This window comes from Myotis myotis, unplaced genomic scaffold (assembly GCF_014108235.1).
Source record: "Myotis myotis isolate mMyoMyo1 unplaced genomic scaffold, mMyoMyo1.p scaffold_m19_p_10, whole genome shotgun sequence".
NCBI lineage: Eukaryota > Metazoa > Chordata > Mammalia > Chiroptera > Vespertilionidae > Myotis > Myotis myotis.
In genome coordinates this window covers 64,460,974-64,602,410 of record NW_023416314.1, presented here as the reverse complement: position 1 = coordinate 64,602,410, position 141,437 = coordinate 64,460,974, and the positions used below count along the sequence as shown (strand labels likewise).

General features: G+C 42.8%; 8 protein-coding genes across 20 annotated transcripts in view; 4 read left to right on the top strand and 4 right to left on the bottom strand.

The window, feature by feature from the left end:
* Positions 1 to 23,621, top strand: part of ZDHHC5 (zinc finger DHHC-type palmitoyltransferase 5) — a 23,975-nt gene extending 354 nt beyond the window's left edge. Inside the window, exons 1-12 of one of the 2 annotated variants that reach the window (XM_036325809.1) lie at positions 1 to 20; positions 2,909 to 4,087; positions 12,075 to 12,196; positions 16,883 to 17,040; positions 17,979 to 18,151; positions 18,303 to 18,405; positions 19,055 to 19,146; positions 19,577 to 19,709; positions 20,365 to 20,488; positions 20,879 to 20,991; positions 21,943 to 22,802; positions 23,307 to 23,621. The exon at positions 1 to 20 is cut by the window's left edge and continues 123 nt beyond it. In XM_036325809.1, the coding sequence (XP_036181702.1) occupies positions 3,984 to 4,087; positions 12,075 to 12,196; positions 16,883 to 17,040; positions 17,979 to 18,151; positions 18,303 to 18,405; positions 19,055 to 19,146; positions 19,577 to 19,709; positions 20,365 to 20,488; positions 20,879 to 20,991; positions 21,943 to 22,802; positions 23,307 to 23,472 (2,148 nt within the window). In that variant the 5' untranslated portion in view covers positions 1 to 20; positions 2,909 to 3,983 and the 3' untranslated portion in view covers positions 23,473 to 23,621. The remainder of the gene's footprint in view (positions 21 to 2,908; positions 4,088 to 12,074; positions 12,197 to 16,882; positions 17,041 to 17,978; positions 18,152 to 18,302; positions 18,406 to 19,054; positions 19,147 to 19,576; positions 19,710 to 20,364; positions 20,489 to 20,878; positions 20,992 to 21,942; positions 22,803 to 23,306) is intronic. The other variant, XM_036325808.1, reaches the window with a different exon arrangement.
* Positions 23,622 to 26,084: 2,463 nt separating this feature from the next.
* MED19 (mediator complex subunit 19) lies at positions 26,085 to 29,837 on the bottom strand. The gene is made up of 5 exons (XM_036325813.1): positions 29,523 to 29,837; positions 27,174 to 27,430; positions 26,914 to 27,010; positions 26,487 to 26,581; positions 26,085 to 26,288 (listed from the first exon to the last, which is right to left on the bottom strand). The coding sequence occupies exons 1-5, from the start codon at positions 29,827 to 29,829 to the stop codon at positions 26,220 to 26,222; spliced, it is 825 nt and encodes a 274-aa protein (XP_036181706.1). The 5' UTR covers positions 29,830 to 29,837; the 3' UTR covers positions 26,085 to 26,219.
* Positions 29,762 to 37,153, top strand: TMX2 (thioredoxin related transmembrane protein 2). 3 transcript variants are annotated; one of them, XM_036325812.1, is made up of 9 exons: positions 29,762 to 29,895; positions 30,020 to 30,354; positions 34,238 to 34,298; positions 34,547 to 34,660; positions 34,920 to 34,996; positions 35,236 to 35,342; positions 35,520 to 35,585; positions 35,657 to 35,807; positions 36,335 to 36,481. In XM_036325812.1, exons 1-9 carry the CDS (start codon positions 29,847 to 29,849, stop codon positions 36,479 to 36,481), a joined length of 1,107 nt encoding a protein of 368 aa, XP_036181705.1. In that variant the 5' UTR covers positions 29,762 to 29,846. The 3 variants fall into 3 exon arrangements, with proteins under 3 accessions (XP_036181705.1, XP_036181703.1, XP_036181704.1); XM_036325810.1 differs by having other exon boundaries at positions 29,768 to 29,899; positions 36,335 to 37,153; XM_036325811.1 differs by having other exon boundaries at positions 29,768 to 29,899; positions 35,678 to 35,807.
* Positions 37,154 to 37,298: 145 nt separating this feature from the next.
* SELENOH (selenoprotein H) lies at positions 37,299 to 39,402 on the top strand. The gene is made up of 4 exons (XM_036325814.1): positions 37,299 to 37,863; positions 37,949 to 38,094; positions 38,199 to 38,328; positions 39,178 to 39,402. Exons 1-3 carry the CDS (start codon positions 37,742 to 37,744, stop codon positions 38,297 to 38,299), a joined length of 369 nt encoding a protein of 122 aa, XP_036181707.1. The 5' UTR covers positions 37,299 to 37,741; the 3' UTR covers positions 38,300 to 38,328; positions 39,178 to 39,402.
* Positions 39,403 to 40,115: 713 nt separating this feature from the next.
* Positions 40,116 to 46,796, bottom strand: BTBD18 (BTB domain containing 18). The gene is made up of 2 exons (XM_036325815.1): positions 46,673 to 46,796; positions 40,116 to 42,133 (listed from the first exon to the last, which is right to left on the bottom strand). Exons 1-2 carry the CDS (start codon positions 46,794 to 46,796, stop codon positions 40,116 to 40,118), a joined length of 2,142 nt encoding a protein of 713 aa, XP_036181708.1.
* An 8,548-nt stretch (positions 46,797 to 55,344) lies between these two features.
* CTNND1 (catenin delta 1) lies at positions 55,345 to 102,289 on the top strand. 10 transcript variants are annotated; one of them, XM_036325803.1, is made up of 21 exons: positions 55,345 to 55,576; positions 73,290 to 73,454; positions 79,107 to 79,225; positions 80,772 to 80,953; positions 83,148 to 83,219; positions 83,959 to 84,111; positions 84,786 to 85,321; positions 88,928 to 89,391; positions 90,488 to 90,671; positions 91,522 to 91,639; positions 92,093 to 92,246; positions 92,692 to 92,709; positions 93,153 to 93,221; positions 94,334 to 94,461; positions 94,560 to 94,710; positions 95,484 to 95,676; positions 96,016 to 96,130; positions 96,669 to 96,756; positions 98,336 to 98,398; positions 99,261 to 99,364; positions 99,786 to 100,143. In XM_036325803.1, exons 6-21 carry the CDS (start codon positions 83,995 to 83,997, stop codon positions 100,017 to 100,019), a joined length of 2,736 nt encoding a protein of 911 aa, XP_036181696.1. In that variant the 5' UTR covers positions 55,345 to 55,576; positions 73,290 to 73,454; positions 79,107 to 79,225; positions 80,772 to 80,953; positions 83,148 to 83,219; positions 83,959 to 83,994; the 3' UTR covers positions 100,020 to 100,143. The 10 variants fall into 10 exon arrangements, with proteins under 10 accessions (XP_036181696.1, XP_036181698.1, XP_036181699.1 ...); XM_036325805.1 differs by lacking the exon at positions 73,290 to 73,454; XM_036325804.1 differs by lacking the exons at positions 73,290 to 73,454; positions 99,786 to 100,143 and adding an exon at positions 100,153 to 102,289 and having other exon boundaries at positions 55,566 to 55,695; positions 80,663 to 80,953.
* An 11,319-nt stretch (positions 102,290 to 113,608) lies between these two features.
* LOC118664999 (olfactory receptor 1009-like) lies at positions 113,609 to 114,748 on the bottom strand. Its single transcript, XM_036325797.1, has one exon. It carries the CDS (start codon positions 114,710 to 114,712, stop codon positions 113,753 to 113,755), a length of 960 nt encoding a protein of 319 aa, XP_036181690.1. The 5' UTR covers positions 114,713 to 114,748; the 3' UTR covers positions 113,609 to 113,752.
* A 21,938-nt stretch (positions 114,749 to 136,686) lies between these two features.
* Positions 136,687 to 137,628, bottom strand: LOC118665456 (olfactory receptor 8U9-like). The gene has a single exon (XM_036326905.1). The coding sequence runs from the start codon at positions 137,626 to 137,628 to the stop codon at positions 136,687 to 136,689; it is 942 nt and encodes a 313-aa protein (XP_036182798.1).
* Between the last annotated feature and the right edge of the window lie 3,809 nt (positions 137,629 to 141,437).

Genomic DNA, 141,437 nt, shown 5'->3' with positions numbered 1-141,437 from the left:
GCCGCCCGGGCTCAGAACGGGTTAGTGCCGGCCGCTCGGTTCTACCTCGGAACCCCGGTCCCCCTGGGCGCCTGGTGCCCAGCCGCCGCCCCTTCCGCCCCCGGCCCTGCGCCGCTGGGCTCCGCAGTCTCCCGCAGCCCCAGTGGGCCCTGCCCAGTGAATTCCGTCCTCCTGTCTCGGTCAGCTCTGCCCCATACCGTGATTCTCCTCGCTCAGCTTCTGGGAGGGGACTGCGTGCTGTTCCCCTTTTTCCTCCCTCCGGTTCGGGTCCCCCGCTCCACTCCGCTGATACTTATTTTGGCTCAAGCCTCATCCTCTTACCTGTTTGCTCCCGTCTGTCCGCTTCCTCATTCCCACCAGCCGGTGCTTCGTGTTTTTAGTACTTTGTACTTAATACAAGCGGAGCTCAGATGTATTTGCTAAATTTTACCAATAGGAATCTCTCTCTTTATGGGACAAGGAAGTGGAAGATGTTCTATCCACTTGGCTGAATGAAAACACTTAGATGAGAAGTAAGAAAGTGACCTAAAGTTATGAAAGGTATAAGATCAGATATGTGTTATATTGTAGTGTAGACCCTTTTCCTGTCTTGGATTTTTCACTTCCTGATTAATGGTTTCTTGGCTAGGTTGATCTTCTATCCGCATTTCTATCCTTTTATCCCAGTATCCCTCTGTCCTGTATCAAATCTCTTCAGAATGCTCATTATCACCCATTCTTCAAAACCCACCTAATGCTCACAAGAATTATATACCCGTGTACTTTGCTATCTTAGTAAATGATAACGCCCATGTTAAACTTCTGCTTGACTTTTCAGCTATCTTGCCATGTGGATTATTCCATGAGACCTTGATTACTTTGTATTTAGATTTACTATGTTGTACTGTTACATCTCTTTGTTTCAACAAACAATACTTGTGTTTTACTGGTACTGTTCATATCCATTCACCCTTTAAGGAGGTCCTTTTATTAAACTTTTATTAGAGCTTTCAAGCACATATTCTCTAGTTTATTTCATATATACATATTCCATTCCATAAATTACTCTGCCTGTGTCATACACATGGCTTGTACACCTCATACTATTATGGATCCAGACTATTGGCTCTGATGAAACACACTCACCCTGCAATCTTATCCTTACTTCCCACATCCTTCTGCTAAGCCTTGGTATGTCTTTATTATACCCAATAAATTCTTGGGTTATGTCTTGTCCATTGTAATGTATATCCCCCAAACATCTCAGATGTTTCTCAGTATAATGCTCCCAAACTTGCATGGCCTTTTATGATCCTGCATTACTGTGGCAGTATTAACCCAAGTTACTTTTTTTTCTGTTAGAAAATATAATCTGAAATACCATATGCTGTCTAAATTATATCCTGCTCTAGATAAAATATAAACAGTACATTTTCCCATTTTTCTTTAATCTTTGGGGTTTTGAGGGGAAAGCTTAATGGTATTGTCTGCAAGTCAAGAATTTGCTTTTCATTGTTAACAAAGTTATGTAGGCCTACATTCAGAAGGTTGGGATTTGATTGTTTTAGGAAATTGAGAATTAAATAATCATAAATTAGGGACTAGAGAGGATTTAAATTTTTTAGGATGTTAACAATTTTTTGTACTATCTGAGTGTTCACTTCTAATATTGCTGTTTGGCCCTCTAAAACACTTTTTTAAAGAGAGACAATGCATCTTTTTTGAAGAAGGGTTCCTTTGCCTTCCATGCCACAGGTAAGAGAGGAAGTAATAAATTCCAGGGCACATTTGTATTTCATTTGAATCTTCTGATACTTTGATCTCTGCCTTGGTATTAAGGGAAATCCTAGATCACTTGGGTGTGATAAAGCTTTTATTTTTAAATTCTAACAAGTAAAATTTTTGGTCTGCAGATTCCAGTTGTCATCACTGGGCAGGTAGTATAGTGGATGAGAAAGAGACAGAAAGGGCTTGGGTTGGCAAAGGGGCATGTGAACTCTTGGGCTCTGAACTTGACTGCTCAAGTGATTCAGTGGAACAGCCTCAGGCATTCTCTAGCCTTCAATTTTACGGGGTGGGATAAGGGACTGTCTCCGATAATGTGAGTTAAGTGCTTTGAGATCACTAGATGAAAAGCACCCTATAAAATCCAAAATGCTAGTGTTATTTTGCTACTACCATCAACAGAAATAATTGTTACTTTTAATCATATTGAGGAAGGTGGGGCTCAGTTGACTTCCTAATAGACCAATGTAGGAATAAAAAAACTATTGAATTGGGAAAAAAGGACCAGCCCCTAGGGTTGACTCAGTTTTCTAAAGAGGGCATCTCACCGTTCAGTGCAAGCACATTTCTCATTCAGGTCCTTTCATGTGTTACTGTAGAAGACGAAATATTCAGCTTCTACCTCTTCAGGGTTATAACTAAAAGAGAGAGAGAGAGAGAGAGAGAGAGAGAGAAAGAGAGAGAGAGAGAGAGAGAGAGAGAGAGAGAGAACACGAACACATACACAGTAAGGAAATGAGACTTACTGCCCTAGTTTTGAGGTTATTTTTTTCTCTTTTCATAGCAAGAAATATTCCTTGTCCAAAGAGAAATCTCTTGTCTAGGACTGCTCGTCACGGCTGGCCCTTGTTTGTTTTTAGATTTTGATATTTGTTATTATTTGTGTCAGGTATGATGGCCCCCTTACAAGAACTAGTTCTTTGATGACCTTAGGCCAGGTGAAGCCATGTTCTTCTCTTTCTAATATGAACAGCATTTAGAATGTAAATGTAAGAGCCCATCAGACACGTAAGTGAAGTGGAAACTAATCTTTCTTTCAAAAGGCACTTTTAAACAGTGGTCTATGGGGTTTGAGCCTTGATGATGGTAAGAAATGCCCTGAAAGAATTCTTTTGATAAATATATTTGTTTTTGTTTTTTCCAGGTGAGGCACTGTAACCCAGTTGGACTCTGCATTCAAACAGCCCAAGATTGAAGACAAAAGAGCAGACACACTAACCTGGAAACAGGGACCTCTTTGGAACTTTACTTTCGTTCACAGTAATCTTTAAAAAGTATCGAGTGGAATTGATTTTTTTTTTTCCATCTTAATTTTGCTTATTGGGAAGAACATGGCCTCAGGGATTTTATGTTTCCCTTTAGTTTTGCATGAACTCTCTAGAAAACGGAGCCCTAAAAGGGCTTGAGAATAACAACAAGAGATTGAAGACAGACAAGCTTGCTCTTTCTGTTTTCCCTCCCCCTTTAAAGAAAAGGATTACAACTCAGTCTTGTAACAGCTGCTGCCCAGCTTTAGCCATCAAGAGAAAAGAAATAAAATTAAACCACCATTGCCATACTACAAGCCCTGAAGTCAAGGTGTGGGAGTGGTGGCATTGAGAAAACTGCCTAAAAGAGACAAGGACTACAGTAAAAACAGTTTCTCTTTAACGCTGAAAATCCCAGTTTCCTCCTTGGATTAAAATAGAAGCACAGGGCACACCTCCGGGTGAAGCTCGCATTTTGTGGAAGTGTGGTAGTCGTGGAGGTACTACAGTATCTCTTCCGAAGAATTTTTCCTTGTCCGAAGTGTTCTGCCCTACCCTGATACTCGCCCCTTCTTTCCTTTTGAAGACTTATCTCCATCCATGAGCTATTCCTTGATCTGTCTGACTGCCTGTGTTCTCTACCTGCAACCATTTGCATGTGTACAGTCTCTTGTTTGTCTCCAGTTTTCAAATTGTACAAGTTGTGTTTCTTAGTCTCCTGCCTCGTTCTGGGGAGGTGGTTATTCATTATTTGGAATCACCTTTCCCCCTCCCATATGCTCTCCTTCATTTGAGATCTTTTGACCTTTGGTTTCATTTGGGAGGGGGAAGGGTGATAATTTAAATTTTTCTCTTTCCCTGGTGTCCTGTGCTCTTATCTCCGGTGTTGCCCTCATCCCGTTTTCTTGTCTGTTCTGCCGTTGTGTGGGCCTGGGCTATGCGGCAGGGCAGATCTCCCATCAGACCTCCAACATGCCCGCAGAGTCTGGAAAGAGATTCAAACCCAGCAAGTATGTTCCGGTCTCAGCAGCCGCCATCTTCTTAGTGGGAGCTACGACCCTCTTCTTTGCCTTTACGTGAGTTTTCCCCCAGCAGTGGTATTTGGGGGCACTCCATGGGAGGTGATGGGCTAGTTTTTCTCTTGAGTTTTGCTTTCAAAGCCAAGCGACTGGGTGTTGGATGTCTGATAGAGGTAAATCTGAATCCCAGAAACATGATATAAATTTTACTCCATTGAATCCTCTACCTTCCCCTGCCTCCCTTCCTCTGGAATCACAGATGCTCATATTTTCCTACCTAGCTCCATCACTAGATGATCGAGTACTGGAGAATTTCAGAATTGATTTAGAAGATATACCATTGAGAGAGTTTTAGCTTTTAGTGTTACTTAAGGAGTGAAAGCCAATGGGAAGTGAACGCAAATTTTATTTAGGAGGAGAGTCCTAGAAGACTTTCTTTATATTAGTTCCTGCTGAAGGGAATGGCAGCAATTCTTCCATTCCCTGGTTGTGTTAGGAAATACAGTTGATATTAAAAGATTTCCCACTTGGGATATACAGACTTTGTTCATTGGCTTGTTATTGGAGGAGACTGATTTATTCTTCCCCTTTTCCCCAGTATTTTAACTGTCAACCATCTGGGAAACGTCTTTGCTGTTACCTGTTTATAATTAACATGGATCAGCCTTCTGAGCCTTAAACTGTCGAGGCATTGAGTTGGTGTTCTAGTTGTAGCTCTTGGAACAATCTGAGCATGGTAGATATTTCTGGGGAGTTCACTTTGCTGTAGTTCAGGCTTAAATGTAATTGTGAGGTGCTATTTAGAGCAATGGGAGGTTGCTGGGAAGAGGAAAATGAAGTGGTGAGGAATAAAGCAGTTTGGACTCATTGAAGGATGAATGAAGCAGGAATTGCTGGCAATTACTATTATGGGAAGAAATAGTGAACAGGAATTAAATCTGAGAAAGGAGGGAGGGAAACCTCTCAAATTGAGCTTATTCCATAAGGAATTCTAAAAAATATGGGTCAGCAAAGTAATAGTGGTGCTTTCTATTTAGTTATTTAAAAAAAAAAAAATTTTATTGATTTGACGGGAACTGGAGAAAGAAAGAAAGAGAGAGAGAAACATCAATGATGAGAGAGAATCATTGATTGGCTGCCTCCTGGGGATTGAGCCCGAAACCCAGGCATGTGCCCTCGACCGGAATCGAACCCGGGACGCTTCAGTCCACAAGCTGATGCTCTATCCACTAAGCTAAACTAGCAAGGGCTAATTATTTGTTTTTGGTAATCCTCATCCGAGGATATCTTCCCATTGATTTTTAGAGAGAGTAAAAGGGAAGGGGAGAGACAGAGGGAGAGAAACATCATCTATTGGTTGCCTCCTGCATGTGCCCTGACCGGGCCAGGGATCAAGCCAGCAACCTAGGTACATGCCCTTGACTGGAATCGAACCCGGGACCCTTCAGTCCACAGGCCAACACTCTGTCCACTGAGCCAAACTGTCTAGGGCTCTTAGTTGTTTTTTTTTGTTTTACTCTTTTTAAATATATATTTTATTGATTTTTTTGCAGAGAGGAAGGGAGAGAGAAACATCAATCAGCCGCCTCCCGTACACCTCCTACTGGGGCCGTGCCCGCAACCAAGGCACATGCCCTTGACCGGAACCGAACCTGGGACCCTTCAGTCCACAGGCCGACGCTCTATCCACTGAGCCAAACCGGTTAGGGCGAGCGCTCTTAGTTTTTTGATAAGGGAAAGATCTTTTACCTAAGGTACAAGCACGATCCTATTTCTCACCTCTTCCTCGGATGAGTAGAAGTCATAGTTTCCTTGCCCCCGGCTCTCCAGCCTGAACTTACCTGTAGAATCCTTCAGGGATCTAGAGCAGCCCTGCTCGTCTCTGGTCTTTATAATCTTTGTCTCAACATGTTCAGTGTTCTGCCCTTCTTCATGCATTGACTGCCAATAAGGAGGAGGGAATTTTAGTGTCATCCTTATTTTGGTTTCTGCTATTATGGGTAGGTAGAATCAACATTTTAACCATGGGACATTTATATGGGATCTTAGTATCCTTGTAGCCCTTGTGGTGCTGTGTCAGGAGGGATATATATAAGACCACTTTGACACCCTCAGACCTGCTTAATTGGGGAGGTTCTATCTTCCTTCAAGGGTCAAAGCTTTGGGGGAAGTTGGAAATTCAGGGGACTAAGTGGTTTCTCTCTTTCAACCCATTTGTTCTTGAGCAGAATCCTTGCTCTTTGCTAATCTGGAAACATTGAAGTGCTTGGCTGGTTATACCAGTTTTGCCACAAATTGTTGTCCTGACATAGACATTTTCTCAACTGATAGTTGAAACTATTTAACCTACTTTTCCATTCCCTGGTGCCAGAAAAGTAGGAGTCCTCCTTATTCTATGGTCTCATAGCCCGAGGAAAAAGAATTTTGGAGGACAATATTGACTTTCTTTGGAATTACTGCCTCTAATCCAAAATTAGAAGCCTTAAGTCCTAGTGAGAGTTCCCCCTGGCACTTTCCTCAGGACCAACTTCTGGGCTCTCTTTTCCTCGCTAGAGTCTCCTCGCCCATCTGCGGAGACATAAACACCCTGAACCTCTGACATTCTCAACTCTTCCTCTCCATCTAACCATAGCAGTTCCTCTACAAGCATACATCTGGACTGAGGTGCCACTGATCTAAAAAACTGTTCTCTTACATATTCTATCCCTTTTGAGGTTCAAGTCCTTGGGGAACCCTCTGTTTAAAACTGTATACAACCTAGAACATAATTTATGGTTTCAAGTAGAGAGACAAGAGGAAGGCTCTCTTTGGACCAGTTCCAAATAGGGGCCTAAATCTGTAACAATTCTGTCATCCTTCTATTCTCTTCCCTAGGCTACAACTATCTTTTCAACCATTTGTACAGGCCCCAGGTGAGAATTACTTTGGGACCTAGAGGACTGGGAATGGGAGAAAAAGTCCCTTTCAGCTGGCAGACATTATTAGTGGAAGCATATAGGCTTCAACCGATTAGATGTATTTTTTTTTTCCATATATTTTATTGATTTTTTTACAGAGAGGAAGGGAGAGAGATAGAAACATCGATGAGAGAGAAACATCGACCAGCTGCCCCCTGCACATCTCCCAGTGGGGATGTGCCCGCAACCCAGGTACATGCCCTTGACCGGAATCGAACCTGGGACCTTTAAGTCCGCAGGCCCAGGCTCTATCCACTGAACCAAACCGGTTTCGGCTAGATGTAATTTACCTGCCAAGTAGGGAAAGCTATGAGCAGATTATTATCAGTTGGGCTTGATCATCAAAAAATGGTGATCTTTTGCCCCAGAGAAGCTTGAATAGAACAGTTCAGGTCTTCCTCCGAGAAGCCTAATCCCCCTCATTCACTAATTTTTTTCAGTACTAAAACTAAGCAGGTGAGTTATTGGGGATCATGTCTTAATTCTTTCCTCTTTTTAGTGCTTGGGAAGGAGAGTGTCTGCTAAAGTAACCCTCCCCCTTCTAATTAGGCATTAGACTCTGCATTTAAGATAATGTGCCTGTATCCTTTTTGTCTTTACTAAGCCTCCTTTTGTGATTGGCAGGGTCAGTGCTAGGTAAAAGGAATGCACACTTTTGGGGGGTCAGGAGACAGATTTTGGTAAAGCCTGTTAAACTTTGTGGACCTGTTTCTTCCTCTGTATAATGAGGAAGTTGGCCTAGAGCAGTTATTTAAACACCACGTCCTTTTTCAAATGAGATCTTATTTGGAACCCCAGTACATAAAACATAAGGGTAGAGCTGTCTGGTTCAGCTGAGGCAGGTGCATAGAGGCCCAGCCACTTGGTGCATACTCTTTGTCTTCCTGAGGAGCCTTGAGACCTTTTTAGGGCTCCTGGCAGGGGTCTTTGAAATAAAACACTGAATTGTATCCTCTAAAGTCTCCTCAAACTGTGAGTAAAGTCAACCAGTGTCTCATTTTGTTAACTTTTTAAAAAATATATATTTTATTGATTTTTTTACAGAGAGGAAGGAGAGGGATAGAGAGTTAGAAACATCGATGAGAAAGAAATATCGATCAGCTGCCTCCTGCACACACCCTACTGGGGATGTGCCCGCAACCAAGGTACATGCCCTTGACCGGAATCAAACCTGGGACCCTTGAGTCCACAGGCTGACGCTCTATCCACTGAGCCAAACCGGTTAGGGCTCATTTTGTTTCCTTTTAAGGCCGGTTAGGGTGGGCATGGGGGTACATCTCTGCTGCAGGTGGTCCTCTGAAGGAAAGATAAAAAAGTCTGGGTTGTGCAGAAATCTGTGATGGTCTTTCTAGTGTCCCATCCATAGAGAGCTTTCTTCCTTTCAGTTTCTACCTCTGGCCCCTCCCAACCCTTTTACCCCAGAGAGTTGGGCAACTGGAGTGACTCTCCCTCTGTTTTTTTTTCCTTCATGACTGGAGGTGCTAGCACCTGATTTGAGTGGGAGCAGTCTTGTGATTTAGGGCATTAATTGAGCAGTGGTTGTTCCTTTTCCTTCCCACGTTTTTTTCTCATCCAGGAGTAAGTGTCCAGGTCCTATGTCTTGCACTGAGCTGTTTGAAAGTCTGAGTAACACACATGCACCATAAGTGAAGTGTTTTAAGGGGAACTTACCCACCTATAAGAGAAGAAATTGTTTTCCTGTGAAATCTTGATCCCCAGGGTTAGGAAGAGGGGTATTTATTTCAACCTTTCCTCATTAACAAGGAACACTAGTCATACATTCAAACTATGTGTTAGGCATGGATGGAATGTATAGACTTGTCCTTCAGGGAGGGTAGTGCCTGTGTTTCAAGTGTTCTTGAATGTCCAGTACCTCAGAATGGGGAAGTGGAATGAAGGATGAAGGTGGAGCTGGAATGATAATTGTGATTGTTGTAATAGTAATGTGTTTTGTGTGTGTGTGTATCTTTTAGCCAGTGAATGCCCAGTATTAAGCCATCTGGTTTAAAAAGAATTCTAGGGTCTTTTCAAACTTTGTCTCCAGTCTCATATCTGTATTATGTAGTTGAAGTAATGAACTTGGAGAGTTTTCTGTGGATTACCTTAGGCTATCTAGCAAAATATTGATTGAGAGAGAATTAAAATCAAAGCTTCTTGAGTCCTACTTGTTTTTTTTTTGTACTAGGAATTGAACCATTTATAATAGGAAGTGTGAGAGATGGCTACGAAACAGATTTTTCAAGAGTGTAGGTATTGAAACCTACTCTCCCCGTTTTATTTGGCTTGAAAACAGGAGGGCTGAATGGGTGGGCAGAAGAACCTGTTCTTTCTGGGTTGGTATAGGAATGGGAGTTTCATCAGTGAGTCAGTCAGCCAGCCTATTGGGCTGAGGCCACTCCCTGTGCTTTGGAGCACTATGATTATTGCTATAGGCTGAGGACGAGCCCCAACAACTCTCAGCTCAGCCCTCATCTCCTTCCATCAAAGGCAACAGATTCAGACAGGCTACTTGGGGTGGTCACCTAGGATCTGGCAGAATACTATAGCAACAGCAGTCTTCTCCCTGAGCTAAACAGAATGGGATATGGCAGGAACAGGCACTGCTCACACATGCCTCTCCTTGGTAGGGTGCTCTCTGAGCTAGAGTGTTTAGGTTGGAAGCAGTAGGTCCCTGATTTGCATCTAGGAGCAAATACTGCCTATGCACTTATTTGTATCATTTCTAGAAACTGCCAACTCTAGGACAGGCTTTATTTTGGCAACAGATCCTGGAACTTGATTCTAGGTTTTCACACTTTGGGATAGGCTGATATCAGGAAGGTTGTAGAGGTAAGGTTCATTATACCAGAGTTTGGCCAGATACAGAAGAAATTGTGTGATTTTCTTTGTTTGGAAATGCAGAAACTGAAGAAAGAATGGGGTCAGAAAGGCTGACATTTGGGCCTGTGAAGTAGCTGATGTCTCATTGTCATTCACCTTGGTTTCCCTCAAGAACAGAAATACCCTTATTTATTTATTTATTTTTCAGAAGCTCAGGAGGCCGCCACAGTAGCCATAATGGCCAATTCTAGGAATGAGACTTTTAAATCATGGTACCTCAGTGTTCTAAGGATTTAATTTCTTTTTCCCTTCTAATTATCTTCCCAGGCTGTAGGAGTCAAGTGAGTCACCCTTTCTCCTCTTCCCAGGCGGAAATTAAAGTGACAGCTAAGTACTAGGGAGGGGCTCTGACCTGGATGACTGGTTTTCAGTTTCTCTCCCTCCCAAGAAGCTAGGAACTCAGGCTTTAGGTGGGGCTGTGTAAGGATTCTTCCTTCTTGCTTATAGTTCACCCCAAAACCTGCCAAAATAGGGGGACATTTTCTCTGAACCAAAGAAACCCCAGAGGAAGAGGCTTCCATAGGAGACTGATAATAAACCCAGAATTGTGATGGGAGATCTGTTTTTTCCTTGAAATCAGTGCCTTTAACTCTACCTTCATTACTTCATTATCTTCCAGTTTTGATTAGGAGAAGCTAAGAGTTAATTGATATTTATTAGTTAAAAAACCTTGCACATAATATTTACTTAAAAAATTTTAATGGAATTTGAATAAATAGATGGTGGTAGTCAAGATGCTTTGTGACCATCACCTTTGTCTCTTATTAGTTTATATCTCATTAAGGAGCTCAATTCCTATGAACTGTCTTGAGTCACTGCTCAGGGCTGTGCTTTTTGTTTTGGTAGAGACACATCACAACAGAATCCAGGATTGCTGTGGATGAATTCTTCAGACTCATGCTGTCATGTTCTCTTGGCCCCTGCTTCCTTCAATGAATTCTTCCTTTCGTTCTGACTGGTCTAGATAAAGGGGACAAAGACAGATGCTGTTCTAATTCTAAAGATTAAGTTCTCAGCCACAAAGCAGATTAGGGTCTTTAGCCACTGTCTTGTAATGGGAAATTTTTCCTGAGCTGAGACAGGAGAGAGGGTCTTTGATATTACTGACAGAGCAAGCAGCACATCTGTGTTCTGAAACTTCCAGCTCCCAGAATATCATCAGAGAAAGGAGGAGCACCTGCAGCATTCCTACTAGACTCACATCCAGACAGAAACTGAGTGCAATCCTGGACTGGGGCACTCTTTTCTTTTTTTAAATCCAAGAAAAGTTACCTTATGCATATTTCTTGATTTGGACCCTGTGAAATAGTGGATATATTTAACCAGCTTCTTTTACCTACAGGATTTAGGGTGGTTTGGTCTGGTATCTTCTCTTATTTTTATTTTTTTAAAGCGTTATTTTAGAGAGAGAGGAAGGGAGAGAAAGAGAAACATCCTTTGGTTGCCTCTGTACGCACCCTGACCGGGGATTGAACCCGAAACCTAGGTATGTGCCCTGTCCTAGAAACGAACCCATAACCTTTTGGTGCATGGGATGACATTCTAGCTAAGTCACCCGGCCAGGCCTGGAATCTTTTCTTTATTCCCCACTCTTCTGCTTCATTTATAGACCTCAAGAAGTGTAGTTTTGTGCCATTCATATTTGGGTATTATTTTTTCACCTTGAGAACTAGTTTCTAGATCAATAAAACTTTCAGGAATATCTGACGCAGTGAAGAAATGTTAGGCAGTTGAGAGCGATACAAAGCCAGAGGGAGTGGGAGCCAGAGAGGCAGGTGGTATCTCATGCTTTGGGCCAATGTACAGGTCACTGGGGCATGGCTGGGATCCAGAAGCCTCAAGGCTGCTACAGAGAAGGGAGTGTAGTTGGTATTAGTTACATACTCAGTCCCTAACTTTTGTGCCTTTTTAAAAAGGAGATGAGAGCAGATTCTAAAACATTGGAAAGATCCACCAGGGAAGAAAGAATCTGAAGAACACAGACCTTTAGTGCAACGGGTTATGGTAGGAGAGAGTCAGAGTCTTGTTCCTTGGTCTAAAATAAGCATTTCTTTGGGAAACTAGACACATTTGTTGGGAAGGATACAATTTGAGACAGCAAAGGTGAACTACACAAGATTTAAATATAAGTATGTGGGCTGAATCTTTATATGGTTGGTGTCCAGAGTGTTAGAAGCAGCCCCTCATTTTCTTTCTTATCTGTGCAGCTGTCCAGGACTAAGCCGTTATGTGTCACCTGCAGTGCCCATCTACAATGCGATTGTTTTTCTCTTTGTGCTGGCTAACTTCAGCATGGCCACCTTCATGGACCCAGGGATTTTCCCTCGAGGTAAGATTTTCCTCTTTTTTGGAAGCTCATTACCTTTGAAAAAAGAATGATTTTTGGACATATACATTGAGTGATAAGGTTTTGAGATACTTTTATAGTCTAATGATGAAAAGCAGGTCAGGGCCTTCAGTTCTACTGTATGTCATAACTTCTACCCATGTGATTCACTTTGAATCAACTCTTTGTTTTTCAGTTATCTGTTCAGCAGAAATATATTTTGAACATACTGGTTGGGCGGTATTGCTAGGCACAATACTATCCAAGATGAATTAGGCAGTTAAAACAGTGTGGTACAAATTGTAATGGAGGCATGAACAAGATTCTGTGAGACCATAGAAAAGTGTGCACTAATATGTGCCCATATAAACTGGGAAATGCTGCTAATGGTAGATAGGAATGACTTTACCAAGTAGAGGATGGAAGGGAAGGACATTCTAGGCAGAAGCTTGTAGCCATGAAATGCTGAACTCAGTAGGATGGAAGGTAAAGAGCATGGTAAAAGGGTTTTGCATACAGAAGTAGTAAGCTGTTTCTAAGACAGGAGGTGAGAGTAAAAACTGTCATTGATAGAATAAGAAGTAGAAAGACACTGATGAAGACACCTACTTTTTCTCTCAAATGTGAAGTTATCTTGTAAAAGTGAGACAAGTGGAATTGGGATAGCAACTTCGGTGAGGTGAAGTTTTTCTGAAATTCATATGTTAAAAAAAGCTGTGTTATTGTGCTTCATTTGTAACTTGTTTCAAGTATCAAATGAATGAAAGGAACTTTAAGTTCCTAAAGACAAGTAGGGCTATTTTAATGAGCTTTTAGTGTTCTTTTGTCAAATATTTATATATTCCAATGATTTTCAACCAGTGTGCTGCAAGAATTTTTAAAACATGACTATTTAGTCGGGCACTGACTTCTTTTCTAGATTGTCAAATGAAAAAAATGACAACCAACACAACAGTAGCCATCTGGTGTGAATAAATCAAATGTATACCTTTTTTTTGTCACATCAGCAAAATGTATATTTTTTTGTGTACCAAAAAATTTTAGTAATTAGTTTATGTGTGCCATGAGATAAAAAAGGTTGAAAGTCACTGATCTAAGGAGAAACTAAGATGGCGGCATAGATAAACACCGGGAAATTGTCGCCTCACACAACAATTGAAAATTACCGCAAAGGACTGAGCAAACATCATCCAGAACAACAGAAAGGCTGGCTGAGTGTAAATTCTACAACTAGAAGGAAAGAAAAGCACGCTGAGAGCCAGAGGCGCTGCGGAGGTGAAGTGCAGAGGTACTGCGGCTCGCGCGCGCGCGAGGAAAGGGGGTGGCACCTGAGGACGCGGCTGTCTTTTTGAATCACAAGCTCCCGACTGCTCTGAACTCCGGTTCCAGGAAGTCTCTGGGGACCCAGGACTCATACGGGGAGAAGCTGGTCTGTCCAGCAGCAGGCGAACTTGAAGGCGGCTTTCCCTCAGAGGTGCTTGCAGCCGTTACCGGGACACTGAGACCCGCGACTCTGGGCGGAGAATCGGCCATAGCTCCCTGATCCGCCCTTTGATTCCCTGAGACCCCGCCCCACCCAGGCTGCGGCAGAGGCTTTTGCATGTGAATGTACCTAACTGCAGCCGAGCCAGGCAGACCCGGAACTTCCAAGAGAAGGCCCAAGGCCCGGCAGCGGCTTGCATTGCTTCACAGCTGAGCCTCTTCGTGGCTCCTGCTGTGTGGCCTCAGGCAGAGGCTGAATTAGCACCTCCTTAGATCCAGGAGCCACTGTACCCAGTGGTCAGAGGGGGACCATCCAGGTTGCAACTCCTCAGATCCATAAGGGGCACACTCGGAGCAGACTCAGTGAGCACCAAAGCCCCACTGAAGCAAGTCTTGCCCCAGAAGGGTGTCTTCAGCACAGAAGTTCTCCCACTTTAGACACAGCTGATTCTCACAGCCAATTGGCCTGGAGGTCAATTCCTCCCAGTGATTCTACAACAACCAAGGCACCAAGAGTGTCCACCCCAGGTAACTGGGGAGGCTGAGCTACAGGGCCCTACAGGACACCTGGTGCGCAGGGCCACTCTATCAACACAGGGAAGCTGCCAAAATGTGGAGACAAAGAAACAGGTCACAAATGGCAGAAATGGAGGAAAGCAAACGATTGGATATAGAGTTCAAGGCCACGTTTATAAGGTTTTTCAAGAATTTTATGGAAACCGCCGATAAATTTAATGAATCCCTCAATAAGTATAGTGAGACCATGGAGGACATGAAAAAGGACCAACTAGAAATTAAGCATACACTGACTGAAATAAAGAATAATTTACAGAGATCCAGCAGCAGACAAGAGGATCCCAAGAATCAAGTCAAAGATTTGAAATACAAAATAAACAAAAAATACCCAACCGAAAAAGAAAAAAGAAAAGAGATTCCAAAAATATGAAGATAGTGTAAGGAACCTCTGGGACAACTTCAAGCGTACCAACATCAGAATTATAGGGGTACCAGAAGGAGAGAGAGGGCAAGATATTGAAAACCTTTTTGAAGAAATAATGACAGAAAACTTCCCCTACCTGGTGAAAGAAATGGACTTACAAGTCCAGGAAGCGCAGAGAACCCCAAACAAAAGGAATCCAAAGAGGACCACACCAAGACACATCATAATTAAAATGCCAAGAGCAAAAGATAAAGAGAGAATCTTAAAAGCAGCAAGAGAAAGACAGTCAGTTACCTACAAGGGAGTACCCATACGACTGTCAGCTGATTTCTCAACAGAAACCATGCAGGCCAGAAGAGACTGGCAAGAAATATTCAAAGTGATGAATAGCAAGAACCTGCAACCAAGATTACTTTATCCAGCAAAGCTATCATTCAGAATAGAAGGTCAGAGAAAGAGCTTCACAGATAAGAAAAAGCTAAAGGAGTTTATCACCACCAAACCAGCATTATATGAAATGCTGAAAGGTATTCTTTAAGAAGAGGAAGAAGAAAAAGGAACTCTTACCATTTGCCACAGCATGGATGGAACTGGAGAGCGGATAAATACCACATGATCTCACTCATTTGTAGAATATAATGAACAACATAAGCTGATGAACAAGGACTGATCCAGAGACGGAGAGGCATTGATTGGACTGTCGGGACTTGGAGGGAAGGTAGGGGAGGGTGGGGGTAAGGGGGAAAGATCAACCAAAGGACTTATATGCAAGCATATAGGCCTAATCAATGGACATGGACAACGGGGGGGTGAGGGCATGAGCGGGGGGGGGGGGCGGGTGGAGGGGGTAGAGGATAACATGGGGACAAGGACACATATGTAATATCTTAATCAATAAAAAATATATTAAAAAAAAAAATTTCTGGAGGTAGTGGGTGGGGGTGGCCGGGGGTGGCCGGGGAGAGGTCATTGGGGGGAAAGGAGGCTTATGTAAGACTTTAAACAATAAAACATTTAAATTAAAAAAAAAAAAAAAAAGTCACTGATCTATATGGAAGACATTATGGTCATTAGGGGTGATTTTTTTTTTTTTTAAAGGTCCTTGCTTTCAAATGAAGGGAAGATAGGAAAGACATTTGTATGAATAGGTACACTGCGTATCCTATATAATGAAAGCCTAATATGCTAAGTGTCTGGTCGTCCAGTTGTCTGTTTAACCAATCAAAGCGTAATATGCTAATGCTGTGCTAAGGCCGCTCAACCGCTCGCTATGATGTGCACTGGCCACCAGGGGGCAGATGCTCCGATTGGTAGGTTAGCTTACTGCTGGGGTCTGGCCGATCAGGACTGAGCAAGATGGGTCAGACACGCCCTGGAGCCCTCCCCTGGTCCCTCCCAGGCTTGCCAACCTCCCACATCTCTCCCTGGCCTGATCATGCACCGGTGGGGTCCCCTGGCCTTGCCTATGCCCTCTTGCAATCTAGCCTGAGGGACACGCCCCCGTCCCCGCCAAGTGCATGAATTTTGTGCACTTGGGCCTCTAGTTAAGTTATAAGAGTAACCAAATAACTATATAGTACTTAAAAAAAATAAAGAACTCACTTCTGATAGATGATGGTGTGGAAGGATCAGAGATTTCAAAATAAATAGCATTAAAAAATTTTAAATATAAACATTTTAATAGTGTATGTTCATTATATAGAAAGTATAAACAAGACAAGTATCACCTATAATTTCACAGCTCAGAGATAACTAGTTTACATAAATTTATAGTATGTAAACTGGGAATATAAGTGTATCCATATCACAGCCACCTCTGAGTCATTTTCTCTTTTTTTTAAAAAAAATGTTTTTATTGATTTCAGAGAGAAAAGGAGAGGGAGAGAGAGATAGAAACATCAGTGATGAGAGAGAATTATTGATTGGCTGCCTTCTGCTCACCCCACACTGGGGAATGAGCCCGCAACCTGGGCATGTGCCCTGGCCGGGAATTGAACTATAACCTTCTGGTTCTGAGTCATGCCAGCCGGGCGAGTCATATTCTCTTGAACCTCATTTCCCAGTGCAGAATAAATTGCTTCTTCAACTGTGTTCCAATAATGTTGTATAAAGAGCTGATCTCACAGTATTAGTTACTAATTCGTAGTCTCTCCCCCATTAGTTTTGAATTCCTTGAAGGCAGAGGCCATATTTTAAATATCATTGCATCCCTAATGCTTGGTACAGTTTTGGCACAGTTGTTTTTTTATTGACTTTCCTCTCTGCAGCTGAGGAGGATGAAGACAAGGAAGATGACTTCCGAGCTCCCCTTTACAAAACAGTGGAAATCAAGGGCATCCAAGTGCGTATGAAATGGTGTGCCACCTGCCGATTCTACCGTCCTCCTCGATGTTCCCACTGCAGTGTCTGTGACAATTGTGTGGAGGTAAGAACCCTGAGTGGGGTCACTTGATGCTTAACCCAAGTGATTTTCTGTCTCATAGAGTAAAGATTGAATCCTGTGCATGAAATACAGTCCTGGCTAACTATGTGGGTAGTGTGTACATGAGAGGTAGAGTGCAAATATTATGTTACAGGAGGGACCCCAAGTGCCCTAGGCTTTCCCAGCACCAGGATTCATGGCTCTAGCCTTCCTTCCCTTGGGTCATCTTTCTGGTTATGTGTCCTGGCTTTGTGTTATCTCTTGTGTTTACATCATCATACTGTTGCATTTAATTTTTAGTTATATTTTTCTTCCTGTGTCCTTTTCATTTTACTTAAGGTTTTGTGTTTTTTTGGGGGGGTTTTTAGAGAAAGGAAGGGAGAGGGAGAAAGAGACAGAACCATCCATGTGAGAGTGGAACATAGGTCAGCTGCCTCCTGCATGCCCCCTACCAGGGATGGAGCCCACAAGCTGGGCATGTGCCCTGACCTGGGAATTGAACTGGCAACCTTTCCATGCCCAGGATGGTCACACTGGCCAGGGCCCTTTTATTTTTTACTTTTTTCCTCCCAATCAGTTTTTACGTAGCTGTAAGCATTTGCCTATCAGATTTTCCTTTCAAGCCTCTTTTCTCAAGAATCTTGATATTTTTGCAAAGCCTCTGACATTATTCCGTTTCAGAGTTCCTTGGTCACATAGGATAAACTTTGAGAGGCACCTTTGGTCTTTGATCATCAACCTTTGGGAAGTCTTCCTGTGAGACTGGTAGAACAAGATAAACTGCTTGATCCTGTTTCCTGTTTTAATGTTGCAACTAAATGATTAGCATAACCATAGATAAAAACAACAGTTAAGTTCTGCCATTTGTCTGTCTTCTTGACTGAAAAGTGATCTAGTGCTGTGGTCCAAGGATGCCTCTCATTCTCTCTTTTTGCCCCTAGGAATTTGATCATCACTGCCCCTGGGTGAACAACTGTATTGGTCGCCGGAACTACCGTTATTTCTTCCTCTTCCTCCTTTCCCTGACAGTGCACATTATGGGTGTGTTTGGCTTTGGCCTCCTTTATGTCCTCTCCCACGTGGAGGAACTCTCAGGGGTCTGCACGGCTGTCACGTATCCTTTAAGGCTTGGTGGTGGGATTGGGAGGGGGAAGAATGAGGAAGGTTGAATCCTGTGGTAGTAAGGCTCAAGGGAAGATGGCTACAGTATGGGCTGGAGAAGATGAGATCATGTTGCTCTGCTCTCCTTGACTGTTTGGCTTCAGGATGGCAGTGATGTGTGTGGCTGGCTTATTCTTCATCCCTGTAGCTGGCCTCACGGGATTTCATGTGGTGCTGGTGGCTCGGGGACGCACAACCAATGAACAGGTACAGGAAGAAGTGATGGGAGACCTCTGCAGAGGAGGGCTTGTCTTTTAGTCCTGTGATTAGTGTTTAGCCTGTGCTTCTACAAATGGATACCTAAATACTCTATTTTCTGCCCCGCCCCCTAAATATGTTTTATGAGGTAGTGTCCAATTTCCTCATGCAAACATGAGAATAGAAGCCATCTCCAGTTAGCATTTACAGAATGTCCACTTATACTGGACAATTTGGGCTCCGAACTTAGAGAGGCTTAATAAAAGATCTGCGTCAGCCCTCAAGAAGCTTATAGTGCTGCTTAAAGACAGTTATTTTTGTGCATAATTAACCTTGCTTGCTTGGTATTTTGTATATTTTAGTTTTCAATATTCAGAGAGCTATTTATCCCCATTTTACATGAGGAAACTGATGTTGAGGGTGAGATAGCTATGGTGAAGAAGACCTAGGATTTGAACTGAGGACACTGACTCTAGAGTTGCCATTCTTAGCTATCCCAGGTAGAAGTTGGTTGATGGCAGGATTGTGTTTTACTCATTTTTTTTTTTTTTGTATCTCCCAGATAGTGGGTATACAATAATTTTTCATTGGTTTGTGTTTTGGTCTTTGGAAGTCAGGGACCCATTGTCTGACTGCTCTGGCTCTTTTTTCCTCCTAGGTTACGGGTAAATTCCGGGGAGGTGTGAACCCCTTCACCAATGGCTGCTGTAATAATGTCAGCCGTGTACTCTGCAGTTCCCCAGCACCCAGGTACATCTATATCCCTTTGGTCTGCTGTTCACCCTTCATTATAACTTTTGTCTCCTTTGGGCTGCTTCTCGTGCCAGAAGGTCTGATGGGAGACTGCCATTAGGAAGGGTTCTCTTAGAATGGGAAGTACCTACATGGGAAAGACATGCCATCCTTTAGTGGACACCATGAGTTCAGTTGATAGTCATCAGGTATTATGGTTACTCTCCTCTGAGAGTTGAGATTTACTCCAGAGTGTCCTGAGCTAGCTATCTGCCCAAAGGCCTAGTCTTATTACAGTCATGGAATCAAATCTGTTCAATATTGATCTTTTCACTGGCCTGGTTGGACTGTTTATTGTGTAAAAATGTTTTACACAAGGTAGGCAATCAGTAGATACATTGGAATGAATGAATGAATGAATGAAAGCCTTTTTATTCTTAACACTCAGGTATTTGGGGAGACCAAAGAAAGAGAAGACCATTGTAATCAGACCTCCCTTCCTTCGACCAGAAGTGTCAGATGGGCAGATAACTGTGAAGATCATGGACAATGGCATCCAGGGAGAGCTGAGGAGAACTAAGGTGAGGAATTTAGGGGAGCAAAATTAGGTAACTTGGAGGCTCTCCTGGTAAAGAAATGGAAACACGCTTTTAGTTTACATCTCTCACTTTCTGACTTGTGTTAAAATTACTTAAAAATATATATCTTGTCTCCATTAGATTGTAATTTAGTGACATTATAAATTGAGTCCATTCATTTCCATGTCTTCATAGGACTTAAGATAGTAGCTTGCAGGTGGTTGGAACTCAAGTAGTTAATGGTAAAAATGAACAACGCCCAGGCCAGCCTGTGCTCGAATGGTCAGGGGTTCAATGCCTGGTCAGGGGCACACACCTGGGTTGCAGGTTCGATCCCACGTGGGGGAGGCAACCAATCGATGTGTCTCTCTCACAATGATGTTTCTCTCTCCCTCTTCCTCCTGCCCTTCTACACAACAATCAATGGAAGAATAACCTCACAATGAGGATTAACAACAACAAAAACCAACCCACAAATAAATGGCAGGATTAAACTCTTGTTGAAAACTTTTTTTAATCCAGTACCATTCTCAAACTGACTCTTGTCCCTTGTCTTCCAGTCCGTTTAGAAATATATAATTGACTCTCCAACACTCCTCTGTTACCAGTTTAATACTTGTGAATTGCCTAATGCCCTGATTTTCCCTCTTTTATCCAGTCTAAAGGAAGCTTGGAGATTACAGAGAGCCAGTCCGCAGATGCTGAACCTCCACCTCCTCCTAAGCCGGACCTGAGCCGTTATACAGGGCTACGAACACACCTCAATCTGGCTGCTAATGAGGGTAAGGGCAGCAGGAGTGAGAAGGTGACTGAATTGTAGCGCAGATACAGGCAAGGGCTTGATAGTGCTTTTGCTGTAGCTGAGAACACCCAATAGGTGGCACTTGAGCCACTACTTTGAACAGCTGGGAGAAAGGGGATACCACTTAGCTACTGGCAGTGAATTAGATGTTTGTGGGGGAACTGTCAGCTTTAGACAGAGAGCATCCTGTTTGATATATTCACTGAGATCTGAACTAATAGGAGTCTTTAGTCTTGATTTCAACAAAATCATGTTCCCTTGGCTGAGTATACCTATTCCTACCTTGTTCTCTCCTCTACCTTAAGGAACTCTAGCTAGGTTAAGAGCAGAGCTTGTAAAGTGGTTCCTCTGGGCCTTTTTTTCCCCACAGACAGCAGCCTGTTGAGCAAGGACAGCCCCCCCACACCTACCATGTACAAGTACCGGCCAGGCTACAGTAGCAGCAGCACATCAGCCGCCATGCCTCACTCTTCCAGCGCCAAGGTACTGGGTTCTCCCTAAGTAGTAGGGTTGTAAATATGCCACTTGTTCTGGGAAGAAGATTGGGAGAAGGGAAAGAAGAGGCAGAGGGAAGAAAAGAAAATCAAAGGCATTTTACTAATTGTTGGTGTTAGTGTAGTGGTCGGCAAACTCATTAGTCAACAGAGCCAAACAGCAACAGTACAATGATTGAAATTTCTTTTGAGAGCCAAATTTTTTAAACTTAAACTATATAGGTAGGTACATTGTATATAATTAGGGTACTCCTAAGCTGGCCTTTGCTAAAAACATCCTCAATCTGATTGAGGTACGTTCACTGAGGTGGACCCCTTCCAGCTCTCCCATCCTCAACTCGTGCATGAATCGTGCGTGCCTCCCCCCGCGCTGCGTATCCCGCGGCCCGCCTGCGCCGTGTCTCCCGTTGCCCGACCGACCGACCGACCCCCCCCCCCCCCCCTTCTTACGCCACTTCTTCAAAATAGACTCGCCCAGGTCGAAAACTGACTTCTGCGCATGGGCCATGAAGTTTCAGTCGCACTGTACGTGCGTGCCCGCATGTGGTATTTTGTGGAAGAGCCACACTCAAGGGGCCAAAGAGCCGCATGTGGCTCGTGAGCCACGGTTTGCCGACCACTGTGTTAGTGGGATTGAATCTTGTTGATGTTACTTCATTAAAGGGGCAAGGAAGCAAAATAGATAAAAGCACTGATTGTCATACCTAAGTTCAAACCCATCACGAGCAAGTTACTTAAGTTTTATTTTCTGCATCTTAAAATGTGGTATTATTTGTACTAACTCAGAGATTTGCTTTAGGGGTTAAACAAGATAATGCATACAAATGTTCTAAACATTGCTGGCATGTAACAGGGCATTTTTGAGGTACTCCTTGGGCTCTGGGACCTGGTATGTCATGTGAGGAGCAGCACTAAGAGCCTGCTTTATTTTCTCCCCCAGTTGAGTCGTGGTGACAGCTTGAAGGAGCCAACCTCAATTGCAGAGAGCAGCCGCCATCCCAGCTACCGGTCAGAACCCAGCCTGGAGCCAGAGAGCTTCCGCTCTCCCACTTTTGGCAAAAGCTTTCACTTCGACCCACTGTCCAGTGGTTCACGCTCCTCCAGCCTCAAGTCGGCCCAGGGCACAGGCTTTGAGCTGGGCCAGTTGCAGTCCATCCGTTCAGAGGGCACAACCTCCACTTCCTATAAGAGCCTGGCTAACCAGACACGCAATGGAAGTTTATCTTATGACAGCCTGCTCACTCCTTCCGACAGCCCTGACTTTGAGTCAGTGCAGGCAGGGCCTGAGCCAGACACACCTTTAGGCTACACCTCTCCCTTCCTGTCAGCCCGGCTGGCTCAACAGCGGGAAGCTGAGAGGCACCCACATTTGGTGCCAACTGGCCCAGCACACCAAGAGCCCTCACCAGTCCGGTACGACAATCTGTCGCGCCATATTGTGGCCTCCCTCCAGGAACGAGAGAAGCTGCTACGCCAGTCACCCCCACTCCCAGGTCGAGAGGAAGAACCAGGCTTGGGGGACTCCGGCATTCAGTCGACACCAGGCTCAGGCCATGCCCCTCGTACTAGTTCCTCCTCAGATGATTCGAAGAGGTCACCCTTGGGCAAGACTCCATTGGGACGCCCAGCTGTGCCCCGATTTGGCAAGCCAGATGGACTAAGGGGCCGGGGACTGGGGTCCCCTGAATCAGGCCCAACTGCTCCATACCTGGGCCGATCCATGTCTTATAGCAGCCAAAAAGCCCAACCTGGTGTCTCTGAGACTGAAGAAGTGGCCTTGCAGCCGTTACTGACACCCAAGTAAGTATTAGTCCATCCTGGCCTTCAGCGAACTTATAATTAGCATCCTGCCCTGTAGAAGGCATCAGGACTGCCCTTGTATGTTCTAGTGCAAATGGACCCAGGGTTGTCCTGCTTGTGGATAGCTCTTCATTTTCATTTTCACTCCAGCTGCTTTCATGGGCCATTCCTGTTAAGAGACTGAAGTTTAATACTTTTTCTTAATCCTGTCCTCCTAAAAATTTATTTGAGTGTAAATATACAAGATAGCTGCTATTGGAGAGAAGAAATAAATAGGAGATAGGGAATCAGGCTTGTTTCAAGCAGTGCAATAAAACAAAAGGGAATGTTTTGATAAGAAAGCATATTTAAGTACAAATCATTTAATTAAGTTATTCATCACACTAAAAAAAGTATGTATGGAGAAAAGTACATCATTTTTCCCCCCCGAACTTTTAAAACTGTCTCCCCTTTCTGTGTTTTGTGTCCCAGTTCCTGACACCTCTCTCTCTCTTTCCTTCCCAGAGATGAAGTACAGCTCAAGACCGCCTACAGCAAGTCCAATGGGCAGCCCAAGAGTATAGGCTCAGCTTCCCCTGGCCCAGGCCAGCCACCTCTCAGTAGCCCTACAAGGGGAGGAGTCAAGAAAGTGTCAGGAGTAGGTGGCACCACCTATGAGATTTCGGTGTGAGCCTTCGGCACCTCCCCTCCCCCACACCTCTGCGCCTGCACCAAAGGGCCCCCCAGGTGGCCACCTTCCTTTCCTCAAGGGGCTCTCCTCCCCTGCATGGACATTTTTTTAAACCACCGATTCCAAGAGGATGAGGAGCGTTTTATAAAATGCAATGGGATTGGGGAGTCGAGAGTTGGGGCCCTGAGACTGGGGCAGCAACCCCCTTTACCTATTAAGACCTTCCCTTCCTCAACCCCTGGACCAGACTCAGTGGACATTTGTGCAATTGCTCGCCCTGGAGAGAACCAGATCATTTTTAAACCAGAAATAATTTTTTTTATTATTGTTACGGATTCTATTTTTTTCCTCTTCTGCGTTACCAGGTGTGTGTGTGTACATATATATACATATATATATTATAAATATCAAAGAAATTATATATCTATCCTGGGATGGGAAAATGAGGGAGGGATGTTTAAGAGGGGGATCTTACTCTTCCCATTCCTGGGACCAGCAGGAGAAGAGGAAAGATGTGAATAGAAGTCTTCCTTTGCCCCAGGGTTCTCTCTTTTGTCCATTACCAATTAAGAAAATAGCACCCCATGTTGTCGGTGCTTAGTGATCAGGAAAGGAACTGGAGAGAGGCGAGTCTGAAGTCTTGGTCAGAGGAGAGAGTAAAGTTTTCAGGGCTCATTGGCACTTAGTTTTCCCAGGAAAGGGGTCACAGCCCCATGATGTTTTTGGTGGAGGAGAGATCAGGAAAAGAGCTTTGCCAAGCTCCAGAAACAACTGGATAATCCCCTTTTTGGGATGGAAGGATTAGTTAGGGTGGGCTTCTTCAACTAGCCCCTCAAATCCTTCCCCCGTTTCACACACAGTTAACATTTTTAAATCCAAGGCTAGGAGAGAAGAATCCAAAAAGCAATATTTTTCATCACATGCCAAAAATGGGATAGAGAGGAGGAGTGGCAGGCCTAAGCCCCTCCAATTGTCCCTTGAGAGGTACCCCTCAGCCCACCTCAGTATGGTGCTGGGTAGAGGAGATACCTGGGTTCTAACCTCTAAACAGGGGAGACCCCAGCCTCTAGATAGAGGCCATTTTATTTTTTATTCTGATTAGCCATTTTAAACCAACAAGGAATAAAAAGAAATCCTGATCTAACCAGCTCCCCCCTGACTTGTGTTATTTTGTCTGGTTAAGGCAGGGTGAATGGTCTCTGGTGGAGAGTCATAAAGAAAGCCTCAGAAGTTTTTCTGGTCCTGACCCATCTTTAGATAGGACTGTAGTGAAAATAACCACTTAAGACAACAGGTCCTGGTGTTTTTTACCCAGTGATTTAATCCCCAAAATTCCTGGGGATGGGAAATCATTTGCAACTACTAAAGTCTGTCATTTTGAAGCTTAGAGAACTCTTTACTTGTGCCACACTTGTTTCTTAATACAGAATTGTCTCTGAAAAGTAAAGTTCATTTTGGATGTAGCCAAAGGGAAGACTGAATGATCAAAATATGAAAGCCCTCTTAAAGGCCAACTGTATATATGGGTGGCAGTTCAATTTGATATCTCCTGTTTTTGTCTTCTGTTTGCAAAAGCAAAAGGCTGTGCCCTAATTTTAATAAGCACCCTTGGACACTTAATCTCAGGAAACTGGCTAGAACCCTTTATTTTCACTGTTTATAACAAGTATATGAACTCTGAAATCCTACTGTAAAATTAGACCTAAATGAAAGAGTGGTTTTCCCTCTACAATCTAGAGGCTGGTAGCAATAGATTTTAACTGTTCTGCCAATTTAACTTCTAGTCTGATTACATTAGGCTGGGTTTTCTCAGATTTTTTTCAGTTATTTGGCCTGCAAAGACCAAAGGGACTTAACTTTACATTTTGTTAGTTTAGGCTGCCTTTTGTTGCTGTCTTAGAAGCTTAGAAATGTTTTCACATCAGCCAAATACTTTGTCTTAACTAAGGAATGAGGCAGTTCCAAAGTTCTTACTACTAGTATAAAGATAAGAGAAGCATTTACCTTTGCTTGCCAGATATTCACTTCAAAAAAATCATGGGCTTGACCAAGAATCAACTTGTTGAAGTACAGTGGTGATTGATTGTAGGTGCTTTTTTGGTTGGCTATTCTGTTTCAACACAAAATTGACCTAGAATACAGTCAAGCCCTAACTGGATCAGCTCTTCAGATGGAGTATGAAGCTCATCCAGGTGTTTGGTTGTCAACACTATGGGCAAGGTGTTATTTGTCTGTGGAAAGGTATTAACAAACTCTTCCTAACTTTTGGACCATGTTCCCCAATTTCATTTTGGTTGGTTCCCTGCCTACTGATAATATAATACAAGGCCCAAATCCCCCCAGATATTAGCATGCTGTGGCTTAAACTCTGACTCTCACAGAAAGGCACTTACCTCTTAATAGGCAGTCATACTTCAGCCAGTTTGATAAATGCAATTTCTTTTTTTTTTTTTAAAGAAAAACCCTAACAAATCAGATAAGGTCCTAAATCAGACAACTGCACAAAAGAGATGAAAAGAAAGCTTCCTTGTGAGAGGAAGAGATGTCCATGAGAAAGTTGGACTGAGCCTTACAAAAGCATGGCCCTTCTCTCTCATAATGCATTCCTCTTATGAGCACAGTAGGACTGCTTCTGATCCAGCCACTGTAGATGCTCCTAAGGCAGTGTCCAAGAGCCAGGAAGGCAGCTTTTGACAGCAGGTTCAGTACAGCAGGAAAAGTCATTCTGGCAGAGTCCAGTTGTCCTGTTAGCGGAGGCTGCTGCTGCTGCTGGCCTGAGAACTGGCAATACCTGGGTGGTCTGGACTGTGTCGGTTCTGGGGAAGACAAAGCAGGAACACAAGAACAACTAGGCAGTAGCCTTGGCATTGACCAGGAGTGGATGGGAAAACAGTGCAACCTGCCCTAAGTTTTCAATGTTGGGTCCAACCTGCAGCCAAGGACTCTAGCTAGTATAGGGAGGGGTGAGACATAAGGGAAACTCACTGGGCTACAGCAACAGGCCCCTATTTTACCTTCTTTTTCTTCTTCTCTTTCTTCTTCCTTTTCCGTTCAGGATCCTCTTCTTTTTTCTTTTTCTTTTTCTTGTGATCTGAATCAGATGGCGTTTCTGTTGGAGACATTAGGTGCCTATCAAATGTAGAGCTCAAAATCCCCTCCTGCTAGAACTCTGCAGATTATAGGAAAACCCAACCCCCTAGTCAAGGGCAACTGCTTTTGTTCAAATGGCCAGAGAGGATATGGAGGCACTGCTAAGGTCCTTGTCCCAAGGTCCTACTTGCCCAGGAGACCCCAGAACATCAACTTCTTTTTTCAGGAGAATTTGGGAGTCCAGGACTCTGTAAGGAACTTTCTTGCTTTTTTTTTTTTTTTTTGTACTGAGGATGGGTGAACCAGATTTAGAACATCCGGTTTCTGGCTTTGAATAGAACTGCTTCTTACCTGGGGGGACAGGATCCTGGGTACGGCTCTGTTTGTGTTTGTGCTTATTCTTTTTCTTGGGAGGCTGAATATGCATCAGACGACATTGCTCTGGCAACTGAAGGAACCAAAGGAAGGTCTGGATGAGTGGAGGGAGCAAAGCCCCTGCTCCCCATTGTTCTGCTCAGTAAGTTAGGAAGGAACAGGCTTGGACAGAAAAACTACCTCCATGCCTTTCAGGCCTCCCCATTTGCCTCCTTCCTCCCCAAGAGGGGACTCACCGGGCCAGTGTGGAGGCGGAATCCAGCCAGCATGGTCCCTGTGATAGGATTAAAAGAGCCACCAAGAATAGGGGGCTTCTCAATGAGGGAGCGGAGGCTGCTGTTATCATGGGACCCTGGCAGATCAATCATTCCGGGTAGGTCAGGCAGGAAGTTACTCAGCTTCTCCTTCACTTTCTTCCCACAGAATTTATTATAGGCATGTTCCAGGTTGTAGTGTGTGATCAGGTTGGTGCTGCCTGTCAGCTCCGTGCTGCCTAGAGAATGCAGGGAGAATAAGATGTTTTTAAGTCAGCCACACAATATTAATGCCTTACATTTATATTATACTTTTCAGTATGTGTTTGTTTAAACCGTAAAAAAAAAAAAAAAAAAAATCAGTGTATTTAAGATATTACCACATTCCATTGATAAGAAAGAGAGCAGCCCTGTCCAAGTAGCTCAGTTGGTTGGAGTGTCGTCCCCATATACCAAGGTTGTGTGTTCAATCTCTGGTCAGGGCACATACATAAAAAAGTGGAACAGCAAATTGGTGTTTCTCCCTCGCCCTCTCTCATCAACAAAAATAAAAACACACACTATTAATGGTAGGAGACACAGTGCCAGAGTACCTCTCCTCAAACTCGGCATTGCCTCTGGCCATTATACTATTCTGATTTTATCCCCTCTTTCTGTTGACTCTCCTCCTTCCAGGTGGTTATGCTCAAGACTCAGGTGAGAAGACACTCTGCCTCTTCTGAGCTTTAATTTAAGAGTCATTCCAACTTTCTGACCGTCAGTTCTATGAAGATGATTTAAAATCTCTCTCCCCAGCCCTGATTCCTCTCCTGAAAACTAATCTTGCACTTCCAATTTCCTTTTAGTCCAGGGGTGGGGAACTTTTTTTCTGCCAAGGGCCATTTAGATATTTATAACATCATTCTTGGGTCATACAAAATTATCACTTAAAGATTAGCCTGCTATATTTGATCAAACATTTAGTTAACTCACCCCTCATGCCTTGTCAGAGCTAGACCAAATGATTTCACGGGCCTTACAATGGCCCACGGGCCGGATGTTCCTCACCTCTGTGACTTAGTCAATTCTGTGTAGATACTATGGCTTTTTATTTGTTGGTTGATTTTAGAGAGAGATATGGGGGGGCGGGGGTGATGAAACAGAGAAAGAGATATTTGTTGTTCCACTTATTTATGTATTCATTGGTTTATTTTTGTATGTTCCCCTACTGAGGATTGAACCTTGGCATATGAAGATAATGTTCTAACCAATTGAGCTACCCAGCCACAATACATGGTACCTCCCACTCTCTAGATGTTTTTAGAAGCAGTACTCATCAGTTAAAAAAAACCAAAACCTTCAATGATTTCCTATAGCCCTCAGGAAAGACCTCAAAATTCCGTTGGCACTCATGGTTAAACACATTTTACTACAACTTAGCTTTGGGACCTAGTCAACCATTAGTCCCCTATGCAAAATTTCTGATCCATCCAAATGGGTCTCCTAATGTCCTGAAAAAAAAAAAAACCAAAAAAAAAAACACCCCTCATAGTGTTTCCTTTTAGGAAAACTAACCTAATTATAGGGAAAGTCTTCCTAATATTGTTCACCAATATAAATTCCTCAAGGTCTAGCTCAAGTGACAACTTATTCTTGCTCTCATTTTGGATAATATTTTGAAAACCACCACGTAGTTCTTAATTGTATGTGAGGCATGACCACCAAATAATGAGATTGGCCTTGACAAGAAATATGGTCACTTTCCTTAAACTACATACTTTGCATCCCTAAGTAAAACAAGCTTCTTAAAAACAAGGACCAGACTTATTAATCTTGTTCCTCTTCTACCTACACACTCAACATTTGCCCAAAACATATATTCAGTATCTGTCAACTGATAGGTAAAGTCAGAATAGGTAAGGTTAGTGGTAGACACCAACCAATAACTAACCAAAGGAAAGTTCTATGCTTCAGCCTCTCTGTGCTTTGGTTTTTTCAACTATAAAATGTAGATAACAATGCCTACCTCAGGGGGCTATTCTATATATTATGTTACACATATAGAACTGCGTTATGAACTTCAAATTACTGTACCAATACCCATTGTTATTTCCCTTAATTCTTGATGTAGCAGAACTTGGGATGAACTAAAAGGCATTTTGGAGCCATGTTCAAAATGACTCTTGATTCCATCTCCTCAAACTAGTTACACGGAGGCCTTTCAATTTAGAGCTCCAGGGTTCTGGCACGAGTTGCCTAGGTTACCTGGCAACTCCACCACCCGGTTAACAATCACGCCCATCACCCCGATTATGACCTGATTGGCTGACTTTGGCCAGGCCTAGCACTCACCTGGCAGTTCCCGCATTAGGTAGAAGGGACCGCAACCAGCTGCTGACTTGTCAGCACCGGGCGGGGCCGTGGCCGCGGTGGGGGGCGGAGCCGTGCCGGGCCCCCCGCCTGGAGGAGGAGGAGGCGGGGGTGGAGGTTTTCCTGGTCCGAAGCCGAGTGCGGTTGGGGGCGGGGGTGGGTCAGCCTGAGCTCCGAACAGCGCCGTGAAATTCTCCATCTTTCCTTCTGCCCCAGCGCTGTCCTGGTGTCTGGCGCTAGTGGTTTTCATTGGACAATCCTTTTCCGGCGTACCGTCCTCTTCCTCCATGAGCCACTGATCATTGGATGCCTCGGGGCCTGCCTACCTCGTTCCGGCAACTACTTCCGTCGCTTTGTGAGTACGTACAGGAAGTACTAGCTAACCTTAGTCCCCGGCCATAGTCGCATATCCAATAAAATGACTGAGATGGAAAAGCGACAGCCAGATTGACCAATAAAGTATCATATACCTTTTTCAGTGCGTACCGTAGCGTCCAATCAGAAATCGACTTTTGCGTCCAGAGGCGGTGCATCCACGACTCGGCCCACTGGACGTCTCAATGGTGGAAGAGGCGGGGCCAGGCCTACCGACACCCGAGAGCGGCCTGCGCCGCCGGCCAAGAAGATGGCGGTCCTGGCACCTTTGATTGCATTGGTGTATTCGGTGCCGCGCCTTTCACGATGGCTGGCCCGACCTTACTACCTTCTTTCAGCCCTGCTCTCTGCTGCCTTCCTACTCGTGAGGAAGCTGCCCCCGCTCTGTCACACTCTCCCCACGCAACGCGAAGACGGCAACCCGTGTGACTTTGACTGGGTGAGCGACCCCCGCCTTAGTCAGGACCCCGCGACCTTGACGGTCCCTTTCTCTGTGGTTGCATCCGAGATTCCGCGCCTGTCGCGGGCTTACCATTAACGTATAGGGCCTGGGCCGTAATCGAGTCTGAACCGCTTGGTGTTTGATGAAGACGGTAAAAACGGCTAGCCTGCACGACAGCCGGACCCCAGCTGTGCGTATGTGCGTGCAGCCACCCTCAGTGCTGCTCACCTGTAAGCCCCTCACGGAGCCTTTGAGATACACAAGTAGTCGTGTTCCCGTTCTACCGGTGGGGAAGTTGATCTCGGCGTGATGAGGCGGCTTGTCCAAGGTCACACGGTTAGGACTTGAAACCATGCTCCTGGCCGTATTACCTGCACACTCTTACCACCCGCTTCTCAATGCACACCATATGCTAGGAACTATGCTGCATGCGGAGGATGCAGAAATGAATACAGTGGTTACACCAGTCGAAAGGAATTGAAAAAACACATCGAAGAGAAATCTCTCCCACGCCTCTTGCTGTTGACTTCCTGAGTAGGGGTGCAGGGAGCACCCAGACAGACCAGCCGAAGCTCTGGGCCCTCTGCTGTATCGCAGCATCTGTTTCTGAGGAAGGAGGGCCATGCTGAGTTTTGATCTTTTTTTTTTTTTAATATATTTTATTGATTTTCTACAGAGAGGAAGGGAGAGGGATAGAGAGTTAAAAACATCGATGATAAAGAAACATAAATCAGCTGCCTCCTGCACGCCCCCTACTGGGGATGTGCCCACAGTCAGGGTACATGCCCTTGACCGGAATCGAACCTGGGACCCTTGAGTCCGCAGGCTGACGCTCTACCCACTGAGCCAAACCGTTAGGGCGAGTTTGATCTTTTTTCCAAATGATGAGTCTTGACCTTTAGCAGAGCCCACTCCCTTACTTTTATCCTCCATCCCTTGTTTACTCTTTATTATTTCCTTTGTCCTTTCCCAGACCGTTCTAGTAATTAGCTTAAGGGTAACCATGCTACTTCAAAAGATCCCATTTTTATCTGATAATCCTATATTACTTTCACCAAAATGGGACTAAAAAATATAACGGATATTACTAAAGATTTTACTAAAGAGGTGGCTTAAAACTCTGGCTTATAGTGTCTTTAACAAAGAACAGTAAAATTGTGGAGAAATGACTAGACACAGAAGTTTTAGGCTTCCAGAGGCAACTAACTATAGGAAGATAAACTAATGGTATATAAAGTCTAGTTTGTTATATAGATTCCTCTGGTGCTCTCTTCAAGCTAATAGGGATTAAGGTTATCTCCCTTGATTAACTTTTGTCCTTCCTGGTAGAGTGGGTTGCAGCGATTCTCAGCGACCATCAGAAAACACATATAGCATATCAGATATTTACATTACGATTCATAACAGTAGATAAATTACAGTTATGAAGTAGCAACGAAAATAATTTTATGGTTGCGGGTCACCACAACATGAGGAACTGTATTAAAAGGTCGCAGCATTAGGAAGGTTGAGAACCACTGGGTTAGAGGGACACCTTTGAAACTTCATGTCTTGCTTTTAGATAAATGGGTTGGGCTTTTTTTAGTATTTAGTTCTCAATTGCCTTTAGGCTCAAAAGAATCCTTCAGCCAAAGTGGCATATTTTGGGCTGTCATATTCTGCTACTATTCAGTATCCTCTCAACTTAGGTGTATGTTTGAAAATGTCCATAATAAAAAAGTTTAAAAACAATGAGCAAACAAGCAGAACAATCAAAAGGGCTCTGCTTCATATAGTTAGTCTGGAAACCAGTCTCATACTGTCTTCAATTTATGGACTTATGGTCATCCCAGGATCATCCAGCCAGCAGATGAAGAAAGAGACCTGGAATGCAAGGACACACCCTTTCTTACTGCCTGTGTGCAACAGGGACACATCTCTTCCACTCACATTCCATTCAGGAGTGCTAGTCACACAGTCCTACCTAGATGTAAGGAGACAGTCTAGCTGCAGTTTGCCCAGAGTATACATAGCTAGTCTTTGCTATAGAGCCAGAATATTTCTGTTAGTCCTATCGTTGTCTCCTGATTGACCACAGTTCCCTTTTTAAATCCATCTTTCCACAATTTTAAGCCTCAATTCTAACCAATTTCTTTTTTTAAAAATCCTCACCCGAGGATATTTTTCCATTGATTTCTAGGGAGAGTGGAAGAGAGATGGAAAGGCAGAGAGAAATATCGATGTGAGAGAAACACATACTTGGTTGCCTCCTGCTTGAGTGTGGCTCTTCCACAAAATACCACGTGCAGGTGCGCACATACAGTGCGATTGAAACTTCGTGGCCCATGCGCAGAAGTCGGTATTTTGTGGAAGAGCCACACTCAAGGGGCCAAAGAGCCGCATGTGGCCCGCGAGCCGCAGTTTGCCGACCACTGGGCTAACCCAATTTCATTTGGGAAAACTTCCTCATTTCTTTCTTTTTTTTTTTAATATATATTTTTTTTTATTGATTTTTTTACAGAGAGGAAGGGAGAGGGATAGAGAGTTAGAAACATCGATCAGCTGCCTCCTGCATGCCCCCTACTGGGGATGTGCCCGAAACCAAGGTACATGCCCTTGACCAGAGTCGAACCTGGGACCCTTGAGTCCGCAGGCCGACGCTCTATCCACTGAGCCAAATGGGTTAGGTCAACTCTTCCTCATTTCTGCTCAGGTATATGTAGTAAGACCTTACTATCTATCATCTTCCCTAACTTCCACTTTACATAGCCATTTCTAAATCCAGTAAGTTACTTTTTGTTGGAAATTGAGGCTAAAAACCTAAGTCTCTGACTCCCAGCTGTAAATCACAGTTGATTGGTTCTGTCTGACATTGATTTGCCCCCTGCATTATAAACAGAAAGGTAAACAGAAAGGTATGAAAGGCCTCAGACCATCTAATTTATAGTTGCCCTCCTCTCATGCTCTGTTTCACATGGTCATTGTTATTCTTCACTGCAGTTATTACTCTTTCAAATTACTTATTTCTTTGTCATGTTTATTGTCTTTCTCACTTTGCTCACTTGGCGCTTACATTCTAGAACAGTGATGGCGAACCTTTTGAGCTCGGCGTGTCAGCATTTTGAAAAACCCTAACTTAACTCTGGTGCCGTGTCACAGATAGAAATTTTTTGATATTTGCAACCATAGTAAAACAAAGATTTATATTTTTGATATTTATTTTACATATTTAGATTCCATTTAACAAAGAAAAATCAACCAAAAAAATGAGTTCGCGTGTCACCTCTGACACGCGTGTCATAGATTCACCATCACTGTTCTAGAATGTGAGAAAGAACCATAAGCCAAGGATACTGAAAAGGGCCTTGGGAGCTCTGAAATGCCTCCTTCAGCTTTCAGGTTATATTAAAGGTGCATGATTATTACTGTGAATATTAGATGAAGAGGAATAATTTAACTTAAGCAAAACCAAATAAAGTAAATAACCTTATATTGTATGAATGTAATATTAGAAGAAAGTCTTCCCGGAAAAGTTTCGTTTTCCCAGAATCACAGAATTGGTTGTAATTTCTCACAGTTTTATTCCATGTTATACTTTATACAACTGTTTTATATCCATTATCATTTAATCTTTATAAAAGCATTTTGAGATAGACGTTGTTCAGTGGTGGAAACCAAAGCTCAGCAGTTGATATGCTGAAAGGCACCAGCCAGTTTGTGGCAGGGTTAGAACTTGAACCTAGATCCTCTGACTGGTGTTTTTCCCACTATGCCTTAGCGTAGTTATTTATTGTTATCATTCCCTTTTTGGATCTCTGTTGGGTTTTGTTCTATATTGGCGCCTTTACCCACCAATATTATCTCTGCTGATGGCATTCCTGCCACTCTGATTTTGTTGCAGAGAGAAATAGAGATCCTGATGTTTCTCAGTGCCATCGTGATGATGAAGAACCGCAGGTCCAGTAAGTCTAGCCTGTTTCTCTGTCTCCCAAGGGTAGGCCCAAAGCCCTTCGGAGGTGTTTTCATTCATGTTATGAGAGAGGCATTACTTACTGTACCAGTCCCTCATTCCATGCCAACACTGAATTTGATCTTGGACTTTTATCCCCCTCCCCCACTCTCCCATTTCAAAGTATTCCAGGAAGAGGGACAAAGAATGGGATATAGGAGCTTGCTGCCTAGCCTGACCCGTGACATCTTTGTGTTTCAGTCACTGTGGAGCAACATATAGGCAACATCTTCATGTTCAGTAAAGTGGCCAATGCAATTCTTTTCTTCCGCCTGGATATTCGCATGGGCCTGCTTTACATCACACTCTGCATAGGTAAGGAGACTACAAGACTTGGTTGGAACCAAATCCAAACCAGTTTCTCCATAGTCTTCTTCCATACCTGTTCCTAATTATGTATGTAGCTCAGACGGTATGAATCTAGAGACTTTAAGAGGAAGGGAATGTGTCAGTGGTCTATATATGTCCACAAAGTGTGTTGTTTGGTGCTTGAAGTCTTTGATTTGGTTTGAAAGTAAATCCTTGCCCAAGGCCTTATTTGTTTCCTTCAACATATTGTTTTTTCTGTGTTTAGTGTTCCTGATGACATGCAAGCCTCCGCTGTACATGGGCCCTGAGTACATCAAGTACTTCAACGATAAAACCATTGATGTGAGTGATCATCCTCCCTCCCATTTCTTGGGTCTGTTGTGGGTAAATTTGTAGTTGTGCACCCTACTCACTAGGAGGAGCAACTGTGCTTCAGAATGGAAGTCAAGGATACTTGGTTCATCATGGGAGCTACGGGAGGCAGAGAGGGGAAGCCCTGATGAGGAATTAAGACGCTAAGGTCTGAACCTTTCCAGGAGCCTGTGTGATCCAGCTCACTGTTTCTTCCCTGTGTGTGGCAGGAAGAGCTGGAGCGGGACAAGAGGGTCACTTGGATTGTGGAGTTCTTTGCCAATTGGTCTAATGACTGCCAATCATTTGCTCCAATCTACGCTGACCTCTCCCTCAAGTGAGTGGTGCAAAGGGAGGGATGATGGGAATTGAGAGGCTGTACCTTCCCTCTCATTGTTTTTTGGCCTTAATTTTTGTACATTGCAACCAAGGCATCTCCTCCAATAGCTGTACTTCAACTTCCCTTGATCCATTCTTTCTTCTTACACTATGTTAAATAATATATCCTTCTCAGGTACAACTGTACAGGGCTAAATTTTGGGAAGGTGGACGTTGGACGCTACACTGATGTTAGTAAACGGTATGTGAGGGCCTGGGTAGAAGGTGTAAACAGGGAATCACTTCGAGCTATGTATACACATGCATTTACAGAGTACTTTCTGGGTCCTGTAGGTACAAAGTGAGCACATCCCCCCTCACCAAGCAGCTTCCTACCCTGATCCTGTTCCAAGGTGGCAAGGAAGTCATGCGGCGGCCACAGATTGATAAGAAAGGACGAGCTGTCTCTTGGACTTTCTCTGAGGTACAGGAAAGAGCGGGCAAGTGGTTTGAAGAAGCATATGGGACAGTAGGTGGTCTTTGAAACCCAACCTGGGTTTGATTCCTAGCTCTACCACTTACCCACAATGTGGACTAGTTATTAGACCTCATTCATGAATTCACTCAGCAAATTTATATTATGCTTCTCCTGCTAGTACTGGGAAATTATTAGTTAAGATTCAGTCTTAAAGGACCTGTATCTATAGTCTGTAGACCCTAGGTTCCTTAGCTGTAAATTGGAGACAGTAATACCTGGCTCATGGGGTTGTTTTGCAGATTACATTATTATGTAGCTATAATTCTTGGCACAGTGATTGGCATATAATAGGTGCTTAAGTATTAGCTCAGCTGCGCGACCTAAAAGTATTGACTTTTAGGTTCCCATAAGAGATTTAGATTAGAGTAAATTTCTGTGCTTTGCTTCCTCTTTTCCTAACTGTGCCTAAATACTTATTTCCCAGATTCTGAACTCTCCCCCGCAACCCTGACCTCTGCATCTCTTTTGTGCAGGAGAATGTGATTCGAGAATTCAGCTTGAATGAACTGTATCAGCGGTCCAAGAAGCAGTGGAAGACTGGGGATAATATTCCCGAGGAGCAGTCTGTGGCCCCAACCCCCACAGCAGTGCCAAATGGGGAAAGCAAGAAGGACAAATAGGTTTCCTGCCTCTTAGTGCTTCCTTCTGGTCAATCCTAGGCACCTTTGAAGCCCCGCCCCTTCTGTAACCACAGCCTTGCCTGAGTGAGGCTTCGCCTTTTATTTATGTTTTCCCTGTTTGGCTGTGCCTGGGTGGTGCAGGGTGCTGCTTCTGATTTTAAAGAGGCATCCAGGGAATTGACAGGCACACTCCAGGAACCACGCCTGGGGCCAACTATTTCACTGGAGGAAGGGAGAGATCTCATGTAATGGAAGAGGAAATGCTTTCCCTCCAAGCTTGGAGTGCTGCCCTCCACTCACACATCTCCACCATGTTGTTTTTCAGTATTCCTTACTGGACTTACAGACTGCTTACAGTAGGTTAATCCCTAACAAAATGCCGGGGTACAGAGTCTGCACTAAAAATTTTCCCCCAAGGACCCTTACTTTAGGCCCCCTGGCTTGATCTTTGGCCTTCATTAAAAATAAACCTAGTTTTGTTACTCATCCCCAAGGACAAACCTTTAACCACAATATGGAGGTTGGGAGGAAAGGGAATAGAAGTTTGAGACCTTCCTTTGTGGGGTCAGCCCGGAAGAGAGCCCTAGGGCTGGATTGGGGTTTCCTCTTACCTTCCAACCTATTGTCCCACACCCAGTTGATGGTTTTCCATAATAAAGACACTGGGATTTCCTTTTGTTTGCGCCTCTGTGTATTAAAAACCAGGCAACTGCAAATGAATTGCTTAATTTCTAAGTAACTTCAAAGGCCATTCTCTTTAGTTTCACCAAATGCCAGTTATTGGTACCCAGGATTGGGGAGCGCTGGGGAAGAACAGTTTCCTTAAATCCAGAGTTTGGGTCGCATCCCTTTAAATTGTAGTCTTTGCTTGGGATAGGTCCCAGAGAAGCGGTTTTAATTGCGGGGTGGTGGCGGGGGTCGAGTTCATTATGACTATTTAGCCGATCGTGCGGTTAAAGAAAAACCTGAAACCAGGATTGATTTTAGAGCTACCCAGTCCCTGTCCCTGCTGTGCCTCATGAACTCACTAAGCAGATTTATATTAGGCGCAGGTGGTTAGGTCTGGTGCTCCCCCTACCCAGCGCGCAGAGTGGCTGTGCCCGGAGGTCCCGCCCCCGACCACGTGGGCCACGCTTTCCGCTGCTTGCGGGGGGTTTTGTTCTGGGAGCGGAGTGGCCTGCGGTTTGGAGCTCGCAGAGGGGTCCTCCGCTGCTCCGTGGCCGCGTCTCCACCCTGTTCCCGGGCCGGCTTCCAGGCACCATGGCTTCCCGCGGGAGGAAGCGGAAGGCCGAGGCGGCGGTGGTCGCGGCAGCTGAGAAGCAGGAGAAGCTGGCTGGCGGCCAGAAGGAGGTGGAGGAGGCGACGGTCGTTATCGAGCATTGGTGAGGCGCCCGGGGAGTCCCGGAGGGGGGCGGGAAGGGCGTCGCGCACCCGGAGCCCTGGTCTCTGACCCTCCCCGTCTCCTAGCACGAGTTGACGCGTGTACGGGCGCAACGCCGCGGCCCTGAGCCAGGCGCTGCGCCTGGAGGCCCCGGAGCTCCCGGTGAAGGTGAACCCTGCCAAGCCCCGGAGGGGCAGCTTCGAGGTGACGCTGCTGCGCCCGGACGGCAGCAGTGAGTGGGGACCCGGGGCTGGGAGGAGGGCATGGTTCGGAGGGGGCAGGGCTGGGCTCATGGCGGCGGGGATAGTAACGTCGCCTCCGCCGGTCCTTCCCCAGGTGCGGAGCTCTGGACTGGGATTAAGAAGGGGCCCCCACGCAAACTCAAGTTCCCTGAGCCGCAAGAAGTCGTGGAGAAGCTGAAGAAGTACCTTCCGTAGGAGGCTTGGGCTGGAATCCTCATGCTGAGGTTGGAAATGGGGGCGGCGGTCTAGGGAGGGATTGGGTTGATCTCGGCGTGGATATTTATTTTCGAAGCAACTGTTACCCCGCATTTCACAGAGGAGCTACATTTTTTTTCATAACGCTTCAACTGTTAGTATTTCCTCTATTGGGAATACCTCTTTCCCTTTTTATTGGTGGGAAAAACTGCAACCAGCAAAATTTTTTTTTTTTTACTGTTTTCTATCTAGTGTGCCCTTTACTAATTCCAGGTTTTATTTCATAATCTAAGTTCTAAGACTTGCCTCAAAGGCAATTGTAAATGATTTATAGAAATGCAATTTATGTCCTTTGAAGGTGCAGTTAAGTATTGTCCTGAGGGTATGGGCTGGTTTTGTAAAAAATTTCATTTTCCACACCCCTGGTGGTGTATTGAATCTTTGAAGTGGATTGTAAATCCTACCAGTACCCTCATTTATGAGTTCAACAAAATCACTGACACGTGTTTATTTGTATGGGTTGTGATTCCCCCTTTTATTGGCAAAAATTTTTGTGTAACTTCATGCATACTTACCCCAACCCTCTTGTTTTTTGTTCCTAGTAGGGTCTTTCTATTAATAGTCCCATATGGCAACACTTCATTACTGTACTCTTAGTCACTTAAATTTGTCCTTGTCTTCATATCTAGTGGTTCATACCGTGCTTTCACATGTCATAGGTATGTGCCTCATAACCTTGATATGTTGAGATGTGGGAGGAGGATGCAATCCTTGAGCTCTCCTGAGTCTTTGGGTTCAAGGATAGAGGAACACGCCTTCCTCAGGCTATATGATTGCCTAGATCTCTTTTCTAACATTTTTTTCTTTCATTTTCACAGCTTTCTGTTCCTGGTGGTGATGGAACATTTATGACGGGACATGGCCAAACTACAGTTATGTGCCTGAAGCTATAGTTTCTTCCCCTGCAGAATTGATGGTTCAGTTGTGAGGCAACACTCTAGTAAGGCATTGAAAAGTTCTTGGATTTGGTTTAATAAAAGTTGAAATAAAGTTCTTGGCTAATAAAATTAAAATTATATGGTAAAGGATGAAAGCCAACCTTATGGGATTGGTCCCCTTTGTATTTTTCATAGCCTAAAGTCACCAGTTAACTTGAAACTCCTAGGGTGTCTGATAGACCCTGTGAAATATTTGTAAAAACTTTGGGGGAAAATAACTTTTTTTTAAAGCTACTATCTTGGAAGTGATGACCTGACCATCCAGTGGCTTGGAACTGGTAATTTCTTGGTCTTCCTGGCCCCTGCAGAGATTTTGGCTAGACTTTCCAAACTGGGAATAAAGAAGCCCCACATATAAGGTGCTGGACAATGTCCTCTCACTCCCATACACTTTTGTGTTCCACTCCAGCACCGCTTCACACCTTCTGGAACATTTTCTCTGACAGAACTACTGCAGAGGATGTACTTAATTTTTCCTGAATTCTCTGTATGTCATAACCTGGAAGACCTGGCCTTGGCTGTTACCTATGAACCACTAGAGTTGGAGACCTCATAGTTTATTATTCTACTTATTTGTAACTGGGAAGTAGATTAAAAGGAACGAAGAAGGTTCAAGTTCATAATTTTCTACCCATGGTACTAAATTTCTGCCCAGCTCCCAAAACCTGGGGAGGGGAAAGCATGGCCTAAGGAGAAAAAGGGGAATGCCTGCCTCTCGTGCTGAGAGGGCAGACATGTGCTAGCTTCTCTGCCAATACCACTTTTGATAGCCAACATTTCCCATCCTCCCAGTGCCCCTAAACTGCCTTCCCTATCCACTAGGTTAGTATATCTACCTCTGTTTCTGACTCTGAGGAAGGGTCTGGCCATATGGAGGGAATACTGGTAGGTACTAGGTTCCCCTCTGCTATCCAGTCTACCACATCAATCTCTTCCTCTTCAGAGCTGGCAGAAGGTAGGTCTAACAGCTCAGAGTTGCTAAGTACCTCCTTGCCTGGTTCTGGGGCAGGGTATAACACCTCTTCCATAGTTACGGATACTTCCAGCCCTGTCTCTACCCAGTTAGAACAGGGAGGTAAGAGGTCCCCATAGGACCTTTGGGGAAGGTCAAGGGAGTCAATGTGAAGAAGTTTGTCCCCTTGACCATCCAGTGGCATGGAACTGGTAATTTCTTGGTCTTGATTCCAAGAGTGTCCTACAGAAAGGATCTCCCCTTCACTAATCTTAGAGGGCATGACAAGGGGGCTAAAGGGTTCAATTGGCTCTTTGTTCTCACCCACAGGTTCCTTTTCTAATCCAGTTAGCTCTCTGGGCCAGAGTTCCATGCCTGGTAAATACCATCCTTCCCCTTCGATCCAATTCTTCCCTGTTTCTGTCAAGTGATAACTAGGGGTCCTGCAGCCCTCAGCTTCAGGACTCTCCAGAGATACTGTAGGTGGCTCAATGTCTGGGCCACATAGCATGAAGTCCAGGATCTCCTCCAGCTCACTGGTGGCAGCAACACTTGTGATTCGGTACTCCTCAGCTTCACAGGGCTGTTCTAGCAGGGCTGTGTCAAATGCATATGGCTCTGTGCAGTCAATATCGAATCCAGGTTCCTTCCCTACCAGCTCTGGACTGGATCCAAACTCAGACTTCACTACTGGGTGGTCTGGGGAGCGACTAGCAGAGAGCAGAATGTCTTGTAGCTTACAGGACACAGGGGAATCCTGACACAGGTCTATTCTAGTAGATGACATTTCCTGCTGGTTAACTGAGGATGGCTGAATTCCTGGAGGCTCTTCTGAGTCTCCAGGTTCTGGGACATGAGGGCTATCTTTAGAGGTTTTGAGGGGAGGTTCTTGTACCACTTCCCAGCAGGTCCCATTAACAGTCTTCCTAAGCTTCACTCTCCCAACCTGCCCCTCTTCTGCAGAGTCTAAGTTAGGTGCCCTGACTTCAGGGCTCCATTTCTTACTCCCACCCATTTTTCCAAGACCAGATGGGCTTGAGGTGCTTTGTAGAGGACTAGCTCTCCCTGGTGTGTGCTTGTCCTCTAGCACTTCTTTCTTTATACTCCTTTGTCGCCAAAGACGCCGGCCAGGGGTTGCTGGCACTGAGCTGGATCCACTTAAAATGCTGGAAGGCTTGGATGTACAGACATCAGGTGATGGCTTTGAACGACTCAGCCTGATCTTTCTGGGCAATAGTCGCTTATCCACAGAGGGGTACAAGCTGGGTGGGGAAAGCTCTGTAGGACCAAGGGCAGGGTCAATCTTATTTTCTTTAGATCCCTGACTGTGGCTTGATGGCGAAGAGCTTTCTTCTTCCGGAACTGGGCAGGCTCTGGCCTTCCTCTTGAGCAGAAGAGTGCCAGATAAGTCCCCTGCATTCTGTCGGTTGCTCTTGTCCTGGGGCCCTTCATCCTTCCCTGACAACTTCAATCTCACTGCCCCAAGAGGACAAGGAGTCTGGGTAACAGGCAGTGGAGTAGGGCAGTGGCTGGATGCCACCACCCTGGCAGAGATTGGTGCAGCACTTGGAGGTTGTAAGCACTCCCGGTTCAGTCTTCGGCCCTGAGGGGCCTTTACTAACTTCCCACCTTCTAGCTGAAGGGATTCTAGCTCAGATATGCAGAGCTGACGAGCAGCAGAAAGCACATCTTGGGCTTCTTCCAGAGATACTTCCATTTCTGAGGTATACAGGAAGTCCACCAGTTTCCTAAGTGTTGTGATCTTCAGGCCCCCCAGCTCCAGCACCACCTTACAACCCTGAGCTGGCCTCTCCTGCTCCAGGCGCTTTGTGAAGAAGGGGCTGCAGGCAGACAGGATACAGCAATGGGCTGGGACTACCTCACCTGGGGGGAAACCCAAACACTTGGTTATCTCACGCAGGCTGGCATGTTCATGAGCTAAGCACAGATACTACTACTGAAATGTGTTGCCCCTTCTCTCAGTTTCCCTCCATGGAAGTTCAAGGTGCTTTCCTGGAACCTTGAGCTATTACTTAGGTTAACTAAAAATCTAGTTTGGACATTACTTTTTTCAAAAAGCCTTCCCCCTTTCTACCCCATGTGTGGGTTTGGTGCTCCTGAACACAGAGATGTATTCTGCAGCTATCATAGATAGCACTTAGCAATCTGTATTGTCCACCTTCACAATGTAAGGACCAGCTGTCTTACTGCAGTATACCTAATGCTTGACAGAGTAGGAGATCAAGTACTTGCTGAATAAATTTTTGTGACTCACACAAATGTAGAAAAATTATAGAAGCTGCTTGTGGTCTAATAGAAAGGGCATGACCTTTGGATATGTACACTCAGAGCTCAATTCTCTCCTGAGCTCTACTGCCTAATAGGCAGTGGTCTGTCCTGAGCCACCTTCTCACTTTATGGGCACTTCCTGGGCAATCTCAGTCTCCAGTGGCTTCAAATACCAAAGGCTTGCCAATGACACCACCAAAACTGTTTATTTCAAAATAAAGTATCACATTCACCCAGTTGTTCAAACCTGAGCACTAGACGTTACCTTTCATTCTTCCTTTTCCCCTACCTACTGTATTTAATCAGTTTTTTTAAGATATATTTTTATTGATTTCAGAGAGGAAGGGAAGAGATAGAAACATCAATGATGAGAATCATTGATCGGCTGCTTCCTGCACACCCCTTACTGAGGATCAAGCCCGCAACCCGGGCATGTGCCCTTGATCGGAATCGAACCTGGACCCTTCAATTCCACAGGTCAATTCTCTATCCACGGAGCCACACCAACTACAGCTAAGCATTTTTTTTAAATATATTTTTTATTGATTTTTTTACAGAGAGGAAAGGAGAGAGATAGTTAGAAACATCGATGAGAGAGAGACATCGATCAGCTGCCTCCTGTACATCTCCCACTAGGGATGTGCCCGCAACCCAGGCACATGCCCTTGACTGGAATCGAACCCGGGACCTCAGTCTGCAGGCCGACGCTCTACCCACTGAGCCAAACCGGCCTCGGCAGCATTAATTTTTTTTAAAGCAAATTGTTTTTGAGTCATTATATGCCAAGTATTATTCTAAGGGTTTTACCAGTATTCATTTAATCTTCACCAGACCCCTATGAAGTAGCTTTGTTATTACAGATGAGTAAATTTTGGCATAGTTAAATAATTTGCCCACAATTATATGGTTAGTAAGTAGCAAAAAAAAGATTTGTACTGGGGGGTGGGGAGTGGGGCTGATTACAGAATCTATACTCTTAACTGCAGGAAGTTTTAAAAATTCTTTTTAATAGCTCAAAAGCCAGAAATTTCTCTCTACTCATCTTAGTTCAGGCCACTATCCCCTCTCTTCTGGATTACAAAACAGTCTCCTATCTGGGCCCATGAGTAATCCAATAATTCTTACACAGCTTGAGTGCTGTTTCTAAAAGGTATCTGATCATGACCTTAAAACCAATAAATGCAGCCCTGGCCGGTTTGGCTCAGTGGATAGAGCGTCAGCCTGCGGACTGAAGGGCCCCCGGGTTTGATTCCAGTCAAGGGCATGTACCTTGGTTGCAGGCACATCCCCAGCGGGGGGTGTGCAGGAGGCAGCTGATCAATGTTTCTAACTCTATCCCTCTCCCTCTCCCTTCCTCTCTGTGAAAAATCAATAAAATATATTACAAAACAAAACAAACAAACAAAAAAACACCTATAAATGCAATTCCCAAAGTTCTGAGGACAAGACCTACTTCCTTTGTATAACACTTCAGACCTCACATGGCTGCTGCTAATTTCTCTAGTAATATTTCTGGTCACTTCCTGTAGTCTGCACTCTAGCTATAAGGAGCCACTCACAAATCACTGGTCACATCTCTAATTCTCTGTATATTCTGTTCTTTTTGCCTGGGGAAAACCTTTCCTCACTTCCTCCTACTTCTGTTTGTCCGTCAGACCTCACTATAGAGGGTTACTTCTAAGAGAATCTCCCTATTCCCCATTCCCCAAACTCCTCAAACCTGTAAAGGATGCTTCTATATCAGCCAATAGTTACCCCAATATGTTATCAAACTACACACTTACCCTAACTCACTCCCATGGGAACACCTGTCCCGCCGGCCTCTACCCAAAACACTGGTTATTTGAGTGTCTCCCTTTATATGATTTCCTTTCAAGGAAGGACTTTTATCTTTACATATACTGTATGCCCATGCCAGTATAATGCACTAGCATACAATAGGAAACAGATACTTTTTTATTCTGAATTAAGGAATGAATCCCAACTCTGCACTTATTAAGAGAACAAACAGGCAAGTCACTTAATTCTCTGGGCCTCAATTCATTCACCTTATATATAACATTATTTATTTCACAAGGCTGTTATAAGAGACATACACTGTAGAATATATACTGTGTAAACTGTAGAGTGCTGTACAATATTGGTTGTCAAAATCCTTTTTTATAAATGAAACTGAGCTCCAGAGAAATGAAGTTACTTGCCCATTTGTCACTTAGTTACTAAGTAAAAAGCTAGAATGTAAACTGACTCCTAGTATTAGGCCTTTCCCAGGCTCAACCTCATGCTGATTTAACATTTCAAATGTAAAGGGAAGAGGTGGAAATAAGGTATATATACAGGGGTGACCAAAAGCTGGTTTACAATTGTGAGTATGCCACACACAGCTTAGTTTTGTATCATTTATTAGAGTCCTGATGCATGGATTTGTGCATGGGGGGGAAAAAGGGGGACCCTCAGCCTGGCCTGCGCCCTTTTGCAATCCGGGACCCCTCAGGGGATGTAGCAGTGTGCCAAGTGGCAGGCGGCCAGGAAGGAGCCCGAGCCAGGGCTGGGCACCGCTCACGCTCATCCTGGCCTGCTGTACCTGCTGTACCTGCTTGCTGATCAGTAGCACTGCCTCTGAGTCGGGAGAGGCTCCTGCCACTACAGCTGCTCTCACCAGCTGTGAGCCTGGTTTCTGGCTGAGTGGTGCTCTCCCTGTGGGAGCACACTGACCACCAAGGGGGCAGCTCCTGCATTTCTTCCTGGTGATCAGTGCGTGTCGTAGCAACTGGTCAACCGGTCAGTCCAGTCGTTTGGTCATAACAGTCGTTTAGGCTTTTATACATATATATATATACATATATATATATATTCTTGTGTTATATATTTTTCTATATGAACAACTGTAAACCTACTTTTGTCTACCTCTGTATTTTAGGTCAAACAACAAAACCAACAATTTGAAGATAAGAATAAAAAAAAGCAACAGGTTGGCAAGAAAAAGGGAAAATATGTAATAGTATCATCTAATATATTAAAAGCACTTTTGTAAGTGCTTTACATGTTAACTAAATATTCACAACCATCCCATTATATTATTCAAGTTTTATAGAATTTCTACACTTAAAGAAACTTTACAATTAATTATTTTTTGGTTAATCCTCACCTGAGGGTATTCTTCCATTGATCTTTCAGAGAGAGTGGAAGGGAAGGAAAGACAGACAGAAACACATTGATTGGTTGCCTCCTGCATGTGGGCCAGGGAGGAGCCTGCAACCGAGGTACATGCCCTTGACCAGAATTGAACCTGGGACCCTTTGATCTGCAGGCTGATGCTCTATCCACTCAAACTGGCTAGGGCTAATTTCATTTTTTTCAGAGAAAAATGTCTCATTTTCACTCTTGCAAATATAACTGTCCTAGAAAACAAACAGCTCTTTACCAAATAGCTTACAGTGCTCAAAGGCAAGAACACTTTTTTCCCCCTGGTTTTGTCCTCCTCTCCCTGGTTCTAAAGTCTTTTTTATCTTATTCTATGGTGAGTTTTCAATTGAGTCCCCTCTACAGTAAGTTCTCAATGTCATTGACAGGTTTTTAGAAACTGCAACTTGAAGAGAAATGACTATAAAGAAACTAATTTTACCGTAGGCTAATGATGTAAACAAGAGTTAAGTTTCTAAGCATATTTCTGGTCACAAAAATGTCACCAAGCTATTAAATAAGGAACAACCAAAACACAGTATTAAACATTGTAATAAATGTGAGGTATATGTACAGTTAACAACGATTAATAAAAGCAAGTCAGATAATTATTTTCCAACCTGCTTATTCTACTTTAGGGTTGTAGGTGGCCAAAGCCTATAAGGCAGCTCAAGGCAGGAACCAACCCTGGACAAACACCCTTCCCTTATAGGGTACACTCACAAACATACTCTTATACCCACTCAGACTGGGACAACTCAGACATGCTAATTCACCTAACAGACACATCTTTGGGATGTGGAAGGAAACTAGTACCTGGGCATTGGGAGAAAGTGCAAAATCCACACCCACAGTGGCCCTATCTAGGAATCAATATTATTTTCCTCATTAATGTAATAAAGCAACATTGAACAAAACAATGTTATTTGAGGACCTGCTGCAGTCTCTTACCTTCTGCCTGCAGAAGGACATCACAGAATACCCCATTCTGTTGCTGGTGATACAGCTGTAGAAAAGCCAACCGGAGGAACCTGGAATTTCTGTATATGATTTTGGGACTGGCAGGAGAACACATGTTGGTCTATTAATAAAACTAGGTTTTCACAGATGAGATTCCTGTGGATGAAAGAACATACATTTCAGAACTATGTTTATACCTTTTTCTGTCTTTGAAATGGCAGGAAAATTTGAAAGTTGAGGATCCATAATTGTGCCAAGCTATTTCAAGAAAGACTATCATAGTTGTTTCATGAGGGAGATACAAGATAAGTCTCAATTTGAATCTCTGGTAAATAACCTAACTTCTTTGAGTCTCACTTTTCTCATCTATGAAATGGAAATGATAACAGTAGTTACCTCTTAGGGTTGTTTTAAAGATTAAATGAGTCAATGCAGGTAAAATAGCTTAGTACTGTGAGTGCCTGGCACATAACTATCACCCGCAAAATGGTAGCTTTTATCCTTGAACTTTCCTCATTCACAGTACCTATAGTTCTGACTACTCATATTCTTCCTGAGCACCACACTCCAGAGTTACATGGGTATAATCCTCAATTTAACATTTAAGAAATAATATGAATATAAAATTCTCTAGTTTAAGTGTATACATCTTTTTTTCTGAGCTCATTCTACCACACTAACCAGCAGAGGGTGCACTGTAAAGAAAAGCTGCTGGAGTTGGGAACGTCGGGCACAGAAATTAGGACATTACCTAATGGTTCAGATGTTCTTGACTAAAGCGAGCTGGATTCCATTTGGCAAAGAATCTGGTCTTCAGGTTTGTCGTTTGTCAGTCCGGTTGATTACCTGGCTAACAATGGACAAGGATAATTAAGCATTCTACCCCAACCAAAACAAACTGGATACTCTGACTTCAGGCTAACTACATTTCCAGCGTTTTGCGCTGAACCCCTTACACTTACTGCACAGCTGGTGTTCCTCTCCTGGCATGCAGTTTTCTGTCAGGTGGCACTGATGATCCGAAGAGTTAAACTATCAGGAAAGAAAGAAGTGAAAAAGTAAATTAAAAAAGGGTAGGTTCAATACCGACCCAGCCGGAGATGCGGATGGAGGAGGCTGGCAGCTGTTGCAAGGGCCCACACTGAGGCCCTGGGGAAGCTTCCCAACCCGCCAGCTCCCGCCAGCCCCCAGACCCACCTGCAGTAGGAGTTGCCCCTGCTGTCCTCTCTGTGCTTGCTTCCTCCCAATGTCCAGCCTCGCCACCGGAAGGTTATCCAAGAAAGCAGCACAAGTGGGTGAGTCGCCGTGAGGTTCCTCTCTCCGTCTGTCTGGAACCAAGGGAATCGGAGTTGGCGGAAGAAGCAGGGTTACAGGGAAGGCCCTGCAAAGTGGGCGCCCTGGCCCAACTCCTTTGACGAGAGACTCCGTAGCGCAGAGGTTTCTGGGAATGGAGCGTGGGGATCCCGGAGGCCGGAATTCAGGGTTCACCCTCACCGCCAGCTATGGCCGCGCGGGCTTTGCAGCCTCCGTCTCTCCGGCGTCCTCTTCCTGCGGGGCACCCTCATGCACTGAGAGGTGGTGACTGTGAGAACCTGTGGCCACGCGCGCCTGGCGCCACGCACCTCGCGCCGCTGCCCTCGCGCACATGCGTCGTAGGGCCGACGTCCTCCCTCCTCCCCAGCTCTCTGGTTTAGTCTGCCGGGATACATCATCCCCATTGGCCGAAGGTTTCTGGGACAGCCAATCACAGGAGGAGGAGCACTTTGGCGGGAGGCTAAGTCTCGAGGTACTTGAGAGCTGGGGGAAGAAGGTCCGCGCGAGAAGAGAAGTGGGGTTGGAGGAATTCTGATGGTAGCCGGCTTCTCCCTCAGCGCCGAGCGCACCCCGAAAACAGGGTCTGGATTCTCCAATTGGGCAGGCCCCAGAACACTTGAAGGAGACTTCCGGCGTCTCCTAGAAGAGGTTGCAAATGGCGGCGGCCCTGTTAAGATCGCTCCAGGCTTAATGGAGGAAATAGTCCCGGTGATGGCTCTCCTCACGTGTCGTCCCGTAATCTCTCAACCAGACATCTCCTAAGGCCAGGATCAAGGTTACTGAGCTACTTTCTGAATTCAAATTTTTCCCAGATTCCACTCCAGCTCCAAATCTTGGCAAACTGCTGACTAGAGAGGGTTGCAGAACTTCCCGTCTGGAGTGGTCTGCGGTGTCCTTTCAGAGGTGGTTTGTTTAGAACACTTCCTGACTGGAAACAGCTGTTTTCAGGGATGATATGAAAAATTAAATGATCTCAAGTTTGTAAACGTTTAGCGAGAATGCCAACCCACGTTGTCAATCTGGACAGTGGGTCCTTGCCCTGTGTGTGCTAGGCCCGATTCCTAGCTTCGGTTAGATGTCACCGGATGGCCAGCGCTGTTTGAAAGTGGATGAACCCAAAGCCATCGATGACAAAGTGAGATGAATTAAAACGGAGCAGTCCCTGCTGAGGCCAACTGGAGGCAGAAAAGGAAGTCGCCTAAGAGAAGGGGACAAGACGTGGAGGGGTGAGTAGTAAGTACAGTACGCTCAAATATGTCTTGATTGATATCTAATACTTTTTCAAAAAAGGATTTGAGGTAGTTGAACTATTGGGGAGAGGGGGTGGTTGAGTATTTCCAAGTCAGGTAATATTTTCCCTAGTTTGAGGCTTCTGCTCTTTTTTTAAAAAAAAATATATTTTATTGCCGAAACCGGTTTGGCTCAGGGGATAGAGCGTCGGCCTGCGGACTGAAAGGTCCCAGGTTCGATTTCGGTCAAGGGCATGTGCCTGGGTTGCGGGCACATCCCCAGTAGGAGATGTGCAGGAGGCAGCTGATCGATGTTTCTAACTCTCTATCTCTCTCCCTTCCTCTCTGTAAAAAATCAATAAAATATATTAAAAAATATATATTTTATTGATTTTTTTACAGAAAGGAAGGGAGAAGGATAGAGAGCTAGAAACTTCGATCAGCTGCCTCCTGCACACCCTCCACTGGGAACGTGCCCCGTGCCCGCAGCCAAGGTACATGCCCTTTACTGGAATCGAACCTGGGACCCTTCAGTCCGCAGGCTGAGGTTCTATTCACTGAATCAAACGGTCAGGGCACGGCTTTTGCTCTTAAGATAGAAAAAGAAAGGAGAACAGGAGACATTTTTGGTTGCAGTTGTCAGTTGTCCTATTTTGAAGAGGAAACAATTCTTGAAAGGACATAAAACTTAATAGAAGGGCCCTAGCCGGTTTGGCTCAGTGGATAGAGCGTCGGCCTGCGGACTGAATGGTTCCAGGCCTTGGTTGCGGGCACATCCCCAGTAGGGGGTGTGCAGGAGGCAGCTAATCGATGTTTCTCTCTCATCCAATGTTTTTGACTCTCTATCCCTCTCCCTTCCTCTCTGTAGAAGATCAATAAAATATATTTTTTTAAAAAAACTTAATAGAAGAATAGATTTTATTTATTTATTTTTAAAATATATTTTATTGACTTTTTTACAGAGAGGAAGGGAGAGAGATAGAGAGCCAGAAACATTAATGAGAGAGAAACATCAATCAGCTGCCTCCTGCACATCCCCCACTGGGGAAATGCCCGCAACCCAGGTACATGCCCTTGACTGGAATTGAACCTGGGACCCCTCAGTCCGCAGGCTGATGCTCTATTCACTGAGCCAAACCGGTTTCAGCAGAAGAAGAAGAATAGAATTTAGATCAGCATGCAGATACACAAAAAAGCAAGCAAGCCAAAAAAAAAAAAAAAAAAAAAGAGGAAACAGACAGAAGTCAGAACAATATTTGTTTATGGCATCTGTTCGTGTGGAATCAGGATGGGATTAAGCAGTGGAATACTAGTACAGTTTTAGGTGATTCTATGGAGTTCTATAACAAAAATGTAAATATTCTACCCCCCTCAAGAGTACAGTATCCTATTATCAGGATTAGTAGAGAGACTCACTTCTTGATGTTTTAAAAATCCAATACCATTATCGTTAAATTATGTATTAGTAGAATTTTTAAAGGGAATGTTAAATGGCCATCCTACCTAGAGCTTCAAAAATGACGAACTTTGGATGGTAATGTGTAGCCACCAGAGGGTAGAAAGGGGTAAAAATATTTTGTTTTCTTCTGTACAGGTAGCCAGTGTTTTTTTTGGAATTGATTTTTTTCTTCTTGGCATTTATAGTTTTAGTCTATGTTATTTTTTAAAAATATATTTTTACTGAATGTAGAGAGGAAGGGATAGAAACATTAATGATGAGAGAGCATCATCAGTCAGCTGCCTTATGCATGCCCCCTACTGGGGATCAAGCCAGCAACCTGGGCATGTGCCCCAACTGGGAATTGAACCAGGCAGGACTTCCTCCACTGGGCCACACTGGCTGGGCTATTTTATTTTATTTTTAATTTTTAAAAATATGTTTTTATTGATTTCAGAGAGGAAGGGAGAGGGAGAGAGAGATAGAAACATCAATGATGAGAGAGAATCATTGATTGGCTGCCTCTTGCATGCCCCTGGGGATCGAGCCCACAACCCATGCATGTGCCCTTGACCAGAATGGAACCCGAGACTCTTCAGTCTGCAGGCCAACGCTCTATCCACTGAGCCAAACCAGCTAGGGCATTTTAGTCTGTTTTAGAAGTAGAGTCATTACAGTATAGCACTCTAGCATAGCATGCTGCACCGTATATGAAGAATTTTTTTAAAATGTATATTTGTATTGATTTCAGAGAGGAAGGGAGAGAGAAATAGAAACATCAATGATGAGAATCACTGATCGGCTGCCTCCTGCACGCCCCCTACTGGGGATTGAGCCCACAACCCAGGCATGTGTTCTTGACCTGAATTAAACCCGGGACCTTTCAGTCTTCAAGCCGACGTTCTATCCACAGAGCCAAACTAACTAGGGCTGCACCATATAAGAATTTTAATATTTATTTTTATTTTATTTATTTAAAAATTTCTTTATTAAGGTATTACATATGTGTCCTTACCCCCCCCATTACCCCCCGACCCCCTTTAATATTTATTTTTAAAATACAATTTTATTTCCCAGTTCTTCTCTAATCTTTCACCATTTAATGTTATCTTGTGTTTCTTTTTTTTTTTTTTTTAATATATTTTATTGGTCTTTACAGAGAGGAAGGGAGAGGGATAGAGAGTTAGAAACAAATCAGCTGCCTCCTGCACACTCCCTACTGGGGATGTGCCGGCAACCAAGGTACATGCCCTTGACCGGAATCGAACCTGGGACCCTTGGGTCCGCAGGCCGATGCTCTATCCACTGAGCCAAACCAGTTAGGGCTATCTTGTGTTTCTTTATGTGTTAAGTAAGTGGTGACAGTTATGGGTGGGAAAGTTAAACTGGGAGAGTTATAAAACTGACCACTGAATGTAATATTCCATGATACAGAAAAAAAAAGAAAGAAAGAAAGAAGGGGGGAAAACACAAACAAAAAACAACACTATCTCTAAACATATCCTCAATCCATTGACTTCTCTCCATTTTTACTGCTACCACTGTAGTGAACTGCTTATCACCATCACTTGACCTTCAAACTAATTTCCTTGCTTTCACTTTTGTTCCCTTTTTAATCCATTTGTCACATAGATAACCTGAACTTTTAAAAAATGTGAGTTAGAACTTACATTCTGCTGTTTAAAACCCTCACAGACTTTCCCCTAGAATAAAATAAAAACTACTTTCTCTAACCTATAGGAACCCTTCATGTTCTGATTCCTGCTTACCCCTCCCTCCTCATTTGCAACAACTCTGCTGGATCCAGTGTGTTTCAACCCCACACTTTAAAGCTTTGGCATTAGTAGTTATCATTGCTCATATCTTCTCGTGGTTGGCTGCTTCTTACCATTCAGATTTCAACTTAAATGTCACCTCTCCAGGGAGTTTGTCCCTGACATACAATCTAAAACAGACCACAAGCCCTAGCCAGTTTGGCTCAGAAGATAGAGCATCAGCCTGTGGACCAAAGGGTCCTGGGTTCAATTCCAGTCAAGGGCACATACCTGGTTGCAGACTCCTCCCTGGCCCGGGGCCCTGCATGGGGCTCATGCAGGAGGCAGCCAATTGATGTGCTTCTCTCACATTGATATTTCTCTCTGTCTTTCCCTCTCTCTTCCACTCTCTCTAAAAATCAATGTAAAAATATCCTTGGGGGAGGATTTAAAACACAAAAAAAGTCAAAAAATAAAACAGACCACAAGTCGCCTGGCTCGTTTTGCTCAGTGGTTGAACATTGACCCATGACTGTTCGATTCCTGGTTGGGTCACATGCCTGGGTTTTGAGCTTGATCCCCAGTAGGGGGCATGCAGGAAGCAGCAGATCTATGATTCTCTCTCTTCCTCTTTGAAATCAATAAAAAATATTTAAAACAGGCCAAAAGTCATTCTTATCAGACTCTGAAATCTCTGTATAATCTTCCATCTGGCACCTTACTTATTAATCTTTCTCCCCCCGCTAGAATATAAGCTTACTGAGAGCAGGAAATGTGTCTATCTCATTATTCTTGACATTTACTGGCTCACAGGTGCTTAAAATAATTAAAACTAGTCTTTTTATTTTTTATAAATTGAGTGTAAACAGTTTTTCCTTAGAGCATATTAATCCTTGAGACGCTTTATTTGAAGATAGCTGTTTCAGATTACTTTACATTGTAATAACTTTTTCACCATTGAGTTATCTTTTAAAATGTTTTATATATAATTATATATATTTTTTAAAAATATATTTTTATTGATTTCAGAGAGGAAGAGAGAGGGAGAGAGATAGAAACATCAATTATGGGAGAGAATCGTTGATTGGCTGCCTCCTGCAAGTCCCTCTTTGAGGATAGAGCCTATAACCTGGGGATGTGCCCTGACCAGGAATCGAACTGTGACCTTCTGGCTCATAGTTCGACGCTCAACCACTGAGCCACACCAGCTGGGCTATATTTTGAATATAATCTACAAATACATTAATGTTGTCCAGGATTACATAAGTAGTAAGCCAAGAGACTTTATTCACTCATTCATCTGTTGCTATAAGGCTGAGCTCTTGGGATATACCAGTACTAGAAAGACACTGTTCATGCCTTCATGGAACTTATCTTCTGGTGGGAGAAGACAGGAAAACACACACACACACACACACACACACATACACACGAAAAGGGAAGGCAAAGCACTTGCAAGTTGTTAGTGGTGGTGTGAGGGAAACAAGACCAATCCATTTCTAGAAAATAATACAATATTTAGAATATGGTTCTGATCTAGGAACCCATGAAATCAGCAAACATTTCTGTGCTGATTGCTTTCCTTTGGCAATTACCTTTGGCTTTTGAACTTGCTGTGGAGGAGCAGGAATAGATGGAAAGTAGAGTTAGAAGATGTGATAAGGTAATAAATAGGAGATGAATCGCCAAAACCGGTTTGGCTCAGTGGATAGAGCGTCGGCCTGCGGACTGAAAGGTCCTGGGTTCGATTCCGGTCAGGGGCATGTGCCTGGGTTGCGGGCACGTCCCCGGTGGGAGATGTGCAGGAGGCGGCTGATCAATGTTTCTAACTCTCTGTCTCTCTCCCTTCCTCTCTGTAAAAAATCAATAAAATATATATATAAAAAATAGGAGATGAATCTTAGATAATGAGAGCTAAAGTCTGTTCGTTCTATCTAGTTTGTTTAAAGCCCATCAAACAAGTGCTTGTGATACCTGTTTGGTCTTCTGGCACTTCTCAGGCGTTCTTTTGGACACTTTAGACCAAATATGAGGGTCTATGGGACTATAGATCAAACATGGGGTGAATAATGGTTAACAACATATTAAAATAACTCAGAAAAAGAATACCTGTATAATCCTTTTTACTTTCTAGGACAAGTGTAATAGGAGAATGTATGAGCTAGAAGCTTGAAATTCACAAAGAAAGCTAATTTTCTTGATGTGAGACTTTTCCTTACACATGCTGTTATCTTCTGTAAATATATTGCTTGTTTGTTGGATTCCATTTATTCTGTCCCTCAAACCCACATTATTTTAATTTGGGGACAAATGGGAAGACAGTGATTTTCCTCAACAATCCAGTGGATTCAGTAGTTGAAAGTGTAGACATTAAGAATTGTTTAAGTCCAGGCATTTATTTTTTTCTAATTAGCTCTAATGCAGTTAAACCAAAATAATGAATCTGCGAGTTTACCTCAGATATCCTCTATCATCCCAATCACCATATAATAGTTCTATTTTTAGGATTTCTCTCTCCCTTGCTTCCTTTGGGAAAAAAATGCTTTGGGGTAGAAAGCAACAAATCAAATAGCAGCAGGCAAATAAAATCAGCTCTTTTTCCTCACCCGGAAAGGAAGGGAGAGAGAGCAAGAGCCACACCCTCAAAGAGAACCGACTCTTAGGCATGCCCTTCTATAAAGCTCTGTTCCTTTGGGCCCCCACAGCCCTGCGGTAACTCCTCCGATATTATACGGTTTCCACTTTAAATATAAATATATATATAAAACTTCCCCATTTCTCTCCTCCTCTCTTTCCTTTTTTTTTTTTAATTTCCTATAATGAAGTTTCCTATTGGATAAAATCTGCTCCCTGATTTATGCCTGGCTCCTATTGGAAGTTCTCAGGGACTGACATCACTTAGGAAAGCGAGGGGGTAGGGCTGCCAGATCAGTTTGTCACCACCCAGGCTCCCTAGCCTTTGGCTGGGTGCAACTTCCATTTTAGGTGTTGGATCTGAGGGAAAAAAAAGAGGGAGAGAAAGAAGACCAGGAAAGATCCTGAAAGGAGGAAGAGGTGGCGAAAAAAATCAACTACCTTGCTGGATTTGTCTTTCTCAACACATTGACGAAGCCTTGGGTTTCTTTCTTAAAGGACTGGTTTACAGAAGTCCACATTTGAGGTGTGTGCCTTTTAAAAAAATGTGTATTCAGACGGGTAAAGGAGGATAACCCAAATCGAATTTTTGCCTTACGGTAACCAGAGGGAATTTAAAAACGAGAGATTCTGCTATGCTGACGGGTAACTTTTAAGCAATTATTAATTTTTCTTCTTACTTTGGGGAATTTTATTATATTTTTAAAAGGTAAAATATTCAAGATTCAGAAACAACTTCTAGGTCTCTTTGATAGAGATGAATAGATTCAGAGGGGGTGAGAGCAACTCCAAAAGTTTACATTTTGGTGTGTTCTTTGATTTTATATATTTTTTTGGATTAAGCTTACAAACTTGTGCTTTCAGAGACCAAACCAAAGGTTGGGTTTCTTTTTTTTGGCATTTTGCGTGTGAGTTGGGAAAGGAATTTGTCTGGGTCGGAAGCTGGTTATACATATGCTACTTCATGTGTTTCAAAACTTTTCTTTCCCTTTTATCATTAGATTTGTGGAAGTGGAAAGTTGCTGGGGGCTTTGCAGCTTAAACGGTGGTGTTTTTCTCCCACAGAGAGTTTGAACGGCCCAGATCAGTTTCAGCCCAGCTATTCCTGGGTGGATCCCTCTTTTACTTTCCAGGTGTGGTGGGTGGGAGCCTCATTCTCCTGCTAGACGTTGCCTCCCTGCTTTGCCTTATAAAAGAAAACAGATGGGTCCATGTTAACTGAATTGTAATCCCCTTTTCTTCTAAAACTACCTTTGATGGCAAAGATTTGTGGAGGTGTTGTATTTTCAGTCTGTAAATACGATAGCATTTGGTGTATGTGCTGAAAGGGATTAGGAAATCTTAATCATGCTTTTTTTTAGTTCACCTGAGTAAAGTGGCAACACACCTGAAAATATTTTCAGCTTTATGCTCTCTTAAAGGGCCATGGATTAAATAAGGCTAGGCTAAGAGAAAACACTAATGTTGTACATACAAACTTTAGTGTTTAGAATGGATTTGAGAAAGCACAAGGGGAATTCTTATTTTAAACCAAACTGAAAGTTCTTTTTTGGAGGTAAGTTTTTGTTTGCTGTGAAATCAGAAATCTGTAAGAGCTAAAGGCCCATGACTGTGCTTTCAAATCTTATATTTAATCTTAAGATTTGTTTGTTTTTGCAGATATGTTCTTGTAAAAAATACTGATTCTAGATAATTATATAGCCAACTCATCAGTAGCTGAAAACTGAGTGTTCTCTTCCTTCTCTCGTTGAAAATGCGAATCAGTCTGAAAATTATAGCTGGATTAAGTGCTGCCCTAATTGTAACAAGATGGGCCTTAATATGTAAGCTGCTCATTAGCTTTAAACTGATATGTCTATAACCTCTGATTTTTTGTGCCCTCCCCCCCTTCTTTTTAGACTATAGTACTTCCTTGTATTTCTTTTCTAGAACTGAGAGTATTTTTTGCAAGATGATTTCATCCTTATGAGGTTGTGGCTTCATAGGAAACAACTTTGTTCCTCCTTTTAATATAATCTTCAAGGGCTACAGTAAGATTTTTCATGTCTGGATCTCATAATTATAGCAAGTGCAGTTAAAAAGAAAGAAAAAAGACAATGTCTATAATCTGTTGGGCTCTAGTTCTTATTTGATATTTTCCAATTTCTCTTTCAAATGTTCTCTGTTTTTGACTCCAGCCTAGGGAGGTTTCTTGGTGGATCTTTGAAGGGTTGGTCATATTGCTGCCAGAGTGTCGGTTTCCTACTCAACCTTTAGGGGGAGGGAGGAGGGAATCTGAAGGAGTACAAAGGCAGTTTGAAAATAGGTTCTGGATGACTGAATGGTGGTGATTTGGGTCCAGCTTTAAATACTGGGCTTTGTGTGGCTGCAGTGAGCATCCTAGTTAACTGTCGTCCAGGACTATTTCCACGAACTGAGGCATTGTTTTAACTGGTATGTACTATAGAGCCTTTTGGATGATAAAATGGAAGATTGTCTTTTACCTCACCTCTACTGGTTCTTTCAGGAAATATAATAAGGGGTACAAATAAGTAAATCTTTAGATTTTTGTTTTGCTCATCATTTTGGTTTTGGGATAAAAAATGACAAGTAAGTATGAGTTATGCAGATTTTTCTTTCCTTGTTTGACTCCCATGTACTGTTGGTTTCTTTGTTATATGACTAAGGTATAATCTGTGTTCCAGGTGAGGGTTTCTTGTGGGTGGTTAGAATTGTAGTGCCTTTCTTAGGGTTTCAATTATGGAGAGTCAGAGGGGCTAGAACATGTTCTCTCAGCTATTATAAGAATTGGGACTATTGGAAATCTTAAAAAAAAAGCTCCCAGTAATTGCAATTTATCCTTAAGTTTATGAGGTAGTTGCTCTTTAGGGATGGGTGCAAATAAATTAAGCATAGATCACTATTCAATTGGAATAAAAAATTATTAGCTCTGTATAATTTATTGCTTTCTATTTTGGTATCTGATTGCCCCCTTATTAAATGCCAGCCCCTCTCCCTCTCTTGTTTTTTTCTCGTGGTGCTAAGCATTTTGCATAAACTATTTACTTAATTTCCCACAACAACTGTTTTTGTTTTCTTAAAGGATTTGAGCCTCAGAGAAGCTGAGGTTTGCTGGAAATTTCACTGCCTGTTAGTGGCCAAGACCAGGATTAAACCCTGGCCTGACTACCTACCAAGTCCACAGACTTAACCACTAATGCACTGCCATTCTCCAGAGAGAATAGAAAAAAGAGCCAGAACTAAAATCAGCCTTTGCTAAAGGAAAGGGTGTTTCATCTTGCAGAGGGTCAGTCCTCACTTAGATTTCTTACCTCCTCCCTATTGGAATAACATATGTAAAAAATCCACTTTCCATAAAGCAATGGAGAAGTGGGTATGCTATTATGGCTCTTATTTCAATCTTTAGAACAGGGATCTTTCCATATGCACACCATTGCTGTCCTTTCTTAAACTTACTGGAAATGCCTCAAAGTTCATTGATTATCAATGAAATGTCTTCCAGGGAATTTTCAGGCATGTGGTTTGGAATGATACTGCCAATTTGCAGGACAGAGGCTTATAGCGGGTAGTTCAAATGTTATCACACTGTATTAAAATTGTCTATTTACTTTTGTCTTTCCTTCTAGAGTATGAGCTGCTTGAATGTAGGTATTATCTTATCACTGAGGTATTCAGTAAGCCTTGTTTAAATAAGGATCTTAATGGAATGAGTGAGGGACCTTTGTGGGGAAGGCTGAAAGGAAGTTGAGATAGGAAGCAATACCACCTAGATTAATAAAATTGAAATGTAATTTTGAAACTTTTACTCTAATCTGTAGTTTCAATTTCAACCTTTGAGTCATCTCCCACATTCCATTTTTTAAGTAAAGTTTCTTTAAATATTGAAGATTTAAAATTTAAATTTTTCTTTAATTCTGTTTCTTTCCTGGGAAAGCAGTCCAAAGAATAGTATAAAGAAGTAGGGTCGCCCTGGCCAGTTTTGCTGAGTGGATAAGGTGTTGGCCTGTGGACTGAAGGGTCCTGGGCTAGGTTCTGATCAAGGGCACATGCCTGGGTTGTGGGCTTGGTCCCCAGTAGGGGGCGTGCAGAAGGCATCTGATCAGTGATTCTCTCTCATCATTGCTGTTTCTATCTCTCTCTCTCTCTCTCTCTCTCTCTCTCTCTCTCTCTCTCTCTGTTTCCCTTCCTCTCTGAAATCAATAAAAATAATACATGAAAAAAAATAGTAAGGGTCTTCATCAGTTCATTTCATAATGTAGACAGCTGTTAACTTCAATCATTGAAATCTTAATGTAGCCACTTCTAGGGGATAGGAACTGGTTACCTTAAACATATTAGGCCAGCATCAGGGGAATATTGCTTTCAGCCATGTCAGAAGTGAGTGGTTTTTATATTTGTTGATAAGAACATAAAAAGATTGGGATGATAGTTTGAACATTAGTGTTTCAACGGAATTGTGTTTGGATATCACTGTATTGTTGGTCACTGCTTCCACCATGAAACTTCAGGAGATTTTGTTCACAAAGTGTATTGGGAAGTTTATGAGTTTAAGAACCCAAATTTTCATGTATAATTTAGAATAATAGTAACAAGAAACTTGCCTAAAGGAATGAATTGTAGGTAATCAGTGGGTGATTTCATGTTCTCTCCTCTCGCAAAAGGGGTTAAATGCCATGAGAAGCTGAAGTAGGATTACTAAGCCCAATGCAGCTGCCTTCAAGGTTTCTAATAGAGAGCATTGAGATAGTCTGGCAGGGAGATTGTAAGGAGGGGAAAACAACTGTTCAGGTTAGAACTAAGCTAGGGGAAATAAGGGCATGGATTTATTTGTATTTAGTTATGTTGTATAATGTATTTTTGGAAATACTTTTTCTCCCTAATTCTACTTAGAATTACATATTGTATATTGTTGATTATTAAATATTAAGCATTGAGAACATGGCCCACATTTACTATTCCGGTTTAGGGACAGTGTTCCCCATTTTTAGGGCCACTTCTCCAGTGAGTCCTTCAGTCTGACTCGAATAGTGTGGGCAATTTGGATCAGGCATGGAGTGGGGATATTATAAGGATTCAGAGTTTTCTTTATTTTAAAGCTGCCTTTAAACAGGTAATTTGGGCATTACTTTCACAAAACATGTCCCATTATACGATGATAAAAGTAAATTTTTAACTTTTCTAAATTTTATTTTTAAAAAAATATATTTTATTGATTTTTTTACAGAGAGGAAGGGAGAGGGATAGAGAGTTAGAAACATCGATGAGAGAGAAACATCGATCAGCTGCCTCCTGCACACCTCCCACTGGGGATGTGATGTGCCCGCAACCAAGGTACATGCCCTTGACCGAAATCGAACCTGGGACCTTTCAGTCTACAGGCTGATGCTCTATCCACTGAGCCAAACCGGTCAGGGCAATTTTTAACTTTTAATTTTGAAAAAATTTCAGACTTAAAGTTGCAAGAATAGCACAATCATTCCTATATACTTTTCTTTCATTTAGACACCATTGTTAACATTTGCCACAGATGCTTTACTTTTCTCTATTTTTTGATCAATATGCTAATCAAACAGGAACTTTCCAATCTGAGAGTTCCATAAATATGGAGAGGCAAGGCAGCATAGCATAGTAGGTAAGAGCATGGATGCTGGAGCCAGACTGCCAGGGTTCAGATGTTGCTCTGCCACTTATTGGCCATGTAATATTGGGTAAGCTGTTTAATTGCTCTATGCCTTGGTCTCTTTGTCTGTAAAATGAGGACAATATTAACCATAGCATAGGATTGTTGTGACCATCAGATGATTTAATATATTTAAAATTCATAGAACAGTTCCCAGCTCATGTTAATATCTTGTAAGTGCTTGCTATTAGAATGGATGCTTTAAATGAACTCAAACATAATTTGTCTGTTGGTATAAATGCCCTTTAAGGTCTCTTAAAACCTGAGACTTTGTGGTAGATATAGATGCTTATATTAGAGAATAAATGGACTTCCTGGATGGATAAGCTAACTTTTTTTAATGGGAAAAAGTATCTTTAGTAATAGGCAAGTTTGGGAGTGGTGTGGATGTGGTTGTTCAAAATAAGCGTGCTGTGGGGATGGATAGATAACTTTTAATGAAGTAAAGTGAGGTGTGAGTGGGGAAAGAAAAACAGGTGGCAAAGCTTGAATATCTTGCAGTAATTTCTTCAGAGACTTGGATGCTTTAGTAAAAAAAAAAAAAAGGAAAAGCAGTACAAGTGTCTCTCATCATTTTGTATCTATAAGAGACAGAACTCCAGCATCCTAGGGTAAACTTTAATTTTGGCAGAGAATGGATTGAAAAAGCTTAGTTTTGGTTTATTACTCTTGACTTTGAATCAGATTCTTTACCTTGAAGTCTCACTTGTTCAACTAGGATTTTCAAGGATAACATTGCATTATGAGTGGTTGTACAGGAAACAGTTACATAGAAATGAAGGCAGCTTTTACTATCCCTTTTCTTGAAATAAACCTCCCTCTTTTATGTTTAAGAAACATTCTCTATTTCAATCTTTATTTATGGACATTAATAAAACTGAGACATGTAGCAATTTTGAGTTCATCAATGCTTCCTGTGAGAAGTGTGCTTCTTTTAAAAATTTTTTTTTTTTTATTGATTTCAGAGAGGAAGAGAGAGGGAGAGAGAGATAGAAACATCAACGATGAGAGAGAATCATTGATCAGTTGCCTCCTGCACGCCCCCTACTGGGGATTTAGCCCACAACCCGGGCATGTGCCCTGACTGGGAATTGAACCGTGACCTCCAGGTTCATAGGTCGACACTCAATTACTGAGCCATGCCAGCCGAGCAAGAAGTGTGCTTGTTAAGAAAGAGGTCTACTCATGTATGGAACTTGAGGCTTGGTGCATGAAATTTGTGCATGTGTGGGTGGGTGTCCCTCAGCCCGGCCTGCATCCTCTCACAATCTGGGGCCTCTCGGATAGGGTCCCTAGGCCTGGCTGGCGATCAGGGCCATCTATGCAGTGCTGGCCCCTTGCCCCCCGCCACTAGTTGCCTCCCTCTGCTGGTGACAGGAGTAGGGTGTGATTACTTGGCTGGCCTCAGCCTCCCTCTGCAGGGCGATCGATCATGGGGCCCCCAGATCGATTGCACCGCAGAGGAAGGCCCCCCCCACCCGGCTGGGGCTCCACTACCGGTTGCCACGCAGAGGGTGACCAGGGCCTCTCTCTTTGGGGCGATCAATCGTGGAGCTCCCCTCCACCCCCATTGATCACCCTGCAGAGGGTGGCCTGGGCCTCCCTCTGCGGGGTGATCGTGGGGCAATGGCGGGACCCTCCTGACCAATCACATGGCACCTGCCTTGGCTGGTCTGGTGCCAGTGCGTGTCATAGCATGGTCATCCGGAAGGTTGTTCTGCTCTTTGGTTGTTTGGTCAATTTGCATATTACACCTTTATTATTACAGTTCGTCAAACTGTGGCTTGTGGAAAATATATGTATTAGATGCAGCCGTGTTTGGAAACTTCTAGGTTTCTTCCAGCCTACAGTTTTCCTTCCTTTCCTTCATATTAAGTAACCCATAAAACTAGTGTTCTGAATAGTATTTAAACTAATTTCGATTGGTATTCATAGCTTTCTGTCAAACTCCCCCACCCAGCTCTGCACATTTTTAACCAATGGTTGATTTTCCTAGTTTTCTCCTTTTTGTTTGCTTTCCTGTTCTCTGGTGTCTCCCTTTCCCTGCCCTATTTATTTTCCCTTTAGGTTGTTGGTCTTTATGGCTGTTGTTTTGCCTCACTAACAATATGGGAAAAGTTTCTGATTCTTATTATAAATAAACTAGAGGCCCAGTGCACAAAAATTTGTGCACTCGTGGGGCCATCCCTCAGCCCAGCCTGTGCCCTCTCGCAGTCTAAGATCCCTTGGGGGATGTCCACCTGCTGGCTTAGGCCCGCTCCCTGGTGGGGGATTGGGCCTAAGCTGGCAGTCAGACATCCTTCTGGCAGCCCGGAAGCCCTCGGGGGATGTCCACTTGCCAGCGTGGAGCAGGCCTAAGCTGCAGTCAGACATTCTTAGCGCTGCTGAGGAGGCCAGAGAGGCTCCCACCACCACTGCTGTACTGGCAGCCATCAGCATGGCTTGTGGCTGAGCAGAGCTCCCCCTGTGGGAGTGCATTGACCATCAGGGGACAGCTCCTGCATTGAGTGTCTGCCCCCTGGTGGTCAGTGTGTGTCATAGTGACCAGTGATTCCCAGTTGTTCTGCTGTTAGGGTCAATTTGCATATTATCCTTTTATTATATAGGATTGTACTCATGTGCTAAAGGTACAAATATTAGGCTACTGCTTCTGGTTTATTTCAATTAGATCTAGATTAGGATTAATTGTTGTCATCTCAGAAGATTGATCTCTTTTAGTAAGAGATCAAAAATTTAGATTAGTTTTTATCTTTTCCATTTTCAGTCTCATCCACATTTGCTAGTTAATTACTCATTTTGGTTAATTTGACAGTAGAGCAAATGAAATTTACTTTTTCCAGAGTAAATGTCAGGTTTGTGTGTGCTTCCCATGTTGTTCTATATTGGAATACAGTAGCACATTTAGAGTTTTTTGTGGAGTAAAAAGATTTTTGTTTTAGGGAGCTTGTATTTTAAGAAACTAAAATATATTCTGATAGTTGTGGACATAGGACATTGTTATAGAAACTAGGTCAACTTTTCAATACCTTTATCAAAGCACCTACAGTTCATTGCAAGTGAAATAAATCTCATTGAAATAAAGTAGCTGGTGTATATTCAGCACACTTTTAAAATAGAGTAGTCTATTTTAAAGGAGAAGTTGGTGCCAATCTGATTTCTTTCCACTGTTTCTTTGTTGGAATGGGAGTTCTGTAACCCCTCTGCTGTTCTCTTCTCCATTGACTACTTTGTTAAATCAGGGCAGAGTTGGCTATTTGAATGTCTACCTTCCTGAAGGTCAGCCAAATCTGCAGGTGAAGCTACAGGAGACCCCAATTGATAGGCCTAAGATAATGAGAAAAAAAGGTTATAGCACAAAAATGAAGCAAAGTTGATTTCTTTCTCTCTTTTTTAATTTAGCTGTTTGTTTTCATTAAAAAAGTAAACATTCTTCATTCAAAGGAAATTTGAGAATTTGCTATATGCTGGACTAAACAGTAAGTATACTTACCATATACTCACAGAACTTATAGTTGAAAGAGACAGATAAATAAGCAACAAATACATATTATGTTATTGAGAAAAAATAAAGTAGGATATGTAGGGTGCTGAATAAGTGCAAGGAGGGATGTGAGGCTTTTTAATAGTGTGGTCAGGGAAGGCCTCACTTAAAGGTATGTTTGAGAGAGATCTAGATGTAGTTAGGGTGGAGTCATGTAGATAAGAGTAGAAAGTACAAAGGCCCTGAGGCTTGTTTTTACCAGCCAGCAAGAGAGATGGGAGAACTGGACCTATACAGAGAGGCACCATTGGAGTGTGTTGAGGGGGAAGAAGAGGGTAATAGAGGACCTCATCATTCACTGTACAGTACAAAGAAAGTTGTCTTCTCACTTCAGATCTCGTAGACAATAGCTGTTAACCTTTGTGTATTTGTAAGGAGTTTAGGCATCATTTGACTTAACTGCCATCTTTGTCCCATTGCAGAAGTTCAATTGAGTATAGTCAGCAAATAATTTGCAGAGTAGCAGATTTTGCATAGGTTGATGACCCTTGTCTAGGAGAATAATAGTAGGGCAATGACTTAGAATAAGCCTGTCTGTATTTGGGAAGTGAGATCAAAATTTTCTTCCCTAGAGAAATATATTTGTCCACCTTCTTACCTCCATAGTCAATTTTCTGTGAACAGGAGAAGTAATAACCTAAATCCGGCACAGTTCCCTTTTGAGTACATTTGTTGGTTTGGTTTTTGTGCTTTTGACCAAATATTATGCCTGCCCTACTTACCTGTTTTCCTTTGCTTATTTGACCAAAAAAACTCTAGCTTTGCCAAAGTCTAATCACTGGGATTTAATGACTTTCAGGGACCATTTTATAGGTTACCATATCCATATTTCTGTCTTGCACATTGGGATAGATGATCATTCCTGATAACTAACTGTATGTCTTTTTCCCCTTTCCATATGTATGTTTAAGCAATAAAGATTATTAAAGCATATACTGAATTACTTGGCCTGATATACTTTGGTAAGATGGAAGAAGCACCAATTAGTGATGTCCTGTGGTAACCCCATATGGGAAAGTAAAAGGATTTCTGATTACCAGAGTACTTGTGTCTTGAATCATCCATTCTTACTTTCCCTCTGTAGATTTCTGGTTTAGCTAGTCTGTCCCCCAGTGAAGGAAGTCTCTGTCTCCCTCTCTTGTTTGGAGTTTAGCTTGACCTTATTTAACCTCTGTTCTTCCCTTTAATTATACCTATCTAGTTGTCATCTGTTACTTAATATCATCCTTGGGAGATGACCTCAATCATGAAACTTTTTTCCCCCCTTCTATTTCCTTTTCCTATGGTCAGGTAACTGTATCATCTTGCATAGGAATTATTCTAGGCAATCAGAGATTCCCCCAAATATTTTTACAAATACATTTTATGGATTTTGAGAGAGAGAGCGAAAGGGAAAGGGAAAGAGAGATAGAAACATCAACTGCCTGGATTGAGTCCACAACTCAGGGATGTGCCCTGATCCCCTGACTGGGTATAGAACTGGTGACTTCTTGGTTCATGGATCAGCACTCAACCACTGATTCACATTGTCTGGGCTCCCCCAAATTTTGAAGTTGCTTCAAAGTAACTGCTTGATATGTATTATGTCTACATTTGTAGATGTTTTTAGTTGTCTTGAAAGAATCTTATTCAGTGCCATTCTTCTTTCCTAAATCTTTAGTGACACATACTACCTTGTTGGAAATATTTCTCTTTATGGTTTTTCTAAAAATGTTTTGCCACTCACTTAATCTTACTCAAACCAGAAGTTAAAATAACTTGCTTGGATAAGTGTCAGGGGTAACACTTGAATCCAGAGATTTTGATTATTTCTATTACTAGAGGCCTGGTGCACAAATTTGTGCATGGGTGGGGTCTGGCTGGCCTGCCCCTATGGGGGCCCATTGGGCCAGGCTGGCGGGTGGGAGAGGCCATGGGTGGTTGGCCGGCTGGCCTGTTCCCAATCGAGGTATTGGGGGCTGATTGGGGGCCGGGCTGGCCAGGGGGTTGGGTGGGGGGGCAATCAGGGCCCAGATCAGGTGGGTTGGCTGCTGCAGTGCACATCTTAGCCACCGGTTGTTCTGGTCATTCTGGTCGTTCAACCATTCTGGTTGCTGGGCTTTTATATATATAGATATTGTCAAAAGGCTAGAATTATCTAGGATCTTAAATGCTAGATTTAGGACTTTTGGGTTTCTTTTGGGATGGAATGTTGAACTGATCCAATCTTTCAAAAAGTGGCACAGTTCTTTGTTCCTTGGAGGAAAGCTAAACTAAGACATTTTATTTTATTTATTTTTTTAAAATATATTTTATTGATTTTTTACAGAGAGGAAGGGAGAGAGATAGTTAGAAACATCGATGAGAGAGAAACATCGATCAGCTGCCTCCTGCACATCTCCTACTGGGGATATGCCCGCAACCCAGGTACATGCCCTTGACCGGAATCGAACCTGGGACCTTTTAGTCCGCAGGCCGACGCTCTATCCACTGAGCCAAACCGGTTTCGGCTAAACTAAGACATTTTAAAATTAATCTTTTTGCCCAATCTGCAATGTAAATAGGGATCCAGGGTAGCAACTCAGAATTCCAAAGGGAGACAGTTCTTTCTAGGTTCTGAGTCTAGAATATAGGATTTAAGATTGTGTTATTCCATCTATCCTTATATTTAAATCCATGCTTTCAGGTTTGAGGACCACAAAACCTAAACATTTGAGTTAAGCAACATATCTATGTGATTTCTCAGGTGAGTGGTCATTAATTAGTATGAGAAGTAGAGAAGAATAGCTCATGGTAGTGGACATGGTGAGCAAGTGGCTAATCTCAAATTTTCTACCACGCTATCCTATACTGTTTTGGAATTACAGATGTCACCACCTGATTTGGGGGTTATGCCAGCACTCTTGGACTTGCCTGTTAGGGGAAGGGAAACTTTAAGATAATCTTCATTTCCCCTCTCCATTTTGAAATTGTGGAACAAGTCAGGAGAGGATGTTAACTTTGAAACTCAACTGGACAATTTGTTTAAAATTCGACAGGAAGGGCCAATGTTACTTCCTGTCTGTAAAGGAAGTTCTGACTTCCTTCCCTTCCTCCTTGGCTAACTCTGGTCAACTTAGAATGTGGGTGTGGAGGGGCTGATCAAGTTAATACTTTTAACTGGCTACTCATGCCTTGAGAAATTGGGTTACCATTAATGTTCAAGTGTGGAAACAATGTTCTCTCCATTCTTTCCTTACTTGAAACACGGAAAAGAGTGCTATGTGGGCTCCTGTCTCCTTGTCCTTATGTGGGAGCCCTGCACTAGGGTTGGCTGTTGCAGTCCAGGAAGCCTTCCAATCTCCTAAGTATTATTTTACATTCAACCTTATATTGCCCCTGTATTTTCTGACATTTGAAAATAGATCAAGGAGCTGTAGAGGAAAAACTGAAATCCATTTGACACTGAGGGGTAGGTTGTGGAAAGGAGAACATAATTAGGCAGAGGGGAGGGGATGTCAAAGGTTTCTTATTTTTACAGTGAGCCAAGAAAGCATTCCTTCTTAGTGGGGCCAGTTGGCACTCTTCCTGCTATTTTAGTCCAGGCTTCTCCTTCCTACTGGCCTGTCAATTGTATTAAGTGTTTGATGTGAGTTTGAACTGTGGTCTCTGGAGTTGGGGGGAGGGAGAGTGGTGGAAACAGCTGGTGCCTTCATCAAGCTATCTCAATTATGCTTCTTTTAAGAGTGGGGATGGTGGGGGATGGTGGGTGGCAGAGGGATTGGATGTGTTTTAGCAGAGTCCCAGTATCTTTCAAACAGTGGGATTGGATTCTCTTAATTCTATGCGGGACACTGGCTAGTTGTAATGTAGCTAACCTTTCCCAATCACATTCTTTTCTCTGCCTCCTCTCCCTCCAGTGCTTTTAGCGTTGGGCCTGATTTGGTGAGAAAGGGAAATGTGGAAAGTTAGCAAAACAGATTCATGCTTTTCCAACCATTGAGTATTCATCTTAAGTCGTTGGGCCCCTCCATTGACTTTCTTCTTACCCATTCATTATTCCTTCGGTGGATTTTCCAAATATGTCTGCAAACAGCTAGAGATACAATTAGAACCAGAACCTCTGCTGAAGTCCTGCTGAATTGTAATCAGTTGGCTGTACTAGTCTCTTTCCTCCCTCACACCCTGGGTGACTATATTTTGGAGTCAGCACTCTTTTTCTGTCTCACCATCATTCGAGGCAGGAACCTGTCAGGCATCCTTTTGGAGCAGCAGCATTGATCTAGGTGTGTCCAGTTCTGTGTCTCTGGGGTGTGTCTTTTACTTCTCTCTCTCTCAAATATCTCAGAAAGCTCTCCTACTAGACTATTATTTTTATTTGCTTTTGTGTATCCACCTACCACTATAGTACTTAACTGACTGATTTATTTGGTCTGGGCTATGAATGAGGGAGAATCTGATAAGAATACTAACAATTGTAACTAATTTTTCAGTTGTTCTTGAGAGAAAAAGGGAGTTACTCTGATTCAATGCTAGGTAAGAGATCTTAAACTATTGTTGTTGTTTTTTTGTGTTTCATTGATAAAATTTGCAGTGGCTAGGTCCTACTTTTGAAATTCTGTTCTAAAACAGTGTTGCTAAATATCCTCTTTTCTCTCTAGCCCTGGAATGGCTGACTATTGTGTATATTCCTGCCTTACCTCTTTCTGCCTAGTTATATCAGATTTAGACATGTACTAATTTCTCCTAAGTTGTGCTGTTTTATTTATTTATTTAAATCGTCACCCAAGGATATTTTTCCATTGATTTTTAGAGAGAGTGGAAGGGAGGGAGAGGGGGGAGAGAGAAACATCTATGTGAGAAAGATACATTGATTGGTTGTCTCCAGCACAAGCCCTGACCTGGGCTGGGGACAGAGCCTGCAACTGAGGTACAAGGTACATGCCCTTGATCGGGAATCAAACCTTCGACCCATTGGTCCGAGGGGGTAGGGGCACGCTCTAACCACTGAACATAAGTGGTTAGGGCTAAGTTGTGCTGTTTTAGACTTAGTTCCTTTTGCATCATGTACTATCTAAATCAGAGTTTAGCCCAGAGTACTTCTTAATAGATCCAAGAATGATAAGGAAATTAGGAGAAAGAAAGGGAGGAGAAAAGATGGTGTTATATTATGCCTGGAATATCCCTCTGGTTGGAGAACTCCGCTGAGCCTTGTGCTATGCTTTCTGCAAAGGGAATTGAGCCCTTTGAGCAGAGGGCTTTACTTTGGATTTCAAGAAACTCTGGCTAACAGAGCTTGACTTCTGTCTGCATCTTTGCTTCTGGGGTTAAGGGCTAAGGTCCATTGGACTTGTACAAGATAATGGAAAAATGTATCTTTCTCCCAGTCTTGGAAGCAGCTGAGAACCCTTATTAGGAAGGGAGGCTTTCTTTTCTGACAAGGTTCCAAATCTACAGCCCCTGACCCAGAGGCGGGGAGTGGTGAGCAAAAAAAGCTGAGGTTTTGTCTTGACCTCTTTGTTGCCAGGGCTACTGTGCAATTCTTAGGGATCCTCCTCTCATTCCCTAGGGAAGTAGGGAACTTTGCTCCTAGCACCTGCTGGTGCCTGTATCCTGCCTCTTTGTAGGGTGGAGTCCGCTGCCTTTGTTTGTTCTCTGTGGGGCCTCTTAGGACTCAGCTTTATGCTTGTGGGGGAAAAGTATTGAAAGACTTGGAGGACAGTGGAAATGGGTGATGGAGAAGGTGACAGAGGATGTGTCCTAGAGTAGTTCTCCAGGTGGGAATATTCCATTGACTGAATCCAGTTTGGAGAACAGATTGGCATGATGAAGCTTTCTTTGGGATGTATTACATGTAGCTGAGCTGAGTATAATAGCAGCAGTAGTTTTAAAATCCCCAGCGCAGTGTCTCCAAAGTGAAGAAACTTGCCAAATAGGAATCTTAAAAATCCCCTTACCCACTCCAACCCTAGATCCACACACAATATCTTTCTGCTGATTTTTAAAGGCCTGAGCTTTGTCCTATGCAGCGTTGGCTTGGGGCAGGGAGGAGGGTTGTTTTCCCCGAACATGATAAGGAACTGAGCAGGGCAAAGTGGGAGCTCTGGCTGGTGATTGGTAGACAGGATGCCCTGGAATGCGGTTGGCCTGCAGCCCAGAATCCAGCACTTTTGTATTTGTTTGTTTCTGGGAGACTGTGGTCTGGTGCTACTGTGACAGGAAGTGAGAAAGCTGGGAGTGGGGAAACGGAGAGGGGCGATGTCTTTGTGGTTCTCCTGTGAAATCTCTTTGTCCTTGGAGAGGAGCTTTGCTACAAGCCTCTATTGAGAAGAGAGCCGCCTTTGTGTGTCTAATGGGTCTCAGAGCAGATTCTAGCTACTCCGAGGGACTAGGGAGGGTCAATTCTGACTGTGGCCCTTTGCATCTTAGCACTTGAATTATAGAAATGTGCTCCATCTCTTAGCATTGGGGATCTCACTGAGTTTTTGCGTATGCTACTATTATTTATAGATCTCTAGGATTTAATTAAGAAAGAAATTCTAGGAGATAGATGTTTATGTAATTTTTAAACTACATATTGCAGATATTTTGGTGGGTCTGAAAGGCATTGCTGGGGCTCTACACTTTAGATCTCGTCCTTTCAGTTGGCACCCTACTACATCCAGAACTGGAGAAACCTACCCATTCTTTGATTTTAGTATTGAGAGGTATTGGCAAGTCTGTTTGCACATAACTAGGGAATGATTGGTAGTTTTCTGGGCCTCCCCTTCTCCCCCCTCTATTTAGACCAGCGGTCGCCAACCTTTCGGACCTCATGGGGACCACTGGTTGGCGACTGCTGCTCCAAAGGTTTCCTTAAACCAGTGGTCGCCAACCTTTTGGACCTCACAGACCACCAGTTGGTGACCATCTAGACCAGCCATGGGCAAACTACGGCTCGCGGGCCGGATCCGGCCAGTTTGAAATGAATAAAACTAAAAAAAAAAAAAAAAAAAAGACCGTACCCTTTTATGTAATGATGTTTACTTTGAATTTATATTAGTTCACACAAACACTCCATCCATGCTTTTGTTCCGGCCCTCCGGCCCAGTTTAAGAACCCATTGTGGCCCTCGAGTCAAAAAGTTTGCCCACCCCTGATCTAGACTGAAATAGCACCTGTAGCACTTCTTTGTTCCCCTCCTCCTTCCTTTTTTTGCCTTGTTTTGTCTTTTCCCTGCCCTCCATTCCCGCTGTGAAATGGTCATCTCTTCTCACTGTGGATTGGGTGGCTGAGTCCTTAAACTTCTTGCCAAGCTGGCTGGCCCCAGAGCACATACACACAAACCAGTCTTTGATTGCTGGGAAGGACAGCTGCCCTAGAGGCAGATTGCTAACATACCGCTAGAACAATCCCTCCCCTCTGTCTGATGCTGGCTAGCACAGTCTTCCCTGTTTCTAGTTCCTTCTGTTTTCCACCCCAACACTGATCTCTGCATTTGGTTTAGTAAGATGTCACATTAAATATGAGAGTAGGGATAGTTGTGATGAGAGTTTCTTTCTTGATGTGGGGGCGATTAGAAAAGATGGCATATAGCCAGATGTCTAGAACAGGCGTTCCAGTGGAAAGTTAAGTGACTTTGTACAAATTTTGTACTTGTACAAAGTAGTACTACTTTTCTCCTTGCACCATCCCTCTTGAGTTCTTGTTCCTTATAACATGGGAAATCTGAGGTAGATTGCAAGCTGTTCTTCCACAGAGTTGCCCTTTAACGTGAAGGTAAGACCAGAGATCTAGCTGCTTCCACCCCATCCTCTCTCATCTCAGTCAGTTCAGCTCTACTGGAGGTAGAATAACTTTTCACCACAAGGAGCATAGAAACTTCATGCTCCTTTCACTCTGTCCAGGAGAAGGAACATGGACTTGGAGTAGAACAGATGCTTTTCCAGCACTTACTGGTATATGCTTTGGGCAGCATTTTGAATGCTTCTGACATATAGTTTAAAAAGGGACCAGTGCCCTGGCCAGGTATGCTCAGTAGTTAGAGCATTGGACCGAGGACCGAAAGGTCTTGGGTTCGATTCCTGGTCAAGGACATGTAGTACTTGGTTGGCTGCAGGTTTGATCCCTGGCCCGGTTTGGGGCATGTGTCAAAAGCAACCAGTGATGTGTCTCTCCCCACCTCCCCCTCACCTCCTTTTCTCTTTCTCAAAATCAATGGAAAAATATCCTCGGATGGGGATTTAAAAAACACCAAAAACCGACCCCCCCCCCCCCCCAAAAAAAATTAGCCAGCTTCAATCCCAGGTCTTTGTGCATACTGATTTATGTTTCTCACATTGATGTTTTTCTCTCTCTCCAACCCTCCCTCTTTCCCTCCCTTCCTCTCTCTTAAAAAAAAAAATCAATAAAAGGAAGAAAAATAAATAAAAAGGGGCCAATATTACCTCAGAAGTTGTTGAAAAGATTATGTGATAACTTATAGGGGGAGATTAATAATTAACAACTCACAACTTTTCTTCCCCTGTAAGGTCAGATTTTTTTTTTTTAAGATAGGGAGAAACATTTTCTTCAGTTCTCTGTCCTATAGATGAAATAGTACCTTCACACTTCCTCTGATTTCCTTGTTGCTTGCCTCAGAGGGAACTCTATACTAAACCTGATGGAAGGGGTTTCTTGTTGCTCTCTTCAAAGGGCTCTGAGGAAGCAGGACTGTGTAATTACGACTCAGTTACACGCTCAACTTTTCCAAGTGATCTTCAGATGATGGGCAAAGAGATAGTGGGAGTGGGAATGCCATAGATAGAAAGTAAGGAGGGGTTGGGGGTGGTAGTTGGTGAGAAGCTGCTTCTTTCAAAAAGAAATGTGGAGCTCAGGTGGGTGATCTCTAGTAAACCCTAAGGTTAAGTTTTTTTTCCTTGAAAATTTTTTTTCTCCCCTAGGGTAGGGTATGAGGTATCCTCGATAATTTTAGAATTTTTCTTTTATGACACAAGAGTTAAATAAATACTTTTCCATTTTGATTAGACTTTTTCTCAGTGCCCATTGTGTACCTGACCTCCCTCTCTTTTTCTTTTGTAGGAGGAGAAAGGCAATTGGCCTCTCCCCTTCCTCCAGTCTGACACCTCCCTCTGTTTTTGCCCCTCCCTTTTATCTTTGTTTTCTTATCGGCCTCTCCCTACAGCTCTACTTTCTCCTTATAAGGCTAAGTGAGGCCCCTTTGACAGAGTTGCAACAGGGATCCAGGTAAGTAACTTAGTGTGCCTCAGACCCTTAGGATTGAGAGAAAATTCTTTTATCTGTCCCAGAGGGCTTTGGAGAGGCATGTGGATGATGGGGGAGGAGAAGGAGGAGGCCTGGCCTGAGAGATCAGAAGGACTTGTTAGACCAGTCCTGTGTGTGTGTCATACATGCTCTAGAGAGAAGCAGGTTTAGTTTCTTTCCATACCCTTTCAGTCCTGGGCCCCCTCACTAGCTAAGAGCCACACCCTTCCTTTGCTTCAAAGCTAGTTTGGCATTAGCCATTTTAGTATGTTATGATTTGGGGTGGGGTAAGGGAGGGGGTTCCAGAATACTTGAGAGGGGAAAAGAGAACAAGAAGAATGTTCCATCTGGTTTCCAAATTTGGGGTTAAGATGGTAGACGTGATTTTTAAAACATTTTAAGTCACAGTAAAACTTTAAATCCTGTCAGATAACTTTGGGCCAGCTCAACCTCCTTTTAACAAGGAGTATTTTAAAAACTTATATATTTATTTTTCTTCTTTTCTATGAAACCCCAAGTAGATAGAATGTATCATTCTTTGAAAGACTTCCTTAAGTCACCAGAGAGATTCATGGTAGACACAGTGAATCTTTGTCGGAGTGAAACTCCTTCAGCTAACCTTTTGGATGCCCTTAAGGGGAGAGAGAAGGAGAGCCTAGCCCTAGCATAAAAAATCCACAGGGAAGTTCAGAAATTGCTAGCACCTAAACAAGGCCATTTCCAGAATATTAGTTGAGTAACTATGAGAAGTGCTCAGTTGAAATGAGATTGTGAAGTAAGCAGAGTTCTCTTTAGCCTTGATGCAAATCATGCCAGGTTTTTAGGGTTAGTGCAGAATTGAGACTGAAATACTAGAATTGTCTGACTGAACTTCTGGAACATCAAATGGTGGTGGTGGTGGTGCTGGTGGTGGTGGTGGTGGGGTGTTACTTAGGCTTTGGACTGTGGTACAAGCACTCCTTGTGATAAGAAGCTATGGAAAAACTGTTGACAAAATATATTATTTTAAAAGTAAAATGGCAATTTTCTCTTGTGGTTGAATAAGAATAATTGCTTTGAATTTTGGGACAAATGCCAGTTAAGGCAAATTAATACCTGTTAGATATCTAGAAGACCTACCTACCTTTTTTGGCTTGAATGTATATAATGTAGTTCTGTAGTATTATAGGTACTATATATAAATAAATAAATAAATATATATATATATATATATATATATATTTAAAAATATTTTTATTGATTTCAGAGAGGAAGGGGAAGGGAGAGAGAGATAAAAACATCAATGATGAGAGAGAATCATCGGTCGGCTGCCTCCTGCAACCTGGGCATATGCCCTTGACCGGAATCGAACCTAGGACCCTTCAGTCCACAGGCCGACACTATCCACTGAGCCAAGCCGGCGAGGGCCAGGTGCTATATTTTATTGGTCAGTATTCTTCAGTAGGAGGGAGCTCAGTGTGCTTTTAAAAAGCAATTTAAAATCCCTAGGATGACAGAAGAGGAGTTTTGCTTGTCATTGCTTTTACAGGAAGAGCATAACTTTGTGATATTGGTTTTGATTTCATAATGAAAAAATAGGAAGAAAGGAGGAAAGCTGATTTTGGGGCTGGCAATAGAAGATAACATTTCTTTCCTAAGGACTCAAAGATTATTTTGTGGGGTTTAGAATTCTTAGGACAGATAATTTTCTCCTCTTTCCTCAGAGGCTTGCTTGCCTAAGTCTGGTCATATCTTTGGATATACTTCCCTGAATTGCGTGGAGGTACAGAGAGGTTCAGAGTCACCCAGCCTAAAAATTTACATATATCAGCCCATTAAAGCTAAACTCTGAAAAAGTAATAGAAATTGAAGCTTACAGGGGTTATAACTTCTCTATGTTCTCACAGCTAGTTTTTGGCAGAATCAGGACTTGAACCGAGGTTTTTTGACCCCTCGTCTGGAGTTTGATTTTGTTTTTCCCTTTGGGAGTGTAAAGAATTCCTGTAGTCTACAGGACTACTGTAGATGGGAGAGGGGAGCATGTGGAGACATATCTTTTATTCAAAGGTTCTACCAATACCACCAAAACTCTAGTCCCTTGTGTTGCTATTTCTACTATTATTTGTATTAACAGCTTTCTGTGTGTCAAGACATTTCTCTTAGTACTTTATGTAGATTGTCTCATTTAGTCCTCATAACCACCCTATGTATTTTTATTTCTCCCATATTACAAAAAAACCCATGAAGTTTAGAGATTATGGTACTTTGCCCAAAGTCATATAACTAAGAAGCAATGGAGCTGGGATTTTAGACTAGTCAATTTGATTCCAAAGTCTGTTCTTAATTGCTAAGAACTGTAATTCCTAATTATATTCTATGGCCAGTTTATAGTAGAACAAATCATTATAGGGATTGTGCTCCTGGCAAGTGCTCCCACTACCTGGTTGCTATTGTTCAGCTGTTTGGTCCTTCTGGGTACTTGATTCAATTTAACTATTTTTGGTATGGAATTCTTACACAAGAGACTGAATATTTAACCATTGTCATTACTTGAATGCTGGAGTCTTGCTGTAGACTAATAGGACCTGTGACTTGTTAAGAGAAAAATTAAGTATTTCCAGAAAATCTAGTCTTAGGGAGTAGCAAGGCTCATTTTATGTGCCCTGTCCCCTTCACTTTGGGAGTTCCATGATCGTCTTTTTTTAATGAGAGCAAGTGTAATGTATTTGAAAATATTAAGTGGCAAACCTGGGAAGGTGTGTTGGCCTGGACTCATAAGACCTTCTTGACTCAAACTATCAAAGTCAGTTAATGGTTTACAGATTCTGGTCTGTGATATATATATATCACACATACATACATACATATATGTGTGTGTGTGTGTGTGTGTGTGTGTGTATTTCTCTATCTATCTATCTATCTATCTATCTATCTATCTATCTATCTATCTAGATATATAATAAAAGGCCTATGGCCCTAACGATATAACCACCAAAGGCCGGTGTGTTTGTATGTATGTGGGGGCGCACTATTTTGTGTGCTGGGCTTCTAGTGTGTGTGTGTGTGTGTGTGTGTGTGTGTGTGTGTGTGTATTTATATATATATATATATTATATATATATTATATATATATTATATATATTATATATTTTATATATAATATATATATATATATATATATATATATATGGCATCGAGAAGAATCTTTCCTTAAGTCTCTGAGTTATGAGGCAGTGTACTTAATAACTTGCCTAATTCCTTCATTCTCTTCCCCAACTATGCTTTCTTTTTCCTCCCATTTATTTTCATTCCCCTACTTATATCTTTTATGTAGACATGTGGATGATCCTTTAACCCAAAGATAAATGGAACCCCCCTCCTTTCCTGTGATGTTGAGGGGAAATGCTCTCAAGGGTTGTAGGGAAGAATGGCTGGACCATCCATCTCATACTGGACTGAATTATTTGGACTTGACAGCATGCAGGATAAAGAGAACACAGACTGTGAAATGGCATAGATATGGGATTAAATTCAAAACTTGCTATTAACTGAGACCTTGGTTAATTTCTTCACTTAGAACCAGTTTTTTCATTTGCAGTAAAACTTCCTTAGGGTTGTTGTAAGAATTGCCAGGATAATATACATTCAGTAATTGTTAGTTCTTTTCACCTTAATTTTCTCCTTGGTAATAAACTGCAAAGGCCTCCAATAAGTATTCAAGAACTTATAGCAGAAGTGTAATGTGATGATGACTCCTAGACCCCGGAGAAGCACTCTATGTCCCAGAAACACTGGCCTAGGTGGGACCTCCTAGTAAATAGAGTTGGAGTAGGAAAACAAGCTTATCTACTCCTTAGAACCCAGTTATGCTCTTGATTCAATTATTTTTACCTACTAGTTCACAAAATACTTTTGGGCTGAGGCATTACCATTAAGTAATGTAATGGGACGATAGAAACTAGCTCTTGAAACAACTTAATACCTCATATTTGTATAATATACATTATGTCACCTTATCCTTACAGCAACTCTGAGTTAAACTGGGCTAGTGGTATTGGGATTTTACTGAGAACATGGCAGTGACCTGCTGCCAATGTTGGCTAGTGGCAGAGCCAAGACTGGGACCAGACTTCTGAGTCCTATTCTGGTCCTACACAGCCTCTGCTTCTACTCTCTTTCAGGCAGAGAATCTCTCCATGCCTAGGAAATCTGAATTTCTTTCTTCTTAACTGTGCCGTCCTCTTCTTCAAATTAGAGTCAAGTGGTCAGCTTGTAAAGCCACAAAGCTAGGAAAAGATTCTGCTTCCTGACTTAGAGTCCTGAGTAGTTTTCCTACTATTCTTCCTAATTCCCTTTATTGAATTAAAGTCGTGAGGGCAAAAAGTCGCCATTTATGGAAGGGTGACAGACTATTTCTCTGTGTAGTGGGGAGTGTTGTCACTGTATGCCCCATAGTAGTGGTAGTTTGAGCTTTTATTAGCAAAGAAAATTACAGGGTAGAGAGGCTACCAGAGTGGTAACTGCAGTTCAGGCCCTGTTGAAACCCAGAACTGGAAGAGTCTCTCCTGAACTCAAGAGTCCTCTTGGTGTGGAAGGTTCATAGGTCATTGTAATAGCGGATATGGCAAGTGCTTAAAATGAAGAAATGGAGATGAAAAGGGAGCAACCTTTTTTAAAAATAAGGGTACTTATTAAAGCCATTTGAGTATCCTGTTGGAATGTAGGGTGAGAATATGAAAAAGTAACAGTGGGTTTTGGAATGAAAAGAACAGAAGTTGATAAGTGATTGTGGAAGCCTAGAATTGGAAGTGGGAGGAATTTAGAAAAGGGCTACCACATTCTTGGATTTAGGGACTGGATCCACTAGAAGAAGTCTGAGTGATGGAAACTTAAATAGGGAGTTTATTGAGCACCCGTTTATCAGTTACCCTGGGTACTCTTGCTTGCTGAATGCTCTCTTATACAGGCATACCTCATTTTATTGCATTTTACAGATGTTGTGTTTTTCACAAATTGAAGCCAAGACCCTCCACCAGCAAAAAGATTACATACATCTTGCTTTATTGCAGTGATCTGGAACTCAACTGCAGTATCTCTGAAGTATGCCTGTATAAAGCAAAGAGGCCCAAGTGTGCTTGGTGGGGCTTTGGAGAGCGTGGGAAAGGGAACTGAAGCAAAGCCTAGGCTAGTCTCCACATGTCTTCCCTACTATACTGTTGCACTGGTTTCTCAATATCTTTGTGGGCATGCTGGGACTGGGCTTTGAGGTTTCTGTCTTAGGAGGGGGAAGGGCATTCCAACAGCGTTTTTTTTCCTTTCCAATTTGGTTGCTGGGAACAGGGGGTAAGTGAATTTTTATTCATATTATAACCTGCTCCTGATTCTGTATATAAGTACAAGTAGAGGAACCTCTGATATGACAGTAGGATCCAAGTTTTAATGAAAGCTACATCCAAGGTCCAGGTATCTGAAAACAGAGCAAAGTCCAAAGGATGTTTGTCATATTAAGCAATTCCCAGTCATATTTTCAGTTATTCCCTTTCATTCCCAGATTGTCTTTCTCCCAATACCTGCCCATGCTCTTTTTATTTTTTAATGCATTGGGTGTGTTTATTTCTTCTCTCATTTCCATTTTTCCTCCAAATATTTCTGCAGCTCTCTACTTCCTGCTTCCTCCTTGCTGTGGTGGCTGGGATGCTTCTCCCATGATTTTTCGAATCTAGACTGGGCTGTTCTCTGTGTTAAAACAATCAATTACGACCTTCTCTTAACAGGTGTGTATGGAAATATGTTTATTAAGATTAAAAAAATTTAACTGTCTTTTTTTTTTTAAGGGGTTGATGAGAGGGTGGGGGAGGGGAGAGGATTTGCCTTTCAACATGGTGTGTTTTGGACTGGCCATAAAGTCTGCCATAGCCAGCATGCAAGAGAGAAACCCCATTAAGCCCAAGATTATGACTACAATGCTCCTCCATTTACTAGCCAGCTTGCAGTTTATGTGATATGATATGGGAAACTCTTCATTTCTATTTAACTATCATTTATTTTATAAATAGTACATATAAACCTTGTAGATGTTTTGATATTACCTTGAGTTTAGAATAAGTAAAGAGGTAAAAATATAGTCTATTTAGAGCGGTGGTTCTCAACCTTCCTAATGCCGCGACCCTTTAATACAGTTCCTCATGTTGTGGTGACCCCCAATTTCATTGTTATAAATTGAACATAATTAAAGCATAGTGATTAATCACAAAAACAATATGTAATTATATATGTGTTTTTGGATGGTCTTAGGCGACCCCTGGAAAGGTCATTCGACCCCCAAAGGGGTTGCAACCCACAGGTTGAGAACCGCTGGTTTAGAGCTTCTGCTGAATAACAGGTGTAGGAAGTTCGAGGCATTGCTTGTCTGAGATTACAATATGAACTACTCTGAGGGATGGTTTCCTAGTTTGAGCCTAATGTTTCTTTTCTTCCACAAAGAGCTGAAGGACACTGAAAATTGTGCCTTTTTGCACATAGAGGTTTTTTTAGTGCCTCTCTTGCTTTCTTGTCTCTGTTGGCCAAGGCACATGTTTTGCCCCCAGTACTATAGTATAGTTTTGAAAAGTAGAAAGGCTCCCTCATAAATGTATTAAATATGAGGGCCTTAATCTTGTTTCCCAGCTTTGTTGGTGGGAAGTTTTTTCTACTACTTCACTTTTTATTGGTCTTTTAATTAGCATATTCATTTAGTATATTTTGCCACCAATGCAGCAGTTTCAGTGTTCAGTTTTGGGTGAGATTTTAAGATTTGTTACTGTCCCTTTATCTCTAGAAGTGGCTTGCCCCTTCAGGACAGTAAGTGTTTGTTTGTACAACTTCCATTAAGTTGATGCCAGCAAAATTTTTCAGGGAAAAAGAATATAATTTTAATCTCATGTCATGACTACAGCACTTAGCCACATTCTTCCTCTCCTACCAACAGTGTAGAGACTGGGATCTAGTTGTACCTTTCAGTAGTTATTTCTGGAGGGGTATTAAAGAGGGTAATGGGCAAAGGATCCTGCTTGAGCAGACACTGGTGATGGGTTCTCAGACTTGGTGGTGGCTCGCTTTCTGCACTGCAGTAAAAACCACAAGAGGGCATCTTTGGCTCTGGGATGAATAATTCATCTGTCTTCTCTGACCTGTGACCTTTTCTCTCCTTTCTCTTACCTTCTCCCCGGTAGTGTGAAGTGAGGGGGGGCCTTCTCCCTCCTTCCTCCTCCCTCTGTGATCCAACTTCCTTTTTACCCCGCCCTGCTGCGGCTCTGCCCCTTACCTTCATGGACGACTCAGAGGTGGAGTCGACCGCCAGCATCTTAGCCTCTGTGAAGGAACAAGAGGCCCAGTTTGAGAAGCTGACCCGGGCGCTGGAGGAGGAACGGCGCCACGTCTCGGCGCAACTGGAACGCGTCCGGGTCTCACCACAAGATGCCAACCCACTCTTGGCCAACGGCACCCTCACCCGCCGGCATCAGGTAACCCCTCTCTCCATCAGACCTGCAGGTAGGACTTTGGCCTGGTCATAGAGAGGCTGTGATTCTTCTTGGGAAACTACTTTCCTCATGGTGATGGGCTGTTCAGAGCCCATGCTTTATGATGAATCTTTACAAGGATGACAAATACTGATTAAGAGATAGGGAATATTGCTGCTCTGCTGAGTTGGGTGCACTTATTTCTAGAAGCATCCACCTGATTTCCAGTTTTGCTGGAGTGGGATTTCTGGGTTGGTATGCAATTCAATTAAAAAAAAAGTTTTATTGACTTAAGAGAGAGAGAGAGGAAGAGCGAGGGAGAGAGAGATAGAAACATAGATGAGAGAGAAACATCAATTGGCTAACTCCCCCCTGGGAATCGAAACCTGGGCATATGCCCTGACGAGGAATCATCTGGTGACCTCCTGGTTCATGGGTTGATGCTCAATCACTGAGCCACACCAGCTGGGCTGGTATGCACGTCTAATAATAGTAGATCATATAGTTTGGAGTTGTACTCAGGTTACTTCTGTTTTCTCTGATCTCCTATCCCTCCCCCTTGGTATCAGAAATTCAGGAAGGTAAATGCTTGCTTGTGGTCAGGGAAGTTGGGCACCTTGTACTCTCTACTCCAATTCAGTCTCCTTCAGGGAACAGTATGTACTCAGGAGGTGTGGCAGTGTTCATAAATTGTGTATTCCTGTTCCATATTGTTCTTGTGTGCTCTTTTTGTTGGCTGTGCAAATCATGTCTTGGAGGAAGGGGTCATTGTTAATTTTGTTGGTTAGAGTTGGAGAGGGAGCATCATGCTGCAGTTTAACCCAGATAGCCACAGGAGCCAGTGGTCTCTGGGTTGGCTGGCTCTGTGATGTGACTTGGGAGAGTTGGTGTTAAAAATAAGAAGTATCTTGTGTTTCTTATGGTTTCTCTAGTCTGACTTTGCTATGATGTAATCTGTCTGAGGTTTTGTGTGTGTGTGTGTGTGTGTGTGTGTGTGTAGGTATAATCTCTAGGCATTGCCTGATAGACTGCATCTTAAGAGATCTCTAATGGGAACTAAGAACAGTGTTCACGCTTCAGTAGCCCTTTTTTACTGATTTCTTAATTATTTTTAAGACAGAGAAGACAGAATTCCTATTGGGGGATGGTCAGGAATTTGGAGGCAGTATGTTTGTAACATTCCTAGGATTTCTATAAACACCAGAATAGAGGGTTAGGGATGAGAGGCATATATTGAAAGGGGAGAGCAAGATTGCTCAGGCTTGGAGGTGGTGGGGAATTCCAGGATTTATAGTATATAGTTTCCCTGTCTCTCTTTTATTTTTAACTTCTGCTCAGCAATGAAACCACACCCTTCCTTCTTCCTGAAAATAATGTTTAACTTCCTCTCCCTACAGCATTACACACTCTATGTAATGGGAGTAGGGTGGGGGAGGAGTCTCCCAAGGTGACTGGATCTCACTGTATTCTATTGGAAGAAGAGCAGTCAAATGTATTTTTATGTAGTATAATGTCAGTAGTCTATTTCCTGTTGTTTAAGACAGAACAACGTAAGGGTGACTTTTTTATGTGTTCTGTGACTTCAGTAATTGATGATGAAGATGTTGAGATATCTGTTTGCTTGAGGGGAGTTGGGGGTACTTGTTTTCTTCCTTTTTGGAAAGGGAGACTCATAGCTCTTGCTTCTTTCTTTAAAAAGCTGCCTGGTATGGGAGTTTCCAGTAGTAGTAGAGCAATAAAGAAGGCTTTTGGGAACTCCCCAACCTAGCCTTTCTAACTTTCCTTATATTCGTATGGCTTTCCAAAAAGATAGTGTTCTGGGAAACTTATCTAAGTCCCTGCTATTTATTTGGCAAGTAGTTTAGTGTCTATTATGTGCCAGGCACTGTTCAAGGCACAAGGGGGTACATTATTAAACAAAACTGGCGACCCCATTCCCCCAAACTGTCTGCCCTCATGGAGCTTGTATTCTTATGTTCCAGAGACCAGTCTGCCAGAGTTCCAGGTCCGATTCCAATTTTGAGAAAGTGCTAGGACTAAGGAGTGATGTGGCTCTTTTACGAGTACTGACAGAAAGACTCCAGGCCACAAACAGCTTCTTGAAAGTCCTTTTCCTGTTTGGAAAAAAGATCATTTGTGTTTGATAGAGCAAAGGAAGGCCACAAAATGAATTGTCTTCTTGTGGGCTATGTTTCAGAACGGCCGGTTTGTGGGCGATGCTGACCTTGAGCGACAGAAATTTTCAGATCTGAAACTCAACGGACCCCAGGTAATTCTTTGGGTTTAAGGTCTGGGTTGCATTATGTATGTCTTCATACTTCCCCAGCCTATAAAAGCATATTGGTGTCTTGTTAAGTGCCTAGCACGCTATAAGCATCCATTAATTGGTTTCTTCTATTTAGGAAAATAAAACAGTAGCGCTTCAAAGAATATATGTAGTTTTTATTTTAGAATGAATTTTAATGACCATTGATCCAGTATTTGATCCCTCAACTACTATATCCCCTTTCTAGAATGGGTGTGTGTCTACTTTGTAGAAAATCCTACCTAAACTCTGGCTGGTCTTGAGCCTTAGGCAATACCTGAAGGGTAACAGAATTAGTCAGAAGATGGCTCTTACTGAGATTTTCTGGTTAATCTTAAAAGTTCTTTTTTGGGTGAACTTTTTTAAAGGATCACTCAGATGTAGATGTAGCTGCAGCTGCACTTAGCACAGTTCAAATTCACTTAAATGGCCAGAAATGGGAAGTGAAATCTTCTGTCTCTGTCACTTGGTTGTTGATAATGTCTATAGTTAATTCAGTTCATGCTTGTTAGAACTGGGAAATTATATCTCCTGCCTTTCTGTACAAGTTCAAAAGATGGGGACAGCCACCTCTCTAAAGTCCTGGGGCCCATAGAAGATGCATTAGGAGTCTCTATCTTCAGGAGACAGTACTCCTCATTGGGATGGATTGTTACTATATATGGCTTAATAGTAACTCTTATCTTTTTTCTCTTTTCTATAGGATCACAGTCACCTTCTCTATAGCACCATCCCCAGGATGCAGGAGCCAGGGCAGATTGTGGAGACCTATACGGAGGAAGACCCTGAGGGAGCCATGTCTGTTGTCTCTGTGGAAACCTCGGATGATGGAACCACTCGCCGCACAGAGACCACAGTAAGCTAAGATTTATAAGGTCTGGGATTTGTATGAGGTCTTCCTATGGTTTCTGTTAGGGGGAGGGGTTAAGCACTTAATTAAGGTGGATGAGGGCTACTGATCTGTAGTGAAAGCGAAAGTGATCTCTGTCCAGACATAGAAGATAGATGAGATATGGGAAGATGGAATGGAATGGAGAAGAGAAGGTGTATCAAGATCTACAGTAGCTATCCTTATAGGCATACTTACTGCAAGGGCAGTTTGCCTGCCTGGGGACTTCCTATAAGGTGGGGAGAAGGATAAGTGGTGGTTGTAAGGCATTTCTATGTAAAGTGAGCTGGAGATAGGGCTTCTTTCTCTTCTTGGAGTGGTCTAGAATTTACGCTTAGATTCTACGCTTCATTAAGTTTTCTTTAAATCCTCACCCAAGGACATTTTCATTGGCCTTTTTTTTTTTTAGAGGGGGTTGGGGAGAGAGAGAGGGAGAGGTAAAGAAACATCCATGTGAGAGAGAAACACTGGTTGGTTGCCTCCCGCACTTGCCCTGATTGGGCCAGGAATTGAACCCACAACCTGGGTATGTGCCCTGACTGGGAATTGAAACCAAGACCTCTCGGTGTAGGGACGATACTTTTACATACTGAGCTATGCTGGCCAGGGCTTCATTAATTTTTCTTTTTTCTTACCTAAAGGTCAAGAAAGTAGTAAAGACTGTGACAACACGGACAGTACAGCCAATCCCTATGGGACCAGACGGACTGCCTGTGGACCCTTCATCAGTTTCTAACAACTATATCCAGACACTGGGCCGTGACTTCCGTAAGAATGGCAATGGGGGACCTGGTCCCTACGTGGGGCAAGCAGGCACTGCTACTCTTCCCAGGAACTTCCACTACCCTCCTGATGGATATAGCCGCCACTATGAAGATGGTTATCCAAGTAGCAGTGACAACTATGGCAGTCTGTCCCGGGTGACCCGCATTGAGGAACGGTATAGGCCCAGCATGGAAGGTTACCGGGCACCTAGTAGACAGGATGTCTATGGGCCACAGCCCCAGGTTCGGGTAGGTGGGAGCAGCGTAGATTTGCATCGCTTTCATCCAGAGCCTTATGGTCTAGAAGATGACCAACGTAGCATGGGCTACGATGACCTGGATTACGGCATGATGTCTGATTATGGCACTGCCCGTCGGACTGGGACCCCTTCTGACCCTCGCCGACGCCTCAGGTAGGCAAGAAAAGGGGAAGGAAAAGATAGCTCTTCCTTTTCCTTCTTACTACCTTATGGTCTCCTTTCCTTTGCTTTTTCTTGTGGAAGTCCACCTGTTCTTCCCTTTTCTGATTTAAATAAGTATCGACTTGCTCTTTTTCCTTTTTAAAAAGTTATATATTCTAATGATAGAGAACAACTTGTGATGATTATTGGTCTATGTTCTAAACTGTGGCTGTTGCTTCTCTCCAAGAGTTTCTGTTATTTCTGTCTAACATCTGGCCCCTTTGGTGGTAGGGAACACCACAAAGGAGCCTGGTGCCTGGGACTAGGGAATATTCACTTGGTTCTGTGAATTTCTTCAGCTTCTGGTTTGTTATTAAGAACAGAGTTGTCAAAACCAGTTTGGTTCAGTGGATAGAGCGTCGGCCTGCGGACTGAAAAGTCACAGGTTCGATTCCGGTCAAGGGCATGTACCTGGGTTGCGGGCACATCCCCAGTAGGAGATGTGCAGAAGGCAGCTGATCGATGTTTCTCTCGTTGATGTTTCTCTCGTCGATGTTTCTAACTCTCTATCTCTCTCCCTTCCTCTCTGTAAACAATCAATAAAATATATTTAAAAAAAAAAAAAAGAACAGAGAAGGGTTTTAGGCTTTCAGGGTCAGAATAGACAGGTACAAAAACCTTCTCTGTTGTGGTTTTAGTCTTAAGTTAAAAACAAACCTTGATCTCACAAAAGCTCTGTAGGTTCTTATAGTTGCTTATAAAGTGAAACCAGGGGTGGTATCCTTAGAGGGTGGTACATTATGGACACTCTGAGAGGTCAGGAAGCAGCTGTCCAATCTGACTTTCCTACTCATCCGTGGGGATTCTTTGGTGTGAAAAAGGGAGTGATTGATGTTTGGACTGGTAGATAGATGGCTTGCCTTGAGATAATGTTTGAGGGGGCTGGCAAACCTTTTCTGTGAAGAACCTTTGCAGGCCATATATAATTTTTGTTTTATATTGTTATTGTGGTAGTGTTCTTTTAAAAAATATATATATTTTTATTCATTTCAGAGAGGGAGGAAGAGAGAGAATCATTGATTGGCTACTTTCTGCACGCCCAACACTGGGGATCGAGCCCACAACCCAGGCATGTGCCCTGACTGGGAATCGAACCGTGACCATCTGGTTCATAGGTCGATGCTCAACCACTGAGCCATGCTGGCTGAGCGAGGTGGTGTTCTTTTTACAGTCTTTTAAATATAAACATCATTTGTAGTTCTGGGCTGTACAAGAACAGGTTTGGCCCATGGGCTGCCAGTCCTGCTTTAGAATAAATCAGAGACAGTGTTTTCCAGTTAAAGAGAAATAAGAAGTAGGGGAGAAGATTTGTGGATGTCTTGATGGTAAGTATAGCCTAGCAGCTGTTGCTGAATTTCTGTATGAGGTCATGACCTTCTAAAAAAATGCCTTGATGCTCACTTTCCTCATATTAGGTAGCTTTGGTTAACAGTGAACTGGGTTGGGCCCAGGGGTATAGGCCCCATTATCTAAACCTGAGTCACTCCCCTTTCAGGTAGCTTGGACATCTAATCCAACTCCCATGTGACTCACCTTTTATTCTTGGGTGTGGGGGTGGGTTGGGGGTAGGGGGTGGGGCAGCAGACCTCAGATGGAGCAATGGTTGATAACAGCTATCATCTAAGGAGTCTGCCCAGGGTGTTGGCTCCTTCTGATTACTGACAAGTCTGCTTTTTCTGACTTCCTCATTAGTAGAGTGATTGGGCTTAGGTGGGTGTGGGTGACCAGGTCATTCTCTGCTGTCCCTTGTTGTGACAGTTGACACAGAGAGGGTTTTGGGCCTGGTTCTTGGGTTTGTTCCAGGGTGGCACTGGACTTGGAAACCTGCTTGACTAGAAAGAACATTTGTAGCTTCCTGTTCTGGGCCTAGGAGAGTAATACAAGGTCAAACAAAAACAGTAAGGCATAATGATTAGTGGAAAAAGCAGTGAACCAGAAGATTTTAGTTCTAGTTGTGCCTTTGCCACTGGCTCTGTAGCCTCAAGCAAGTCATTTAATCTCTCTGGACACAGCCTTGTTATTGGTAAAACAAAGGAAAGAATGTCATGATCCACTGCTTGTAAAGAAGGACCTATTTCTTGATTGACCAAAATCATGGTTATTGTAATTACTTATATTAAAATAATAATAAAAGTTAAACATGCTCACTCCAAAATGAGAAAAAAACCAGAAAAGCACACCATACACTAATAAAGACTTACTGTTAACACTTTGGTGCATTTTCCTTTGAGTTCTTTTTCCTATAACATGTAAACAGACTCTGACTTTATTTTTCCCCTACTAAAATGGAATCTTACTAATATACTGTTTAGTAGCCTACTTTAAAAATTTAGCTATATAACCTGTTCATTTTGTTTCAGTGACATTAAATGCTTTGTTCATCTAAATTACTGTTGAGTGGTTGATGTTGACAGCTATAAGGCCCTCTGCTTAGGCTAACCTTGAGGGTTTGGTGACAGTGGGAGTGGTTTTGTGGAACAGTGTGCTTATTTGGAGAGTTCCACACAATAGATTCTCCTCTCTCCTGTGGGAGCCACAGTGTGAGATGAGCTCAACAGATAATGGGTCTATTTCTTCCTGGTGGTTATGAATAAATGATAGTGTGGCAGACTCACCCTCTAGTGGTTGTTGTTAGTACTGAAATAGGGATAATCTCTACCTTCAGTTGCTTTGTCTGTGTTCTTTTTCTTAGTGGCTGGATATCTAAAATGAGATAGTGATCAGTAGTCTCTATTTTGACAGAATTGGAGGTATTGTCTTAGAATTTGGGGGCTGGAAATCAGCCCAACACATTTGTTGAATAGCAGAGGTGACCTTGGGATGAACTGTGAAAATTAATGTTCAGATTTATACCTCATATATAACCAGATCCTCATATGATGTAGGAAGTCCTGTACTTTTTTAAAAAAATGTTTTTATTGATTTTAGAGAGAGGGGAAGGGAAATAGAAACAGATGAGAGAGAAGCATTGATCAGCTGCCTCCTGCACGTCCCCTACTGGGGATTGAACCTGCAACCTGGACTTGCACCCTGAATGGGAATCAAATCAGTGACCTGTTGGACATTTGCCCTGAATGGGAATCAAATCAGGTCCCACTAGCTATTTCCTGTGTGTAAATGCCTCATTTCCTATTTAGTTACAGGCTTATAATAAGTGTTCTCAGGCATTGTTTGCTGACTTCACTGTGGCATTTAGTCAGTTGCTTTGGTTAACTGCTGTCTGAAGCTTCATTTCAGTCTATCCAGAGAAGTGAAGCTGTCGGGTAACATTCACTGCTAAGCAGGGTTTGGATCTTGTTTTGTGATTAACGTCTCTGAATGCTTGTTAATTTCATAGGAAGAAAAAAGATAGTTTTAATTTAGTTGGAGATGCCTTTAAAATTATTTTATCTCATTAAGAAAAATTGATCGGTATATCATTTATGCAAAGTAGAGATAAGATCTAGTGTACTAGAACTGGGGTTACTCCTACCATAAAAGAAGAGGAGGTAATGGGAACACTCGGGAAAACAGCTTGATATATCCCTTTTTTTCCTCTTGGTTCTTTCAACACTGCAGGAGCTATGAAGACATGATTGGTGAGGAGGTGCCCTCAGACCAGTACTATTGGGCTCCTTTGGCCCAGCACGAACGAGGAAGTTTAGCAAGCTTGGATAGCCTGCGCAAGGGAGGACCCCCACCCCCCAATTGGAGACAGCCAGAGCTGCCGGAGGTGATAGCCATGCTAGGATTCCGCTTGGATGCTGTCAAGTCCAATGCAGCTGCGTACCTGCAACATTTGTGCTATCGCAACGACAAAGTGAAGACTGACGTCCGGAAGCTCAAGGGCATCCCAGTACTGGTGGGATTGTTAGACCACCCGAAAAAGGAAGTGCACCTTGGAGCCTGTGGGGCTCTCAAGAATATCTCTTTTGGGCGGGACCAGGATAACAAGATCGCCATAAAAAACTGTGATGGTGTTCCTGCCCTTGTGCGGTTGCTCCGTAAGGCTCGTGATGTGGACCTCACTGAAGTCATTACTGGTAAGCTGTAGGTCTAAGTCTAAGGGAAACTGCTAGGTTAGGGTCACTGTTACCACTGGAGATGTCGAGTGCTAGAAGGATTTCCAGTCTTTTTTACTTTTGATTAAAGGTTGTTAACTGGTGGCCTTAGGGTCAAATTCATCTCACAGGTTTGTTTGGGTCATGCAGGGTTTTAAAAATTTTAAAGAATTTGTTGCTAATGTTTAAAATTCAGAAGATTTTACTTAAAATTCCCAGATTCTTGGCTCTGTTAACAATATGCAAGAACTGGTATCATTGGATCTATTTTGCTACCTGACAGTAGTTGGTCTGTGCTGATTAAGGTCTGTGCTCTCTAGTTTGCAATAATTCCCAACACATTCTGTTGTTCTGACCAACTGCCATGAGTTGTTGCATAAACATTGAAGCTGAGTATCATTGCCATTTGTTCATGTTCTTAACAATTTCTTTTAAATATCTGCTTATCCTGACTCACCTTTCTGGCATGTGTAGACATTTGAGCTTGTGGTCCTTTCTTTAGAAGAGTGATTTTTCAGATTGTGGGTTGTGATTTGTTAGTGTCTATTGAACACAATTTGTAGATCACAGGCAGCATTCCAAGAGAAAGGAAGGAAGGAAATTGCAATAATGATTGGTTTTCAATTGGGGGCAATCTTGCACCTCAGAGGACATTTGCAATGTCTGAAGACAGTTTTGATTGTCATAACTGGTAGTGGGATGGGGGTTGAGAGTGCTAACGAGTAATGACCAGAGATACTGCTGAGTATCTAACAATGGACAGGCAGCTCCACACAACAAAGAATTATCTGGCCCCCAAATCCAGCATTTGAGAAACTCTGGTGTAGTTACCTTAGAAAGCATTGCTTATAGTAAGAATTGTTTTATTAAACTGTTTTATGATATGTGTGTTTGTATTGAGCCATAATGTAAAATACATTTCTTACTGTGGGTCACAAACAGAAGCTTGACTCTCATTCATTACAAGGTATTTAGTCACTGGGGAAGACTGCGAAATGATGGAATAGGGGATTCTCTTTGGCATGCTTCAAGCATACTTTGGGTGCTGAAGAGCTGTCTGACAAGTTGTCTCTGCCAGGAACCCTGTGGAATCTCTCATCCCATGACTCAATCAAAATGGAGATTGTGGACCATGCCCTGCATGCCTTGACAGACGAAGTGATCATTCCGCATTCTGGCTGGGAGCGGGAACCTAACGAAGATTGTAAGCCACGCCATATTGAGTGGGAGTCAGTGCTTACCAACACAGCTGGCTGCCTTAGGTAACACAAGGGCTTTGAGAGAATGAAGATTGAATTTTTGAGGACTAATTTAAATTTCTTTAAAAAGAAAGTTCAAATTCTTTAGCCTGTCATTCAGCCTCCATTCTGTCTATATTGCAGGCTATGACTCCAACCTGTCTTTCTACCTTTGTTGCTACTTCCTTGTGTACCGCATACACCCATGATGTTGGTTACTTGCTGTTTCCACATATCCTCCTCGCTTCTGTGCCTCTTTGACTGTTCATTTAAGTTGGAAACATTTGTTCAGTACTTACCACATGTTAGGCACTTGTCTAGTCCTGGGTTTGTGCCCATGCTTTCAATTATCTGTATTTCAGGTCAGGCTGTGATCAATGCAACAAAAAGAATACAGAGTCCTAGAAGGGTGGGGGGTGGGGTGAGGAAGATCTGTTTTTTTCTGTTTGTAGTGCCCTTCTCTCCTTATTTATCATTTGAGGCTAAACTCAAGTGCCTTTATTTTTTGAAGGTTTTCCTGATTTCTTCTTACATTCTATAATTGATACAATATGTTCTTTCTTTCTGGGATATACTCCTGTGTGCTCTGCCCCATTCTTCGTTTGTACTTCTATACAAGAAGCATCTATTCCATCTTAAATTATTGTGGTTGGTATACTTTATTGACACCCTCCCTGCCCCCTGCACCTGGCCTGGTTCAAAATGTCCTGAAAGCAGAGTATGTTACTTAATTTCAGTTGCAGTGCCTTGCTTTATTATGGGTATTCACTATTTGTTATAAGAAAGGTAGTGAGGAGACTTGTAGATGTTGAAGGATCTTAAGGGGAGGATTTCTGGATTTGAGTCATCTTGCCGCCTCTCCATTTCCCCCTAGGAATGTCAGCTCAGAGAGGAGTGAAGCTCGCCGGAAACTTCGGGAATGTGATGGTTTAGTGGATGCCCTCATTTTCATTGTTCAGGCTGAGATTGGACAGAAGGATTCAGACAGCAAGGTAAGTTAATGGCTGAGTGAATTCCACTTAAAACAACCATGAGGTACCTGAAATGCATACCTGTTATTCCAGGCTTTCGAATAATATTAGATACCTAAACCAGCCCCTACTCCCTAAAATGGGTATTCACTTTAGGAGAAAAGTATTTTTTAGAATTTTCTTCATCTCTATACCTTAAAGCTCTTTGGCCATACTTCCAGGGTTGTACATTTTACTAAGTAGGAAAAAGTAAAAAGCTTAAGGAAAAAGACCCTAAGTTTTGTGCCATTCACCAAATGTGTCATTCCATTAGCCTGGGGGTACAAGGATTTTGAGAAGCTTAGGGTACTTAGAGGCTGTTAGAGATGATGGATTGGACTATGCTTTTTGGATCAGTATTGTAATATCTGAATTATGGGAAGTCACTATAGGCATTCTCTTTTCTCATGGAGCCTTTTCTCTTATGTTCCCAAGCTTGTGGAGAACTGCGTTTGCCTTCTTCGGAATTTGTCCTATCAAGTTCATCGGGAGATTCCACAGGCAGAACGTTACCAAGAGGCACCTCCCAGTGTTGCCAACAATACTGGGCCACATGCTGCCAGTTGCTTTGGGGCCAAGAAGGGCAAAGGTGAGTCTTAGCTCCTTCCTTCTTACTCTATAATGTAGGACTGGGAAAGGAAGGAACGCTTTTAACTTTAGTTACAAAATGCTTGCTGAGTAATATAGGATTTGTCCAGTCAAGTATGTCCTTGTGCTATGCTGCTGCTTCCCCTGTATTGTGTGCTTTATTCAAGAAGGTGGTCGTGGTGGTGGTGGTGGTGGTGGTGGTGATGATGGTGGTGTTGGTGTTGGTGTTGGTGGTGGTGGTAGTGGTGGTATCAGTGATTGGAGCAGTGAAGGAGGAGAACTCAGCTAATCTGGGGCCTTCTCTCCATTCCTCCTTTGTGTTTCCCCGTTTTTCTTTTCCTCTGCTTTCCTGCTTATTTGCTCATGATTCTGTTGACATCTCTCTCCTGCATTTTTCCTCCTTCATTTCTCCCCTCTGCTTTCCACCTTGGGTGATGCACTGGAAGATGAGTGGTTCTCCAGAGGTGAGTGGAATCTTTTAAGGTGCTTATCTACTTCTAATGTGCATGTTTTGGTTTTAGCTTCCCTAGTATTTCCTTGCCTAACTCTTCCCTGTGGATGCATGGAGGAAAATTCAGTTGAGGAAGACCACTGAAACAAGTTTGGCTCCTCTGAGCTAATGGCCCTGGCATGCTATTTCTGGGCAGCAGTCCCAGTTACTAGAACTCAGGACAATAGCAACAATTGTGGTTATCCTTATCTTACCGCTCTGCTGCTTGTTTCCTGTCCTTGTTTCTGCACAGCCCCCTGCTGGGACAAGCTGGGGGCCTGGATATTTCCCCCCACCCACCTCCACTCGATGCATCTCTGATTCAAAGATTTTGACTAAAGAATAAAAAAATGCACCAGGTGGACTCTTTCCTTTCTTAAACTTTTTATCCCTCCCCACCTTTTTTAATTTCCAAAGGGAAAAAACCCACAGAAGATCCAGCAAATGACACAGTGGATTTCCCTAAAAGAACGAGTCCCGCTCGAGGTAAGTTATTTTTTCTTTTCAATTTCCAAGAGTCTCCTAAACATAGTCCACAGATAACTATTCGGTAGTCGAACACTAGCTATACAATATGTTTACTATTCTATCTTTTCTGATTTATGGATTTGAAGTGATGATGAAAGTATTGGGAAACTATAGTATAGCAGTAACTTGGAAAGCACTGCTTGTTATGGCAACTATTCACATTATTGAGGGAAGGTAAGATTTGGATGATTAGAAATTTGGGTACCCTTAGTAGCCACAGTAGTTCTTGGGACTTAAACATGTACTTATTATAAGAAGCCTCGGGGATGGGAGGTAATGCAGGGATAAGGACACATATGTAATAACTTAATCAATAAAACAAAAAAAGAAGCTTCTTTATCATAGTTTGGATCTTTATATTCATCCATCCAGTGAATCCAAAATTCCCATCTCTCCATGGATATAAAATTTTTAGATGTCATTAAATCAAAGATAGGCCCTTTTACTTAGTCACAGTAAAGGTAGGAAGAATGACTTGGTCAAGTTAGAAATAATTCGTTTGAGACGAATTTTTAACCCTGAGTGCTATCAATGAGCAAATGAATCCCCTAGTTACCCATGCCTGGCTGCCAGGCAAGGCCAAACTAAACTGTGGAAGAGAAGAGGCAAGGAAGGAGGAGAGACACGTTGCAAATGATGAGTTGATATCTGTTCTGCTCTTACCATGGACTGATTATTCTTAAGGAGATGTGGAATCAAGCCCCTGAGTTTGCTGTTGGGTGGGTAGGTGAGTGAGGGAGTCTAATGGTATAGGACAGTGGCCGGCAAACTGTGGCTCGCGAGCCACATGCGGCTCTTTGGCCCCTTGAGTGTGGCTCTTCCACAAAATACCGACTTCTGCGCATGGGCCACGAAGTTTTAATCGCACTGTACATGTGCGCCCGCACGTGGTATTTTGTGGAAGAGCCACACTCAAGGGGCCAAAGAGCTGCATGTGGCTCGCGAGCCGCAGTTGCCGACCACTGGTATAGGAGCATAAATCCATCAGTACAGAATAAAGGCTGGACTTCAACCAGCCATAGCCTGGTTTGTAGGTACTAATTACCACTTTCTTGTCCTTTCCTGTGTAGGCTATGAGCTTTTATTTCAGCCAGAGGTGGTTCGGATATACATCTCACTCCTCAAGGAGAGCAAGACTCCTGCAATCCTAGAAGCCTCAGCTGGAGCTATCCAGAACTTGTGTGCTGGGCGCTGGACGGTGAGTACCTTTTAGAAAATGGATTTGGAGGTGGGAGCACTTAGCTAACTAGTTTGCATCCTTTTGTAATCTGTTCCACCTCCATGTGCTACTTGTAGTATGGTCGATACATCCGCTCTGCTCTGCGTCAAGAGAAGGCTCTTTCTGCTATCGCTGACCTCCTGACCAATGAACACGAGCGGGTAGTGAAAGCCGCATCTGGAGCTCTGAGAAATCTGGCCGTGGATGCTCGCAACAAAGAATTAATTGGTAAGGTGTAGGATGTTAACCATTCCCTCAGCATGTAATACAGTGCTTTAATCCATCAGGTGCTAAGTAATTTATTGAAATGATTAGAGAAAGGATCCTAGCCCTCCATAGTTTGTGAATGCAAGGGTAGCAGAGGGTTATGCAATTGCCTTGAACAGTGCGAGGTGCTCAGCCCCACACAGTCAAAACCACATATATCTTTTGACTCCCCAAAAACTTAACTACTAATAACTTATTTTTGACTGGATGCCTTAGCAATAACATAAACAGTTGATTAACACATGTTTTTGTTTTTTTTTAAAAATATATTTTATTAGTTTTTTACAGAGAGGAAGGGAGAGGGATAGAGAGTTAGAAGCATCGATGATAGAGAAACATCGATCAGCTGCCTCCTGCACACCCCCTACTGGGGATGTGCCTGCAACCAAGGTACATGCCCTTGACTGGAATCGAACCTGGGACCCTTCAGTCTGCAGGCCGACGCTCTATCCACTGAGCCAAACTGGTTAGGCCTGTGTAGCATTTTTGATATAAGTATTCACATTATTTCAATGTGTCTGAAAAAGGAAAGAGTAAAATAGTAAGGGAAATAAATTCATGGCTATTCCAGGTCCTTTGCTCTTTGATATGGTAATCCTATAGGAGAATGACATGGATTCATAGGGATAGTACCTATACTTTATATGATCATTGCAAATAAGAGCAGTGTTAGGCTCCTCATACCTGACTCAGCTCATTCTTCAAACACACTTTCCTTTGTCTCACTGCTACAGGTAAACATGCTCTTCCCAACTTGGTAAAGAACCTGCCGGGTGGGCAGCAGAGCTCTTCCCAGAATTTCTCTGAGGATACTGTGGTCTCTATTTTGAACACCATCAACGAGGTTATTGCTGAGAACTTGGAGGCTGCCAAAAAGCTTCGAGAGACACAGGGTATTGAGAAGCTGGTCTTGATCAACAAATCAGGGTGAGCTCAACACCTAAAATTACAACTGGAAGAGTTTAAGTTAGAGGAGAGTTGTTAGGAAGGAGTGTTTCTTTTTTTGCTTCTACGGTTATTTTCCATTAATTACTGTAAAATGTGAAGTGGTATTAATTACCCTGTTCTCCATCTTGATTCATAAATTAATAACAGACTTTTCCATTAAATATCTTAGTATGTCTCTCTTTGGGACAGAATACAGGACTTGATCTTACCCATTTTGGCATTTATGTTCATAGGTTACATTATGTTAGTGAGAACAGGGTCTTAGCTTCTTCCTTGGTCTTACATCCAAATTCCATGTGGTGTTATTTTCCTCAAAAGGAACCGCTCAGAAAAGGAAGTTCGAGCAGCAGCACTTGTATTACAGACAATCTGGGGATATAAGGAACTGCGGAAGCCACTGGAAAAAGAAGGATGGAAGAAATCAGATTTTCAGGTAGGGTAACTCTTAGGGTCTGAGACATTTACCTTTTTTTCTCGATGTCAGGTAATGTTCTGTTTGGTTTCTTTTCTTTCACATTAAGTGTACTTTTGACCCTAGACACTGGTGGTAAAGAAATCATTTGGTTTGCTCCTCCCCCTATGTGAATGGTGCCAACAGTTCATTTGCTGCCAAAATAGCTCTGGTTTTCCTCTGTGTCACAGAGCACTGTATATACTAGTGGCAATGAAGGATGGAGCCTTTTTTACTTTCCCCAAATCTGCAGCAGCCCTTTGATGGAGTTTACCATTTTCTCAGTCTAAGTCTTCTGATAGTATGAGTGTTTGGTATCTTTGTAATCTTCTGTTCAGGAACACAGATAGAAGCCATAATATCCTATTTTGTTTCACTATGTAGGTATTTACATAACCCTTATTTACTTCTTGTAGGAGTTGTATTTGGGAACAGGAACCTAAAGGTCTGTGCCCATTAGGGAATAAGATGTGGGTAAATTCAATACTCTGACATTATTGCATTTTATGTTTGCCTCCAGGTGAACCTAAACAATGCATCTCGAAGCCAGAGCAGTCATTCATATGATGATAGCACTCTTCCTCTTATTGACCGGAATCAGAAATCAGGTGCAGTATCCAGAGGCATACCCTCAGCTTTTATTCCTCCTCTGCTATTTTTTTTAAAGTATTTTCATTGATTTCAGAGAGAAAGGTAGAGGGATAAAGAGAGAGAAACATCAATGATGAGAGAGAATTACTGATTGGCTGCCTCCTGCATGCCCCCAACTGGGGATCAAGCCCGCAACCTGGGTATGTGTCCTTGGCCAGAATTGAACCTGGGACCCTTCAATCCACAGGCCGATGCTGTATCCACTGAGCCAAACCGGCTAGGGCCTCTGCTATTCTTTAGTGGGCTTATTATCTAAGAAATAGGATATATATTTCTTTTTGAGTGAGCTAGTCTTTGGTAGAGAAGTATTATAATGCATAGGCTGGTAGGTTTGATCATTAGAAAATAAAACAAAACAGGCAGTTAGTCCAGGTGTGACCCCTGTCTTTGCAAGTGGACTTAAAATTAAAATGACTGGAAAATGAACCCTAGTCTGTTTCTCTGAGTTGTAATTGACATACAACATTGTATAAATGTAAGGTGTACAACATGGTTTGATATATATATATATATTAAAAATGATTATTTTTTCCTTGATATTTCCATATAATATCAAGTAATACATGTTTACTGTTGTAAAATTAGAAAATAATAGGCAACCAGAAAAACAACAACAAAATCATTTATTTCTATTGCCTAGGGATACTGACTGCTATTTTGGGTTATATTTTTTAAACCCTTTTGTCCTATGAGCAAATTTTTCACTTAAGTGTATGTTGTAACCCATATATATATATATATATATATATATATATATATATATATATTAATATATTTTATTGATTTTTCACAGAGAGGAAGGGAGAGGGAAAGAGAGTTAGAAACATCGATGAGAGAGAAACATCGATCAGCTGCCTCCTGCACACCCTCTACTGGGGATGTTCCCGCAACCAAGGCACATGCCCTTGACCGGAATCGAACCTGGAACCCTTGAGTCCGCAGGCTGACGCTCTATCCACTGAGCCAAACCGCTTAGGGCTGTAACCCTTATATTCTTATTTTATTTTTATTTATTTGTTAAAATCCTTATATTCTTTATTTTTATTTTTTTTTTATTGATTATTTTTAGAGAGAGAGGAAGGGAGAACTATATATAGAAAGAAACATCGATGAGAGAGAGACATCATTGATTGGCTGCCTCTTGCACGCCCCCCACAGGAGATTGAGCCTGCAACCTGGGCATGTGACCTGACTGATAATGGAACCATGACCTCCTGGTCCATAGGTCGACGCTTAAACACTGAGCCACACCAGCTGGGCATGGATCCTCATAATTTTTAAAGACTGTAAAGGGGTCTTGAGACCAAGTAATTTAAAAATTGCTGGTTTAGAGTGAAGGGGTCTTTATATTAGGAGTCTGTTGGGAAGGGATTGCTTTAAGTCCCACGAGGGCTTTGTTTAGTGCCTGGCACATAGTGAGTACTCAGTAAAAATTTGATAAGAGGGATAAAAGACAACCAGAGAGCAATTTTTATGATGAGTTTCGATTTTGAAAAGTTCGGTTTTTTAGTTGGATAACTTTCTGTCTTCATACAGATAAGAAACCTGATCGGGAAGAAATTCAGATGAGCAATATGGGGTCAAACTCAAGATCATTAGGTAGGTGATTAATTCCTGCCTATGGATATGGAGTAATATTTTGTTGTGATGAGGAGAACTGTCTGACTCTGCAGTGTTTTCTAGCACCCTCACCATTACCATTCTGGAAGAGCATTGGCTGGACATTGCCATTTGGAAATTTAATGAAACTTGATTCATCCACTTCCACATTCCCACTTGCTCAAAGTTAAAAAAAAAAAAAAAAAATCATTGTATGCATCCCCCATTCCTGCAGAACCTAAACTGTTACTCATGGCCTTTCATAGTCTGATGCTGGCTCCATCTCTCCATGTGCTCTGTTTCAGCCCACCTGGTCTAACTTGCTCTTCTATTTCTTCACTCTATACTTCCTTGATTTTGCTCATGTAATACCTCTTACTGGAATGTCCTTCCCATTTTTCCCACTTGCCTTTCTAAATTCTCTCATCCTCCAAAACTTAACTGAAGTCCTGTCTGCTTTGTTAGGCCCTTACTAACTGTGGCAGCACACCTCATTCTCGTTCCTTATAGACAGACCTATCTGCCTGTTTAGCTTTATTAACCCACAGGATGGGGTAAAAGTAGGTTTACAGTTGTGAGTACATGAAACACAGAATTTATTCTTGTATTATTATTTATTTATTATTGCATTATTTTCCATACCAACAACTAAACCTACTTTTACCTACCCTGTGTTTCATATATATTGTCTTCCCAATTAGATTCAAGTTCTCTTTAGGTCAGGGGCCACCAGACCTTAATGCCTTTCTGGAGCATTTGGCAAAGTTCAGTTCCTAACAGGCATCTAATTCACACTTAATCTGCTTAATATATAGTATACACTAGAGAGGGATATCATGTTTCTGTGTGCTTCTTTCTTTAGATAACAACTATTCCACAATGAATGAGAGAGGGGACCACAACAGAACACTGGATCGATCCGGGGATCTAGGCGAAATGGAGCCATTGAAGGGAACACCCCTGATGGTAAATTTTCTATGTACTGTTGTCCTTCTGCAGCGGATTCTGTTTCGAAGCCTGCGTGTTTGTGAAATAGAGAAAAATACCTAGTGAAAGACTGCATCCTCTTCTGGTAGGGGCTTTTGGGAAAAGTAGGAAGTTTTGACTCCTGTTGGGATTTCTTGAGCCTTTATGCTGTGATGTTCGATCGAGATGGGGGCAGGAAGACTATAAATGTGTTACTGACATGACTAACACTAACTGGTCTATTCATACACATTACTCTCTTCCTTTTCCTACCTGTGTTTTCTTGAAATCTTGCCCTTCTCTTACTATTAATCCTGTTTTGCTTGAGTTTACAGATTTGGGCATTATCCCTAGATCTAGCACATACTCACGCAGTTCCTATTTCCTTATTCCCATACTAACAAATTGCATGTGTTCACAGCAGGACGAGGGACAGGAATCTCTGGAGGAAGAATTGGATGTGTTGGTTTTGGATGAGGAGGGGGACCAAGTGTCTTTGCCCCCCATGGTATGTTCTCTAGCTACCCCCAAGATCATCGCTGAGGAAGGAGGCTCTGTGTGCCAGCGGTTTGCCAATCATGCTGATCTGATCAGGCCAGAGACACTAGTCTCAGCCACGTGGTGCTTGGGGTGTTTTTCTGTGATTGTTACCTAAGAGGCTGGGGCAGGCCGTTGGTGATCTGATTCTCCATTATGTGCTACTTTCCTCCTTCCAGATTTGTTCAACTGACTTTTGGTTCTCCTTACTCACAACCCTATTAACATCTCTTTCTCTTTTTTTCTTACAGCAGAAGATTTAGCATCACGATCTCCGCTACATCTGGGCGTATAATATATGTACTTTTATTTTTTGGTGGACTGATAATTTTCCCCTTTCTTCGCTGGACTATTGTGCCAATCGCCAGGCTGCCTGCCCTAATAGCCCTAAGTGGCTGCCTTCTTTCCATCGACTCCTTCTTCCAATGAAGCTTAATCGTTCCTCCTCCCACCCCAGATCCTCTCCAGTTGCTCCCAAGAACCCTGACTCAGTTGTATGCATATCTTGAGAAACTGCTGCAGATTAGCTCTTTCTGCCAGCTCTCTCTGGAACTCTTGGCCTCTGCGGAGGGAGAGAGAGAGAGAGAGTGTGGGAGTCTTCATTGGAAGCCGTGGGAAGAATTGGAAGTCACATGCTATATATGCATTATACAGCAGTCTGATAAACTGATGATTCTTAATAGAGATTTTTTTTCCTGGTGGGGAAGGGACTTTTTGTTTTGCTTTTGTTTTTTTGATGGGAAGTGTGAGCTCTTCCTTATTTCTAATGGCTATTTTTGAAGCAAAGAAGGCTGGCAACATTGGCACATACCACCTGGCAAGGGCCCTTGAGTAAGTGAAGGTCTCCTAGAACTGAGATTAAGAAACCTGGCTCTCCTCATCTCCAGTGCAGGGACCATCAACGACTTACAGACGCCATCTCTTCTCCAAGCCTCGTGACAACCTGGGGTGCTGCCACTGCCCCTTATCGAGGCCATCCTAACTCTCCTCTCGCATCTTATCATAATATCTGCTAATTTGGCTTTGCCATTTGCAAGAGGCTGTAGAAAGAGGAGAATGTGTCCAGGAAGACTTTGGGTGAGAAGGAGCAGAAAGGTGTCTTCTGGGGAGGAGAAGGAACCTCTAGGAGCAGCTAGTAGGAATGTACATGAATCAGTCTGAAACTGGCAGGAAGCTTCAAAGCTGGCTTCCCCCTGCCCTATTCTCCTTTTCCCACCCATATAGCCCTGTCCTTCCTGCCTACTCCCTGGATTGGTTAGTTGACTAAAGGACTCGATGTACATACTTCTGCCCCCTTTACCCTAAAAGGTGGGGGTCGACCCTGGCTTTGCCTCTTCTTTGTGCCTTTGGCCTGGGATGCACCTCCTCCTTCCCTTCCATGTGCCTTTCTTTGCCTCTGCAATTTCTTTTCTCATGATTTTGCAAATTACATTTTGTTGATTCTTATCCACTATTGGCCCTAAATAGAAAGAAGAGGAGAGGTGACCTAGAGACTCAGATTCTCCAGTGGGAATTCGTGTAGCCTCTAATTTCAGCCATAGCAAGCTTTTTGCTCAACAGTATATAATTGGGATTTGGCAAAAATCCTTTTGTAATGATAACAAAATGAGGTTTGTGGGAGAGGTGAGTGGTATGACTCTTATTCCTTAGTTGTCCAGAGTATACCATCATCTCTGAAGGGGTTGCAGGGAATTCATGCCTGCCCTCCACCTCTAGATAACTCCTCCTTTCATTTTAGTGTATATTAGCTGTTTGGGCTAGAGGAATCAGCTGCTATGCTGGTTGATTTTTTTTTTTAATCCTTTTCCTTACTTGCCTTTGACTCCTTCCCTTAATCTAAAAGCTCTGTTCAGTGCAAACTGGAAAACTTCATCCTTCTCCTCTCTCCCCTTCCCTTATATATGGAGGCTATGGGGTAGGAGAAAAGTGCACAGCCCATTGGCCTCTTCTCCTTCCTCTATGCATTAAAACCCCCATTTCCCCTTTTCTGTCTTCCCATTTTTCCCCCCCACTCCTTTTCTGGCAAAAGGAGCCTTTTCCTTCTTTGACCCTAAGAACATACTGCACAGGGGAAACTGCCCCCATTCTTTGACCTGGCCCACTCTTGGTTTTTCTTGTCCTCTCTGCTCTTTTGCTGGTGCTCTTTTTATTGGTGGGGTGTGGGTCATAGAACAGCCATGGGCTTTTGGGGACCTTTAACTGTCTCCCCCCCACCCGTTTATAGAAACACTAAAAATTCAATTCCAATGAACCAAAAATTGCACCTTCCCACCAAACACTACTAAGGGGCATGTCTTCTGCTCCATACCTTTTCTGTTTTCCTTTTTCTTGTTAATGCTTTTAAAAACAAATGAGTTTTTTATATAAATAAAGTTTTTAAAGTGTGTATTGGGGGAGTCTGTGTCATTTCTTCACTTCAAGCTCCTTTTCATCTAGGTTATTTTTTTTAAAAAAAAAATATATTTTATTGATTTTTTACAGAGAGGAAGGGAGAGGGATAGAGAGTTAGAAACATCGATTAGAGAGAAACATCGATCAGCTGCCTCCTGCATACTCCCCACTGGGTATTTGCCCGCAACCAAGGTACATGCCCTTGACCAGAATTGAACCTGGGACCCTTGTGTCTGCAGGCCGACGCTCTATCCACTGAGCCACCCTGGTTAGGGCTAGATTACTTTTTATGTATTGGTGTGTGTTCTTTTTCTCTCCAGAGCACCAAGAAGGGGGTTGTACCAGGATGGATTTATTTTGAGCTCAATCTCAACTTTATCAAGCAACATTCTTCTTAATTGTATATGAAACATTTTCTCTCTGAAGATTCTTAAAAATTAAATGTGACTAAGTAGAGCCTGGAAAGCTTATTGCTGACTTAGAGATAAAATGAAGTATAAAGAGTTAATGACTTCCTTAGTCACGGATTTTTTTTGTAACGTTGACAAAACCAACGTTTAATAAAGCCCATTGCAATACAAAGCCCTCTCAAACGTAACATTTATGAGTAGAAGATTAGAAGCTACAAACTCCACTAACCTTCTAGTAATTATGAAAATATAGGATTAAAAGGCTTATGTTTAGAAATAAAAACTGGGCTATCCTGTTGCTTCACTGGCTATCTGCAACCCTTTAGTAAGAAGATAAGGGACAGGCCTATGGCTTCCTTTGTGTCCTACCAAATATGTGGGTGGGTAGCAAATATTTGTTGGATTACCAGGGATTGTCTTTACTGCAGTGATCAGGGATTAAGACCTGTGGAAAGACATTTTTTTCTGGGACCCATATTTCCTGTTTTATAATAAGAAGATGAGAATTTATGTAAAATGTTTCTGTATGCCCAATCTTTAGATTAAAAAAAATATATAGTTGCTTCTGATGATGGTCATGTCTCAATTTTGTTGAATAGTTCTTGGGTATGAAAACTTTCTTGGGCTAGGAAATGTAAGCATTATAACTGATACCATTTAAAGTTTGATAGTTTAGTTTTAGGTTAGAAGGATGAAGTACAGAACCAAAAAGCTATTAAGAGTTTGCTTTCCAAAGAGGTTTGGTAGCCATACCTAAGATAGTGGTTTTTTGTTTGTTTGTTTTAACCTATATAAATACCTAGTTGCTGGTGAGTAGAGTGGACTTTATCATATTTTTTATTACTGGCATTGAGCTATATACAAAGCTTACTCTTCTCTCCTCTCCCTGGGTTGGTTCATTTGTTTTATTCAACAGATATTTACTGAGCATCTTCTATATGCTAGGCATTGTTGTGGATGTTAGATTTTCGAGACTGAAACATCCACAACAATGCCTAGCATATAGAAGATGCTCAGTTTTTCTGGAAGAGGTTATAGGTTATGCTCAACCACTCTTCTGCCCAAATGAGGCTTTTATGGTGAACATGTGTGTAAAACAACCAACTGTAATGAGTTTTGCTGTGACGTACTTTCTGACAGCCTAAAACTATGACCTTGTCTACTTGTTCTTTCTTGCTGAACTAATGCACTTTGTTACAAACTGGAAACATTTCACCCAGGAAGAACAAGGAGCAGTCTTTCTCATTTTGTCCATTTTTATATCTGAAGTATAGGGTAATAAAGGTTCATCTTGGTATTGGCATAGTTATAGACATACTAGTTACAGCCTGATAGATTTGCGAAGTACCCAAGAATTACCAGGTTTCCCATGTTCTATTTCCAAAAATTTGACTCAATTGATGGGACTCAGGATTTAAAAAAAATTTTTTTTTAAGAAATCATCACTGAGGGAAAGACAGAAACATCAATGTGAGAAAAACACATCAATTGATTACCTCCTGCACTCAGGGCCTGGGCCAGGGAGGATCCTGCAACCGAGGTACATGCCCTTGACTGGAATCAAACCTGGGACCCTTCGGTCCACAAGCTGATGCTGTATCCGCTGAGCCAAACCGGCTAGGGCAGGATTCTAAAATCTTGTAAGTCACCTGGTTTATTCTAATGTGTGTGGTTAGTTGCAACTTGAGACACTGATCTGATGACTTGCTTAAGGTTCCAGCCTCTAACGGAATCCAGCATAACTGGCTCCAACTCCATTGGTAGTGGTGTGCGGTGATGACCAAGTAAGGGAAAATTCTAGAAGGAAGAATGTCTGTCTCACAGGAATGAATTGCTTACTGTAGAATTTGAGATAATAGTGATAGGCTGATGTGTATCTTGTGGGTTGGAGAAACTTCTTATCTTGCAAACTATTATCATGTAGGTAATGCCCAGGCTGCTAAGAGGTGAAGCTAGTCTTTGATATGAGGCCCTCTGTGACATAGAGACTCCCCTGGAGTTGCTGACTTGGACTAAAGTGTCACTTCTGGCTACAAAGGGTACCTCACCTAGGGAGCCAATGAAGTTGTTGGGAACTTAAAGTCACTCCCAAGGGACAACCTACCTCAAGAAATAAAGTACAGCCGAAACCGGTTTGGCTTGGTGGATAGAGCGTCGGCCTGCGGACTGAAAGGTCCCAGGTTCGATTCCGGTCAAGGGCATGTACCTGGGTTGCGGGCACATCCCCGGGGGATGTGCAGGAGGCGACTGATCGATGGCTCTCTTTCATCGATGTTTCTGACTCTCTATCTCTCTCCTTTCCTCTCTGTAAAAAATCAATAAAATATATTAAAAAAAAAAATAAAGTACAAAAAAGTAAGAAAAGATGGTGTAGGAACTAATTTCTTTTTCATGTAACCTTATGACCTCTTAACTTTCCTGTTGGCTGTCTCCCTTAAAGTATTAGTTCTTTGGCAGATCCACCCAGAATTTAGGGGCAGACATAGGTGAAGAGAAAGGCTGGAGGAAGTGAGGTAGGAAAAGCATTGGTGAAAAGAATTATTTTAGTCTGTCTACATTATTATATTGTTGACATGAAAATGTACAAACCTGAGAAAATTTTTTGTAAAAATTTATTTGAGGCAAACAGGATACATCTGGAAGCAAGATCTCAATAGACTGAGAAAAATACCTTCTAGAGTGACAGTTTGCAGTTTCTTTATGCATTTGGAATTGAGGGAACCTAAGGAAGAATAAATGAAGGTGGGGGATTCCATTATGTGCTCCCTAGAGGGTGGTTGTACCTCCCAGGGTCTGAAAAGGATTCCTCCAGGATTTCAAAGGTGTGTTAACCTGGTAACACAAGAACAATGGACCTTTTATCCTGTTCAGATAAATCCTTTACTAAAGTTCTAGGTCTATGGGCATGACTACTCACATGACCTCCCCAGTTAGGAAATTATGATCAGATCACCCTGTGAGGTTGCTTTCTGTAGAACCCCTTTCTTATCCACAACCTCCTGACATGTGTTTCTCCTTTTATATTGTATGAAGTGATCAGGGCCAGCTATCCACAAATGGATTGAATCAAGAGCTTTATACCTGTTAGTAGTAGGAGCTGTAAGTATTATCATAAGTACATGGCAACTAGCTTTTGGTTTCCTTTTAGTTCAGAAAAAGTGCTATACTTCTCTCATATTCAAGTCTGTTGTTGAAAAGGACAGGTTCTTCCACTTTGAGGATATAGAAGGGATTACTATATTGCTGCCTCTCTCCAGATATCTCTTGTGCTAATGGACAGAGTCTGAATACCTTAAGTCATTTGTGCCTGAGGAAAAGGAAAAGAAGTGTGAGAGATCCATGGTGACATGGCAGACGCTTAGTCTGCTCTGGTCTTCACTTTAGTCCTCTCTTCGCCTTTTGCAAACTTTGGACTCTGGGCCTTTTTACAACCCACTCTGTTACCAGAATCAGGGGTGGGGCAGTGTAGTGTGTGTAGTTGGAATTCATTCAGGCTTCTGTTTTTGGCATTGTGAAAAGTCCTTTTAGCAGAAACAAGAGCTCCTGGAGGTAAAATGTATTTATCTAAGAAACTTATGTACACATTGCTGAGTAAACATAAAAGTAAGGAATTCAGATTTTCAAAATGAAGTGAAAATGACTCCTAGGAAGTAAGCAATGGCTAAAGCTAGCCTTTGCTCAACTTTTGCCAAACTCAGCAGACTTTAAGTGTTTACTCTAGTGACTCACAAGGTATAGGAAACAGAAAAAGAGGAATCTGGCAGGTGACTTGAGGTGAAACTGGTATACCCTCAGTATTAAGGTGAACAAGAAACTGTAGAAGGGAGCAGCAAGGAACATACTTGTCTCAACCTTGGTGATGGAAGGAAAAATGATACAGTATCTTCCCTGAGAATTCATAACTACAAGATGGGCCCTCTGAGGGGTTTCCCAAATTTATACTACCTGTGTGATCCAGAATATCTTACCCGGGGAATTTACAGTGGTACTCAGTTGGTCATGCCACCAGGTTATTTCCAGAAGCAAATGTTACCCTGTAAAGCTTCAAAAATTATAAGATGCACAAAGAAAGAAGGCATCACGAGGGAAAAGGGAGACAGAAAAGCTGATCCTTAGATATTTCAGATTTTGGCATTGTCACACAAACTATGAAATAATATTTTGGCTCATGAACTAAAACAAGTTTGAAAATAAGATGACAAAAACAACCCCTACAAAAACCCCAGCTGATTTTGAAAATAAAAGCTTTTTTTAAAAAATTAGAAGTGAAAAATACAAATTTGAAGTTGAAGGGGTACTAGTGAGTTAAAAGATAGTTCTCAAGAAATCCAGAATACAGTCCAGAGAATGAGCAGAAGGAAGAATGGAAAATAGCAAAGAAGTTCAGTTGTGGACAATAGAAGGCAACAGAGAAGGTCTAATATACATTATCTGGAGCTCCTGGAGGAGACAACAGAAAGAAAGAGCAATGTCCAAAGAGACAGTGGCTGATAAATTTTCAGATTTGGTGAAAGGCAACAAAACCTCAGATTTAGGAATCCCAATGAAGTCCAAGCGAGATTAAAGATGCTTCATACTAGAAACATCAAGGTGAAATGGAGCTTATGGAAAGCAGCCCAGACCGGTGACTTCTTAGCATCAACAATGAAAGACAGAGAACAGTGGAATACTGTTCTTAAAAAATTCTTACCTTTTATCCTGTTAAGAACAAAAGAACTATTATGGGAATTGACATTTAGTAAAACTTTTTTTTTTTTTTTTTTTTTTTTTTTTTTTTTAAAGAGAGCTAACTAAAGACATTTTCAGGTAAAAGCAAAGTTTGCCACTCAGAATGGGTCATTCTACAGGATGTTCTCAAGGCAGAGGAAAATGATCTCAAATGGAAAGTCAGATGCAAGAAGGAACGCTGAACAAAAGGTACTGATAAATAACGTTGATAAAAGTAAGCAAGCATTAACTGGAAAAGGCAGTGTGTAATTTGCAGAAGGGGAATTAAAATATTGGTAAATTGTGATTAGAACACTGATTTTCATGTTCTTATATTCAGAAAGAAATTAAAGATGTTGATTAACATAAGACTTTTGTGATACTAAATATACATAACCACTGACAAATAGAGCACTCCTGCCTTGGCCAGGTGGCTCACTTGGTTAGAACATCATCCTGATGTGCCAGGGTTGCAGGTTTGATCCTGTTGCAATAATCAACCAGCAAATGCATAAATGGGTGAAACAACAAATTATGTTTCTCTCTTTCTCTTTCTTCCCCCTCCCCCTTCCTCTCTGTCTAAAAAAATAAAAAATAAATAAAAAAATAGGGCATTCTGAACAAGTAGAAAAGAAAGAAGGCAAGAGAAGGCTGAAAGGACTTAGAGCTGGTGCTGCCTCTGATAGGCCGTGCGAGGCTCTAAGGGCACCAGTTGCAGGAGATGAGGAACCTATATCTATGTCACCGTACTAGAGCATAGTATGTGGCAAATGAAGTAGATTTGTGCAGAAAAGGAGAAGTGAGTGAAGCGTAAGAAGGGGCAAAGAGAACAGGTTCGAGACAAGCTCCATTATAGCAAAGTTAAAATGTAAATAAAAATTGCTAGCTGGTATGTGAGTTGGTCAACTGACTTAAAGACATGTCAGAACAACATTATTTTCATATCTTGCTGACCAAATTGCTGACTCTTTGAGGACAAAGTCGTAGGAGTGGCCTCATCATATCCTAACAGAGCTTGACCCAGAGAAGGGCTGGGTTAAGGCTGAGGGCTGCCTTTTGACATGAAGGAGATGTATCATTTTTTTTTTTTTTTTTAGGGACTAGTGGCTTTAGAGAAGAAGAGGTCAAGGGGGAGCATTGGGCTGTTCGAGCTCAAAGCTGGGTCATGATCATCTCGGCTCTAAGAGAGGCTTTCTCAAGGATTTTACTTCTGATTTTGGATTTTTCGTAAAATCACATGGTGACACACATCTGCAATTGACATTCGTCTTTTTTTCATTAAATTTTTTTTTCATTTTCTTAATTTTTAAAAAATTGTTTAAAGTATTACATATGTCTCCTTTTTCCCCGACTGACCCCTCCCTGGCCACTCCCACCCCCCAGGACAAGCCCCCACCACCCCAGTGTCTGTGTCCATTGGTTATGCTAATATGCATGCATACAAGTCCTTCCTATTCCAAATTTTACTTTCATTTCAGTAGACAAGTAACCGTTTTAAGTTACCTCCTGGTACCGCTTTCTGCCAGCCAGGAGTGTTGCAGTAGGAGTGTTACTTCTAAATATGGCAATGTTCGCGTAGTTACTTGAACATTTTATTGCATATTTGCCCTTATTCATAAAAGCATAGTAGAAAATGAAAAAATACGGGTTGATGTTAATGATTTTACGGTTGAGATAAAGGAAGATATTTTTCTGCCAAAAACAGTAAATTTGATGCTTACTGAATTTAAGCAAGTCTGACAACTGTGTTCAATTATAAAAGAAACCTACAAGATTTAAAACATATGTACAAAATGCTATAAAGATGTTGCCAAGGTTTGTGGCTGAGAGGTAAAGTGTATGGGGGTGTCAATGTGTGGATCTTTACAATCAGGTATAGTGGAATCTTATTTTGATATACTGATTTTATTTCTGGTAATTTATTTTTAACCCAGTGATGCTTGCCCCTCTTGGCAGCCATGCCTTGGGTGGGTTCATGGCAGCATAGACCAAATACCAAAGAAAGGTCAATCCCTAGCTTTAGAGGTTTAAATATGTTTTGGAAACTCAAAACAGAGACAAAACTTTTGTGATAAAAAGCTTTGAACTTTAAAAACTAAAACCGTGGCCCTGGCCTGGTAGCTCAAATCTGGATACACCAAGGTTGCAGGTTTAATCAGTAAGGGCCATAACAAAATCAAGCAATGAATGCATAAATAAGTGGAACAACAAATTGATGTTTCTCTCTCTCTCTCTCTCTCTCTCTCTCTCTCTCTCTCTCTCTCTCTCTCTCTCCCCCCCCCCCCCCTCTCTCTCCCTCTTCCTTCTCTCTATAAAATCAATTTTAAAAAAAGTTGATCTGTTAGAATGAAGACACAGTTTCAGGAGATCTAGTGTGGACACCCAGAGTCTCTATTTTTCAAAAGCTCTCAGATGGTGACAATGCCACTGATCTAAGGAAAACAAATGTGTAAATACCTATTCATTCATGTATTGAACAGATGTTTATTGAGCTCCTACAATGTGCCAGGCACTGATCTAGATATTGAGGATACAACCGTCAGTGGGTCAGGATGCTCCTCCTCAGAATGTCCTTTATAGTTTTACTAGAGGCCCAGTGCACAAAATTTGTGCGGGTGCGTGTGTGTATGTGTGTGTGTGTGTCCCTCAGCCCAGCCTGAACCCTCTCCAATCTGGGACCCCTTGGGGGATGTCTGACTTCTGGTTTAGGGATCGGGCCTAAACCAGCAGCCGGACATCCCTCTCACAATCTGGGACTGCTGGCTCCCAACTGCTCACCTGCCTGCCTGCCTGCCTGATCGATGCCTAATCACTCCCCTGCCAGCCTGATCGATGCCTAATCACTCCCCTGCTGGCCGGATTGCTCCCAGCTGCCCTCCCCTGCTGGCCCGGTTGCCTCCAACTGCCCTTCCCTGCTGGCCCGGTCGCCCCCAACCTCCCTCCCCTGCAGGCCTGGTTGCCCACAACTAACCTTCCCCTGCTGGTCATCTTGTGGTAGGCATCTTGTGAACACATTGGGGTGGCTATCTTTGACCATATGGGGGTGGCCATCTTGTGTGAGGGCATGGCAGTCAATTTGCATTATTACCTCATTATACAGAATAGAAAGATTCATGAAGTTGAGGTGAATAGCTGTGGATAATCTATTAATTAAAATTACACCACAGAGTCATCTCATATGCACATTTAACTTTTGTATTTTTCCCCTGACTTTCATGTTTTTAAAATGCTTTCCTTTTTTTGTGGTTTCTTATTCTTCCTTCAGGAGTGTATGTGTTTGGGTGTGTACCAACTCTTGGGTGATACATTATAGGGTTTAAACTCAGATAAGATCACTCTTAGCAAATGCTACTACGTTGTGCATTATTTAGTTTTTAAATTCAAAGTAGCTTCAGGCAACTGTCAACTAGCCATCTCAAAGTTAGTTATACTGCTTGTAGAAGTACCATGAACATTCCATAGAGGTAGTTCAACACAGGTGAGAGAAGTTTTAAAACTTCTACCCAAAGAAACAATCCACCTCAGTTATGTAGAATCATGAGTTAACCAGCGCCTTATTTCTGATTTATTCTAGTGATGCTTTAGAAACCCTTACAGATGATGGTCTAACCAACTGCCCAATTGGCCAGTGACAGAGACAAAGTGATGTATTCACTGAATCACATTTAGTTTTCCTTTCTCGAGGTGCAAAAGAAGGCTCTGTTCTCCAGCCTCCTTTGCAGTTCGGTGGAAAGCATAAGACTGGTTTCAGGTTAATAACATGAGGGTTGAAGTGCTTTGAGCCAACCTCAGGCCTGGTAATAAGAAATGCTTTGACCTTCTTGATCATTACCCCCACCATTAAAATCTCGGCACAGATTCAGATGGTGGCATTGTCCACATGCTGATGGATGAATATAGTTGCCCTGCAGAGTCACCTGATCAGTCTCATATTTAACTGACTGAGGTTTATTAGTCACTGTAGCATAAGATATATGATTGATACATATATGGTCTGCCTACTCACCCAGGTAGGGCCCACCACAATATGTTGCACCTAAGTGCTTCATCAATATTTTTACAGATGAATGAATTAGATTAATTTTTACCAAGTCGCTTCACTGTAATGTTCCAGTCTTGACCTCTCTTGTGGGCATGTTCTAAGAACTTTGCTTATGCATTAAAGGAATAGGGAACACCGGAGGAATTTAGAAAATATTGGCCGAAAGAAAGAAGATGAAATGGAGGAAGTCTCACACTCAGCTTCCTGGAAAGGATTTCTTTAATTATTTGATTTTAGAATAAAGTATCAAAATTAAACATGACATCACAAAAGTTTTGGAAAATTTTTGAGAAAAATAGAAAAACATTTTCCCATGATGCTATCACTCTAATACAACCATTATTTACACTTTTGAGTGTTCTTCCCGCTTCCCCCCTACCCCCCACTTATATTTTATTTTTTTATTTTTATTGATTTCAGAGAGGAAGGGAGAGGGAGAGATAGAAATATCAAAGGTGAGAATCATTGATTGGCTGCCTCCTGCATGCCCTCTACTGGGGATCGAGCCTGCAACCCTGGCATGTGCCCTTGGCTGGAATGGAACCCAGGACCCTTTAGTTCACAGGCTGATGCTCTATCCACTGAGCCAAACCAGTTAGGGCGCCACTCATTTTTCCCACATTTCTGCAATCACTCTAGGGGTTCTGGCTGCTGTTTTCCATGTGATCATGTAGTCCTTCTTCACAAGCATAATTTTTTTTAAGTGGATGTTTGTTTTTTAAAAAATATTTTTATTGATTTTTTTTACAGAGAGGAAGGGAGAGGGATAGAGAGTTAGAAACATTGATGAAAGAGAAACATCAATCAGCTGCCTCCTGCACCCCCACCACTGGGGATGTGCCCTCAACCAAGGTACATGCCCCTGACCAGAATCAAACCTGGGACCCTTCAGTCTGCAGGCCAACGCTCTATCCACTGAGCCAAACCGGTTAGGGCACAAGCATAATTTTTAGTGGTTCCATCATCGTCCATCTGGGGGATGAACCATTTCATCCTTTTTCATCTTTGAACAGTTAGGTTGTTTCTAATTTTTATTTTGTTTTCAAAAATGATTCTGTGATAAACTTGTTTTTGTAATAGGATTTTCTGTATTTAGAAAAATTTAATTTGAATCTGAAAGAAGCCTTTTCAATGATCCACAACTCTCAGGGTGAAGCTAACTCAGTTCAGATTGGGACTTCATATTCATGTAAGAGCATGGCTTCCAGTCCAGTGTTCAACCCCAAGTTAGGTCAAGTTCAACTTCTTCATTTGTGTAATTCTCTAAATCACATATACTCACCACATTTCATGTATATTTAAAGATGTTCATGCCAAATATAATATTTTTGAATCAGTTTCCTAATCACAGTGTCTTATATAATGCTGTAACTGCCCAAATCGCGCCCCCCCCCCCCCCCCGCCCCGAGAATAATGAGATGTGTGCATACATCTGGCTAGAAAACATCTGTATGTATAAGGAATAAAACCTGATCCTGAGGTTTTATTAAATGGAACATCTCAGTAGTATATAGCAGCAATAAGAAATAAGGACAGCCCTAACCGGTTTGGCTCAGTGGATAGAGCGTCGGCCTGCGGACTGAAAGGTCCCAGGTTCGATTCCGGTCAAGGGCATGTACCTGGGTTGCGTGCACATCCCCAGTAGGGAGTGTGCAGGAGGCAGCTGGTCGATGTTTCTCTCTCATCGATGTTTCTAACTCTCTATCCCTCTCCCTTCCTCTCTGTAAAAAATCAATAAAATATATTTAAAAAAAAAATAAGGACAGTTATGTCCCAGTCTTCTTTCTCTTTGGAACAGGAATTAAAAAACGGAGCCACATGTAGCCTAGCCTATCCCCAGTTCACTAAGTCAGTGCAAAACAGAAAGGACTGTGCTGGCCCTTGTCTGATATTTTTTGAAAGCTAGGATGAGCTCCCAATAAAAGACTTAACTTGTGGCTGTGGTGTAATTGAAATTTCCTTGGTTTTGCTGTGGAAATTCTGATGTCGAACACTTATTCTCTCACTAACTGTATGACTTCAGGTAATTAATTTATTTTCATTGAGTCAAGTATCCTTCATTCATAAAATGCAATCATCATAACAATGCTGCTTCCCAATATGGTGACAAAGATCCAATATGATAATGGATATAAAGATACTTTAAAAACTGCAGTGCTCTTGACAGAGTATGGTATTTGCTGTTTCTTCTTCACTTCTTCCACCTCCTTCAAAACCAGGGCTACTCTTGGTTAAGTCAATGTAGAACGTGATTTGGAAGATGTTATGCCTTTCTCATGCCAACAAACGACCTTGCAGGGCTCAGCAGGGACAGATGTCGACCTGGAGCTTCCTCTGCAGAGCATCCTTCACCTCCTTGTTTCGGAGGCTATAGATGAAAGGGTTGAGCATGGGTATTAGGATGGTGTAGAAGGCGGACACTACTTGGCCACTGGTATCACTAGCGAATCCATGAGGCTGAACGTATGTGAAAACCACGGTGCCATAGAAAATGGTAATGGCCAGGAAGTGGGAGGCACACGTGGAAAGGGCCTTCTCCCTCCCAGCTGCTGAGCGCATCCTCCCAATGGCCACCAAGACCAAGCTGTAGGAGGTGAGGATGACTGCAGCAGGCACAAGGGTAACAAGAGAAGAGAGGATGTAGAGGACCACCCTTGCTGTGGCTGTGTCGGCACACGCCAGGTGGAGAAGAGGTGGGATGTCACAGAAGTAGTGTGTCACTTGGTTGGGCCCACAGAAAGGCAGGGCGAAGACATTCCCAGTCTGGAGAGCGGAGTTAACTCCACCCAATGCATAGGAAGCAGCCACCAGCTGGAGACAGGTCCCCGTGGTCATGACAGAACTGTAATGGAGGGGTCGGCAGATGGCCATGAAGCGGTCATAGGCCATGGAGGCTAGCAGGAAGCTCTCAGCTGTGACGTGTACCACAAAGAAGGTCAGCTGGACCACACAGCCCTTGAAAGAGATGGACTTATCAGAGGCCAGAAAGTTGACCAACAGCTTGGGTGTGACCACAGAAGAGTAACAAATATCAAGAAAAGAGAGGACACTGAGAAAGAAATACATGGGGCTATGGAGACGGGAGTCTGTGAGGATGAGCGCCATCATCCCCAGGTTGCCCACCACTGTCATGGCATAGATGAGCAGGAAGGCTCCAAAAAGAAGCTCCCGGAGGTCTGGATACTTGGAGAATCCCAGCAGGATGAACTGGGTAACTGGGGTGTAGTTGCCACTGGCAAGGGCTAGTTCTCCAGGTGTCATCTGCAGAGGTGACAATTGATAATCACCCAAACAGTATTACTCAAACATGCCCACCACTGTGCAAGTTGGAATGAGGGAGAACAGCCACAAGAAGCTAAAGGGAAATATCATGCTATAGTGGCAGAACATGGGCTGTGAAGGCAGGCTGACCTGCCTTAATTCTGACTGTGGCACTAACTGGTTGTGTAACCTTGGATAAACTATATCTATGAGCCTTAGTTTTCTCATCTGTGGAATGAAGAAAACATGCCTACTTCTCAGGGTTGCTGTGTGGCCTAAAAAAAAAAGTAAAATATTTGAATGTTTGAGACACAGCAGGTGGTTGATAAATGTAAGGCTTCCTTCCCCAATGTCTTATGCCTGTATTGACAAATAGGCTTATGACTCTATTTGATAATTCATTCTTTCTTTTTAAAAATCAAGATATCATTCAGATAAGATTCATCATTAAAAAATGAATAAGTTAGTGTGGTTGTTAGTATATTCACAAGTATGCAACCATCCCCACTACTTAATTGCAGAACATTTTCATCACCCAAAAAAGAAAACCCCATACCCATTAGTAGTCATGCCCTATCATTTTCCACTTCTTCAGCCCCTGGCAACCATTGATCTACTTTCTGTTTCTGTGGATTTGCTTATTCTGGACATTTCATATAAATAGCTTCATATAACATGTAACCTTTTGTGTCTAGTTTCTTTCACTTAATGTTTTCAAGGCTCATCCATGTTGTAGTATGCATCAATACTCATTTTGTCTTCTATTTAAACTTCAGGGAAGCCCCTCCTCTATATCATAATCATTTTGTCCTTTGATAATCTATAGAGTTGACTCTCACCTGGGACATCACCATCTTGGCAATGATGGTTTAGTGCTTGCTTGACTATCTTCCACTATTTTTATTCACAGGAGGACTTGAAATGCCCTCCCTCCCCATACTTTCCTCTCTATTCTACACTTCATCTCCTTCCTCTTCAAGGTACATCCTGAAATCAGTCCTAGGAAAACCTCACTGACCTCTTCATCCATGTCAAACAGTTTATCTAGAGGACAAGGAGGAAATGTAGTGCCATTTTGCAGGAGAATATGGAACAGCCTTGTTTCCACCGGTTGTCACAGGAGCAGGGTATGACAGAAAGAGCACTTGGAGTGACTGAATGGAGACCTATTAGTTCTGGCTCTGTTGCCTAAAATTAGCTTTGTTACCTTGGACAATTCTCCTCTATCTGGGTTTCTGCTTCCTCATTGGCAAAGTCAAGGCTTGGAATGGAAGACGTCTAAGATCACATCTGGTCCTGACAATTTGACAGTGAGTGAGTGCATCTTCCCTGAACTTCCTGTGGATCTTTGTGCCAGTGTAGTCCCAGGAAACACAAAAAGAATACATGTGAATTTGTCTAGTAAAAGGAGACTCTACACCTGATTGTAACTGACAAGTTTAGGAGGGTCTATCCAGCTCACAAGGATCTATGAGTACCTTGGACACTCAAATATTTTGTCCATAAAGCAGGAAGTTCTGAGAAACATTGTTAACATAAATGAATAGACAGGAATATAAGGAGTTTTTTTTTATGATAATGGCATCAATTCATTGAACTCCTTGTTAGTTAATACCAAGAATCACATAGTGATGTAGCATCAAAAATTACTTTAAACGCTCCATCACTGGTCAATTTGGGAAGATCCTCCCTCCATTTTGTTGAAAGGATTTTATAGGCAGTCATTAAAGTAATTTACTTTTTCAGCACCTATTTATGAAATTATCTCTGTGTGGGAGCCTGGAAGTTTTGTAGGCTGGTGAAATGACATACTGAAATTCCAGATGGGTTAGAAGCCTGCACTTCTTTTCAAAATGGGAGAAGGGCAATTGTGAAAAAGAAGATGATAAAGGATACATTACCCCCATCACAGATAAACTCTCATGAACATTGGTTTTTCTCAGTAGACACTGAGGTTCTGGAAATTGCTTCCTTTAAAATTCTTTTGCCCATGAACCTTTTGAAAGTTCTTCACTTACCCTCAGGGGTATCCAATCCCAATTTGAGGACCGTGGCCTTAGAAGAACTGGTCAGTTTCAGGACTCTACCTTCTGCTCCGCTACCGCTCCTTCTTCCCAGAGCTGGGCTTGTGATAATGGGACTTTGTAGAATTCATTGGAGCACCCCACCCCCCTTTACAGAATTCATTAGAACACCCCATCCTCACTTCACAGACCAACCTTCTGCTTACTGTAAAGGTTAGAATATGCAACCCTAAAAGTCAGGATCCTGGTGGTATGGCAGAATCCTGTCATATGAGTCAGTCTTGAAGTTTAACCTAGCAGTCAACTTCCTGCCCTGTACTCGTTTCTCCACTCAGGTATCTTTTGTGTTTAGTCCTTCTTTTCTAACTTTCTTAAAGGTTTAGTTCTTGTCCACGAGTCTTTGATTTACAATGATTATTAATCTTTTCCTTTTTCTCCAATAGGATGGCAGCTCAATTCCCTACACACACACACACACACACACACACGAGTCACTCTCAGCATTGTATTTAGGCTGAGCGCATGGATCTTCTTCTCCAGTAAATAAGGTTTTCTGTCCTCCTCCCCACCTTCCCACCTCTCACCATCTTTCCATGGTCCAAATTGCATTCCCTTCTAATCCTCTACTATTCTCATCCCAATTCCCAGCTGGTCATTCAATTCCTTCAGAGGCTCAACTCTCAGTTAGTCTCAATTGTGGTGACTTTGACCAACAGCCTTACAGATGTGCTCTGAGGTTCTCAGTTTGTAAAGTGCCTCCTGGTTTCTTCCATAAATCCTGCAAACCCACCCTCAGCCCTTCTAGTCAGCCTTCCCTTACCCAACTGAATTATCTTTGAGGCATTTTACTTACACAGATGTATAGAGAATTGTTTAGCAGGGCTTTGTCAAGATTTCTAAGTCCTTCCCCCCCGTAGCCCCCACGAGATTGTTTTGCTTCCCTTTCACATTATAACTTCTGAAAACAAGAGACTCTTCTAAGTTTCAAATCCAATGAAGAGCAAATCTTTGAACAACTACTGTTGTCTGAAAGTATTTGAACATTTGTGGTTGCTCAAAAGTATTTAAACAATTACAGCTGTTTAAAGTATTTAAACAATTTTCAAAATTGCGTGAGACATGGCTTAGGCCATTTTGGATATTGAAATTCTATTGAGAGACCGCCTCACTTTCATGCCACGAGTGAAGTTGGTTAGTGCCCATTCCGCAGTATGGGTTCCTACTGGAGTCATCTGGGAAGGCTTCAGAGAGAGGAGGAGCAGGGCTGGGCCAGGAGGAATGAGGAAGGCGGGGCTCCAAGGAGAAGATGGGGAAGTGCAACAGCCTCAAGTGAGAATTAATCTCAGTCATTTACTAGGCAAAAGGTGCATTGGAAAAAAGTAGGAAACCTGATAGTTACTCAACCTCTTTGAGCCTCATTTTCCCCAGTTTCTGTGAGGGCTGAAAGACAATGTGTGTCAATGGCACACTTCTGGAAAAGGGGTAGGCACTTGATACAGTAGTCCTCCTGTAGCTGCAGAAGATATGTTCCAAGACCCCCCAGTGGATGCCTGGGACCATGAGTAGTACACAACTCTATAAATACCATGTTTATTCCTATACCTATAAAATTTAATTTATAAATTTGTCAATTTAATGGATAAAGGATTCATTCCTACTATAGATATTAGCAACCTCAGATATGATTTTTTGTTTTCCTTATTAAGCTGAGAACTTTCACCTTTTCAATTAAAGCAGTGGTTCTCAACCTTCTGACCCTTTAAATACAGTTCCTCATGTTGTGACCCAACCATAAAATTTTCGTTGCTACTTCATAACTGTAATGTTGCTACTGCTATGAATCATAATGTAAATATCTGATATGCAGGATGGTCTTAGGTGACCCCTGTGAAAGGGTCATTTGACCGCCAAAGGGGTTGTGACCCACAGGCTGAGAACCGCTGAAGGAAGCACTTTACGGCTTTTCTTTGGCATATCTGAATTGCCAGCATCACTACTTTTGCACTTTGGGGGCCTTATTAAATAAAATAAGGGTGACTTGCACACAAGCACTGCAATACCACGACAATCTGATAACATAGAAGGCAGTGGGGGTCTCAGGAAATGTTGAAGGCTGACAGAGTAGGAGATGGGGCAGGATGGGGTAGATTCTGGGAGAGAGAAAGGAGAATAGGCAACCTCAGCTTTCTGAATCAACTCTGATGGGACTTAGTAGACTTTTTAATAGACAAATACCAACCTTAGCAGATGGTGCTCCCCAGCCTGTTACAGCTGCAGTGGAGACAGAAGATCCTCTGGGCCAGCCACGTGGGAAAATTCTGGGACTCACTCTCACTCCAGCCTGTGTCCATCAGGTTCTCCTCCTCAGAGCTGTTTCTGGGATAGCCACTCATCCAGATTTGATGACAGGGCACACACGTAGGATAACAGAATGTGATACTCGGGACCAGAGCTGTGAACACCTCCCAGTCTTGTCAGTTTATAAAGCTAGCTAGATGCCTCCTGATCCCACGTGGCTTTGGAGGCTCTGGGGAGGTCCTCAACCACTCCTACCCCCATATCCTCTCCAGGGGTCCTGGAAGGTTCAGACCTCAGGGAAGAAGAGATTTTCCCCTATAAATTTTGGTCACATGCTTTGGTCTTGAGGAGGAGGGAGGCTAGAGTCTCCTTGCGGAGTTGAACTTTCGGTTCATTTTTTGCCAGCAGGAAGATTCAGCAGGAGTACGTAGAGCCTTCCCATCTCTTTCCAGGATGCTGAGGTTTGGTTGAAGAAAAGTCATCTTCCCCTTGGGAACTTGCAGAGACCTTGGGGGACAGTTTACCCAGTTATTTCTAACTGACCCAGGGGGGCTTCTCTGCTCGACACAAGGGCCTGTCCTAGGCTCTAATGCTGTTCAAATTGGTGACATTGAGCTCCACAAAGTATGGGTGTAGGGTTAGATAGGGCTAGGGCTCAGTTCCTCAGTTTGTGTCTCTACAGTATTGGGGCACCAGGGGATTTGGAGGCACATGGGCCAGGGATTCTGGGGTCTGACCCATTTTTGGAAGCTCTCCTGGCTTAGGCTGTTAAGGAGTCATTTGAGGAGGCACTGGGGGCCTTGTTAACAGAATGGGTAGATTATTTATATTAACAATTCAAAAATTATGTTTTTAACAATGAAGCTAACTTCCAAACACAGGAAATGCCAATGGGCCTAAGGAGGAGCCAAGGGAATTGTTCACCTGAAGCAGAGACGCACACTGATCATTTCCCAGTTGTCACTTTTCCCCTCCTTTTCCTCTGACTGTGCTTCGAGGGAAGGGGCCAGCTTCCTCCCTATTCATTTGTCAGCTGACACCTCGCCTGAGACTGCGTCATGCTGGACTCAGCTGAGGCCACTGCAGGGGCGTGGCTGTGGGTCTGTGAGTCACAGAGAGTTGAGGCATGTCTAGTCCAGTGGGTGCTCATGATGATACTGCACTACCTGACAGGAAGACCAAGAGCAGGACAGGGCAGGGCACCAGCAAAGTAACAGCATTAATCAAAGGACATACTTGGACATTAAAAAAAGTACCAGGAAATGATAGAACATTGGGCTTAAATAATCTCTGGGTGGGTACAGGGGGAAAAATATAAAGGACATTTTGGAAACAATTGACATGATTTGAATATTAGCTGTAGATTATTACATAATAGTACTAAATCACTGTAAACTGTTCTGATTTGGATAACTGTACTGGCTAGGAAGAGAGTCACTGACTCTTAGGAACTACTCACTGAAGTGTTTTGTGTTTGGAAAAAATTTCATATAAATTGTCTGTCATGTGTATATGTTATATAATATATATATAAATGGAACAAAATGTAAACAATTTATGACTAGTTTGGTGGCAGACTCCTTTTTAAAAAATATATTTTTATTGATTTCAGAGAGGAAGGAAGAGGGAGAGATAGAAACAGCCTATATCAGTGATGGCGAACCTATGACACGCGTGTCAGAGGTGACACGCGAACTCATTTTTTTGGTTGATTTTTCTTTGTTAAATGGCATTTAAATATATAAAATAAATATAAAAAATATAAGTCTTTGTTTTACTATGGTTGAAAATATCAAAAAATTTCTATATGTAACATGGCACCAGAGTTAAGTTAGGGTTTTTCAAAATGCTGACAGGCTGAGCTCAAAAGGTTTGCCATCACTGACCTATATAATGAAAGCCTAATATGCAAAGTGTCTGGCCATCCAGTCGGCCGTTCAACCAATCAAAGCGTAATATGCTAATGATATGCTAAGGCCACTCAACTGCTCGCTCTGATGTGCACTGACCACCAGGGGGCAGATGCTCTGACTGGTAGGTTAGCTTGCTGCTGGGGTCTGGCCAATTGGGACTGAGTGAGATGGGCCAGACGCGTTCTGGAGCCCTCCTGCGGTCCCTCCCTGGCTGGCCAAGCTTCAGTGTCCCTCCCCAGCCCCGATCATGCACAGGCAGGGTCCCTTAGCCTGGCCTGCACCCTGTTGCAATCTGGGACCCCTTGGGGGATGTCAGAGAGCCTGTTTTGGCCCAATCCTGCAGGCCAGGCCAGGGACCCCACTGGTGCACGAGTTTGTGCACCGGGTCTCTAGTCAATGATGAAAGAGAATCATTAGTTCACTATCGCCTGTACACCCCCTACTGGGGACCCAGTCCACCACCTGGGTCTATGCCCTGAATGGGAATCTAACTGTGACAACCTGGTTAATAGGTCGATACAACCACTGAGTTACGCTGGCCATGTGGCGGCAGACTTCTTTTAATCAGTGAACAAATATCTTGCCCAGAAGCCAGGTAGCTAATTTTTCCTGAAGGTTTGTTGTCCGGAAGTAGATCATATGGTCACCTCTCACCATAAAGGTAACTGGGAAAGAAAGTACTTAGCTTATTGGCTTATTAAGCATGTATAATTTAAGGCTGGCAAGGGAGAAGGAGTAGGGGTGGTTGCTGGGTCTGCAACAATGGGCTCAGATTGGTAAGGGAGGCAGGTGACTTCTTAATCCACTGATGTTAGTGGAGGGTCAAAAACCCTGAGCTAGTTGGATTTGGTGTCTATCTTTATGCTGCTTTCTCTATGAAAGAGAAATGGAAACTTTCTCTTATCCACTTTGAATATCTTCTCCTTCATGTTTAAATTCTACTTACATATAATACCTACTATTCACTCATTCATGCCTATGTAGGCATCACTTTATTTATTTATTATTATTTTAAAAATATTTTTATTGATTTCAGAGAGGAAGGGAGAGGGAGAAAGAGATAGAAACATTAATGATGAGAGAGAATCATTGATCAGCTGCCTCCTGCATGCCCTCTATTGGGGATTGAGCCCACAATCCGGGCATGTGCCCTTGATTGGAATTGAACCTGGGACCCTTCAGTTGGCAGGCTGACGCTCTATCCGCTGAACCAAACCGGCTAGGGCTGTTTATTAATTTAATAGCTATCTATTGAATACCTACCCTGTGCAAGGGACAATGCATGGTTCCTTTGCCTTAGATAAGTCCTTTATCTTAGACACCCAAAGGAGCAGGAAAGGAGCCTGGGAGGAGCTAAGGAACTCTAGGACTCTAGGAACTCTAGGAACTCATCAAATTAACATGTGCAGTTCCATGACCTTAAAAATTCATCAGAGATGAAACTCGAAATTTTGCTGAGAAAGGAATTCAAACCACCTGCACTATCCCGCTGGTGTTTGGAGTAAGTCACTTTCCAGTGACTGAATTTAGCTGAGCCCCCAGCATTTGCATCTCAGCATGCCTTTGTTGGATATGCATTTTATAAGGAAATTATATGCTATAGTGACATTTCAAAGATTGAGGATTGGATACATTTCCAGAAATATCATTTATTAATATAAAGTCTAGCCTAGTGCCATGTTTTCTAAAAGTCAGTTGTGATGTTTGCTAAATCTACATGCTACTTGTAATATTTACTTAATATTTTAAAAAGCCAACTCATTTAAAAATTAACTAAATCTAGCTCTACCTTAAAATCCTTGGATTTAATATAACAGTTATTAATTTTTAATGCATATTAAAAATATAACATTAAAATAAATTTAACTTGTGTCTCACATAAAATCTTGGTGTCCACACTAACATGGCTTTCGGAATCACTTAAACCAGGTTTAAATCCTGATTTTGATATTTATTAGTGGTGTAGCCTAGGATTAATTACATAATGCTATGATTAGCAGCTTTCTTATCTGTAAAGTGAGTTGAAAATCCCTACCTCACAGGAATGTTGAGAGAACCAAATGAGATACAGCACCTATAGTGTGTAGCAGCATAGTCCTAGTGCATAGCAAGTTTCCAGTTAATGATAGCTTATATTGACTATGCCTTGCAATTTAGATTTACCAATTGCTGAATATAATTTTGTCTTCCTGGAAACAAAGACAAAAAGAGTAACCTATTTGATTGCATCCTAATAGAGTAGATTTTCCTTGGGGTGCAAATGGGATTGGGATGAAGAAGAAAAAGGTAACTGTGAGGTAGAATTGGAACAAGATGATTATCTCCAGGGAAGAGCAAGCCTGGGGGAAGCGCTGCTGTCCATTCACGAGGGTGCTGAAAAGGCGCAGTGCCATAGATAGCAAGTTGCAAATAATTTGTCTAAACACGTCTCTGCTTCCTAAAAATAATATCTCAGGTACGCCTCTTCTTTTCCACCTTTCTTACAGCCTGTCACCTCAGCCTTTCAGCTACATCTACCTTTCTCTCTTATCCCACCCCGTCTTCTCTTCTAGCTGGCTGATTGCTCACCTTCCTGCAAATAATGCTCACAGCTGCCAGCATATGCTTCCTTCCTAGGATGGAGCTGAGTGTGGGAAGTATCTGCAATAAGCCTCTGAGAGCTAATGACTACAAAATGCGTTCTCCCTCAGTCATAAACAGCCCTCAGTGTTAACGTGGCTGGATTACAGCCTCAAGAACTGAAGATGCTGAGGATGACAGCTTTCAGAAACACGGTTTATTCTGTGCTAAACTCCTCAGGCATGGACTGGCCCTGTGCTCATGCAGTCAGGGCTTTGCAAGTAATGCTCCGCTCTCATTCCTGTTTTATTCTTCAAGCTTCTGATGGCTTTCTTTCTTCCCAAATCAAATTCATCTTTCCCATAATTCAATGTCCAATTTAAACTTTCCCTTTTCTAGACCATTCTAACTGAAAGCAATACTTCTTTATTTTGAAATCCTACAGCACTTTCCCTTGGACATGCCTCTTAGTCATTGGTTAGAAACTGCCCTAAGCTCATTTTAATTACCAAGCATGTGGCAGTTTTGCCCCTCCAGTCAAAATATAGGCACCTTGGAGGGCAGGGACCAAGGTGTTTTCAAGTTCTGTATTCCATATAGTTCCAAACATTGCAGGGTACACTGTGGTGCTCAATAAATATTTATTGGTTGAATAATAGAAGGAAATGACTTTGGGGAAAATGAAAGAAACAGAAAAGTAAATTGAAATTGACTAATAGCCACGCAGAAGGGGCACAGGACCAGGGAATCTGATACTCCCCCCCCCCCCCCCCAATTAGGCCAGAAAGGATGACTGGGGATTGGACATAGGAGGAAGTGGTTGGAACTGGGAAAGAGCAGGCTACAAAAGGATTTGCAAATATAGACTCAAGTGTGTCTCAGGCCTAAATTTTGAGAGTGGCAAGAAACTAAATTCAATCTTATCTGAATAAATTGTTATAGAAATGTAGAAGCACAGACTTGGAAGGGGCATCAGGGGTCCCTCCAAAAGTCATTGGCTGATGTATAATTTACCTTTCAACATCCTCATCAGGTGAGCAACAAACCTCTACTCAGACACTCTAGTATTGGGAATTTCCCTAGCTATAGAGACAATAACTTCAATGGAATGAATTTCAGTTTGTCTCAGTTCAACAAATTAAAAAAAAATTGAGAACCTAATATATATGTAGCATTGTGGTATGTGCTCCTGCTGGGAGAGAACAGATTACCTAAGGCTCTGCATTTCTAAGGAAGTGAGGGGGTTGTGGATGGTTTTCTACAACCATGTTGTCAGGTTCATTTCTAGTTTTCTACCTTTTCCTATCCTTTCCTCTCTAGGTAATTCTCCCCACAACTTTGTTTTTTATCCTCTCCCTTTCTCCTGTACATTCACCATAATTTAGACTTTCTAGGAGCATTCAATTCCTGGGGTGGGTGTCTTGAATATAATGAGGGCAAATGACATTATTACTCTGTGTACTAAGAACATGTGTAAAAGATGGATGAAACCTTGAAAACTATGTATCCAACTCTGTCATGTAAAATGAGACATTAAGGGCCAGAATGGAAAAAAATGTTTCATCAGTGATCACCAGATCACATGGATAGTGAAGGTGAGTGAGGTTAGCAGTCAATATTTTCACACAGTAGATCCTAGGTGAATGTTCTCGGTGAACCAACACCCAGGTTTGTAAAATAAAAAGACTGTAATAATTGGAGCTGGCCTGTATGTCACATTTGCATAGCATTTCCATACACCCACATTAACTGCCTGCGGTCCTTTCTCAGTTCTTCTCAAGTGAGAATGTATCATTGTGTCCCTTGTTTGTCATTTTTAGTTTTTCATTTCTCTATTGCTGTTACCCACTCAGTCTTTGGCCCAGATCCCTGCAGCAGGCAAAGGGAAAAAGTATTCATAGCACATTAAAATTAAACTTCAGACAACTTCGTTCCGCTGGCCATCTGGTCCCTGCTAGAACAGCCACTTCTCAAAGGCAGCGGCTCTTGACCTCACTGTTCTATCCAGTGCCCAGAAAAGGGGGATTCTTAGTAAGCAGGCCCAGGTTGGAAAGGTGAATGGTGACAGGCACAGCCATCCAGAGATAGTTGGGACACATAATCTGGTAATTATTTTAATACATGACTCTATATTCCTGGAGGGCAGGGACTTTCTTTTTCATCACACTAACTCCAGCATGAGGTACAAAGTAGACCATGTTTATTTGTTGAATGCATGACAGTATGAAGTTATATGAAAAGTGCTTTGCCCTTCTGTAGGGGTATAAAAACCGAACATCAGTTGCTTATCTATTGAATGACTCATCTCTAGAGAAAATAACATTTCATGTTATTGGAAACGTCACAGCCATTCTCTCAGTTGATCTCTACCACAGATTTCTGGAGTAGGTATCCACTGGGAAAGGCCATAGGAAGTCCTAAGTGCGATACAAGTGTAAAGTATTGTTATTTGGACATAATTAGTGTATTTATCAATTTTTGGAGCAGATATTCCCAGTCTTAGATTAGTTTCCTGGGAGGCAGAATTTCAAAATTTATCCTCCAAAACTTACTAGAGAAGAGTGACATATAAATGTTTAATAAACACATATGAATGCAGCACTGAGGAATCCAATTTGAGTCAGCTTAAACAAAAGAAGAGGATTTATCATCAGGTGACAGAGGTATCTCACAGCCTTGGTGATGAATTACGAATTCACTTATGGTCCTTCTTTCAAGAGCTGTAGTTTAATTCTCCTCCCCTGGGCTGGACTTAGTGTCTCAGTCCTAGTGAATGAAATCTGGAAGAAATTATGGTGTGTGACTTCTGAGACTTGGCCCTTCCATTAATTTTCTAGAGCTGCTCCACCAAAGTACCACACACTGGATGACTTAACAGAAATGTATTGTCTCACAGTTCTGGAGGCTAGAAGTTTGAGATGGAGGTGTCAGCAGGGTCACTTCCTGTGAGGGAGAATCTGTCTCTTTTCCAGCTTCTGGTGGTTTGCTGGCAATATATTGGTGTTTGTATCACTCTCTGCCTTAATCACCAGCATTTTCCTTGTATGCATGTCTGTCTTTGTGTTCAAAGTTCTCCCTTTATAAGAACATCAGTCACATTGGATTAAGGCACACCATAATAACCTCATTTTAACCTGATGACCTCTATATAAAAACCTTATTTCCAAATAAGGTCACATTCTGAGATTCTGAGGGTTAGGACTTCAATATGGGAATTTGAGGGAGGGTACAATTCAACTCATCCTATCTAATAAAGAGGGAATATGCAAATTGACCATCATGCTGTCACAAAAGATGGCAGCGCCCATAGCCATAAGATGGCAGCTCCCAGTCCCCTCAGCCCCACCGGAGTCCCCCAGTCCTTTCAGCCCTGCTGGGTGGGGGGCAGGGCAGGAGGGTGGCAGGCATGTGGTGTGGCTGGACCCGCCTGAAGGTGGGTTCGGCCGCTCCTTTTGCCTGCTGCCAGAGTTCCACAGTCCTTTCAGCCCAGCCGGGGGGGAGGGGGAGGCAGCAGGTACATGGTGAGGCTGGACCCACTCTCAGCCCCCCAGCTGCCCAGGGCCGGCCTTGGATGTCAGCTGCCCAGCTGCCCAGCTGCCCAGGGTGGGCCCGAGGTGCAGGCAAGCCTCAGATGGCGGCTGCCCAGCCACCCAGGATCGCCCGAGGCTCAAGTAACCAAGGCTGGCCGAGGCTTGTACTGCCAGCAGTGGTACCAGCAGAGGTGTGATGGGGGTGTTGCCTTCCCCTGATCACCGGGTCACCTCCCATTCCTGAGGGCTCCCAGACTGTGAGAGGGGGCAGGCCAGGCTGAGGGACCCCTCCACCCCAGTGCATGAATTTTCATGCACTGGGTCTCTAGTAGCAATTATAAAAGGCCTGTGGCTTCCAGCCTGCTCTCTTTTTAGATCACTCACTTTGGGGGAATGTTGGGAGAACAGTCAACAGGACCTATGGCAAGGTCCACATGGCAGGGAACTGAGGCCTCCTGCTACCAACCATGTGAATGAGCCACATGGACAGCAGCTCCTCCAGCCCTTGTTGAGCTTCAAGATGACTGATGACTGCAGCTCTTGCTGGTATCTCCCCACAACTTTACTGAGGCATAATTGACAATTAAAAATTGTATATATGTAAGGTGTACAATTTGATGACATACTGCGAAATAATTACTATAATTAACATAACCATCAACTCACATAGTTTATATATAAAGTGGTAAGAACACTTAGGATTTACTCTCTTAGCAATTTTCTAGCATGAAAACACAGTATTGTTAACTATAGTCACAGTGTTATATATTAGATCTCCAGAATTTACTCATTTTGCATAACTGAAATTGCATGCCTCTTCCCTAACATTTTCTATTTGCCCATCCCCCTAGCCCTTGACAACTGCCATTCTCCTCTCTGCTTCTATGAGTTTGACTATTTTAGATGCCACATATAGGTGAGACCATACAGTGTGACCATTTTGTCTTTCTGTGTCTGACCTATTTATTTCACTCAGCATACTCCCTCTTGGTTCACCTATGTTGTCACAATGGCAGGAGTTCCTTCTTTTTAAAGGCTGAATAATATTCATATATATATCTCACATTTTTAATATTTATGTAGAGAGAGACATATTTCATATTTTTTAATCCATTCATCTGTTAGGTTGTTTCCCTATCTTGGCTATTGTGAATAATGTTGCAATGAACATGGGAGTGCAGTTATCTTTTTGAAATTCTGATTTCATTTCCTTTGGATATGTAGCCAGAAGGTTGAATCAGAAGGTAGCTCTATTTTACATTTTTTGAGGCACCTCCATACTGCTTTCCATAATGACTATACCAATTTATATTTCCACCAACAACGTGTAGGGTTCTGGCTGAGCAGAGCCACTCAGCTCAGCTACTCTGGGATTCCTGGCCTGCAAAACTGTGACATAATGAATGTGTGTTGTTTAAAGCTGCTAACTTTTGGGGTGATTTTTATGCAGCAATGGATAACTAAAACAGACCCCACCGGAAGGGAGAAGGCAGGAATCAGTAGGCAGGAAAGTGGAGAGAATTCTCTGCCTCTAGCTTTCCACAGAGAGCAGTGTGGTTACCTCAGGGCTCCCAAGTTCACATATTGCAGTTCCAGTGACACAGGATCCTTACTTCCAATTTCTGAGTGAGAGACTGTGGGGTCCAACTCGGGTCAGCTGTGCCATGAGGATAGGTTTAGGGATAAATAGAAGTTATGTGGAATTTAATGATTAGATCATTTTGGGGAAAAAGCTCATTAAGAAAATGAATAGAAGACTACATAAAAAATGATACTTGGAATGAATGAGAAAATAAATCTCAACAAATTAAAAATGTTCTAAAGCTGACTAAAACACTACAAAAATTTAAAAAATTGCATGATATTAGTATTAATTAGCTCTGATGGTTGGGATTGGTTTCCACAGGCTATCTTTTGGCTCTGTACATTTCAAACTCACATGCATCTGAGTGCTGTGGGCCCTGTAAGCGCCATGGTCTGAATTCTGGCTCTGCCTTTTCATGATCAATGCTGGGTGAGTCGGTTCAGTGCCCCTAGAACCCATTCTCCACTGGGATGATTACCAATAACATAACTAAATATAAAACATTTACAAATCACATAGATATATGCAGTAAACACAAGCATAGTGTATTTCTACCTCAGCTGGGCCTCCCCTTGCCTGCAGCCACTCTAGTGGGAGGGAAAGTGTGCTAAAGGGGAAATTGAGGTTAAAAAAACACAGTGGTTTTTGTTTTTATTTTTTTGCTTTTATTTTTTATATATTTTTAAATTTATTATTTATTTTTTTATTATTCAAAGTATTGCAAATAGTAGTACATATGTCTCCTTCCCCTGCGCAACCCCTCCTCCCCCCATTGACCAATTGTGGCTAATGTCTTCTTTTTAAGGTTGTACAAAAAACACCTGACCTTCCCGGGACCTTGGAATGGTCTGGGCCGGTAAGGAGCCCGAAGTCTTGGTTTGTCACCTTCATGGGAAATTTGCCTCTGGGCAGGGTCTTGTAAAAGAAAATAGTTGCTGGAGACTGAAACTGGTGGAAGAGGTGGGTGTTCCTTGAGAAATGAAAAAAAAGTGCTATGGCGATAATTATAATATACTGTGTGAAGAGATGCGGGTGGACTAAGAGAGCACATATGGAAGTGGGGGATTGACTCAAGCTGCATGGTAGAAGTCAGGAATGCTTGTTGTGGAAAATGACAACTTGGGTTGAATGGAGGGGGAAGAATGTTCCACGCAAATAGGTAGCATATGTAGATGGGGGGAAAAGATTGGCTTGGGGCGCAGCAAATATCTTAGTGATGTTGGAATGAAGGGTCTGAGACTGGGCTTGCTGAGTAACAACCCAGGAAATCAACCCGGATCAGATCATGAGCAGCCTGACAGGTATGCAATTCTCTTTGAATTCTCCCCTGAGGGACACGGGGACTCAGTGAAGGGTTTGGAGCTGGGAACTTAGATAATCAGATTTGCATTATCAGCCTGGCACTTTCCGTCAGTATGGTAGACTTAGCAGTGTTAGAAAATTATCCCCAGACAATTTGGTGATCTAGTAGGCTTTAAAAAAAAAAAAGATTTTAGAGGGAGGAAAGGAAAGAGAGTGAGAAAAATATCATGTGAGAGAGAAACATGGAGTGGTTGCCTCCCACCTCGACCCGGGGATCAAACTAACAAACTGGGCATGTGACCTGACTGGGCATTGAACCCGCTACCTTCTGGTGTATGGGCCGATGCTCCAACCAACTGAGTCATACCAGCCAGGGCCCAGCCTCAGCATTTTATCTTTTCCCATCCAAGCCCCTGCAGGGTTTTTCTTTGAGGCAGGGTGAGTTGATTTTAGGATGCATATCCTGGTGGAACAAAGAAAGGGGAGGATTCCATCCACTATGAGAAGCTATAAATTTCCATTGAGGGCCCCAATCCTAGGTATGGTGCCTTAATTAGGTATTTGTACATAAGACATGGGACTTTATCAATTGAAGAGTCACCCAGCTCAGCTGAACATGGTATATGTCTACCAGGAAGCAGAACTGGGTGAAAGGCTAGAGACTTGATAATGGCACCAAAGGCAGGGCTCACAGGGCCTCCTGGATCTGCAGTCTTGGTTAGGCCAGCAATGATCAAACAATCCCGGGCAGGAGCAGGGCCTGTGAGACTGGGTACTTGGAAGAAAGTGTAAGTATAGGGCGGGGTTAAGCTAATTTGCACCCGGAGGATTTATAACTTTCTTCCTGCTAAGGGGTGTGGAGTAAAATGAGTGAGGTCTTAGTGTCTGAAAGGCCCAGGGAGACAACTGGGAGGCTGCTGTGTTTTTCTGCCCAAGAGGATGTCACAGTTTGGGATGGGACAGGGGCTACTTGAAATGGGTATCTCTGAAGTACAAATATCTTCTTGAACAGATCACCTCACTGGGTAGCTAAGTCTTGGCCTCCAGAAGCTCCTTGGTGCTGGGAAGGGGGCAGGAGTAAGTCTCACTCTCTCTAAGACTTTAGTCCTGCTGGGTCCAATATGAGCCACTAGCCAATGGTAGCCACTAGTCAAGTATGGCCACTGAGAACTTGAAGTGTGGCTGGTTCAAATGAGATACATTGTGAGTAGAAGATACTCTTTGGATGTTAACAATTTAATATGAAAAAAAATGTAAAATATATCTTGAGTAGTTTTTAAATATTGATTGCATGTTGAAGTGGACTATATTTTTGATATATGGGTTCACTAAAATATATTATTGAAATTAATTTCACCTAGTTATTTTAATTTAAAAAATGTAATTATTAGTAAATTTAAATTACATATGTTGCCTGTATTTGTGGCTTGCATTATGTTTCGGTTGGGGAGCGCTGTCTCAGTTCATCAGGGCTTTCGGTTTTACCATAGGACAGGGACTCCGGGTCTCTTCCTGGCTCTTCCTTCCCTCTCTAAACCTTGGAAACTCATCTTTACTTATTCCTCACTCACTGTCCTGAAAGCAGCCACAGTCAAGCCCTGAGGTGATTAGAGCCTGAGGGATAATCTTCAGGAATTGCTAGGAAGAGGCAACACCAGGAGAGGAGATTAGAAAGGCTAAGAGCCCACCCGTCTTCTGCATAAGAAAGGGGTAAAGAGCCAGCAAGCCCTCCTAGGTCCCAACCAGGTTGATTCCTCCCTATCCCCAGAGGACTTGGAGACAAGACATCTTTGGTTGTCACTGTTGGGTGAGGAGCAGATGCTTCTGGCATTTTAGATAGAGGCCGGAGATGCTGCTAAACACACTGCACAGGACAGCCTCCAACAGAGAATTATCCAGCTCCAAGTGTTAATAGTGTCAAGGCTGAGAGACCCTGGGCCTAGGAAATGTTACTAGAAAGGGACTGGATGGAGTGTGTCTGCCTTGGACGGGCCTGTGGTGTGTGGGTTCTTCCTTTGTGCAGGAAAGAGTTCACAATATGAGTCCAGGTGATTTTGACAGTATGTGTATTAAGGCTGGGGACAGTGAAACAAGGAAGGGCTTAGGATAGAAGAAGCAACAGGAGAGAAACTAGGTGGGGTTGTTGTCAGGTCACTGAGAAGTTAGAGAAAAGGGGGCCTTGGAGATAGGTTCAGGGAGTTATCCCAGGGCAAGCTGGAGCTGCCCATTGCTCCCTTGGTTGCAAATCTCTTGGGGTCCCTTAGAGTTTAGGAGATGCATGCCTGTGGGGAAAGAAGAGATGGAAGGGAAAGGCAGGGGGGCATGCTGCTGGGAGGGAGAGAGTGCACTGGGTCTTTCTGACTTGAGGGTTTTAAAGGCTGGGAGTTTAGGGGAGGTCTCTCAGGGAAGGATCTCAATAGGATATTCATCAGCTTTTCCAGGTTTTTCTGCTCTTCTAGGCCTGGAGCTGAAATACAACTGAGGCCTAGATGTTATCTCTAGAGAGAAAAGGTCAGGGTGTCTAAACTGCATGATCATCAATATGCCAGGGGAGGAAAGACCACCCTGGGGGTGAGGTATGGTGTTAGTTTTGTCTGTTAGGCACCCAGAGCTTTCTGCCCTGGTGACCTTCTATATCTGGCTGTAAATTGCTCAGCCAGTTTGTTCAGCTACCTGTCCCAGTTTCCCCATTCCACTTGTCAAGGAATTTCCTAGTTATCCTGACTCAGAAAGGCCTTGGGTATCCTTGAACATGGGTCAAGAGGGAGGCTGTGAACACTGACACAGCAGAGGAGTCTTCTCTGTCCTCTCCCATTCCTTGGCTTTCTTGATCATTAGTGACTCATGGCCCTTCCCCTGCACTCCCAAGCCTGCATGAACTCATCCTGATGGCGAGAGAAGACATTCTCCTTCTCAGGTGTGACTCACTTGACCCATGCCCCACATAGAGACCTCCCCACTGGAGATAAGCCTTCTAGGAGAGAGGTCTGGAGGGGGGTTGGTCCAGAGGGGTGGTGGTTAGCTGCTCATTCTTTTCCTCTGACCTTGCCTGTCTGTAGTAGGTAGTTAGGTAGACATGAGCCGAGTAGGAACAGTAAGTTGGGTACAGAAGATCACCAGAATGGAAAGCCCTGGATGCCTAGCAGCAGACAATTGTAAGGTGGAACCTCAACCCCTGGGTGACTTTTCCTTCCCTAGCCTATTGCTGGTCATGCAGTTTGGATCCTCCCTGACCTTTCCTCCCCTGGCATGTTGCTAGTCATGCAGCAGACACCCTTAGAGGAGGAACCAGGAGGCTGAAGAAAAGCCTCATGTGATTCCCATATAAGCCCTTGCACGGCCACTCCCTTAAGCATTAAGCCCTCAAAACAATGTAGTTCTGACCTGCATCAAATAATCTTAAGAACAAAGCCTCATGTCTGTTGACCACAGAGGCAGAGTTTTCGTCAAACTAGAGATAACATCTAGACCTCAGTTGTGTTTCAGTTCTAGGCCCAGAAAAGCAGCAAGGTCCAGTGGGGAAATGCGATGGTGGACATCAGGGCCTGCTGCGATGACTGTGATTGCCTGCCCTGGCATTGACCAATCAGTGGAGACCACCACTCTGAGGGGACACACCTGGAAAGCTGATGAATAGTCTATTGATACTCTCCCCTGTGACCTCCAGATAAAAGCCCTTAAGAGGAAGGACACAGCATGCTCTCTCTTTTTCTCTCTCTTCCTCACACACCTATGCTTTTCCCCACTTCCTTAATTCCCCAGGTGTGCCCTCCCTGGCACACACTTGTCTTTTCTCTTCTCCTTTCCCTAGGCATGTATTTTTTGCCTTTGTTTTAGCTCCAAGGGCCTTTCTTTTGCCTCTGTAACTTGTTTCCCGAGCCCATGCAGCCTGTTTGGCTCACTTCTTCCATGGATCACTTCCACCTCTGTGAGTGCTGGTGTAGAGGTAAATAATCAGCCCTCTGACTTGGTTTCCTTGCCCACTGACAACGTACACTGCACTTGTACCTCCTGATTTGGGCACCTCATGTACCTGCTGAGGCAGCTGGATGCCACACCTCACCCAGAAGACCACCTCCAACCAAGCCAGATTGTCTCTAAACCTAGGTGTCCACTGGGCCAGTCCCTGGTCTGGTTCATTAGCTCAGGTTGGTAGACATTGGTTAGGGTACAGGGACTGACTCACCTTAGCCCCAAGCTTCTCAAAGTCAGATTTTCACCTCCTGGGCTACAAATGATGTGCTGGGGACACGCAGAACCGCAGCACCCATTTCTAGCAGGAACTTTACCTAGGCTGATGGTAAGCAGTTTGTGACATTCTTTTTCATATTAAGACAATACAAATAAGTCAGTCAGAGAAAGACAAATATCATATGATCTCACTCATATGTGGAATCTAAGTAACAAAATAAACTGATGAACGGAGTGGATCCTGAGACATGGAAGCATGGAACAGAGTGTGGAATCTCTGAGGGAAGGTGGGGGAGGATGGGTGGGTGTGAAGTAATCAACCAAGAACCTTGTTTGCATAAATACATGGCCCATGGCCACAGACCATGGGGTGATGAGGGCCTGGGGCAGTGAGCAAGGGCCGGCCGGAGGAGTTCAAAGTGGGACAAAAGGGGACATATGTAATACTTTCAACAATGAAGAATTATATTTTTAAAAAAGCACAATACAAAGTCTGCATGAATTTTTAAAAAACACTGGGTTTGTGAGAAGCTCTTTAGGCTATGCCCTAACAAGCAGCAAGTTCCAACTCACTGCCCTTTGCGAATGGGTTAGAGCAGGGTTTCCCAACCTCAGCATGGTGACACTTTGGGTCAGATCATTTTTTGTTGTGGGGGACTATTGCATGCATTGTAAGTTTAGAAGCATCCCTGGCCTCCAAATGCTATTTGTTATGTGTGTTATGTACACACATGCAGTGTGACCACCAAAATTGTCTCCAACCATGCCAAACACCCCTTGTGGTGCAAAATCATCCCTGGTTGGGAGCCATAATAATTAAATACTGTCAACAGTGCTTGGGTAAAAAAATTCTCATTTGGTAAAACCCTAACAGAGGCACTAATCCTGCTATACTCCAAAAGACTGAAGCAAAGAAAGAATTCAAGTGGTGTTGAACCATGTACTTCATTTCATATAAATGCACTTGCCTTCTTAAAAAAAAAATAGTATTGTAAAACAACAAACAAAACCCAAACCCAAACCCAAACCCAAATCAAACCTACTTGTCAGCAGCCAGTCACTAACACCCCAGAACTTTGCTTTCCTAACTCAGGAAAGGGACAGTTCATGGTCTTGTGGCTTTAGAAAATAACCCCATTTCTCCTTCCCCATCTTCAGATCTGAAGTTTTTCTAGACTGTGCTGGATTTGACTCCCTGCTTGAAAGTAATTTTTTTTTTTCACTTAGCCACCCAATCTTTGATTTCTGAGATTTGATTTTTTTTTTTCTTTAACAAAGGCAGGCTAGAACACAGAGAAAGGAATGATAAATTTTATCTGTGAGAGTCAGAAATGTTTCCCAGAAGAAGTTACATTTAGGCTGGGACTGGAATGATAACAAAGATTTTTCAGGCTGACAAATGGATTGGGGAATGACCCTCCAGGCTCTGGGGAAGACGTGATCAAAGGAAGAGCTTCGTACAAATACTTGATCTGTTTGGGCTGAACCAGGTCATTGGCTCTGGCAACAGAGGAGGTATTTGGTGGGAACTGTGGGGTGATCCCTGGAAAATGAGGTTGAGACAGGCTTATAGGATAATACTGAGGCATTGAGAATTTTCTCCCTGGCCCAAGGGTTGCAAACTCTAATGTCTATAAAGACCACTTAGATACCTTACATGAATGAAAAAGGTAGTTTTTTCTTTCTATGAGGGCATAGTTTTTTTTTTTTTTTTTTTGGGTGGGGGCGAGGAAGTTGCTCATAGCATACTTATGGGGATATTCTTCACATCCAAAGAATAAATATTATCTTCACTCATTCCAAGAGTATTGTTTGAGAAACTTCTCTGTGCCAGGCATCGTTCTAGGCACTTGTTATTTGTCTTGAAATGTAGACTTCTAGGGTCATGTTCCCCCCTCCCCACTTTTGCTAGAGATGTGAATAGAATAAAATGTCTCTACTATTAGGAAAAGCTCAGGGCATGGTAACCAGGCAGCAGACTCTCTAAAAAGAGTGGTGGGGATCACTGGGGTGGGGAGGACTATTGGAAAATCTGTGTCTTGTCTAAAAGGACACCTTTGTCTTGCCACCAAATGATTATGCTGAGCATGGGACTGGTGGAGTGATCATTTAAATTTTCTCCCCAGAGAAACTGGGAATATGGAGTTTAAAATGTAATCTCATCAAATTTTCATGTTAACTAAATTAAAAAAAAATTTTTTTATTGCCTGGCCGGTGGTTGAGCATCACTCTATGAACCAAGAGGTTACGGTTCAATTCCCAGTCATGGCACATGCCTGTTGCAGGCACGGTCCCCAGTGTGGGGCATGCAGGAGGCAGTCAGTTGATCAATGATTCTCTCATCATTGATGTTTCTATCTCTCTTTACCTCTCCCTAACTGGGAATCAACTGTGAGCTGCTGGTTCATAGGTTGAAGCTCAGCTACTGAGATACACTGGCTGGGCTACATTAACTCTTCTAATCCTCACGGAAGTGCTGGCACATATTTCACTCTATCTATGTGCTAATATTATGCATTCTCTATGTTGTGGCTACCATGCTGTGGCTTGGGATAGAATGTTCCGTGCTTGTTTAATAAGGCAGCTTGCCAAAGTATCTCCTCTTTAAAGCAGACTTCACATCTTTATTCCTCAGGCTGTAGATCAGGGGGTTCAGAATAGGGATGATCACCGTGTAGAAGACAGATACGAACTTGTTCTGTTCCATGGAATTGAGGGAGCTCGGCTGAGCATACATGAAGATGATGGTGCCATACCAAAGGCAGACAATGGTGAGGTGGGAGGTACAGGTGGAGCGTGCTTTGCTCTGAGCCTCTGGGGAATGCATTCTGCAGATAGTCACCAGGACGTAGGCATAGGAGACCAGGATGATGGTGATGGTAAAAGAGAAAATCAGGGCAGAAGATGAGAAGACGATGGTTTCAACCTCTGCAGTGTCTGCACAGGCAAGTTGAAGCACTGGGGGGATGTCACAGAAATAGTGGTTAATGACGTTGGGGCCACAGTAGGGCAGCTTGAAGATGTACCCAGTTAGCAAAGCTGAATTGGCAATAGAAGCTGTATAGATGGCTGCCACCATCTGGAAACATAGACGTTGTGACATGATGGTGTGGTAGAGGAGAGGGTGGCAGATGGCAACAAATCGATCATAGGCCATGATGGCCAGGAGCAGACACTCAGCAATACCATGGAGAGTCATGAGGGCCATCTGGGCCACACAGCCTGCAAAGGAGATGTACTGACTTGAGGTGAGAAAGTTCTCCAGCAGCTTGGGGGTGTCCACAGTGGAGAAACAGGAGTCCATGAAGGCGAGAATGCTCAGGAAGAAGTACATGGGCGTGTGCAGCTGTGGCTCTGTGTGGATCAGGATAATCATGCCCAGGTTGCCCATGAGGGTGACTAAGTAGATGAACAAGAAGAGTACAAAGAGGATGCCCTTGAGCCCTTCCTGCTCTGTGAGCCCCAGCAGGAGGAACCAGGTGACCTGGGTGCAGTTCTCAACTGAGGTGCACATGGCACTGCAGAGAGAGCAAATAAGACAAGCTTGTACTTTAGAGCAGGCCTCGGGTCAGTTCCTGCCCCACCCCTCCCCCCTATTTTCTTATAATCCATATTATTATTTTTAAATTGAATTTATTTGAGTGATATGGTTCACAAAACCAGGTTTCAAGTATACAACTCAATGAAACATCATCGGCACACTGCATTGTGCATCCATCACCTCAAGAAAAGTCTCTTTCCATCCCCATTACCATCTCCCCTCCTTTGCCCGCTTCCACCTGCCTTCAACCCCTTTCTCTCTGGCTATTACCCTTTTGATGCCCGCAGAGTGGGCAGTGCTAGGGGAGCTGAGGAGGGGACACCTATTATGAGTCATGTGTTAACTTACTTCCTGACCCATTTATATTTGGAGAGATTATCAACCTGCCCGAGGTAAGAGAGCTAGTACATTAGGAAAGGGGGATTAGAACCTAGTCCATTCTGATAATCATATATTTTTTACAGTTATAATCTTCTTCCATAGGGAACTAGCATCATTAGTGGGTGTTGTGATCTGGCATGTTGTCCCAGAGAGGGAATTCATGAAAGTCTCAATTTGACCACATCTGGGGACAATGGCTCAGTCCCTGAGCCCAGGGACACAGGAAGTCAAGACTAACATCATCACAATGGAATGTGCCTCACTAGAGCAGTCATTTCCCCCGGTGTTATGAATTGAACTGTTTCTCCCAAAAAGATATGTTGAAGTCCTAACCCCTATACCTGTGAATGTGACCTTATTTGGAAATGCTGTCTTTACGGAAGTAATCGAGTTAAAATGACATCATGCTCAATTAGGTTGGGCCTTTAATCCAATATGACTGGTGAACTTGTAAGAAGTGCAAATGGAGATCAGGGAGGAAGATGACGTGTGAAGATACAGACACAGAGGCAGGTGGCCATGTGAGGAACAGAGGCAGAGATGGAGTTATGAAAGAATGCCTCAGGCATCCAGAACTGGAGAGGCTTCAGAGGGAGCATGGCCCTGCCAACACCTTGAGTTTGGACTTGAAGCCTCCAGAACTGTGAGGGGATAACTTTCTCTTGTTTCAAGCTAGTTTGTGGTGTGTTGTTACCACAGTTGTAAGTATGCAAGTCACTAACATACCCAGTTGGAGATGCTTCGGGCATTGAGGCTCTGATGCTTTGATGGGGGCCTGCTAAGCAAATGTCAGAAGACTGGACTTTCCTGATCTCTCTCTATTGACAGGACTGATAATCCAGGAAGAGAAAATGAAATAAAACAAGTTAAAATAAAGTGTGTGTTATTATTGACTACTAACTGAGAAAAATATTTGTCTGGGGGAACAGGGAGTTATAGTAAACATGAAAACTCCAGCTCAGCAAAATTATAACCAAAGAACTAAGGTCAATGTTTTAACTGGAAACAACTGAAGGCAGTAGGACATGCCAGATTTGTGGCTTTGGGGTGCAGTACAGGACACAGTTTTCAGTTAGAATTGGAGGTGAGGTCTTTAACCAGAGAGCACCAGTCAGAGAGTCCACATGTCTACCTACTTAAGCTCCCCAGAGGGGTTCTCAGTTTATGGAAGTTCTCTCAGCTGCTGTCATGCTCCTAAGAATTTGTCTGTAGGTTTTCAAATAACCAAGATGGCTATTCAGATGGAAAGCTCTTATATGGGATACTGGCCAAGGTTCACTCTGATTGGTCAGACATCTGTTATGATTGGTTAAGTGTAGGTTTCAATGGTGTGGACATGGGGAGTTTAGAGTTTAGAGGGGGAGACAAGCATTAATAGTCATACAAATTATAGCTCCAAGTAGAGGGACTGAATGATATGAGCCAAAAATTTTAACTCAGGGAGGTGAAGGAGAATTTTCTCTAGGAAGAGTTTTCCAGGAGAAGAATGAAACAGTCTATACAAGGGTCCTGAGGTCTGAGAGAGCCTAGTGAGGAGGAGGAGCTGAATAAAGGCCAGAGGGGATAGAGGACAAAGGGAGAGGGTGTGTGAGCTGAGGTGAGCAGGCAGTCAGTGTTTTATAACATTTTTTGAGTGCTTGCTGTGTCGGGCACTGTTCCAAATACCTTTAATGTCATTTAATCCTCTCAACAATCTTAGAAGATGTACAATTGAAATCTCCATTTTGCATGTGAGAAAACCAAGTAGTTGAGCATCTTGCCTAAAGACTCAACTGGTAAGTGGCAGAGCTGAGGTTTAAATTCAGGTGGTCAGGTTAGAGATCACACTATTATTGTCCAATACCTTAGACCAGGTTAAGGAATTTTATTTTATTCTATGGAATGCCATTAGAGAATTTTTACCAGGAGGATGACATTGTCATATCTGCTTTTTTAAAAAAAATCCTCACCTGAGGATATGTTTCTCATCAAGTTTGAGAGAGAGAGAGAGAGAGAGAGAGAAGTGAGAGAGGAACATCAATTGGTTGCCTCCAATACACACAACCTAGGTATGTGTCCTGACTGGGAATCAAACCCGCAACCTTTTGGTGTGTGGGATGATGCTCCAACCAACTCAGCCACCCAGCCAGGACAGTCATATCTGCTTTTTTTTTTTTTTTTTTTTTTATAAAATTACTCTGAGTGTATTGTGAAGAAATAATTGGAGAAAGGTCAATGGTTGGGGGCGATTTGTTGGGAGGATATTGAAGTCATCCAGGAGGGATTCATAGCTTAAACTAGAGTGGGGCTAATGGAGACAGAGGTAACTGGATTTGAGAAATGTTTGGCTGTAAATGTGATAGGATTTGGCGATGGACTGACCATGGCAGCGTGAGGAGAGCAAGTGGTCAGAGTAAACTCCAAGGTCTCTGGTGTACAAAATAAAGCTGGTAGTAGAGGCTAAGAGGGAATAGGATGTAGCAGGGAGAGTTTGAGCTGTAAAATACATTAGGTCCCAGGGTAGAGTCCTAGGGAAATCAATTTCAAACTCACTGCACACTGCTCCATCTCTTTCCCTATTCACCTCGTGCTGGTGCTGGTGATCAGATGTCAAGAGTCTGAGCATGGCTTATGAGGAAGAGGGGATAAGGGAGTCTAAGCCCTTACTGGTAATAAGATTCCACCCTCAGCCCACTTACCTGTGGTCAAGCAGAGCCCGTCCATCCATAGCCTTGTTTTTGAGGACCTCTTAGAAGTGTTTCTTTCCCCTTTTTATTGATTGCCTCTGACCAGCTTTCTCAAAAGAACTTCTCAGACAGTTGTGAACAAAGCCTAGAGATTCCTAATTGTTCCTGTCTTACGATTCACCTGGCTTTTTTCATCCTTATCCCTAGCGTTCAGAAATGAGCCAGTGGGAATTTGTGACTGTTTCTCCCAAGAGCAGACCTGGACTGGCTAATTATCTCTAAGGGATGCTGGCAAGATTTGGCTGAGGGTTGCTTGGGAACCCCTGGGGAGCAAAAATTCTCCACCAAATGTCCAGACCGACCCTCTTCATTTACAGTGTCCATCCTGTGGGGCCTCTTTTTTCCATATTATTGAGACTCAAAAAGGCTCTCAAGGCCAAGATGTATCAGGGACACATGTCAACATAATCCCGGGTCTCACAGGAAGTGACTGAAAGTGCTAATGATACCAGCATTGAAGGTTTAATGTGGCTTTCGAATTGTTATTTCCTTTGATCTTCAAAATAACCCTGGGAAACATGCTTGAGGGTATTTTTATTTTTATTTTTGCTATATGTAGACAATAATAGGGTTATACCATAATTGCTTTAATTACTTAACAATATTGAAAACACATCTCTTCACCTCAACAGCAACATAATTCTTCCCCCCTACAAAATAGCTTTCTTGTCTTTG

Coding starts and splice junctions, on each gene's coding strand:
- CTNND1 (XM_036325800.1), top strand. CDS start 80,759: ATGGACGACTCAGAGGTGGAGTCGACCGCCAGCATCTTAGCCTCTGTG. Junction 84,112..84,785: donor CTCGCCGCACAGAGACCACA/GTAAGCTAAGAT, acceptor TCTTACCTAAAG/GTCAAGAAAGTAGTAAAGAC. Junction 90,672..91,521: donor AACACAGCTGGCTGCCTTAG/GTAACACAAGGG, acceptor ATTTCCCCCTAG/GAATGTCAGCTCAGAGAGGA.
- TMX2 (XM_036325812.1), top strand. CDS start 29,847: ATGCCTCGGGGCCTGCCTACCTCGTTCCGGCAACTACTTCCGTCGCTT. Junction 34,661..34,919: donor TTACATCACACTCTGCATAG/GTAAGGAGACTA, acceptor TTCTGTGTTTAG/TGTTCCTGATGACATGCAAG. Junction 35,343..35,519: donor TACGCTGACCTCTCCCTCAA/GTGAGTGGTGCA, acceptor TATCCTTCTCAG/GTACAACTGTACAGGGCTAA.
- BTBD18 (XM_036325815.1), bottom strand. CDS start 46,796: ATGTGTTCTCCTGCCAGTCCCAAAATCATATACAGAAATTCCAGGTTC. Junction 42,134..46,672: donor TGTCCTTCTGCAGGCAGAAG/GTAAGAGACTGC, acceptor GTTTCCCCCCAG/GTGAGGTAGTCCCAGCCCAT.
- MED19 (XM_036325813.1), bottom strand. CDS start 29,829: ATGGAGGAAGAGGACGGTACGCCGGAAAAGGATTGTCCAATGAAAACC. Junction 27,011..27,173: donor TCCGCCTCCACACTGGCCCG/GTGAGTCCCCTC, acceptor TGGTTCCTTCAG/TTGCCAGAGCAATGTCGTCT. Junction 26,289..26,486: donor AAGAGAAGAAGAAAAAGAAG/GTAAAATAGGGG, acceptor TGTCTTCCCCAG/AACCGACACAGTCCAGACCA.
- LOC118664999 (XM_036325797.1), bottom strand. CDS start 114,712: ATGACACCTGGAGAACTAGCCCTTGCCAGTGGCAACTACACCCCAGTT.
- LOC118665456 (XM_036326905.1), bottom strand. CDS start 137,628: ATGTGCACCTCAGTTGAGAACTGCACCCAGGTCACCTGGTTCCTCCTG.